The sequence below is a fragment of the Sparus aurata genome, chromosome 2, assembly GCF_900880675.1.
Source record: "Sparus aurata chromosome 2, fSpaAur1.1, whole genome shotgun sequence".
In the NCBI taxonomy this organism is placed as follows: domain Eukaryota; kingdom Metazoa; phylum Chordata; class Actinopteri; order Spariformes; family Sparidae; genus Sparus; species Sparus aurata.
In genome coordinates this window covers 17827152-17954369 of record NC_044188.1, presented here as the reverse complement: position 1 = coordinate 17954369, position 127218 = coordinate 17827152, and the positions used below count along the sequence as shown (strand labels likewise).

Genomic DNA, 127218 nt, shown 5'->3' with positions numbered 1-127218 from the left:
GAAAGCCTCTTCTGAACTTTTGGCTTTTCGGTATAAGTTAATGTTACATCTAACTCTGAATCCCTCTCTGTGATCCCATGATCAGCCAGCTCGACTGATTGGCTTCAGGGAGTGGGGAAAATACTGCAGCATCAATTCGTATCCCATTTGTTCAGTGTTTCTTGAGTATTTCTGTGCCATAGGTGTTCCCTCAGAAGACGCCTCCAACATTTGCAGTCCTGCCCTGGTGAGAGCTGAGGACCGGTAGGTATTTGGAAACCTTGTGTACCATCTTGTCACTTTTTGTCTTTCCACTACGCAAAACTCCTCTGACGTAGCTTTAGCTTAGACTTGCTGCCCTGCACTGATGAAGATCTTTTCACAACTCGCTCAGGTCTAATATGAAACCCACCTTATTTCCTTCACCGGTAATGGATTGAGTGCTATGCCTTCCCTAAAGGACAATGGCTGTAGCTGCTGGAAAATCCCAGTTGGCGAAAACTGGAACCTGCACCGCAAAACTATTACTGATGACTATTTTTCCCACCTTTAGTACTGCTGATTGCACTTACACTGTATAAACTGTATCTTCATTTAGTACTGCCAGTAATATTTATATACTGTACACACTGTTCCTAGACCTACTTATACTCCATTTATATATTGTACATACTTTAATATCTGCAATATTTATATTGTACATACTTTGCACTGTATTGCTTTTTTGCTCTTCTGGTTAGGTGCTAAGTGCATTTCGTTGTCTCTGTAGAATAACAATAAAGTATAATCTAATATAATCTAATCTATGACAAAAAATGGCCCCACAGTCAACACATGAGGAGCCCATACTTCAAAGTTCAGCACTGAAGTGACCCACTTTCTTCAGCTGGCCTGAACATGCAAGCAAGTCAAAATGTCTAGTAAATCTGGACAGTTCGGTCAATTTTGATAATTGTAATCCACAGTGAGACAGTAATTGAAAGAGAGAGCCTTTATTTTGTATCCATCATCGTGTCTTTTATTCATATGTCGTCTACATATTTTATAATTATCATGTCAAGTTATCTGCCAAATGAAGACTGAAGATGATTGCCATTGCTGCTCTTAATGTAAAAACTAATCGTTTGACTTATTCACTGTTTAAATTCAATGCACAATGCTCCTTTTTGAAGAGACAGATTATTTTGTCAATTTTGGATTACCTCAATACCAAACATAGGCAAAAAAAAAAAAAAAAAACGAGATACAGAACATATCAAGGATGACTTTTATTTAACGTTGTAACGAAGGAATGCAATATTAGGTGCTTAGGTGACTTGAAAGACTGAGTAATACCTTTCCCCAACAGAACTTGAACGCAGCATTACATGGATCGGCGTGACGTAGAACCGCGCACCTCGTTTACATCTATTTTATAACAAACACATACATTAGCGTGTACAGACTACGATAAATAGATTGGAGAGTGGACATTTATGATTTAAAAATAAAAATGAAATAAATAAACAAACAAAAACACACATTGCGCTGTGTGACGTATGGGTTCGGAGGTCACAAACACACGCCCACGCTTCCTGCCCGCGTGGTGGACTGAGGCGTCGTTGTTTTAATGTTGTTCCGGAGTATACACAGCTCTATCTGTCTATCTTTGTGTGACTGTGTGGGATATGTCAGCACATACCCGGCTTTTTTCTCGTCTCTGAAACAGTGAGATAGATGTCAGCCGACAGAACCGATCCTTAGACGGAGCTCGGCTCTTGGATACTGAGCTCGTTAGCTTGTTGTGCTAGCCGGCTAACAGCGCTGCTTGTGCAGGATGAAGACTTCTAATGGGAACACCAGCATTATGGACATGTTTGAAAAGGGAAGGGTCCTGAAAATATGTGCTCCAATGGTTCGATATTCAAAGTAAGTCGAACCTGTTTCTATAATGGTAGTTATTGCATTGGTTATGTTCTGCAGTACTGGAAAAGTCAAGAAGAAAAAACTCTTCACTCTAAATCTAATGCAAGTGTGTCACCCAGTACTCTGCTCTTTTGAAGTGAAAATGAGATGTACTGCAGGTACGACTGCCTTTTTCCTCTATGTTCCTCGGGCTCTGTTGTCAATAAAGTCTGTTTTCCACACAGGCTTGCCTTTAGGTCCTTGGTGAGGAAATATAACTGTGATATCTGCTTCACACCAATGATAGTTGCCTCTGACTTCATGCGATCTGTCAAAGCCAGAGACAGTGAATTCACTACCAATGAGCGTGAGTATGCTACATTGCATGCATGTAACCTGATGTACACTGCACCACGACCACAGTAACTTTAAACAAATATGCCAGGTCTTGCCATATGATGGATGTGTTGTTAAATTGAAGCTCGATCATGATTGATTGTGTTTCCTCTTCCCTCTCAGATGACCGGCCCCTGATAGTGCAGTTTGCTGCCCATGATGCCCAGACTCTGGCTGATGCAGCCTGTGTCGTGGCACCTTTCTCAGATGGAGTTGACCTCAACTGTGGCTGTCCCCAAAGGTGCAACTACTAAACAATAGACCCTGATACATGTTGGCCTCCAAGCACATTGTATTACTCTGTTATTTCACAACTTGATTGTAGCATCAAAAGCTTACAGTTTGACTCTTTTCCTTTCTCGTGGAAATTTTAAATGCTAATAAAGCTTTGTCATGGATTATTAGAAAGAAATCTATAAAAAAGTTGTGCTCCTTGGATATGCTCACAAATCCTTGTTGTTGTGTTTTCAGGTGGGCAATGTCAGCTGGGTATGGCGCATGCCTCATCAACAAGCCTGAACTTGTCAAAGACATGGTCAGACAAGTCCGAAACCAAGTGGACAATCCAAACTACACAGCATCCATTAAAATAAGGTTAAAAAAAAAACCTTAACCAGTCTGATAAACTTCCAAATATCAATACCAGTGTTGATGGGCTGTACATTATACTGTACCTGGTAAAAATACATTTTACATGACTCTGAATCCGTGTAATATGTCATCCTGTGCTGAAATGACGGTCAGTACCTGATAATAATAATCATGAAAGAAATTCACTTTACCTACAGAATTCACAAGGACCTGAGGCGGACAGTGGATCTGTGCCAGAAGGCTGAAGCAGCCGGTGTGTCGTGGATAACAGTCCATGGCCGTACCTCAGAAGAACGTCACCAGCCAGTTCATTTTGATGCCATAAAGACAATCAAAGACAGCGTGTCCGTGCCCGTCATTGCCAATGGGGACATAAAGTACCTCCGTGATGTTGAGTCCACTCACCAGCTTACCGGTGTGGATGGTAGGTTTGTTTCAAAGCACATTTCACATATCAACAAGTGCATTTATTGATTTATAACAGATGCATAAATGACAATTGTGCTTTGCTATTTCCTGTTTGTTTGGATTTGCTCATTAGGTGTGATGGCTGCGCGAGGGTTGCTCGCTAACCCTGCCATGTTCGACGGCTATGAGGATACGCCTTTGGAGTGTGTATGGGACTGGGTGGACATCGCTGTAGAGCAGGGCACTCCATTCACCTGCTTCCACCAGCATCTTATCTACATGCTGGAGAGGGTTAGCTCCCAGCCTGAGAGGAAAGTGTTCAACTCTCTATCCAGTACCTCAGCTGTAATCGATTACCTCCAAAACACATACGGGTCAGTGAGTGAACTGGGAACATGACAATATTGAAATGTGATATATTTGATTTTTTGTTTTTTTTCATGTTATATTTTTATGCCAAATAAAACTGTTAAGAAACTGATTATATGCCTGATGTTTGTCTTCATTTCTTACGATGGTATATATTTAAATGTAGGTAATTAAACATAATATCCTATCATTATTAATGCCTGTCTTAAATAATGAGTACATGGGAGTGCATACTGAGGCTTGGGTTTTTTTTTTTTTTGCTTCTAAGATGTAATAGGAGACATGTAGCTGCACAACCACAAAGATCACAAACAAATTTGATCAGATTTATTTAAAAAAGGGTTTATAAAGTGCAATATTCTTGAAATCATTGAGTATGAGGGATATTACAACTTACAGTACATACTTTCCTTGAGTGTTGTCAAAAAATAAAGAACAATCACAAGAATACAATGTGAAATTGGAAAAAATATTAATTTCCTGACAGCTTTTTGAAAAGCATTGCAATGTAGACTTTGTATACAACGAGTACTTCTTAATACTGGGAGCAGATTCAATATAAATACTGAGGTAAAAGGAGAGTTGTGTAATTTTGGTTTTGCTAATAAAGAGCTCTTGAATGACATACAATTCTGCCTTCAAAGTAAAGTTGTGTGTCGTGATGGTTTTGAAGGAAGGGAGTGTACACAGAAGTCAATGTCGACGATGAAAATACAAGCGTTAGCACTGAACCAAATAACCAACAGTAACTCATTTTCGGCCATATTATTATCTGACATTATAACAGCATGCCAGCGATAAAATAATAAATCAAATTTAAAATTATCAACTTTAACTCGACACTAGTTTTATTTTGGAAGTTGGAACCGGAAGTTATGTACTGTACACGCGCTAGCTGGCTGGCACCAATGACGCTGGACCCGGAAGAGGGAAGCAGGCAGACAAACTTTGCTGTAGCTGATGCAAAAAAAGTTTGCCTAAGTCATTCTCTTGTAGTCAACATTTTAGGGACCCGCTGGTAAGTTGCGCATCTTTATGACTTAATTGAAACGTGACGTGAAATTAGACACTAAACGTGACTGTACTGCCATTTTTAATCGGTTTGCTAGTTAGCTTACGAGCGTTAGCACACGTTATAGTATCGACAACGTTAGATTAATTTTTTGACCACGGAGCGTCGAATTTATGATTTTGACAATTGACAGAAGATGAAACAGGCTAATATTTTCAAAAAACTAAGCGTATGTTATGGATGTTTACCTGTAATGAGCATTTACCACTCTTTTGTCACATTTTACGTTCTTGAGTTTGACAGATTTGACTTCAGCCTCTGGTGGTTTACGTTAAGGTATGTGAACTATGGACGGAGTGAATAAGGAGCTTAAGTTATCTTTTCTGCCAACAGAAGCTGCATTGTTGGCCGAAAGGAAATAAAGCCCTACACGCTAGCAAGTCCTCCCAACTGTACTGGTATAACCTGACACACTGTAACCTGCACCAGAGATGACGCTGCAATGGACTGCTGTGGCCCTCTTTCTCTATGTGGAGATTGGCATCCTTGTCCTCCTCTGTATACCCTTCATCTCAGCCAGGAGGTAAATAATAAAATCCTGTGTGTGTGTGTGTGTGTTAGGTTTGTATAACCACAACTTGATAGTATGATCAATACATCAAGAACATGGAGCAAAGGGTGCACCCTGCTGTGACATGTCGACAGTTTATACCAGAAAATTGCAGAAGATTGTGATTGCATGTTCTATTGTGAGTGAGTAGTGAACTTTACTGTGTCACTTTACCTGCCTGTAACTGATGTGTGATCATCTGTATGTATGTGTGGTCGCAGATGGCAGAGCATTTTCCACCTGAGGATCTGGGGCAGTCTGGCTCAGTTCTGGAACAGAGTGTTTCTCACAATGATCATAATCCTTATTGTTCTCTTCCTTGGTAAGTGAAAACAGCAAGTGTGTCAAGTATTTTCTTACAGCCTTGTAGATACTGTAGGTAATAACTCCAATTTGGAGCTGTGACCTGCCTGCTGACCACTGGAGATTGTGTGAACTGTTGCGTTTCGAAATAGCAACACTGAGCTGGGGGGGAAGGTGGGGGATTTGCTGTACTATATGATACTGTTACAGAATCGGACCATATAACTGTGGACAAAAGTTTAAAACTGAAGGCTAAATGCACATGGTACATAATAGAAATGGTGTGACTTTTTAGTTTTTAAATGTTGATGTCTTTCTTGTTAGATGCTGTGCGTGAGGTGAGGAAATATTCTGGTAAAGAAGTTGGCACAGATGCGAAGCTGCAACCAAACATGTTTGATCACCTGCACATGAAGCTTTTCAGAGCCCAGAGGAACCTCTACATCTCTGGCTTCGCTGTCTTCCTCTGGCTGTGAGTCTTCAGTCTCTTATACTGACAGTGTGATGACAAAAAAAGATCAATTATTCATGAGAATCAGTTAGTTGCAGGCATAGATTGATTCCTTACACGAGGTATCTCTCCAGCTCCTTTTTTTTATTGTTGTTTTTGCAGGGTTATGAAGCGAGTGGTCACATTGATTAACCAACTGGCAACACTGTCAAGTACTACGGCTGCTCTTCAGGCACAAGCTGACAGCGCTAACCAGACTGCCAAGAAATACATGGAGGACAATGAGCTGCTGAAACAGGTTGGGTCAAGCTACTGTTGTTAGAACCACAACTGCAAAGTCTATGAGACAATACATCTGACAAGATAATAGCCTCAGACATAACAATCAGATATTGGAATGGTTAAAGGTGTACATTTTAGTGGTAGATTCTAGGTGTCTTTTACTGGTTTGTCTAGATTACATTCAGACTCCGATATGCTGTTGAACAAGGCAGCCTGTAAACTCTTTGCATTCGACCTTTAAATGCACTCACCATCTGTTATACATCTGTTTGAGACATTTGTTTACCAAACCCTCACACACACACCTCTGGATGTGAACATGCACACTAAACGTTTTACATTAGATGGGCTGCGTATTTCACGTACTTGGAGTTGATGTTATTTGATGGCCTTCAGACTCTGATGGACGGTAAGGGTGACAAGGCCACCGCGGAGGGCATGGAGCTGTTGAGGAAGGATATGGAGAAACTAAAAGAAGAACTGAAGACCTCAAAAGATGGTTTGTATCCATGTCTATGTCGGTGTAACACATGAGGTAGTCTTATATTTACACTCTGACCTCGGCAAAGTTAATATATGAACGTGACACTTCTAGTAGCTGAAGACAGTGAGAACACTGATGTGTCCTTGTGTCCCCTGCAGCCCTGAAGAGCTCCACGTCAGAGGCAGATGTGATGAAGAAGCAGATGGACGGTCTCGCCAGGGAGTACGACCGACTGTTGAAAGAACATCAGGAGCTTCAGGTGACGCTTAACACTGCAGGATAATGGCTTGTTGGGTCATTTGCTACCTAAATATACCCATTTCAGAGTGACAGTCAAACGTGGCATGTCAGGCAGGGTATATGTTTTGTTGCTGATACATTGGAAACAGGGTTTTAATACTAATGAGGAGAGCAAATCCCATATTTTTCAGGATGTCACACATAGATGTTGGATTAACAGTAGATAAACGGAATGGATTTTCTTACAACCCTAGTGTGTTTAACCTTGTAACCTTATGTAACCTTACATAATATCACATGAGCTGACACTCTCTTCTGATTTTCTTTTTTTCTCTTTTCAGAATCTTCAAGAAAGTGGAAGCAAAAAGGAAGACTAGGGATTGTAAAATCCCTAAAGGATGAAGTCTTTACACAGCAATCACGAGTGAAAGCCACTGCGACACATGCTTTACCGTCATATACACCACCGTGTGTCACAAAATCAGAATCGGCACAGACTTATGCTGATATCATTAATGGTTTTAAAGCACGGAGGATAATTTTTATGAAGGCACCAGACCAGCTTAATTAGAATGAGTAATACTGAGTTTCCTGTTTCTGCCTGGCACAGTGTGACTAAGTGGATTGCTTTTTTAAGCACACACTCTATCAGGCAGATTAATTGAGCTTGGTAATTGGAGAGCGATCAGTCAGTAATGGACCCAGGTCTGATCACAGAGCTGTTAATGGTAAAGATTTATAGAAAAAGGATGGGTGGTGTTTACACGCTTTGTGTCATTTGTTTTAAGCCAGGTGTTGGGGCCAAGATTTGTTGCAAACTAGAGCACCCTTGAACAGTTATGAATGTATTTTGATATAAATCGTTTGCTTTTTATATTGCTGTATGTAGTAGCGACATGTGCCGCATCCACCTTGAGCTTGGCAACAGTATGTTAATCCACTCTGTGGTTGCATGGCTGTCCAAATATACTGTAGTTTGCATGTACAATGCACTAAGACAAATCATCTTCATGGTTTTGTTGTGTTGCAGTGGATAATCTGTTTTTTTAACTGCATTAGTGGTGAATGGTAACAGGTGCAGATTTCCATCATCCAGGTCTTACTTTTTCCCTTTTGGTTTCCTCCATAGTTCCTTAAAATCTTACATAATATATTTGTGAGTCTAAGTAAAAGTTAATATCAGTAGGGTTAGATAATTGGATGCAGACTCGTAAGGTTAGTTAAGTTATTCAATCTGAGATAAACGAGGGGTTAAAATAAGTCATATGTATGTTTTTGAGCCACAGAAGGTCTAGATTGTTGTATAAAAACTGCGCTGCCTGTTTTAAGCGTTCATTTTAGGTTGAAGTTGTATGCATGTCATCAAAAGGGGCTGAACTGATTGTTATATTTCCATTATCCAGACTGAGCTTTTTTTTTTTACTGTGAAAGAGGAGCTGACATTGTAATCATCAGATTATCGTTCCCCGTTTTATGATCGATTGGTTATTGCCACTGATGGTTTCAGGGTTTACAATTGCAAAAGTTCCCCTTCAAGTTGTGCTCTGATGTTCCTGTTGAAGTCAGAAATCAGATGGAAGTGCCTTTTTTTATTTGTAGGTCAGTTTGTTTAATAAAGACACATTTCTTTACGCTGTGCTTCGTTTTGAATAATTAGCACCTGTGAATAAAAAACACCAACATATAATGTGATTGGATATGAAAAGTTTTATTCTTTAGTGTTACATTTAAGTTATCCTTGAATTTTACAAAAATAATCCAAGAAAATTATTTACATTCTGATTTCTTTAATGCAAGTTAAATGCCTTACATTAGTGAGATAATGACATCCTTCCACTACACTGCTCGCTGCTTTTCTCTGAGTCTGTACTTCACCTGTGTCTGAAACTGAACCTGAATTCAAAAAGACGATATAGCCACCAGATACTTCAAATTGAAAACATGGTTCATATCCATTTTGGGCAGTGAGGTCTTACAAAATAATAATACGCTATACACTTACAAAGACAAAAGTATTATATTTTTTTCCAAACTATTGTCTTGAGATACAGTAGCCAGTCAATGTGTTTTTTTTTTTTTTTTTTTTTTTTTGTTTTTGTTTTTTTTACTTCACGGCATTACTTTTACAGATTTCAAACAAATGGGTTCTGAGTTTCAGAATAAAAAACCTGAGAGTAGAACATGGTGTTTGAGTTAATGCACGTGCAAAAAGACAAAAAAAACCTCAACATAACCTTACACTTCCTGTCTAGCAATAGTTTGAGATGTGGAGGCTGAGCTTATACACATCAGTAACATGAATTAACATATCCTGCCATGATACTTCACACACACTGAGGTTTGTTGCCTAAAGTGGTGAACAATATCGTACAGGATAGATCATCACTGTAGCAGGAGTATAAATTCTTCCTCTTCAAGGGTTCACCTCAGACATTTTTTTTATTAAACGTAAAGAGTTGTTCAATGAAAGTGCCTGCTTGGGTGCATTGAGAAATTCTGAGCACACTCACTCTGATCCTAATCATCAGCGTTGTAGGTATTTATAACATTTTTCTCTCTTCAGTAACAAAGATTTAGTGTGGATGGTGCTGGTTCAAACTACAGGAATTGTGTACTGTCCCCTTTTGGACATCATCCATATTGAAATCAAAGCAGCCTCCACAAAACAAACTGGTAATTAAATCCCACTTACTTATCCCACAAAATATCATTTTTAGTGAGTATGAATACCAGCAGAACAAGTTCACGTCCAGAAAAGCACAGAACACAAACTACGATACAACCAGACCTGACTTTGGGCCTAAAGTAAAAAGACTAAACTTTTCAGAAATTAATTATTTTTCTCAATGACTAAGGACTTACATTCAGGCTGATAGCGTTCAGATATCTATTCAAAAATGTTACAAAACTGATGAGACATACATGATTTAGAGGTAACTGTTGAGTGAATGAGGCACATATGTCAACAACCACCAAGCCCTCAGATAGGCACTGAAATACATGTTCAAACACATATTTCTACTACATCCCAACTCTCTTTTCTGTTTAAAAGTCTAAAAAAGAAAAATCTTTACTTCCGGTCTCTTTGAAGGCTTAATGTTCCTCATTTCCATTGTTTTTTGTGTTTAAATACAGAGCCGCCGGTTTTTATAAGGCCACTTCTCCTCTTCTGTTCAGGAACAGTGATGTCAGGAAGAAAAACTTATCAGAAAGAAAAATTAATTGCTGGTTTTGAGAATTATAATGTTTTTCTAGTAGTCTGTACAAGTCACATTTCCCATCTAATCTCTTGTGCCACCATTAAACCAGAACTATTGTTATATTTTATTTATGAGGAAAAGAAACAGCATGTACATTCAAGAAATATCTCAGTTATATCAAATTTCTGTCAAATTCACAAAGCGTTCATGGGTCCAGTAGTACAAATATAGAATTTATGCTTTTATGAGATGATCGGATACAACATGTGATTCCCTGCAAATCTCATTTGTGTGTGTGCGTTTGTACAGTATCACGCTGTACACAGTGTGGCTGTGTGTGGGTTGGCATTTGTTCATCTGTGGTTTGTGTGCATCAGTGTGTGTGTGTTTGTGTGAGAGAGACAAGGAGTTTCGGTTCTGCTGGATCTGTCACAGCCGTGTCTCCCTGTCTGTGCTGTTGTCTGAGGTTTGTTGTGACTGGTCGGAGTTAGACGTCACAAACTCTTCCTTCCTGAGTGCCTCCAGCTCTGTGCCGCCGTTGGCCAGAGCACCATGGATGCCGTTTCTCTCCTCCGACTTCAGCTGTCGACTGAGCAGAATGAAGCCCGGAATGCAAATGATGAAGGAGATAGTCCGCAGGCTCAGAGTCAGACCCAGGTACGCTATCCTGTTAAAAGAAATAATTAGCTACCTAAAATATAATTACGCAAAGATAAGGTGCTTTCAACTAAACATTAGATGAGACATGAGACTGTAAATGTGACACAACCATGTCAGAAAACTGAATGTTGAATAGTGAAAAAGAACGACTGTCATGTGAGTACTACCTGTATGCAGTGGTGTTGTAGATCCGACAGGCTCCTATTCCTCCACACCTCTTCTGACCCCATTTTAGACATGTTGTGTCAATGATTGCTCCAAAGTAGATGGGTGCAGGGATCCCCGCTGTAGGACCAAAGTCAAATGAGGTTAAAAGACTGAATAATTGTCAAACATATGCATTTTGGAGTGTATCTGTTAGTTCAAGCGACATGAAGATGTCTATCTAACTGCACGAAAGACGATCTTTTTTTAAATATATATATATTTTAACTTGAAATGGGTCAAATTTGAGTTGAACACAATAGGAGGGATCAAGGATCTTACAAACAGGACCTTTAATTTGTGTAAACAAATTATTGAACCAGTTAACCGAGGATCCTGGGAACATCGGCTCTTGGGAACTTAGGACCCTGGGAGTTTAGAACCTTGGGAATATAGCAACCTGGGACTGTAGCACCCTGGGAAAACAGAATCTTGGGAACATAGGCCCTTGGGAACCTACACTAGGAACATGGGACCCAGGAACATAGAACCTTGGGAACATAGAGACCTGGTAAGATAAGACCCTGGGAACCTACACCACTCAGCCACAACATCAAAACCATAGGAACATAGAACCTTAGGTTCATAAGACTCTGGCAACTTAGGACCATGGGGACATGGGATCTTGGGAACATTTAACCTTGGAAACATAGATTTAGCTCTTTTTTGAGGGACACTTACCAAGTGTACGTGTTGCTAGAGCATGGAAACCCAAGGCCAAAGATTTCAGCTGTGGTTTGATGCATCTGCATTAAGAAAAAATTGCATATTTTGGGAAATATCTTCAGAAAATGGTTAAAAAATGTCAGCCATGTCTCTGGTACAAAACAGACACTAGGTCAGTGAACTTTCTCCAGATAAAAGGGAAGCTTTATAAATAGAAATAAAAGTAGTCATCCCATGATCAGACAAACCAATATACACAAATAATGCCACCAAAGCCTTTTCCATCACATAAGAAAAATTAATTTTCACATATTTCATGAGATTCGAAAACAGCAAACATGTTTGCTAAAACTTGTGGACTCATATAACCTGTTTTGGTGGGAAATGGTGAGATTAAACACATTACTTTTAGAGTCCTTCAGGCATTTCTCTTCCTAAACAGTGCATGCTCTCACTGTCCAAAGCCAATTATAACCCATGGCCCCCTTATGATACAACGTAGACAGTACAATGAGACATAGAGACACAGCGGGTTAGCCAATTTCATTCCAGCGAGGCCAGTGCATTCCAATAGGATCAGCTGATATGGCTTTAGGAGTTTCTGTATGTATGTGTATGTGTTTTTGTGTGTGCACGCTTGTCTTTAGGTTTAATAGCTCTACATTCCCTCATTAAAACCTCAAACACATACAGATATAGGGAAAGAGATTAAGGGAGAACAGCGCAGAGAGTAAAGGAGGCGAAGTGTGTAATCTCTTTTCTTTGGAGGGTCTCACCAGTGAAAGGCATTGTGTTAAGCAGAGTGTCAGCCAGCAGAGGGTGCTGTCATGCAGAGGAAGCTATATCATGTTCATAATACATGGTTTGGGGGTTATATGTATACGCCATGTATTCCACAGTAATACCTATGGTAAAAATCATATAATAGTTGTATTGTTTAACAAGATTATTTCAATTTGTTCAGTTATTTGTAAAAAACAATGTGCAAGTTCACCTGCCAATCAAACACCAGTTTGCAGGGTGGTGGACAGTGGACAGCCTCAAGCTAATGACTGAATTCTCTACTTATTCATCTGTCAGGAGCCTTTTTACTCCAGAGGACTTGAAATGCATTTGTGGCTTCAGCCAGTGAGGTTAACCTTGAGCTGATTGGGCTAATAAGCCAGAACGAGCTGCCCCAAATAATGAGTCACTTGAATTATTGGATTTCCAAATACTAATATCACTCTTCTATTTGACAGTGGTTGTTTTTTAAAGAAATTAATGTAATTCAATTCAACTTAACTTAATAGCCAGTTGAGCCTGCTCCATTACTTTTGTTGATTATCCGTATTTCAACTCTCCGACTAACATACAACAAATACACATACTGTGCACAAAAAGATCCATTCACTCAAATCTTTACTGATGCAATTACAGAAGACCAGCCAATCTCCTCGAGAAAACATGAGACAGCGCTGACCCATTTTCTTCTGTGTCAGAGGGACCAATTATTATAGCTAATTAATGAAGGGGGAGTTCGCTCTTCAATCCTGACCGTCATAATTGTCATTCATAACACAACACCACTGATTCACTTTCAAGAACATTTTTCTGTGGCAGCTCAACACACCTTCATGATTAAAACACTGACAATGACAATCATCAGATTTTGCACCAAATACCTGCTGCAACACTAAATTCTACCTTTGTCAATATGACTCATATGTGTAGCAGTGTTTGCAGTGGTTATGGAGTTCTTCGGTAGAGCCTGAGCAATACCAGATTTTTTGGGTTGCTGCAGACACCTATATTAGGGAGTAAAAGACTAACTTATGTACACAGATTTTTGGCTGTTATCTCTCAAAATTGGTGAGACATTACGGAGGATTCCAGGATATATTACAGTTTAACGATACACTTTATTGCCAAAAACGAAATCAGCGCACTGATCAGTAAACCTCACAGGGAATTTAATAATTAAAAAATGATCCCAATAATCTTTTTCTGCATTATAACCCCAAAAAAAGCGTTCATATTGGCACAACTCTTACGCTGATACCAATCAATCTATGATAGGCCAATATTGGTCGATAATATCAGCAAACAGATGTGTCGGTCAGGCTCTGTTCTTCGCCAACAGGTGCAAATTCAGTGATAGTTTAAATATAATTTGTTGCAATGATTCAGTTACTAAATAAAAAATGGAAAACATTTTCTCTATTGTACTTTTAATCCATTTTTGCAGGACTGCCTATTCCCAGGAATCATGTGATGTTTTTATATTTAGCTCCCTCATGGTTCAAAGCAGTCAGAAACAAGGATTTTGGCCATTTATAGCAAACTTATTTTTAATGCCAATGACTGTGTCTTTGTGCCCGTCAAAGTACAAACAGTGGCTCTGTCAAACAAACCATTTCCAGTCATATGATTTTGTGGAGGTTTAAGTCTTTGATATGATACTACTGGTTACTAGGACATAGCCAATTACTTAATTAGTTAAATCATTGAAGGCCAAACTCTGATCTAATACTCACAAATGAGGTCAGGGAGAGTGCTGAGTTACCAGCTGCGAAGTGGACACTTATGTCTCATTAACTCAATAATATTGTAGAAAGGTCCATTTCCCAACAGTAGCTGACAACTACAATAGCTGTGACGACAGGAGTCAACTCCCAACAAAACAAAATAGGGCACTTTGTAGTTTGAGAAGAAATTCAACCTCAGAATTTTAACATTTACAACCTTAATGAGGTAATAATACAATATATAAAAAATAATATAATTTTTCCCTGTCTGAAAAAACAAGCTGTTCTCAGAGGAAAATAAGGTCCCCAGAACACTGTTTGAAGCTGGAAAGGTGGCACGGTCAGCATAATATTAACAAAGTAAAACAGTATGAAACTGCATTGTCCTTTAAGGTTCATTTGCTTACTCAGTCATCAAAACAAAGAGACTCTGTTTATCTGTTTTTTTTCCAGGCATAACAATTACTTAACAAGGACAACATCTTTCTCTTCTGGTTAAAAACACCAGTTAGCAACATTTGTAGACTAAGAAAGAGCTTCTGAAATCAACACCAGCTCAACACCAAGGGTCCAAATCATAAATGCACACATTAAAGCCGCATCAGTAGACAAAATGTTGGATCATTTAGTGTGTCGAGGGGAAGAACAACGACACATGAATGACGGATATTATGGCATTCTAGCTAATCTTAACACTTTGCAGCAGTGTGAGCAGTAATTCAGTTACTTCAAAGACCTTTTTTCCATTACAGATACTTTTTTAAAATTTAAAGCTGACCTGATGAGAAACATGTAGCCCGGCGTCCCCCCGAGGGAGATGATAAAGGAAGTGATGACAGAGAGAGCCAGGAAGTACGGGAACATCCTGTCACAGTCGTCCGTGTGAGGGCACTGACCTGTACTGGCCGTAAAGTTACCGGCCACACCGACACAGCTACAGTTAGAGAAGACCTGGAGAGACATGTGCACACAAACACACAGTCGCACACACGTGACCATGTATAGCAGGACAAAGACATCAGCCTGCACACACACACACACATATATATATACATATATATATATATATATATACACACACGCAGAAATGCATACAGTGCACTGTAAGATACTGTACACGAACAATCATACACATGGCTGCAACACTCAAGAGATATTTACAATTTTAACAGCTCATGAAGCTGAATGGAACACATTGTAGACGGTAGCCTTACTTTCCGTGTGTAACATTTTTTTATTGGACAACTTACTGTGTTTTTTCCTGAGCCAGTGGAGCCGGTGCAGCCAGCGAGACAGGGAGAAACGTATGTGACGTCGTTCTCTCCACAGACGGGGTCCCAGTCGCTCGCTGAACAGAGACAGTCCGAGTTGCAGGCTGTTAACAGCGAGTGTTTATCGTAAGACACCGTGTCCACACTGGGAGGAAGATGAGGCACAAAAGATAGGCGATCAGAAAATTTGTTGTAGTGCTCTTTACAAAGACATACAATGAAAGGCTGAATACTTTTAAGAGAAAGTTGCTTTTTCTCCTAATATCAAAACACACATATTGCATTAAAACATTCAATTCTGCATTGAAGTTTACAAACATAGTAGACCTTTGTATTGCCGGGGTTTGTTGTATACTTGTTTCCAACAATGTTCAAAGCCAGAGAAATCCATATGTTACATTTCATTTGGTCGCCGGTCACTAAAACTTCTGAGATGAAGTCAGACAGTGAAGGACTAAGTCGGCGACTGAGACTAAGCGTGTATCAAGAAATGTAAATGTTACATTATCTGTGAACATTTGTGCATGAGTCAAGTCAGATTTCAGTTTTCATCAGCAGTTGTGGTTTAATGGTTTGTTCACCACCAGCAAAGCGAGTTTAAATGCAGGATTGTTTGAGTTTATTCCCATTCTCGCATGAGTGTTTACTTGCCCCGAACAGCCAGATTACCACGCATTACCCGTAAAATAGCGTTAAACGACATGCATCAAGGACAGGTGTGTGTCTTAGGTCAACCTCTTATTGAAATCAGCACTCATCAGAGACTCCAGATCCTTCTTCTTTTCCCTTTTCCTCTCTATACAGTCAACATTGCAATACATATTAAAACAACAATGGAGGTCACCTCCGTGGATCACTGCTGCAGTCAGGTTGATAAACAGTAGTGAAGGTAAATCCACTTTTAAACACTAAAGTCACAAGTTTTCCTCCTGTCAGCAAACAGCTGCGGACCAGAGTTGAAACCGATGTGACTTCGGATGGTTATTCCTCCAGCATGTCTGGCTCTGCTCCAGGCTCTCTCTTCTAGAACCAGCCAGTAGAGCAGAGTAACTGCAGCAGCTATGTGTCCTGCCCCCTTGAGTAAAGTTGTGGATTTCTCCGGGTTTGAACATTGCTGGAAACATTTGGGATAATGTAAGTACACTTACTCCACAGAATATATTGCAAAGGTCTAGTAATGTGTAGACATTTTAATGCACAAATGTTACATATTACATCTTAAAATATGTTTGGCACCAGGTTGGACAGAGTTAATGAGTATTAAGTAATGGAAAATGTGTATTTACCACAAGCTGGGCTTGTGTTTTGTGTGCCAGCTTTAGCACATTCACTGTAGATTAATTAGCACTTTGCACCCATCTGACTGCTTTTCATCTGTTTTGTCGGCGGTGTCAATTCACTTGAAGCTCAGTTTTCAGATTCAGCGGTGCATCGGGCACACATACACGAACACACACAGGGGGTGATGGGGGTGTTGGTCTGTTATGTTATTTCTGGCTGGGTTTGAGCTGTGTGATCACCTGCTGGTTGCCTCGGTGTTATAAACAGCGGTTTGCATGTCGCTGCTTGTTCTGTTAGCCGTTCTCATGCTGCTCTTTCATGTGTGGCCCCCATGGAAACCCTCAACCATTCTGTGCCAGCTCTGCCTAGCTACTAGTCCACATTGTCCCTTTTGTCACACACTGAGTAGCATTTTCTTGTTTTTTTTAACCAGATTGACTTAAACATACCAATTCAAGAAGTAGAAACTCATGAGGTGCATTTAATGTCTGTCCGTTAGGTCATTAATTACATATATATAGTCTGACGACACCATGTGATCATCCATGACTCACCTGTTGTATGAAAGCGTCACCCCGGCTACCTTGGCGTTCTCACAGCTCATCGTGAAGAAGAACAGTGACAGGAAGTAACCAATCAGAGACGTGCCAAAGGCGAACCTGGCCGCTCCCATGATGTTCAGCTTCAGCCTCTTCATCAGCAAACCTCCAGAAAACATCCCCAGTGCTACAGCCGGGATGTTGATCACACCTACGATATAAATTTTAAAAAAAAAACAACACAGAAGCACATAACTAGTTGAAACTAGATGTTTCTATCAGGGCTTAATACAATCTGGAACAAAGACAGAGAATAAGATTTAATAGAGTATCAAATCTCTCTGACACTTGCTAATACAGCGTGTAAGTAAACGACTGAGGCACTTCCAGAGGAAAAAAGAAGACTGCACATACTGAAATCCCCCTTGAAAATACGGCGCTGCTTGCTTTTTATTATTTCAGTTCCTTCTCTTTTACCTTCATTGAAGATCAATGTGAAAACTTGGGTCTTTTATCTATACCCATGTCATTAGCTCTGGTCACTGATAATGCATTCTCTTTCATATGCAGCCAGCTTAGTCTGTGCAGGCATCTCCCTTGATGAGACCACATGTACGTAGATACTTTCATCTTATGTTATCAACTTCATTAGATATTTCATTTCATATGCAAACCATATCTCGTATTCACAAAGCTCCCCGTCTCTGCAGCTGTGGTGGTTAGTGGGCTGAATTAGATCAGGCCTCGGTCCTCTTTTTTCTTTAACAATACCGCTTCGCCAACAGGCTTTTTTTCTGCTTCATCCAGTAAACGCACAACAACGAGCGAAGCGAAGAAATGCTTGGAATTACTAAGGTGTTAAAACGTCTCATCTCTAAAGTGTATGCTCTGAACACGAGTGTTAACTATGCGAATCCTAGCGCCCTTTAACCCATATAATGCGAAACAAGCGGGAGAGCTCCCCCTGATATTCCAGGTTTCCACACACAAATTATTTATGTGGGACAGAAAATATCCACAATGCTGAGCTCTTTTAATATGCAGCATGTACATTTCCAATGTGTATATACAGTATGCGTAGAAATAAGGAATTTTTCTAGAAACCTAATTTTGCATTTTTGCTACACAAGTTAAACCTGACAAAGAATCCCTACTTCACCCTAAAGTAGACTAATAATATGAAGTCGTAAAAACTTTTTAGCCCGGACAAAAAGACTATTTTACTGGGTAATTCTGAGGTAATGGGTTTCCACTGTACATTTAAAAGATGAAAATAAATCCAGGAAAACGATTAGTTTAGAATTGTTGAGTAAAGTAGACTATTCAGTCAGTTAGTTAGTTTGTTAAGATTTTGCAAACTAAAACACTTTAATGACTTGAAGTTATTAGTTTAGAAATAATTACCACAATTCACCCCGCTTGTTAACTTTCAATCTTTCTCCATCTCCAACGAGATCACCAATAGGTGGATTTCTGTGTGTGTCTGACCCCGACACCGTCCTATTCGTACCCAGATCTATAACTACTAAAATATGTAGAGTTATTGCATTTTGACACAGCCTGTCTGTTTTAAAACAGTTGGAGCCTTTACAGCACTAGCGGCCCATGAAACTTACATGCGTTGTGAATCACTTATGAGACATTACTCAGCCAACTGGATCCTTGTATTGCATGAAGCTTGTGATTTGAGTCAAATAGAATCAGTGTACACACACAGATGAGAGGAGAGAGGAGAGACAACAGTGGGAGAAAAAATAGACAGTGACAACACAGCTTTTAATAAAAAAATGTTTTGCATGAAGCGTACCCATTAGAAAGTTGGCCTTTGAGGCAGACTGCCTGAAGTGCTGCTCGATGTACTTGGGCTTGTAGGTGACCATGCCGATGAGTGAATTCAGCTGGATGATTGTCACACACAGGTAGATCAAGTACACTGGGTGTCCCAGCAGAGTCCGCAGGGTTGGAAAAAAGTCTGTAGAGGGAGGCAAATCTGCTTTTAAAACACTGTCCGAAAAACGTTAAACATTAAATATTTCTATAGGATCTAGGATCTCTAATTACCTATCTCTTATTACTGCAACACAATAATATAATATATGATTATAAGGAAATAATTTCTGTATTTCTGTCTACTTGAAGAAGGAGGAAGAGAATGAGTAGTGGCTTGTGAAAGTAGGACAAAATTAAAGAATTTGAAAATGTTTGCCGCCCCCAGTGTTTATTAAAACGCTAGCCTGGCTACAGTATATAGTGTCTTTAAATTTAAAAAAGTAGCCTGTGGAGTTATGGAGCAACACGCGTGTTGGTCCCTGTTCTGTTTGTATTGTGGGAAACATGTTTCACAAGCTGTTGTTGGCTACACATTATTCTGTTGATTGACAGTAGCTAGCAATGAGGCATAAACAAATATAAACAGTGCATAATTAACTCCACAAAGGAGGCTTTGTTTCAGTCCATGTCTGTTTTTTTTTTGTTTTTTTTGTCCATTGGTTGGTTTGTCAGCAGGACAGAGTTCCACAAAACTTGGATGGAGGATGGGTCTCGGCCCAGAACAGACCCTGTGCAACTTCTTCACTTTCTTTATCATTGAAGGATAGGGCGTTTTGAATATTTCTATGAATTTCTCAGGGAATAATGTATGGATCAGTCATATCGAGGTGGTTGGTATCTATGAGCGAGTACAACTTAATGTGAATCCAAATAAAAATCTGGATCTTGTAGTTTTAAATGTTTTATTTGATATTGGATTAGGTTTGATTAAATTAGAGGGGACTGTTTGTCCTCCACAGAGGTATGTGCTCTACTCAGCGCCATTTCAGTTTTAATAAAATCAAATTTTCTTAAAAAAGTGGCTTTGAAAATGTTTTCTAAGGAGGAAGGTGAACTCAGCATTTGTGTCAAACCTTAACGTGAGACCTTAAACTTCTGTTTGTCAACAAGAACTCCCCACAGTCAGAAGACGGCTGTTTCCCCAGTCTGTCTTGTCAAAAGAAAACCTCAGCTCACTTGTCCCTTTGTGTAGAATTATGATGTACCTATAGCAATTTTGTAAGTGATTGTGTTGGCATATATTTTTCTTTCAATCCATCTCGTTCCATCCTTACCTTTGGCCATCTCTATGAAAGTCGTATTGTCATCTGCAGGATACTTGTGCTTCAGAAGAGGAGAGTCTTTAATGAAACTTGTCTGCTCTGGTGTGCACTTCTCTGGGCCCCGTGGCCCAGACATGGGCAGGGAACGGGGCAGAAACCAGAACGGGATGGCAGACAGGAGGGTGATGACCCCGGCTATGAGATAGCCCAGCCACCAGGCCCCCACCCAGCGGGCATCTGCTGGGGTGATGGTGATAGTTTCTGTTTTTTTTTTTTTTGGGGGGGGGGGACATTAATCAAAGGTCATTTAGAGCTCAGGAGGTGGATTGAAATATCATGATCTGACTATTCATCACAGCAGTTTCACATAAATCCCTCAAGATGATTTCACTCCACACTGCCTCTACTTTTAACTTCTCTCTATGAGGCAGAGAACACAGTATTGTCTCTTCAGTTATTCCTTCAGCTACTTTTCTGTTGCCTTTGTCTCGGTTCTCTGTCGGCAGCACTCTATTTAATTGTAGCATTTAACAGAGCTTTGTCCTACCTTTCCCTCCACTGTGTCTTGTTCATTAGCTAATTGACTCTAATCCTATACACCTGCTCTCCATTTGCAAGACGTATTCATGCTGCTTGACATCCACCGGAGGTCACAACTGATAATATCATGCCTCAGTTTTATGAATGAAAAGGTCTTTTCCAGAACAGATATTTTGACCTGGGATGGCAGGAAAAGTACCTGTAAGTAAGTTTTACTGACGGCTGTACAGGCCGGCTCTTTAGGGCCAACAATTTAGTGACATGATGGGCATGTTATGGAACTGAAGTTTGATTCAGACCAGAATCCCCACATATATAAAGGGTTTGGCCGACCTATTCTGCCCCTAACATCAAACTCTTTCATGGTTAAATATGATACAAACTGTTGTTTTATGCATCAAGACCTGTTTAAGATGGATAAGTCTCAATATGATATATGAAGATGTAGAAGCAAACACATCTCACCCATCTTTACAAATCCAATGTCCACATAGATTTTGGCGCAAAGGGAGCCGAGTAGGTAGCCAAACACAGGGCCAACAACTGAGATGGTCTGCACACAGCCTGGGTCATGACAAAAGAGACACACAGCACACATACTGGTTAAGCACTAAACTGATATTTTCCACAAATCTTTTCATACATATTGATTTGCTCATGTCTTCAATCTGTTATAAACTCTCATTTGTTTGGGAACAACTTGCTTAGCAAGCATGTTCTTTTCTAATAATTCCCATAATCTGCTATTGTAGGACACTGAAGGGATTTGCTGGCAATTCGGGGAAAACACCGCTGTTGCACATGGCAGCTTTCAGCAAGCACGGTGTTATTTTGAGATACTATAATGTGCTACAAACGAGGCTGTGTGCTGCTGCATCCAGGGCTGAAGCCCAATGTGAACGGCTGTTTCATGCAGTAAGTTAGCAGTGTGCATATTTTCTACAACGATTATCAGCCCTCGAGCTGTTTTAACAGAGAACAGAGAGAATCAGGGACCCCAAAAATTGTTCTAGGTCTTTGATTTTATTGGATAAGGCTGAGTAGAACTCATACATTCACACATGTAGAACTCACTAACATGTGTTTACTTTAAAAGTGCATCCACCACTGGGTGATATCCTTCTTACCAACATAGAGCGCAGCATTCTCCTCAGTAGCAAAATCATCTATATAAGAGATTCCGAGCGGCTGCACAGGCGTCTCTCCGATCCCCCGCAAGACATTTCCCAGGAGCACATAGATCCACATTGACAAGTTGGACTCTCCTTCGCAACCTGTGGTCAAAGATGAAATTTATCAGACATTTTTTACTGTCACTTTACTATTTTTTACCAGTGTACATGTGTGTAAATGCTCACCCGTGGGGGGCGCTGCAGGCAGTTTACCACTTTGGCTAAGGTCTGCTGGTGAGCCCATCGCACACGGAGAGGGGTTTAGTGTTGAGTTCACGACCCACCGCACTGATGTTTCAAATTCATAGCTGTATGCAAAACACAGATGGACCAGAGATGAAAACAAAAAAACAAATAAAAACAGCATTTTATTTTTAATAAAGTTTAAGCATGAATGTGATTGGAATCAACAGCCAACTCAAGACGACCTGGTATAGGCTGACCCAACAGTGCTATGTTAAGGACATGAAATAAACAGTATGAAATATATACATAATGGGAGGATTTTTGGCTGCTAACCTCAGTAAATATCTCTGCAACACAATACCTAGACAATCGAAATATAAAAACTGATCAAATGTATTTGGGCCATCTAGTTCCATTATATTTGAGAGAAGGCAGACACCTCCTACATCTGATATCTATTTATTTCACACGAAAACAATTTAGATTGATAAATAACCCTAGAGGTAATTGATTTAGGGGTGAATTGTGGCCTTTAAAACATTTCTTGCTGGCCATTACGCTGTATGAATTGGGTGTTTATGTTGCGTCTGATTGGTTATTGACAGAATGTAATGAGTCCCTTTTTGTGGATATGATTTGGTGCATTAATCACTTGCACAGCTTGTAAAGGACTGAGATGAAAATGGAACCAACAGCTTTGCTACACTCTTTGTTGTTGCCCAAAGCTGGCTTTTAAATTTAATTTTAACAAGGCTATCATCAACATATGTACTTTGTAGATGCTGTGCAGCTGCTATCGACGTGTTGAAAACTTAACCATTACTTGTGCTGAGTATCTGATGAAGTCAAACAACAAGCAGGCCCATAGGCTCTTTCTACTTACCGTCCGATGATGAAGTGAGGCAGAGCGATGATGAAGGTGCCAATGGACATCAGCACACAGCCCACTGCGATGATCTTTGGCCGGTGGAGCTTGGCCCCAAAGTAACTGACGAAAGCAATCACCAACAGGTTACCTGGGAGGACGGACGCCCATAGACATTGGGGATTTAAAGTATTACTGTGCTTACTCAAAAATGTATATATAAATGTGACTTCTTTCCTTGTGTTCTGCAGCAAAATAAGATGAAAATAATAATAAAAAACAAATCTTCCAAAGCTGTTATTTCCCCCTAATCCAGCCAATATATTATCTTTTGTGAACTGTAGATACAGCATAACATCCACTCTGCATTCCCATGCGAGACGTATCAGATTAAAACTGACAGCTAGACAGCTGCATACATCCCTAATTTGAAAGGCAGATGAGGTTGTGGTCTCACACAAGACACATTATCTTCATGCTCTGCGAGATCTTTTTTTTTTAATTATCATCTGCAGCATGAGGCAGCAGCAAAGACAGCAGAGGGCATAAAAAATTAAACAATGTTGGGTGGGAACGTTCCCATTTTAGTGTATGCTGCCTGTGATCAGTGACATGGAAACTCCAGAGATGGAAAACTGGCCTAGAAAGATAAGCATGCCCCACGCTGCCTGACCTTTCTCTATTGTGAAGGGATGACGTCAAACCTGCCGTGTGTGTGAAAGCAACAGGGATGAGATTTCGAGTAATTAGGAGTAAATGTTTATGTGTGATCCTAATGTGATGTTACTATAAGGATTACATTTTAAAATACTGCAGGTAAGTACCTTGACTCTGAGTGCTTTCAGACGACCTCTGTTTCTTTTTAAGCTGAGTTAACCATGTTCTCTTTATGATCATTTTGTATATATTGTCTCTTTACAGTATGTGCTACACATATGCTGATAATGATTCATGTCCAAGCACATGTAGTGTATAAATCAGCTGAGCTCAACTAGCCAACCATCATCTGCACTCTCTACTCGCCTTCCTCCTCTCCCTTGTTCTTTACTTCCCGCCCCCGTCTCTCCCTTTGTCTTCCCTCCGCTCTGTTGTCCTCTCATGTTTCTTATACTTTCCTTTCCTGTTTTCTTACCTCCTCACGCTGCCCTGCTCTGCCTCCATGTTACCCTGACAACAGTCCTATAGAAAAAGCCTGTTGCCTAGGCCACATGAGAGAAGCAGCTTTCAAAGGAGACGGAAAGATGGTGAGATCCAGGGTTTTCAGCTCTGAGGGCACTGGAGCTGTCATCTTCACCATACATCCCAACTCTGTCAGAGTGGCAGCGATTTCACACTCCCCAATAATGTCTTGACGACAAATGTTGATATATTTTCTCTACAATCGCCTCATAGTGGGCCCAAACTGCCTCCCTGAAAGCACAGGTAGAGTACGGCCACTTTTATCATGAATGAATCACGTCCCTTTGGGTCTACTCTCGCCCTGCAAGCTTTGTATGATTCATAACCTCCAGGAGACACTTGAGTTGAATGGACTAACCATATATAACTGGCCTATAAACTGGTCAGTGGACAATCTGGGAACACATTTTGCTGAACGTCATCAAGAATTCCTCAGTGTTTTTTTTATTTATTTATATATATACATATATATATATACACACACACATATATATATGTATACATATGTATGTATATAGGATGAGAGAGAGGGGGAGTGACACGCAGTAAAGGGCACTCAGGGCTGCTGCAGCGAGGACAGAGCCTCTACACGTGGGACACCCGCTCTACCAACCCAAATTCTTCACTGTTACTGAGAGCAAACAGGTTATGCACAGGATGTACAGTAGTGGTGTGTATCACCAAATTGTATGTATATTTACATGTTTATGTTCCTCATGGTGTTATATCCATCCAATATACTATATGTATATGTTGCTTACAGTCTACCTAGGGCACGCCACAGATTAAGCATTGCCCTCCTCAGTGTTTGACAGTGTTTGATTTGCAACAGACAGTTTAAAGGTCCCAAATTATAGAAAGTGAGATTACTGGTATTTTTGATTATAAAGCCACCAGTATTCAGAAAGAGTGCCTTCAGCTTTTGGGAAAGGGGGGTCTTAAAGAGACAGGCCCTAAAATAGAACTTGAAGAACGAGGGTGAATAGAGGTGCTGTACTAATGGACAGAATGAGAAAAATAACGTGTTTTATCCTTTCTCGCTAGTTAAACGGTCCATCAGAGTTGCTGAAAAATACTAATTTCAGAAGGTAAAAGTTTCATTCTGTCTTTTTCTGGAGAGTTATCACTGTCTTGTCAAGTTTACACCTACAGCGCCCTAATTAGTACAGCAGAGGGTACGCCGATGGGTACCTGCCTGTGTAGGCGGATCTTAATATCTTTATAATGTGCCCGTTAAATAGAAGGAAAAAACAGACCAGGTTTTCAGCCGCCTAGGATACAGTGACTTTCTGATGCGTCAAGATAGCAATGCCCCGTCCAATGACGACTGCATCAGTCAGAAACTAGCGATTAGTGTTATGTTGTGTACCACTTTCCAGCGAGTCCAAGATAGAGGACATTGTCTCTTTTATTCCACACATTCCTCTTCCTCGTCAAAACTTGGCGCCTGCATTTCAAACTATGCAACTAGACAGCCAAATATTGGGTGGAGATTAGGGTTTGTTGTGCTAGTAGCATCTAATGTAGCCTTGAGCAGCTAGCTTCAAGGAGATAAATTCACTTCTTTTAACTCCTCATCCTCAGATCTTCTTCATTTTCGAACTTGTAATTTCAAGCCCAAGCTGACACCTGCTCGACACTATGACTCACCACGCACACGCACACGCACACACACACACACACACACACACACACACACCCCTCTGTCCTCTTCTTGGAAGCCTGATGAATCCTTTATCTGCAGTTGAATACCTCTGTGACCCATTCATATTTCTGTCCCAAAGACATAAAGAGAGGAGGGAGGGGAGCCCATGACACAGAGGCTGCAAACAGAACAACAAAATAACAGCAGTGACTGGCAGGCCCACTCACCTATCTCGAAGCTCCCATCAATGACACCTATTAGGTAACTGGGGATGTCAAAGCGCCTCTCCAGCTGAGTTATTGTGCTCTTCATGTAGCTCCCTGAAAGAGCCTTTGCAAAATAGGCAAAGGACAAAGCCACCAGAAACATCTGGGAGAGGAGAGTGAGAGGAGAAAAAAGAGCAGCAAAGGTAGGGGTTGTACATTAAAATGCACGAGCGTGAAAAAACACTTAAGTAAACCACTTATTATCATTGAGTGTAAATGCGTGACGTTCACACTTGTCTTTGGTCCACTAAGAAATGCACTTATGTGATATCACTGGTTGCTACGATGAATGAACTCCCCTCATTAGCCTACTTTCACTGGTCCACTGTCACGAATTAACAAGTGCCAACGTCACGAAAATAATGGGGTTGGTGCCGAGTGAAGGGAGCATGGGAGGGATGGAGATGAACACAAAGCGCAGGTTAGACAGCATGAACACTCAACAGCAATCAGAGAATAACATTCGAGTGTGACCAGCCTGATAGACACATGGGTCACATCACAAAAAGTTATGACTTAACTGAATTTAATCCATGGACTCATTGACGGCAGACATCCAAGATGCCAGACTAACTCAGTTATCTCATTTACATCAAAGTAGTCCAGAAACCCGCTACAGAACATTTTTGTGTCTTGTCACAGGAAATGTCAGTTCCTCATTGAAAATTAAATGAGACTAATAACATAATACAACAAAATGGGTTGATTATGGCTTTTTTTTTACATCATAAGATATATACAACAGACTCAGTTACTTACACATCATTTACAATCCAAGAAAAACAGATCATAAATAATCAACGTAATTGTTAAGGCCTGAAAAATGTGAGGACCCGAATGCAGCCACACTGAGACAGGCATGTTGGAAGCAAAAGGCAAGACAAGCGACACCAGGCGAAAAGAAAAAAAAAAACAGGACCAGGGAAGAGTCGGGAAATGCAGGACTGATGTGAGGACAAAAACTGACAAATACAGAGGAAAATACTCAAGGGAGGGCAAACTAATGAGAGACAGGTGAAACATATCAAGCGATCAAGGGAAAGACAGGAAGTGGAAAGCAAAACATGACATGTGTGTAAATTTACCCAAGTAAACAGGAAACAACAAAAACATAAACCCAAACCATGATGAACATGAAACATCTTCTGAAAGTTTTTATTTAATTCCACTACCTCTTTAGATTCTTTCAAATGCAAAGTAATCAATCTCTTAAGAGTTGTTGCTTTGATGTAACCAAAATTGGGCTCTTGCGCTGTACTTTATCTACAAAATGCAGTCGTTTTAATGCGTCTTTAATTGACACTGACTTATCCAATACTAAGGCAGGAGAGACTTCAGACTAAGTTTAAAGCTTTTAATTAATTCATGTTTTTTTGTAATACCCCAGCAAGAGCTATTTGAGTTTATCAAGCTTTAAACATCAGCACTCTATTACTTAAAAAAGAATAAACAAACAATAAAAATAAACTTATTTTCAACATTTAGAAGCGCGACACCCCTGGATATGTATATGCCACTCCCGGGCTAGCTGTGTTTGCGGCAACAGAACCTGCCCTCTTTAAGAGAGTTGGGACGTTTCTGGCCTAGTTTGTGGAGCTCCAAACAGGTAACTAAGGCATGATGTTTCCTGAACATCATTGAGGTTTTTTGTTTTTTTTTTTGCCTAAACTTAACCAGAGTCTAAGCACAGAGTAGGGGCGAGAGAAATAGAAATTTAAACTAAACAACAGCTGCAACATCAAGAAAATGCAGAACTTGAATTATCTATGGCTTTCCAGACACTAACATTATTGGTGTTGGAGTTGGAATTCTGCAAGTAACACATTGAAATTCTTGAACTGGAGAGTTCTGTACGTTAACACCAAGTTTAATTAATTGCCATCAGTGTTGGGTGTAACACTATGCGCTGTAACGCATTACTGTAATCACATTACTTTTACTGTTCTGAATGTAGTAATCACATTACAGTTCGCCAAGCTCATTACTTACGTCTCATTGCTAGGTTAATCAATTTTAACAGCATAGTTGCACGCATCACACACAACGGGCTGGGGGGGAGGGCGTCAATAATGGAACAGTGATTGGTTGGGCTTTGGCACAAGGTATCTTTCACCATCACCGACTGGTTAGTCGCCACCCGCAAGGGAAGATGGGATAACAATGGCAGCATCAACAACACGAGCAGAACATGCTGTTGCATGCGACTTGCCTGAAGACCCCCTGCTGTGTAAAGCCACTTTTGACGGTTAAATGGTCTGCATTTTTATAGCGCTTTTCCAGTCTAACGACAGCTCAAAGCGCTGTACAACAGATGCCACATTCACCCATTCACACACACATTCATACACTGATGACGGAGGCTGCCATGCAAGGCGCCAACTGCTCATCAGGAGCAATTTGGGGTTCAGTATCTTGTTCAAGGACACTTCAACATGCAACTAGGGGGAGCCAGGATTCGAACTGGTGACCTTCCGATCACTAGACGACCCGCTCTACCCACTGAGCCACAGCCGCCCAGGTTGGAGATACAAACACTACTTTGAATTTGTTGAACGTAAGGAAAATAACTTGACCGTAAGGTGCACACTTTGCCCGTGTTGACAACTTCTCTCCACTGCTGCTAACACTACCTCAAACTTAACGAAGCACCTACAGAGACAGCACACACACACAAAATTTGTTGCTAAGGAACCGTGGAGCAACATGAATGAGATGCCAAGCAAGCAGCCAAAACTTTCTTTTCAACAGAACCATAAGGTACTGACAACATCGAAATCTGAGATGAATAGGCTTGTTGCCTCGTACATAGTAGAGGAAATGTTACCTCTTTTATAGAGCAAGTAGAAAAAATGTAACGAGTAATGTAACTAGTAATGTAACTAATTACTTTCTTAAGGGAGTAATCATGTAATGTAAGGCATTACGATTTTTGAGAGTAATGTGTAATATAACACTGATTGCCACAATATGTCTCCTACTTCACTATAAAAAATCCATTCTTAGTGTATGTGCTCTGGAGGCTTTATGTTTCAACATCACAATTGTGTTTGCTGAATATTGGACCAAGATCAGCTTCCAAACCATTTTTTATGTCACAAATCATGCTCATTGGCCCGCCTTCTTAAAATCAGATTTCCTGCCTGGCCACACAACTCTTCATCCTTTCCTAATCCTTCCATGCTTCTCTTTCTCCTCCTCGTTACCAATTGGCTGTGTGAAAAAAGACGTCAGCGGTTTCTCTACAATGATTTCTCTGAACAGAGTGTGAACAGAGGAAGAATAAATCCTTTGTGTTGCCTTTCCACTTCATGTCTATAATCTCTTTCTCCCCTCAGCGCTTGTAAATAAGTAACGGTTTCGCAGTCATGGACATGACTCTTGACATGCGAAAAGCAACACACATGAGAGTCACATTACAGAAATGTTTATAGACACAACAATGGTTATCGCATACACCTACAGTAAAGATTTCAATTAAATTGCCAACAGAGTGCAAATAATCAGCATTGAGGACTCAGTTTGACCTTTTGACCATTGACTGTTGAATTGGAAGCAGCTGACTATACTACCAGTGCTGGAAAAACCACATTAACAGAGTTAAAGAGGAAAATAGTAGCTCCAAGTCTTTCTGTATGAGAAACAACTTGTCTTGAGTCTACATTTACATGACATGATGGCAGAGGGCCCATTGATGCAAACAGTTGAGATCATGCTAACCATGAGTGCTGGCTGTGGGGCATCAATGAAAGCAGCTCATCACATGTGCATGTCATGGGGGAGTTAGGGTCAAAAGTGAAAAGTTGTGGCTGAAAAGGGCGGAAGGTCGCTAATTCGATTCGCCTGGTCGGCATGTCGAAGTGTCTTTGGTTAAGATACTGAACACACAAACTGCTCCTGATGTGCTGGTCGGCAACTTGCATGGCAGCCACCGTCATCAGCATATGAATGTATGAATTACTGTAAGTGACTTTGGACAAAAGCCCTAAAATGTAAAAGTTAACAGAAGTTTTTGAGAAACTGAAGCGTGATCTAGTGTGGCAGTTCACCCTTGACATTAACATGCGTCTCACAGCATCTTGAGTGGTCACTTGTGATCGGATCTCAGAGCTAGATGTAATTTAACCCTCGCTTCCAGTCTTTTTTTTTACTAAGCTAAGCAAACTGGCTACTGGTTCTCACCTAACTGCTCATTTAGAATTTGCAACAATGGCATGCATTGTGACATTTTTCATTCTGTACTTTAAATTTTTTCTTAGCAGGTGCCAAATAAACAGTGGCCTCAGTGGGATTAAAGAGCTGTGAAAAGAGATTCACGCTCAGACTGCTTGACAAAGCCTCCTTCTGACCTGTGACCCGCTTTTTGTTCTAAGCTTACTGATGTCACACTCCTAATACGCTTAGACTAACACTGGACTCCGCCACACACACAGACGAACACACACATTTTTTTTTTTATTATTTGAGTTATGTCAAAAAATGGTGTCTTAATGGTGGAATTAACAAAAAGCATAGCACAGGATTAGAGTGGAAACAGGCTGTGCCATGCCCCACCCAGCCGATCAAGAAACAATTCTGAGAAGAAATAAAATTCTGTCCTACCACTGTATTATTATAAGCCACTTGAACACCATTGTCTCACATCACTTTCATGTGAGTAAAAAGAAACAAGAGTGTCTGATCTCATTCAAGGTTTTGCTAACTTTCATGTCATTGGCCAAAGACATGCTTTAAAGCCAATTGGACTTTTAATTTTTTTTATGTCGTTTGAGGTGGAGGGAAAGAAAAGAGAAAAAAATAAAAGCCTCAGGAGGTCTATTTATAATAATATGAGATTCATGTCATGTTCTGCCTTAGTTTTTTTATCTTTCCTCAGAAGGAAATGTTGATAACCATTATGACATTTTCACAGCGGTGAGGAGACGGACACAAGAGTTACACCATTGTGGAAAAAGCATGCACCTTCTTAACTTAAACGGTCTTCATCTTTATTCTGGAAAGGTTAAGATACATGTGAACCCTCTACTGTATGCACATGACCAGTATCAACTGGCATTGTAGTTCAGTCACACAGTCCACACAGTAGAAAACATAGCTGTTTTCTTAAGAAGCAGCTAAAGGGGCTACGAGGGGACAATTAATGATAATGCTTAAACATAGAATAGTCGCAAAATTGAAGGAGGCTAAATGGGTATCTCAGTGGCACAGGGGTTAAGGCAGTGACCATAAGCCACAACATCCTCGGTTCACATCCAACTCTGAACCTTTGTTGTCACCTCCAATTAACCCACCACTGCAAGGTATATTAAAGACATAAACTTACCTAAAATAGAGGTCATAAAGTCATCTGGGATGCACAATAATCAGCATGTCATTAGTATATAGGGTTAATTATGGGCAAACTATTGACTGAGTAGTCTTCTTATTTTGCATAGTGAATGAGTATATTTTGAAAAGCACTGTTTATCTTCATCATATGTACATAATGTTATTTACCATTGCTTGTCATCAGTCATTTAGTGTCACAGCTGCAGCCATATTGTTTTCTGCTCTGCTGTGTTCATTTGCTGCAGGGAGCTACGATAAATGCACAAAGGTTAATGTTGATATTTACTCTACACTTCCTACATAGTTGCATACGTTTCATGTTGCATGTGTTTTGATGTGAATGCATCTTGGGAAGTGTGGACAATACCAATGAGGAAAGGAAAAAAAAACTATTAATGATGATGTGAACATATAATTAGAGATTTTTCAGAAGTCTTTGTCAGGAAGCAAACAGACTTAATTTGTAGATGAAGACCATGAAGTGTGATCTATAACAGGAAATAAGTGGAAATTCACTTGCCAATTGAGTTGTGCTTCCAAGGCCAATAATTAACTTTGGAACTGCTGGCGTTTGAGCCAGCACGAGTGACAAGTCCATCAAATGCAAAGAACATGACAGAACTGCAGGACCAATACAGGGGAATCAATCTGTTGAGTTCTCTTTTGTGAGCAAATGAATGAAGGAAGCATCAGCACTGTGCACCCTTGTCTTCTTACAAATGTATCCTGGGAGAAGACGAGGCTTAAGTTATATGATAGACTGAATGCCTCATATACTGTATTGATCAGATGTATATGCCAGACATGTAACATTAGTGCAAAACCATATTAGATGATTGTAGTGTAAATGCTACAGGCACATTTTTAAAGGAACTATGCCAATACATGATTTCACAAGTATTATTATCAGGCAAACTGGGTCAGGAAAATACTCAGAACTTTTTGTTTTCCTCTTTGAAAAATTATGTGATACATTTTCTATTCAACGGCATCAGTGTGTGCCTTCATCAGCTGTGACTAAGTCACACAATTAAGCTCTAACAAACACACTGACTGCCATAGGATACAATAATTGTACTGCGGAGCTTAAAATGCTAGCAATAATAAACAGTCATGAACACAAATCTCTCTGATCTTTCTTCTGTGCATAACCAACGACCACATCATTAAAATCCACAGACCCAAAGCATCTTCTGTGCTGGGAAAATCAACAAGCAGTTATCATTCTCCAGAACTGCCCTTTGCACCTTTAAGGCACAGAAAAAACTTCACCTGTTGATCAAATTAAAAGCTGTCAATCTTTCTGGGTTGTTTCCATCCAACCCACATGCATACGCATCTCACTGTTGGGTTACTACGTAATCATTTAAGTAACACTTGTGGTTACATAGTTCTATATTCTTAAACTGTAGTACTTTCGGATGGGCAATGAGCAATATTTGTTCTCACCATGTCATAATTCATAATACAAGCCTGTTTTGTGCTAATTCCATATACAAATGTAAACATATGGTTTTGGAGTGCATTTAAAACTCATGTCAGCTCCTGCAGACTCCTATTACTTGTATCAAGAACTTTGTCTCTGTGAATACACATTATTAAATCAAGTATATCAAGTTAGCAACAAAACAGCAACAAACCTCTACTGTGTATGCTTTTACATACTTCGATGGATGCCAACCTCTGACCTATAGATTGACACCTGACTGAAACAGATAGGTAACTGGTCAAATGCCTGCCCTGAAACCTGCAACAGCCACCGAACAATCAGGTAGAAAGGAGACCCACTCCCCTCTCTACTGCGCCACTTACAAGCCAGCTACTGGGAACATGACTCATCATTTAGCCAATAAAATGTCCGCCCATACATGATTTTATTCAGTTTTTTAGGTCATAAGTATGGAATTTATAGTTCCTTTTTGCATTTTCTCCTTCTATAAGCTGTTTTTACACCTGAATTTGACTGTTTTATATCTATGAAGTTAGTCTCAATAAGGAAATAAACCAACTTTAATATGTGTATGCTACTCGAACGTTGGAGTACTTTGGGGGGACAAAATGGCCCTCTATTGCCAGGTGCCTGGATATTTTGTAAAACTTCTGTTAAAGGCCAGTTACAGATCTTCTGACAGTTTGGGGAAAAAAAATCAGTTTTGTAATCTTTCAAAAGAGCCTACAATCATGCCTGCACTCCAAAATGGTTCAACAACAGCAATTAACTTTACTGTTACTGATGGTAGCAGGTCATAGGACCATAAAAAGTGAATAGAAGAGAAGCAGTACGAATAATTTCCTTCCTCTCCTTTTGTGCCTTTATATAACAACAGATATGTAGTATCCCTCCTGGACACGCACATCATCCTGGTGGATGTGACTTGTTGGACTGTTGCTTTAATTTGGTTATTTAGCTAGTGCCGGTCTCTACGCACACACACACACACACACACACACACACACACACACCAGCATACATACTAAGAAAGCATGTGACCTTTCCCCAACACACCACACACACACACATCCACACACAAAGTATTCATAAGAGAAATAGGTGTCAGCTGTTGCTCCTTCATCCTCGTCATGTTAGTCTATGTACCTTCAGGCTGGTGCAGGGAGAGGAGCGCGGCTCGTTGGCCGCAGCGTCACTGCGTCCGTTCCGCTGTGTGCGTCCCTGCTCGGCTGCCATCCTCCAGAAATGCCTCTGTGTCTCCTTAGCAGAAGTCTCCCACGTAATGCAATTCCTTGGCACTAATGCATGCAACCCTGCAAATGGATAATTCAAGCATGTGACCCACTTCTCATCATCGGCACAAAAACAGGAACATGTCTGCAGCAGCCTTCAGAGGGGAGAGTGACACACAAACACACACACACACACACACACACACACAAAAAAAATCAGATATCTTATGACGAAAATCAAAACCAGAGATTCGACTTTGTAACAATGCAGGTGATGTTTGTACTCTATTAGTTACCAAAGTATCAAAACATCTGGGCTAAACATTCCTACATATCATGTTCTAAGTGCTATATCGACTAGACTAACTAACTGGAGGGGAGCAGGAGGCTTTTAAACCCTGTGTGAATCTTCAACTCCCCGACAGTTAGAGCTGAGGAAGCCTCTTGGATGAGAGATGAAACGTCTAGTTCAGTTGCATATGATATGGCACTTAGAATTACCATGACCTGGAGAACCTCCATCAACAAACACATATCATAATGTATTGTGTAGCCAGTAACTGATATCATGTAATCATATAAATGAAGCATAAAGCCATACTGTGAAGTGTGTGAAACTATAATCTTGGGCATAAAAGAGCCTCAGTGCACGAAAATTATATCTATACCACTTAAGATTGACATGGTGAGGAAAGACTGTACACAGGGTGAAAATGAATCCATATTTATGATAAACACTGCGTGTGAAAATACCACCAACAATGACAGCATGGCTGCTGTGATATGCTGTATGCTCTCACAGGGAAGAGGGTGTTTGTCTCCATTAAACAATTGAGATTTAGTCGCTATTCTCATTTTTGTCATCATGTGCCAACAGGGTCTGAGAAATGCAAGACTGCTCACGGTCTTGCACAGAACATTTGGCAACCTCTCTGCATCTATTTTTGGCCAGTGGGAGAGACAATGTGGAATAAAACTTTTTGGATTTGTGTATGCTGCATATAAATATTAAGGTATAATGTAAAGAAATGTGTACGTAAGGAGAAAAGGCGCCATTGTTGAACACATGGCAGCAGTTTGGAAAAATGAAACAGTGGCTGGATGACGTACATCAGTGGTTCCCAACTGTTTTTGTTGGGTGTACCTCCACAGCCTGGTCAGATGAACTCAAGAACCCCATCATCAACTCCACCATTTGTGCGTCAACTGTATAATTGATAAAAGTGGATATAAAAGTGGATATTTTAATGTTTCCATACAGTTGGACCACTTGTCCATTCCTCTTTGGTAATTATTTCATCTCCTCGCTTAACTAGTTATCATGGGATCTTTATTTCAGTGACACTGCAAATAATAGTTTTAGCTGTCTCAATACTCCAGCAATGAGTTATTGAACCCAAAAATCAGTTCCCATTTTTTGCACTTCCAGTTGCCTTGTCTTGAATTCAGTGGGTTCTTCAAAGGGTTTTTTCACTGAATGCCTGAAGTAAGGTCTGTGGTTATGACAAGCTTAATTGATTTAAAAGATGTTTACGTACATCAGTGAATACCCCATGTTTGAATTATGGATTGTTTGATTACAGAAGTTGTCAGAGACCATAAATGTCATTATGCCGAACGCAGAGACCCATCTACTCACTATACAGGCCGACTTTGGGCACAATCTATTCTAACTCTTACTTAACAGTTGATAGATTGATTGATTCATTCATAGTAGAGCCTAACCTTAGCTGTCCAAAATCTAGGCAAGTGTTCATCTTTGAAGACAAAACATGTAAGAATCATTAGCTTGTGTTTGCCACTGAGCTTATTTTGGGCAATAGTCGAAGATCAATTAAAAAAATTCTATAAGGTTTTTGTTGATGGAACCACGGCCATGCTAACTTCTGCGTTATTCTACAATAATACATCACCGCTGCATTACTCTATATGTGGACATCTCATACAACTCTACAAACTCTCCAACTACCCCTTGGGGTAAAAACACCCCTGCTTGGGAATCACTGATATACTGTATATCATAATGTACATTTTGCCCCTTTATCCTTTTTCATCCACATGCTTACTTGTAATGCTTCTTAAATCATATTATATTAGCTTTTGGTGTTTTATGTTGTACATGTCTGTTTGATCATGCATTTGCAGCAGGACATTCCTGAGCTCACCTATGCAGTATCCATGCAGTTAGTGTGAACAGGGCCAAAGCACCCTGCGCTGAGCTGTATTGACATCATGTTCAACAGAGTGGCTCAAACAAAGGCAATGTGTAGACCACTCACATATGCTAACCAGTCAGTATTATATAGCTCATGTGTAAAGTTGGTTGCAGCTGTTTGAATTGTGTCAAATTCACATGTTCCTATGCTTACAGTCAATCTGAAGTGTGGGTAAAATCTTCAGTGTTTCCTGATCTGATCCCTTTTATTGCCACAACATTTGCTCAATGACAATTAAGATCAATACTTCCTTGTAACAACTATTTATTGAAAAAAAAAAATCTGACTTTCCAGTCGCTAACGACGCAACCTGCTGCTATATATTTTTAAATCTTGTTATATCACAGATGGAGAATAATGTAAAAGAAGAACAAAGACCAACACTGAAAGTTATTCTCAATGGAAAAGATGCTTTCCTCTCTGAACTGTCTTTGGTCAGAATTGAATTTACCTACTGGCTCCACTCGCAGCACTCGCCTACTACATCATATCAACCAATTGATCAATGTACAAGTATGAAGATAAAGTTAGAATAGTTTGCAACTAGTCTGCCTGTAAAGACGGACTAGTGAGTAGATGAGTTCAGACACTTTTTGGCAACTGTTGTTTTAAAGACACATAAGTGCTTTGAAATTAAAAATATGTGACATTTAGTGTTGTTTTTTATGTCAAAACCATATATCTTATTTCAGGCATTTAACCAAAAAGATTTAAAAAAAAAAAACAAAAACAAAAAAAAACAATGACACAAGGCAACTGACAGCGCACAAATGCTAAATGATTTTCAAGTTTAGGACTTATTACTACAGAACTCTATTTTCCAAACCATTTCTAAAGATGACTTCCAGGATGGTTCTGTCTTACACACCATCAGTGTCAGTAAATATTTTCTTACTACATAGATTTTTGCAAGATGTCTTTGTTTCATTCATTAGAATGTTGGTGTAAATGGCTGATGTTTTTCATTGTGAAACAGCTGGATAAAACATTACGTAAGCCACTGAGAGTGGTGATCGATTAAATTCTTTGTGACGACCCACTCTGAACACTGTGGCAGTCTTATGACATGTAGTATAGAAAAGTGGATCAAAAATGTATGGGCGCTTCAAATGAATACTGATACCAATAAATCCAAACAAAAAGGACTCCTACATTATGCAAGCTGAGTTAAATGAATTAACTCTAATCTATAACACGTATGAAGACAAATGTAAAGCCTTTTAATATCCTTTCACCTCTTCTTTCGTTTCTTCCTTACTGACCTCTTTATCTCGCTTTCTATGTAGTCTTTCTTTCTGACTCCTCACATTGGTCTTGCTTATTTCACACCCGTTCTCTCCTCCCTCCTCAGTCCATTTCCAGTAGTCATGTGAAACAGTGAATGCAATTGCTCCAGGGGATCAGTTGCTGATTGCTGTTAAGCAGAGAACACTGACAAAATACCATCACCAATTTACGTCAGTGACACCCCCACAAGCGCCACATGTAACATGTTTGAATTCCTCCCTGAATTATTTTTCTGTCTAGAAGAAGGAAGCAAAACGAAGGTGGTGGCTAATCACAACAGGTTTGACCTACTTTCAAGGAATTAGACCAACAGCAGCTTTAAGTAGGCCAATATGAAGCAGTAGTTCACAAAAGCATTAGGTTTTACAAAAAACGGGGGAAAAAGCAGTCGTTCAGGCACTTTTCCTTGTGTACCGCTGATGTTTTACTCTCAAGAGACCTACTATTCTCATTCCCACAGACACTTCGCCGTAGTCTATACCAGTGGTTCCCAACCTTTTTTCCTTGAAGCCCCCCTTGCCTGTGTCGAAGACAAGCCAGGCCCCCCCCGACCCCAACCCGCATACACTGAAAGAATAAAGTGATTAATTACAAACTTTTATTTGCAAAAATAAACAACAGTTGTAGGTTTTTGCTCTTATTCTTCTTGTTTTACAATGTATATAGATACATTTCTTCCTTTTTTGTGTCATCAGGTGTATCACACACAAACACACACACACAGTTTACCTACCTACCTGCCTACCTCATAGGGGTGTTGGTGATAAAAAGCTTAATGAATTTAAATGTGGACCAAAGATACATTCAATTTGGATTATAAAGACTTTTGATTATCCAGTTGGGTGTGGTATTGGGATTTTATACATTTAATGTGCACAAATATAATTTTGGTAACCTCACAACCTCAGAGCAGACAAAGTTGTGCGCCCCCCCTGCGATCTCTGGCGCCCCCCTAGGGGGGGCCCGGACCCCAGGTTGGGAACCACTGGTCTATACGGTACTATGTCAAACAAAATGTATTCTCCTACTGTTATGTAATGTCTGGAAACAACACAGTCTCTGGCTCATTTCATATCAGGGCTTGACGCTAAGCTTTTTTCCAAGTAGCACTGTGCTACCATGCTGAAAAATTTAGTAGCACACAACATTTTTTAGTAGCACAATGAAAATTCAGCAATTTTGGTAAAAACGTCATTTTCAAACAAATAAAGTACTTATTTAGCCTAATCCTAACCCTGTAGACTAATTTTAATGTTATAACTGGCTCTTTTAAACTGGAAGAATGTCCCTGCTCCAGCAGTCAACATAGTCTGGTCTCCTGACCCGCTTGGAACTAAGCCACCTCTCTACGGCTGGACTTGGGTCATAGCTCTCCAGTGGATGCCCCTCGAGGCTGATGCGCATCAGGTCCTCTGTTGTGGACACGGCCAGGCTGCTTCGTGTGGAGGTCTTAAAGCTTCACAGCTACAGTGCCCCGGCTGCCTCCCAGTGTCCAACATAACATTTTTTTCTTACTGGCCCGCTTGGCCAGTAGATTCGAGTTTTACTGGCCCCATGTGTAATTATAGTGGCCCAGCCACGAAAAAAATTAAAATAACTGTTTTTCTGGAAAAAAAAAGACTTGTTTATAAACTGAAATTGTTCCCATTTAATTGTTTGGAGAGTCTGTCCCTGCAAAATCAGTATGATCTGGCAGTGGTGGCAAAAAGTAATAGGGGTTTGCGTTATAACAAGTATTACAATTTCAAAATTGAAATTACAACATATTTAATATTTTGAGATGTATCATTTCTCTCACTCCTATAATTATGTTATCATTTTTCAGGTGATTGATTTTCTGAAAGCACTGTACAAACAGTACCATTAATTATCCCAAAGTGGAGGGATCAGTATACCTGGATAATTTTTTAAAGGCACCTATAATAACCACACCCTGACATGTAAATGTGACATCTGTCTTGATTCATTTAATTTAACTTAAAATATGGAAAACTGACTGCATAATATATGAATCAGAAACAGAAATGCTTTACAGCAGCTCCCATTCAAAGTCAAGAATATGCATAATAATAATAATAATAATAATAATAATAATGATAATAATAAAAAACTATATATATGCTTGTCTTGCGAGTCTAATTTATTTTGAAAAAACATCAAGGAAGACGTGACCACTGACACTGCACGTTTTTCTTTTTCGCCTTTTTCACGTGTTGTGCCCAGAAGGATGCCAGAGAATTCACAGAGAAGCTGGAGAAGTTTGTGACATTTTCATCCCGGATTTTTGTGAGGAGGGAATTAAACGCCTGTCCCAAATAAACGCCTGGTCTGTTAAGTGATTGAAACAAATAAACGCCAGGCTATCATTGGGTATTTTTCGGTAGTTCCCGCATCATCAGTACGAGCTGAAGAATAAAATCTAACCCAGCAAGAGAGGCGGGACGTAAGGCAGAACAGCCAATCATCAGCCGGTCAGACCCAAAGCCGGTGTCATGTTTGAAGCAGCAACAGGAGAGGGAGGGGGAGAGGAGGCAGCTGCAGCGAGCGCAGACACAGAGCGGCCAGGGGAACTGAGCGGCTGTAGTGAGGCGTTTGTGCAAAACTGCGGATAAACGGCAGAAAAAATGTGGGTGTTTACTGCTCAGTGCTCACGTAAACAGCAAAACTGGTGCATGTACTACAGTTTTGTCGGAGTCGCAGTGATGCGACTGAATGTAATTCTCTATTCGCACTGGAAATAATCAACTCGCAAATGCGAGCAAAACAGTCGCACTGTCGAGCCCTGCATATATGTGTATATATGTATATGTATATATACATACATCTATATATATATATATATATATATATATATATATATATATATATATATACATACATACATACATACATACATATATATATATACATACATACATACATATATATATATATATATACATATATATATATATATATATATATATATATATATATATATATATATATATATATATATATATATATATATGTATAATCAAACATAATTGAAGTCGTGTTTTCATTACATTAGAACGAGCCATTTATATCGTCATAGGGAGTGGGTCCCTGTCCATGGAGGTCGCCATGATGCACCGCCATGTTTTCTACAGTAGCCCAGAACGGACAAACCAGGCACTAGCGAGGGCCTTTCGCGTTTTAAATATAGTGGGTGGCCGCTGAAAAAATGCTGTTTCCTGCCAAACAATATGTATTGTCTGACATCTGAAAACACAAGCTGATAAAGGATGGATGATCACACTTATTTTGTACAAGAAACAACATCACAGGAGCCTGAATTGTTATAGAGGATATGAAAACTCCAAGATGCTAAATGAGATCAGGACAAGCGGCGGCATAAAACAAGAAGGTGGAAATCTCTGATGATCAAGAAATGTTTGACACCGAGTTGCTGCTGGACAGTAAGAGTAACAATAAAGATGACCACCAACCATAATACATTTCCCCTTTCTGCTAATGGTACAACACCTAGATGATGTGAAATGTTTATTAGCAGTACATTAGTTTCAGTGAAAAGAAATGTTTACTATAAGCACACTGTAGCCTCAGTTTGTGCCTCCCAGAGAGCTGATGGTAAAGTAGCAAGATTTATTTAGATTTCATTCATTGTCTGTTGAAGCGAGACAACACATGGAGTAATAACTATGATATTAAGGGCTGGGAATTTGCCAAAGTCAAAGTAATGACTTAGTGTGACAGAAAAACTTAAGAGAAGTCGGCTCAACACCGAGTTAATACATTCTTTGAATATTTATCATAGTGCTCCAGAATTTCTTTGATACTACTGTTTTTGTTCGTCTTTTAGTTATAACCTACAGTTTTATAGACTGAATTAATAAATGCAAGTTTCTTGTAAGTGAAGGCCATCGTAGCTTCTGGAACTTCTCTTACGTCTACGGAAAGGAAGGGGTGAGCGAGGGAGCCGTGCCAACTAATACTCCATAAATTACACATTGTTCCTTTAACTTGATATCCTAGATGTTCCTGAGTGTTTTCTCAGGATGATGGGGTGCAAACCAGGACTTTAGAAGTTAAATACTGTAGCTGCCGCTATCAACACCAACTCCACAGCTATCCACGGATTTGGCACATAATATTTCATCATCCTAAAACTAAGCTGTATATTTTAAAAAAGCGCTAATTTGCAGCAATAATTTTTATTTTGTTGAGTGAAAATTAGGGAAGCTTTGTGTATCCAAGAAAAGTTTTACAAGCTTGTCTGCCCGAAGGCCAAGATTTGCACTCAACACACTGGCCCGGAAACAATGCCTTCATTATGGAGTTTTGGGTTTTTGCAGAAACAGAAACAGACAATTGAAAACTAGTTAAAGCCCCTCTTTTCAACAAACGACTAAATTAAAAACATCAAACACACTCACATGCAGACACCCACCACTAAACAGAAACAAGATAACAGATGGTTATGTTTCGATTACAGGAACAGTTAACCCGAAAATTAAAAATTCAGTTATTATCCACTCACCCCTATGCTGATTAGGGGTCATCGGATGAGGTTTTGTGGTTACACAGAACATTCGCAGCAAAACAGCGAGAAAACATGTATAATAAACACATGTCAATTTTTGAATGTTACTTTTGACCAGACGTGCATTAAAATTTGTGAACTTTGTGATCTTTACTCCTCTTGTAAAACTATAATTTCAATGTTTAATCTGGATGAAAAATATAAATCTAACTGCTAAATATTAAATCTAAATGTTAAATATAAATATAAATGTTAAATATAAATTTAAATATTAAGTTTAAATATAAATGTAAAATATAAATATAAATATAAATGTTAAATGTTAAATCTAATGTTAAATTCAAAATATAAATATAAATGTTAAATCTAAATATCATGGGTGAAACTAAATATTTAGCTAATATGCAAATCTACACTGCCTGTCACCGGAAGTACCAAAATAAAAGCTAATTGATGAACAAGCGCTATCCCCGGTTGTCTTCGGTTAATCAGACGGAGTGATTGCGCTGCACTGTTAGTCATGTCTCCTCATTGTGCTGTCATGCTGCCTGCCACCATGTCCAGCAACTTAGCTGGAAACATTGGTAGGGCGGCAATACAGAATTTCAGCAATGCATCGGCACAACAGCAGCAGTAGCCCTTTTCACAGAGTCGCCGCATTATCGCCGCAGCAGTGGTTCGCCAATTCAAAGCATTGGTTCAAAACACAGAGCCAAGCAGCGCCAGCATAAAGGTGAATGGATGTGTAATTCACAGGCCCTGTGGGGAGGGAGGTGTGACGGTACAAGTCATGATGATGAAGTCTGTGTTTTTTTTCAGGGTGTTTTCCAAGGTGTCTACCTGTCAATCTAAACACGTGCCCGCTGACTGTTAATAATCATATAGATGCTGTTATAATGTGTTGTGATTGCCGCCAGCTTATCCATTCACACAGGTTTGGTTTGCCAATACTGTGCTGATACGCCTCTGGAGGTAGTATCAGAGGCGCAGAATTGGCGATCCGAACCAGTGTGAATGGATAAGCCAACTAGAGCTGTCCCAAACGATTATTTTTCAAACGATTAATCTAGCGATTATTTTTTCGATTAGTCAACTAATCTAACGATTAATTTAACATTACATGACCAAACAAAAGTAACGTAGTAACTGTAACTGTCATTGGTAACTTTCCTCCCGCCTGTCCTAACAACTCATCTTCACATTTCTGCCCGAAAAACAGTGTCTGTCACCGGCAAAAACCTTTAACTCACTCAAGTGGTTGTGTTGATAGATATCACCGCGATGGTCAGCCCTCCAGACCGAGACTTCAGTGAACTTTCCCCCAGAAAACAGCCTCCGTCCCCACAAGTGACAGAGTCACGCAGCGCCCTGTTCACTGATGGCGATTATGTAATAATGTAATTTAGCGCAAAAATGGAACTCTTTCACCTTTCCAGGATGTTTAGGGGGCCGAGTTTTCAATCACTACACATTATAAACGGTCCGCGGGTTTAGACTGACAGGGGGGACACCTGGGAAACACCCTAACGTCATCATCATGACGTGTACCGTCACGTCTCTTTAGGAGCGGCAGCGCAGCTTTCTGCGGCGTTAATGCAGCGTCTCTGTGTGAGAGGGGCTATTCTCAGCCTCCGCAGGTACTACCACTTCCTGTTTGGGACGACGCGTCATCTCAGCCCTAAAGCCGACGCCACAGCATGTTTGTCTGACAGTCTGATAACTACACATGTCCTTCACTCAACGAAATAAAGAGAAATGTCCCACAAAGCAACATTACAGGACCAAACAAAAGTAACGTAGTAACTGTAACTGTCTTTGGCAACTTATATGAGGAAAAAAATACCGCAGCTGTGCATGGAGAAGCATCTGTCCTCCTGTCTGCCGTAACTAACAGTGCAGTGCAATCACTCGTCTGACTACCCGGATAGCACTTGTTCGCCTCAATGAGCTTTTATTTTGGTACTTCCGGTGACAGACAGTTTAGATCTAAATATTTAGTTTCACCCTTGACATTTAGATTTAGCATTTAGATTTAAAATTTAGATTTAGACTTAAATTTGACATTTAGTTTCAACATTTAGATGTGTATTTATCAAGATTTATATTATATTTAACATTTAGATTTTGATTTAACATGTATATATGAATTTTACATTTATATATATTTAACATTTAGATTTAACATTTAGATTTAACATTTAGATTTAAATTTAACATTCAGATTTAATATTTAACATTAAGATTTAATATTTAACCTTGAGATTTAGATCTTTTATTAAGATTTAACATTGAAATTATATTTTTACAATGGAAGTACACAAATATTGCTGTAAATCTAGTCAAAAGTAACATAAAAAAAATTGGCAAAAAGTTGCTGTTTATTTTATGCTATGCGCCTGATAGTGTCCACATCAGCTCCAACTTCTCTGCTGTGGTTTAAAAATCATTTCAGCCATCTCTTAATAAGTGCTAATATAAGGTGTTATTTACGTGTTTAAGGTGTTTCATGACTCCTACACAGTCGCTCGGATTAATTAAGATGACCGGCACTGATGAGTGTGATGCTATCCGTGATCCAACAAATCCAAGAGCTAAATCATCCCACTACCTGTAAAAATATGCAGTTCTTCAAATAAATAAGAACACTTTTTGATTATTTAAATGATCAGGCAATGTTTATACTTTGTTGGGTCAGTCACCACTGAGAGTTGAGGTGTCAGACCAGATCACTACATGCGCGTGGAAAGAAAGAGTTGTATACAATTTAGGAGATAGAAGAAACCATCATTATCAGTGCCTCTTTGAGCAGTGTGGCAGCATTTTAAAGGACCAAAATCTACCTAGCGATGCTTGCGTCAAAGCCTGTCATGCATCTTAAGGGAAGGAACATTTTTCAACACCCGCTGGCAGATTTAAACTCTTGAAGGTTGAGAGCAGCTTGTTTATTCAGTTATGGAAAACAGAAATACTACTGAGGTTGTATTATTAACTCATTAATATTGTAAATATTGAAATACTGACATTGAAATACATATTCCCCCCTTTAATGAAAGATCTTCAACGAGATGTGTAGACACAGATCTTCAACAAGTGGTATTTGAATAGAAAGTCAGTTTGTGACGATGTGATACGGATGCCGTTTGCATAAAAACAACAGATATTCCTCTGATATTCTGGTAAATCCAGCACCGAGCGTCAGACAGACGAGCAGCACATCACTCACCTCAGCGTCCTGTGAAACAAACGGTCGTCCGGTCGCTGGAGCCACACGCGCGCGCGCGCGCACACACAGGCACGCACACAGACACACACAACACACACACACACACACACACACTGAGATGTGTAACGCAGGTTGGAGCCTCCCTTCAGCCAGCTCCGGTCAAACTTCTCGCGCGGTGGATGTTACAGGAGGACCGAGTCTGACCACGAACGTTCTTCTGAGACCGACGTGCGCCTCCAGAGTTCATTTCCAGCTCGACTTCACGGTAACTCCAGATCGAGCAGGCTCTTTATCTCCTCGATCATGTCTTCGGCGCTCGGTGCGCACCATCGGCGAGGCGCTGCGGGGGGATAAGGCGCGTCTGATGCGTGACCCCGCTGCCTCTCCTCCCTCACAGTAACCCTGCAGAGAGAGAACACTAACGTACACTGAGAGACAGTTCGCCTTTCCACCCCTCTCTCTCTCTCCTCTCTATCTCTCTCTCTCTCTCTCTCGCTCCCTTCCCTCCCCTCTCTAATTTTCAGCGTCGTGCTTGTGTCAGTAGGCTGCAGTAAGATTATAATTCAAAGCCTTTTTTTGTTTTTTGTTTCCAAATTTTGTTTAATCATCTTTAAAGGAATGTGATCACTGAGTCATGGTCACTCAGTCTACATTTTCTGCATTTTCCCTTTGGTTCATTTTGAATTAATAAGGTTCTTCTCGTTTCATTAAAGAGGCAGTTTATTTAGCTTCTGTCATTCAGCACAGACCTCCTCTCTCTTCTCATGTCAGCACAGTCTCATAAAACGTCCCTTCTTTTATGTCCTTTTAACTTTCTGTTGTAAACACCAATTTAGAACAGCCACATGATGGGTATAAAGTGTTATGAGTTCTGTATGGGAATGAGCTGTTTTCATTGTTAGTCACACACAAGTTGAGTGTTTATGGATCGCTCTGCAGAAAACACTGGGGCTTAAGTATCTGAGTTGCCTAAAGGGGGGCGCGCATTTAGTAAAGGTGGCTGCCACTGTAAAAAAGAGAAGAATTTCCCAGATACAGATTTTCCCTTTTTTTGGAAACACATAATATCCATAGAATTACAAAAGTAGAGAGTGTGTTTACATGCAAAAAAACTGTATATGAATAACCTTGTTCCATTTGTTTTAACAGAAATACATTTTTTCCAAATAAAAATACCTTTCCCATGTTTTACTTTGTGATGAAAATGTTACATTCAAGGTTAATTGTGTAATAAATTAGTTACTGGCAATTAACAGTGAAATAAATATTAGTTCAATAGTATCATTAACTTATCTAATACTGATGCTCAAAAATCAACACTCTTACAAACTGAACTTCTTTAACCAAGAAGATGCTGTATAGAATTGTACAGTAAAACACCACTAACAGCATTCTGCAAGTCTGTTATGTGTGCTATAGCCGTGTTTGACCACTTTTAAAGATAATTTCATTGTTTGTGTATGCTTAAACGTCCTGTCATCGGTAACGTTGCTTTGTGGGACATTTCTCTGTATCTAGTTGAGTGAAGGACCTGTGCAGTTATCAGACTGTCAGACCGACACGCCCTCGCTCCGTGCCTCTGGATTATCCTTTCACACTGGGATGGCTCACCAATAATGCAGCCCTGATACTACCGCCACATACTGCCGGTGGGACCCGCCGTCAGCTGGACAGAGAGGGTCAGCGGCGGCCACATAAGGCCGGTGGCACTTGCTGTCGGCGGGAGGAGAGGATGCAAGCCAGGGACAGAGAGGGTCGGTTCGTGAGGGTCCCAGTGACCAGCGTCAACGGACTCTGCAGAAATCCAGACAAATTACCTGGTGATAGTTGCTGAAACTGTCAGGGGTAAAGTGGACACTGCAGAGAGGTGTTGGTGGTGATGTTTAACTTCCCACAGTAACGTTAGCTCCTCTTGACAAAATCGTTTCCTTAAGTTGTCATCCGAAGGAAACTTAAATAAGCTAACAGCGCCGTCACCCTGCACACTGTGGCATCCAGGAAAAATGCAGAGCGATGTGGAGGAGACATGACTGGTTAGCTGACTGGTTGGCTGGTTAGCTAGCTGCAAACTATTGTAAGCAATGCTATCCAAGACTGGAGAGCGAGTGGGAGAACCGCTGAAGCTGACGCGCTGAACGTATTTATACCACTTCCGCAGCAGGGCCGGGTTTATGCAAATCATAGGGCCGCGTTACGTAACGCGGCCCTATGATCTGCATGATTTCTGACCCGCCCATTAAATCCTGAACACAGAAATGTTGAAAAACTGTTTGTGAGCCTAGCTCCAAAATTTAATTCTACATGGCCGAATGGCTTTTACATGTTTTAAGTAAACACATTTATGACCTGTTTAATGTGTTTAGAAGGAAATGGCTGATTTTGCTTTACACGGACTTTAAAGCTGCAGTCTGGAGTTCTAAGAAACAAGTGGACGTAGTTAGAAGATTTGAATGACACATCTCCCAGGTCCCTCCTTCTTCCTCTCTACTGCACTGCAGTCCTGCCTTCTAAGCCCCTCCCCACAGAGGAGCCTGCTTTGCACGAGCAGCTTGTAACCATGGTAACAGGGGACGCCAAATAAACAAGACGCGCATTCAAAATAACAACAACGACATAAACCCTGATTGTTCTCTTTCTGACCAATACAACTAAATTACAATGATGAGTGTCGCGTGCCGATACCTGTAGATATCTAGAGTAACAAACACTATTCCTCACATCACGGTAGACAGAGTTACCACGTAATGATTACCAGGTGCAACGCCATGCTGCCTTTCTGAAGCATGAGTAACGTTATTTCTCTAAACCAACTGAACCACTTCAGAGCATACTGAACACAAACTAATGTTATAACTGCCTGGTCACTTGAAAGAGAGTAGCCGTTTTTAGACAGGGCAGCAAGCCGCCAATTTGCCCGTCCTTTTGGCAGCTAGGTCCGTGTCTTTAGACAGAGGGCGGCAAATTGGGGGGTCTGTTTTGGTCCACCGATTTGCCGCCTCGGAGGGTACACTTATTTCCGCCTTGCCTGCTATCTAAAAACGAGGCATCAATGTGCCGGCCCCAGCGTAAGATGGGGGGAGGCAAGCTAGGAACGGTCGCTATTTTCAAATTAAAAGCCCCCCCGCTAAGAACCCAGTTCTAAACTCCAATGGGGTGCAATGTATAGCTCTTATTTTGAAGACAAATTCACTGTCACTTTTCACGGCCCAACTTCGAACATGTTTACGCCTACCCCGATGGCGGCTTTTGGAAAAGGAGGAATATAACGCCTCCGTTTTAGAAAGACAGGCCAGCACATTGCCACCCTTACCTTGGAGCAAATGTGCCGCCTTTTCTATCTAAAAAGGGCTACTTTTGCTTACCAGTTGCTCATAAAGACACAACTAAACACCAGAGTTAGTATACAAACGAACAAGCTAGATTTAGCAACAAGCTACATGGCTCGACTGCAACATCTTACGGTGATATGCGCTATTGCGAGTATTACTGTAACCGCTGCCACCATAGCCTTGTGGTTTAAACATAGAATTAAAAATATATCATGCCAGGGTCCTTACTTGTCTAGCAGAAAAAACGCTTACTCTGTGTCGCTCTTGAGTCCTTACAAATCCAGCAGCTCCCTCCAATATTCATCCTTGTTTTCTCTCTGGCTCGGTCCAATTCTTTGTTTTTACTCAGTTTTTCTTCGTCAGTCTTCTTATTTCTTCTCTTTGACGTGGGCAATAGGGGGCCTTTTTCGTCTCTCATCTTGTTGTCTGTTCTACGCCATTGTTTACAGGTTGTGCTTGAACATATCTGACCAGGTAAGAGCAGGCACTGTGCCTGCGCGGGGGAGGGGCACTGCCCAGTATCCATGAGTTTCAAATGTAGTCCTACACCTGCCATGTTGGGGACCCACAGGTGTTTCAAACTAATTAATTAGTTCTATGCCAATCAGAAACACAACTCAAATTGAAACACCTGTGTTGGTCCCCAACATGGCAGGTGTAGGACTACATTTGAAACTCATGAATGCACTGCCTGAGGGAGGGGGGCTATCAGCAGTATGCTTGAGAGTGATTGACACTTCTCAGCCGCTCCCCTTGGCTCTGATTGGTTGTCTTGAGCCAGGAGAGGTGGATTCTTGCAAATCAAATTGCAGCCACTGGGTGGAGCCGCAGACAGTGGATTTTTACACAGCTGACCTGTATCTTATTCTACTGTCAGATCATAATGACAAATTTAGCGAATATAACAAAGAAATAGTTACAGACTACAGCTTTAAATGCTAAAAAGGTCCCAAAACAGGATTTCTTTTTTTTCTTTTTTAAGTGTCTATCTCTCAATCATCCACCTGCCTGATCTCCAGCCTGTATCACCTTTCTATTCCTTTATATCATTCTGCTGTGTGACTTTTGCCCGCCCTGATTCCTTATCCTACAAAGGCACTGGATTTAGCATCTTAGGACTGGCCAGCTGTGGTTCCTAGATATTCTGATGTTGTTGGGATCCTATGGAGGTCTAGAATCAAAGATGTTCTAACTCAAGCAAATGACAAGACTTCTTAATTAACTAATTTTGCTGACGTGTCTACGTTGAATTTCCTCATTGGTTCGCTCAGAGCGGCAATTCTTTTACCCTGTTGTATGTCTGTGTATCCACTGCCATATTCCTCTTCTTCCTCCAGATCCAATTACTGTCGGAGGACAGATCAATGTTAGGTAAGCTTGTGGAAACAGACTGTGACTAGTAGTGTGTTTCAACCACATTCTTGTACCACCTGTCCTGCCACGCTGCATCTGATTGCATTGGTACTTGCAACCGTCAGATGGTGCATGGTGCAAAAAGTGTACAAACTGACGCGTGTCTGCTTTTGTTTCTTTCTGTCCTTCCTCTGATTACCTGCTTATATCTAATTCAATTAGTCTTAAAGTGGTTGTATACTATAATACAATTAATCTGTCTGTTTGAGAATTTCCATACAGGAAAAGCCTAAAGATCACAGGATCATAGTTTGTGTTGAATAAGGATAAACCATGAGAGAATATTTTTGATATTAATGCTTAATCTGGGTGATAAAAAGCCAAACAATGGAATGGTTTTCAAACAGAATTCCACAGAGCTGCCCTCTCAGAATCATGTAACGATATAAGAAAACATGGGGTTTGCACCTCTTCGTTAGCAGCTGGTCCTGTGAGGTCTGGTAATTGACAAATCTTGCATGTTTCTCTGTTGCCATGGCGACATGTTGTCCATGAAATATGAGGGATACAGTGGTAACATGTGATTCCTTATGGTTGTACAGTGTATAACCTACACATGTAGCATCCTCAATTGTAAACACTGTTGCCTGCCGGTCCTTTCAGCACACTGAATGAAAGCTTTACCTGAAGCTGGATTGAAAATGATAGATAGATCATTACACATTATATGGAACAGATAACATATGCCATGTCATGTGCATTACTGTTAAGGAGGCCTCAGGAATTATCAAGGTGATTTTTCCTGAACTGCTGTTGCAATTCCATCAAAAAGAAATCCTGTGGTGTGACTATGGCTTTGGCCTGTCATGCGATTAAGATATGGATTACAGCTAATCGTAGAACAAACACACACAGTGCTGCCTTACATTCATGTAAATAATCATTGTCCTATGCTGCAGGAATAATGAGAGCATTGTAAAGGGCGGTTTCAACATGTGTTCACTCGCCAGAAAACACTGAATAGTTCGACTGTATTTCTGCAGTCTGAGGAATTAAAAGTGATGAAGTCATGAAGGGCACAGCTCTCACATGGCTAATAAGTGAGATGACCCATATCCAACAATCATGTTAGTGATAGCGCCATGAAGGATACCATGACTGTGCAACATCAAACAAAGCCTCGCTGCTGGGTTTGTGTGTCATTTAGTGTGTGTGTCTCTGTTTGGGCATATTTGATATATTTGGTTTAAATGGACCGCCTAATTTGGAAGAGTGACTGTGGTTGGTCGGAGACTGAGGCTGATCTGATCAGCTGGCTGTCAGCTGACTACAGCTGGGGCTTATGACTTCCGTGTCCTGCATGAATTTGCGCTGAGCTTCATTATACATAAATATATATATATATACCTGATTTAAGTCAAACCAACCCACAAGGGAAAGATATGAGATATTAGAAACCACTATAGCAAGCCAGGCTGTAACCTACCATGTCGGCTACAGTATATTTCTTATTATGCATGTCTACAATACTTATGAGCATATCAGTCCATCCAATATATTATGCCGATCACAGTGTAGTACATATAAGGTTGTGGGTTAAGATTTTATAATAAATTCACACCAGACTCACAGCAGCCATTTACAACTGAGGCTGTTGATGGACAGCAATTAACTGTTATTTTATGGTTATTGGTTATTATTACTATTTATCATACAACATTATTTTTTATTTTCTATTTTTTTACATTGGGAACAGATGGGAACGAAATTGGCCATTTCAACTGTTACACTGGGGACATGTCCCCAGTGTCCCCAATGTAAATGTAACCTATGCCAGCAGGTACAAGCTCACATTTATCTAGTGAAATATTTCATCATGTACAGGATGGACTGTGTTTCGATAGATATTCATGGATCTCAGGTGATAGATCCGCCGATTTTGTCAATCAGGTTAGCACGTGGTAATGAATCAAATGTTTGATTGGCTGCTGGCTCAAATCTTGGTTCAAGTATTTGTGTGCCCTCAGGATGAATCATAATTATGGTGGTGCTGACCTCTCATGCAGTGTCATCACAACCATCTCATTCCCCTGTCATCCAATACTGATGTTGTTTTGTCACGCCCCCCTCTGCTGAAGCCTCTCTAACACGTGGGTAATGTTGTCAAACGGTCACAGTGTGATAAGGGTTTTTGCACCAAACCTAACTGGTCAGGTTTAAGAAAAGATCAGAATTTGTGTTAAAATGAGGATGTGTACATGACGTAAATTGCATTTGTACGAGATGTTTGTTAGAATTTGAGCACCTGGGTATGGGAACAGTCTTAAAATTGCAATCGCTCGAATGCTTTTTGATAATTAGCATATGTTAGCATTCTAACATACTAAACTAAGATGATAGAAATACTAAACATCTGCATGTTAGCATTTTAGCATGCTGACATTGGCATATAGCTCAAGCGCTTACTTAAGCATGTATGCATTTTAGCTTTGACCAATTCAATGGGAATTATCACCTCTACATCTTCCTCATCGGTCAGACAGCTGGATCAGCTCTATCATGAGTGTGAGATCTCAGGAATGCTCTGTGAGGTCAGAGGGCTCTGGTAAATCTTATTTCAGAGCTTACGTCCACATCTCCTTCCATTGGTGAGAGCTTAAAAGGGATTACAGGGCTGTTTTAATTAATGTCTGCACAAAAGTGTCTAAATGTGAAAATGCCACTTATTTGTAAAACGTGCTTGGCTTCCACAATATGTTCAAGCAGTTCAGGAAGTTCTCTGCAAATACTGAAATCCAAGGAGCTAAATCTCATTCCCTGAATATTGTTACTCCATATTTACATGACAAATGTCCCATCAGACAATGCAAAGTAACACAGGTGTTTGTTTTTGTAAAATGTATCCACTGTTTTCTGGTTTTGACAAAAACTTGCTCACAATAAATACGATGGAAGGACAACATGGAGAGAAAATTATGTAGATGTAGATTGCAGAGATCATTGAAATGGTCCCCTTTTTGTCCCTCAAGGCTCGATTCCCATGCATAATCACTCACCTCAACTTTAGATCTAAGAAGGGCGCGGATTATCCGGAGAGAGGAATCTCTGAGATAGTCTTTGGTGCAGACAGACCGTGGGAGGGAGAGATCATGAGAGAGCTCGGTTTGAACAGAAGGTGAAAAAGTTGTGAGTTTTTCCACTTCTTCCTCATTTGTGGCAGATATCACAAACCTTGTTACTGAAAGTTAACACTTCATGAAGATCAGCACCAACTTATCTCATGTATTTAGTCCACTCAGTGGATGCCAGGAGAGGATGTCTCCTCATATATTACACACCCAGGAGCAAATTCCAGCGGCTGAGGCTCAAATTGATCTGACGAGGAGTGCTTCAAAGAGACAGCAGCTTCAATGAAAACAAGAACACCAGAGGGATTGCTTTTCAATCTAGACAGAGCACACAGACAATTTATCAAATCCTCCTCACCGGAGCTGCTCAAAAATAACCCTTCAAAAGTCTCAAAGAACTGATGTTGTGATATTGTCATTGTAAGTTTAGATATCAACAACAACAACAACAAAAAACACTATGCGCACATCTAAACTCTAAACTATAATTGTCTCAGCATGAAAAGACATTTTAGGGACATTACAACATTCCTGCAATCCATAGATCCACTAGACCCAGTGAAGTGTCAGGAATGTATATTTCATTCAACTTAAATCTAAATGAAACTTAACATCATATAATTATATTACTATTACATGAAAAAATATATTCTAAAGGGGGCACATCTCAATATCATCAAATTGCATGAAAATCCACTTCTTGACTGTCATTGTTTTAATAAATATACATCAAATGGGACATAATCACTGGATTCTTGGCTGCTACCACCTTCACACATGTAGAAAACTAAACAGCTTTGAGTTTAATTGATTCTGATCAATATGTCATCAATATGCTAAAGAAATTGCACAGTGTTTTTTGACAGTCACTTCTTGTACACTGAAATCCTCTTTGTAAGTGTCTCCTACCGTTTGCCTTTAGTATAACATAGCTTATTAGAAGGAGTTTGAAGAATTCAAGGACCATGAATAATACGATTTTTAAGCATCAGCGTCTGTTAACAGATCTTGGGAAGTTGTACCACCAGTGCTTGAAGTGGGTTAAAAAAGTATCGGAGTTCCCCTTCACATGTTGGCAAACAGGCTTCGGTTGAGTGAGCTCTTGAACAACATGCGGCACTTCCACCTCTCCAGAATTATTTAGAGAGAGCAGAAAGGAGTACTGGCACCCTGTGAAAAGTGCCGGTACTCAAAAAAAAGTCACAGTGCATAAACCCCCTCACAAAGTCTGGTATGTTGTAATGAAACAAATCTGGTGGTGTTGAATAAGAAACAAGTGGACTTACCAGACTTCAGTAGCCTGCTCCTCAACTCATCTGGAGGCTAATGGCACGATGCTTCATTAGCCACTACTAGCATACACCCAAGAATCTCTAAATTGTTGTCTGTCATGCTGTATTGTGGGTAATGTGGGTGACAAATGACAACACAGAATAATGCTTGCAATGAAAAACACAATAATTCTTTGCAATGCTGTTCTGGTGGCATACTTTTTTTTAAAGTTGATTAGGATTGTATCACTATTAACTAGCTATACTGATATGCTAATAAGGTATATGTTTACGGATCCATGGGGGTAGAGTTCGACAAAATGGCAAGAACAAGCAGCACAATCGGATCCTGAACCACCAATGAATGTGTGCTAATAATGTCAAAGCCATGCTGTGAACTCACTTACCCATCACATGTACAGTATAGTCTATTGATGTGTGGTGCATGATCCTGTGTGGCCCCCTGTCCACCTTTCTTCTCCAAACTCCAAACAAATTCTTCATTCTTTCAGCCACAAAGGCTCAGTGGTTGCAGCTGTAGGGTTCCCAGAGCTGCAGGTTCCTGTGGGAAGTTTACATGTCCTTTCAGTATTGTGGCTTTTCCATGTCAGATAGACGGGAGACAGCCCATGTCTACAAACTGTTTTAGCCCTTTGACTGGACGTATCTTGCCCAATGTCTGTCATGTCCTCTGCCACATGCACAGTGGATTGACTTCAAATGTAGGGATTCAAATGGTTTGTTTTGTTGACAATAACAGCTCTCTGCAGAACAGCGTTACTGTTTTGCGCTTGGCTGCACTTCTGTTACACATGTTGTGAGAGGGTTGACTGGAAACAAGATTCAGCCAGGCAGAAAATATGAAAATGAACATCTAACTGCATTATGTATGACAAAGTCATCTGCACATGTGGTCAGAGCCACATTTGAAAAGGTTAAAAGTGCTGAGCCGTGCTTTGGGTTAGTTAAGCTTGGCTGTACTGTATGTCTTGTTGACCAGTGTTGGATTGCGGAATGAGCCGACTGGGCCATTCGAAGTGAAATGTCATTACAAAAGTCAATCATATGACAACAGAGACACAAAAGTATTTCAAATAGGCACACACGGAACAAAAAGACACAAAACAAACACAGGAAAGGGACACTATGTCTCTTTCAGTCTGGGTGTACTCCAAAAAAAGTTTCAATTTCTGTCCCTTGGGGCCTGATGTCTCAAAATTCAACCATGAAGGCGACTATAGAACAACAGGACTGGAAACTATACTGTAACCTGTTCTTATCCCTGGAAATGTATGTAAAATCAACTTAAAACACCTATTGTCTACCCCATTGTCTTGGGCTTGATGATGCAAGTCCCAGTCATTTTTGAACAACAAACGACCGTTTTTGTTGGAGTTTGATGCACTTCTGAAACACCCACACACTTTATTGGTACTTTATTTGTACATGTTTGTTTGTTGATTGTACCTTGTGATATAATTTGGTTTGAAATGGTATAAGTAACTACCCAGATGCTTTGTTAATGATCAAGTATACAGAGCACATGTGTTACGAATTGCCAGCAAAATAAATGATAGTATTTTACAGTGATATTGTATTACAATTTGCATTTAGTAATTTTAGATTGTGTAAAAAATAAAGTCTGATGAGAAGTTGTAGTGAAAATCCCTCCAGGAATGAAGAACAAGACGGACACAGGTGCAGCATTTATAAATCTTATTATTCAACAATATTCACATTACAACATCAACACTGCTCTGCTAGTGACATGGTCTAATAATCCCAATATATTGTATAGTTACTTTGTAATACATTATCGAGAGGCACTTCCAGTAAGTCTGGCAATAGAGGAGCTACAGTATTGTGTCTATATTACAAAACAGTAAAAATAAATATTTTTCTAAAAGTTTTTTTGTCATAATATACTTTTGAATCTGTACAGTATATATTTTTTTTATACAAAGTCAAACAATATCTAGAAATAAAATGTCATATTCCACTTAAACAAATACTGGTGAATCACACGATTTTCCCCATCCTGTAGGTATTGCTACATGTGTTAAGTGCAAGATACTGGAGAAGAAAAGAATTGAGTCTGTGAAGTGCCTGCTATAGTAGATAAAAACATACCAGTCTTGTTTGTCTTGCTTTTAAGGTGGTGAAAAAAAAAGTTTGTTTTGGTTTTCTTTGTGACAAACAAGGAAAGCTGATGAATGTAAGCATTCAAACAATGTGTACATACATACGTACATGTGAAAATGGTATGGCACAGGAGCGTAGCCGCCTTTTCAAAATTGGCTGAAGCAACAAACAATACAAAAAAGGAATGTTTTTGGTTCGAACCATCAAAAGAAAGTACACGGGCTTCAGTCTGAGAGCAGAACAGTTGGTCAGTTCCATTGTAGAGCCACCGCTGCCTATTGACACGGCAGTGAAATAATAACAGTGTGGACAACGCTGTGAGCTCCAGTCTTCCACATGAACGCTGACATGGTCCTTACATTGCTTTTATCTGTCCTGTCTTCACGCGAGAGCCGTTGCAAAGTATATGCAGATCCAGACATCCTCCGCAGGTTCTTGATGAAGAAGATGCAAGAAAATGTGCTCCTTACAGGGCTTCTTTTGTGCAAATCACAGAAAAAAAAGAAGAAGAAGAAGAAACACAGAGTTCAAAATGTTTCTTTGGTTTGCACAAGTTAATCCAGTGTGCAGCAATCCCCTTCTTCTCGTCAATTCAAAGAAACCGTTGATACTGGTTTTGACAAACTTAAAAAATGTAGTCGTAGACCCTGTAATTGATGTTTACTATCCCCATTCTGAAGTGTAAAATATCGTAAAATGGTATTAATTTATCCCTGGTACAAATCACTGTCTCATGTAGTAATGATGCCTTGAAACCAAACAGATGTCATGAGCTTTGCTGGCTAAGGCTCCTTAGCTAATACATTAACAATAAATAAGAAACATTTCTATTGTTGAAAGCCAGCAGTAGTGGATACTAGCCAGGACCAAAAAGAAGAGACTTGACTGATCTTTATGAGCAATTTAACACTCCCTAAAAACCTTATTTCTGCTGATCTCCAGTGCTTTAAATTCTGGCCTTGCTGCAATGATGTGCAAGTGTACTTCACAGTGTGTCAGTACACTGTGACATCACTATTGGCTGTGGTCAGAGGTGAAAGAGATGTGAAACTTCCGAACAGTCCGAGTCCAATGAAACACATTTAGTGAACAATGCTGCTGCGTTTCAGAGATTTGGATGTATTTCATCAGCCACTCCAGGCATTCATTGGTTTCCATTCATTTTCCCACAAGATGACAATGTGTAACACCTGAAACTTGTTTGAGGCATGTAATCCACCCCAACAGACATCAAGTTTGCTTTGATTTCTGCAAGCTGCAGGGTTGTTACAAAGTAATGCAGGGCAGAGTTTTCAGATTAGGCCCTGTCCACCAAAAAGAGTTATTTCTCAAAACAAAGCCTTCTCTATGGGTTTTGGCCTTTGGGACACTGAAAACTGACATGCTTTTTATTTTAAAAGATAATTTTTCAGTGAAAATGCATGATTAAAACTGACTAACTCTCCTTTCACATACAAGTGACAAACATCATGCGTGTAATTCATGACAAAATATATAAAGGAAGAAAAATTGGTTTGTCTTTATCAACTACTGCACACATTTTTATTTCCATAAAAACCTCCTATGAGATCCATCGGAAGGAGTGTGACTTCGGCTCTCTAAATCTTTAGACGTTATTTTTTAGTCGTTGTTTTTTTAAAACTGTTTCCAAAAATAACTGTATACATGTGGACTAGGCCTGAAGCTACACCTAAAGGTCTGGTGTTTAGGATTTAGTGGCATCTTGTGGTGAGGCTGCAGTTTGCAACCAACTGAATACCCCTTGCCTCAGCTGTCCTCTCGAGAGCCAGTGTTTGGCTTGTCTGTTCTGGTCTACGGTAGAAACATGGTAGTATAACATGGCGGACCTTGGAAAGAGGAACCGCTCCTTCTGTAGACATAAAGGGCTCATTCTAAGGTAACGTAAACACAACTCTTCTTAGTTTGGGTGATTATATACTTGAAATGCAGACAAACATTCTCTGCAGTGGACTGTGCCAATAGATTTTCAAAATAAAACGTTGGTGTTTAATGTTACTGCAAACCACTCATACATCCACATTTGTATGTGTCGTCGGCTTGGTATCATTTGTAAGTGCGAAACCACTGGGTATGTCTGACATGGGACATGGAGTTTCAGCATTTGTACATTGCTCGCTGGATATTTTTGGTTGGTAAGTCGGGACATCTCCAGCAGCGTTTCTGTGGCGACCAAAGTTCAGATATTCTAAGCGAAAACGTGAACTTTTCCTGACACTAATCAAATGATGTTCAAACCTAAACAGGGCAGAAGTGCAGCACTGTCAAAAAAAAAAAGAAAAAACAAACATAAACACAAAACATAAACACAAACATAAATTGAAACCTAAAGAAATGTTTCAATATATCCATGGTTTGCAGAAACATACAGTACCGACATTTAATCTGGTGACTGGGTTGGATTTTCCTACTCCTGAGAAATGAATGAAAAACAATGGCATGGCTTTTTAAAGGACATCTAAAATTATGCTGCTTACATCTGAAAATGGTCAGCAAATATGCGTGCATGCTTTGTAGTTAGGAAGCGAAGAGCTGCTAAAACACTGCATTGCAAAGGGAACCGAAATCTCCAAAAGTTGTACGAAAACTTGACCGGTTGACCGCTCCTCTACTGTATGTCTCAATCAAACCCCCCTAAATGGCCACACACACACACACACACACACGCACACGCACACACACACACACACATACACACACACACACACACACACACACAAGCTCTAATGTTTTTGTATTGTTTACGACAAAAATAGCGACCCGAGATTCTGTCACAGCTTTGATTAAGTCTCTTTGATTGCTGCTCTGTAGTGTACACAGTTATTGAGGCAGAGCTGGGAGGGGGAGATCAGAGGGGGGAAGCGTCTATTTTGTCTAAACCGTGTCCCCGGTGAGCTCTGAATTCTCTGATCGCATTCAATCCAAGCACATAAGATCATTGCAATAAGTGTGCGCATTGGAGGCATCGATATACTGTGTTGGGTATTTACAGTGCATGGAGCTCACTTGTGTCTGCTCAAGTGTCTGAGCTTTTTTTTAACACTCTTTCTAGAATTACTCAAGTTTGAAAAGCTACGATGCTGTACAGAGTTTCAGAAGACGGTCAACTGAGAGACTCCGGCCTAAATGAGCCACAGGTGTGTGGATCAGTCACGTATCAGCTGCTAGCTCATGGATCACTGCTACAGGTAGTCGTGAAAAGCCAATGGGAGGAGAGGCTACTGGAAGACATTTGGTTCAGTGGGGGGGGACTTCATCTGCTACGACAGTGAGTGCTACAGTATATGTGTCGGCAGGTGAGACACAGTTTCAGGGGTCAGATGTCACTTTGCCTTCTTTCTGCTGCCAAGAAACATTTGCTCGTTTTATGACTGTCTTCCTGTCTGATTCACATCAATGCTGGAGGTGAACGCAAAAAAAAATAATTCAATTTGAGTATCACAGATTGTTAAACAGAACCCAATTCAGCCTTCTTTGAATATCTGCAGTAACTACCATAACAATTAGACTTTGAACACCTATTAAGGGCTTTCAACTTGAACTGTAACCCGAACAATGAGCTCAGGCTTTGCTTGGCACAGGCTCTGTTTTTTCATGGCAGTGAAAACAAGCTAAACCACTGCAAGTAATAAGCAGTCAAGGGTATTATGTTGCACAGTTTAGCCCTCCTTTGCACAGTGGGCATTTTGATAACAGTGCAATGGATACAGCTGAGGATTTAGACAACATTAACGTTAGCAGAACTCTAATTGAGTTAAGAAATTGGGTCACAGTAGGGCAAGTTCAGCCAGTAAAAACCTATGACAGTGTCTGCAAACAAGCCTGTTCAAGAGATCGCCTAGTCTGTTTTCATCCAGCGTGTGGAGAATATGTCGTGGACTGCTTGCATAAAGAGTTTTGTGTTCTATCTCATGCTCTTTTTGGTTGCTGGTTCCATACCAGTCTTTTCTGGTCTATGTTAAAAAATGGAAAAGTTTCACAGGTCGTGATCACAGTGATCGGCTCTCACTGTTATATGATGTTGTAACAGTTGCTGTCCACATAGAGGGACCCAGATAACTTATGAAAGTTTTTTTTTATTTTTTTTTTTTTTACGAGCCTTATCCCTGATAACAAGCCAGCTCAAACAAAACTGAAGTTCTTTTTAGGGAACGTCAGCCGAGTTGTTACCATATCATGACTTGGGAAGAATGAATTCCCAACTTCGAAGTGGGGACCATCTCAAGGAGCACGTGAATGCACTGTTTGTCTCAGACAGTGTCTTTAAAAAAGTGCAGACATAAATCCAAGAAAGTCTTTCAATTGTATCAAAATGTGCCCTTGTTCACTTTGCAGAGCACCTGCTACATATCGGCAAGTGAAGACACATAGCATCCTTAAATCCATGGATCTGACAGAGTGCTTCCCCTGTGTCAGATCATACATATTGTACTGCGTATCCCTGTAAATGCAGTGGGTCGTCACATGATTCTGAATCTGACCGAACTGGCTCATCTTCAAAGAGTTACATCTCAAGGAATCTGCTGCGATGTGAATAAAACTATCTGAGACCCCTTTGACCCTTCATAAGTCGAGCTAAAAGGCTTCTCCCTCTCCCTCCTCTTTCATTACCGAGCCTCATTACCAAGACTGCTCCCCTCGTTCACACTTTCCTCTGTCACCACTAATCTCAATCTCCGAGGACATCAAAGGGAGAGTGTCGAAGCAACCCGTCAGGCCCTGTGCTATGTCATCAGCGGGGAGTACAGATGCAGAAAAATCCAGAGGGATGGTGAGTCCGCTGGCCTGTGATCAGATTTATGTTGCACTTCTGGCCAAAAAATATGCTACTTTGACACGAAGCTGAACAGAACGCAAGTGTTTTTCTCCTCATCCTTTTCTGTGTTATCTCTCATTCTGCCTTTTTTTTTTAAATTGGCTCTCATTGAAGACTGACTGAAACAACAACCCTGACAGCAGACAGCAGCATTTTTAAACTATAAGGCTTGCACTCAATTAATCCTACATTTGACTTAACTTAATAAATTATTAATCAATATCATTTATCATTATTTATGCAGCTTTTGTTACGAAAGCTGGTTTCCATTAGGTCAGAAATGGTTAATTTACTTTTTCCTCATTACTTTTTTTTCCTTTCCTTTCTGTGCAATAAGATAATGGAAAAGCATGTGACTTCGATCTGATCGAGACGTCTCTCACTGAGTTTACTGCGGGTACACTGCATCCCCGGAATGGCTCCACAGGGTGGTTCTTTAAAAAAATTTAAATTTCTTAAATGACGTAAATCCTCATGGGTGATTTGGAGCTATGAGTCAGCTCTGAACTTGGGCCACTCTGGCTTACTGGATTACTTTACTTTCTCAAACATTTGGCCTACATACCAGGTTATAAACTATATTGCAAAGAGGAAAGAATCCCTGTCATTAGTGCGTGAGTTCCCGTAAAGATTTAGTGAACGAGTTGGGAAGAGACGTATCTGATATTTACGTGACAAAACACATTACCTTATTAACTAGTCTGGTGTCTTGTGAGTTTGTTTAAAGGCAAAAAGTTGCTGCTTCGTTATAGCAGGGATCAATCAGGAAGCTTAGAGTGCAGACGAAAATGAAAATAGAATTGTAATATACAGCATAACCTGATCGATAGTCTCTGTTGTGTAATCGAATCTCAAGCATCTCAAACAACCGACGACAGAAAATATTAAACAAGTGGCAAGTTAAGTAGTCATTTCTTTTTCTTTTTTTCTACGGGTTTCTGCCTTCCTGAGTTGTGCGGCCTTGACACGTGTAGCTGTGCTGGACTGACTCTGAGTAACAAGAGACGAGGAGAAAACATGCGACTGGGGACAAACATTGTTTGACATGAACAAAACCTTGGTTTGTATGTTTTTCTTTGAGCAAGAATAAAGCTTCAGGGTTCTTTGTTTGACTTCCTATCGGTTCTGTGTTTGGAATGCATTTCTACTGTACTGTAGTGTACTGTGTGTCTGTGTGCGTGTGTGTGTGTGTCTGTATAAACAACATGCTACAACTGGCCCTTTCTTTTTTTCCCCGTCTCCCTCTGAAATCCACTTGCTGAGCCTCAGTGGACACAGCTTTTTCCCTGGCTTTCATCCCATTGTCTTCAAGGAGAAGGGGCTTGTTGCACATCCTCGACCAGCCGGGCGGCTCCACAGTGTACCGAGAGCATGGGAGAAACAAGAAGGGTGGGGTTGGGGGGTTAGGGTGGGCTTGTGACAGTGTGTTATTCATTGATGGAGTGAATGCGTGAATCAGCGTGGTTGGCCCATAAGTGCAGGATGGGCAGCCTGGGCGAGGGCAGGGTGCCAGATCCAGACTCAAACAAACACTACAATGAAAACAAATACGGTCCCAATCATTCCTTTTTTTTTTTCCTTCTTCTTCTTCCTCTCAGTCACTTCATCTTTTGCTCGTCAGATGAACTGGGCATGCGTCAGCCCCCCCCCCCCCCCCCCCCCCGCGTCCTCGAACCCAGTTTTTGTTAGGCACATATTACCCAAAACATCTTCTACAGTGTTGTGTCGAAAGTGATGTGCTGGCTACCATATCAGTTAGGAAAGAAACAAACATTTTTAGACAACGTTCAAATTACTGGTTTAAGATGTGATCAAAGTTCAGAATATCACTCTGGTTCCTCTTCTTTTTCCCCTGAAGTCTCTGACTGTGGAAGGATTTCCTCTTCCTCTAGAGCCGGCATCTCCTCCCTCTCATCGAGGCCGTCGGTCGACTCCTCCTCCTCCTCCTCCTCCTCCTCCTCCTCCTCCTCCTCCTTGCTTGCTTGCTCCTCCTCTTCCTCGTGAATGGCTGTTATTGGGTCGGTGGTGCTGATGCAGTTTGGCTCCTCTTTCTGGGCCTCCTCCTGGGCTTCTGCAGCAATGACTCTTTTCCACATTTCATGATTTTCCAGAAGATGCTGCGTGATCTGGCAAAACACTTTCCTCCTGCTCACCTTTTTGGTTTCTTGCCGCTCTGTCAGACACAAACGAAACAGTAAGTCAAGCTCTTGAGAGGAGACATGTGACAGAATCGATCACTAACATTTTCATTAAATATGAAGCTCACCAGCAGACAGATAGCTAAGCTTAGTAAAGTTTAATAAATAGAAAAACAAACTTAATCTTACCTGGACAGTAACATTTGCAGTTCAAATAAATTACATACATGTGATACATGTGTGCTGCAGCAAAAGGATTCGGTTGTCTCCATGGTAACCAGGAGCTATCCGCTATAGGATTTGTGGACATGAGGGCTCATGCCACTTGCAAGCTTGACCTACACAGGCTTCACACTATGACTACCACGCTGGCTGCACCTGGTTACAGTACGTAATTTAATCCCAAACAGTATATGTATACTTCTGGCTGCTTGCTTGTGATGCCGTTTGCAACACATGACCAGTAAGCGCTGAGTAACACTATTTTCTGTACCAGAAATCAGGCTTCATAGGCACTGGTGTGCAGATTTTTCTTTTCTTTTCTTTTCTTTTTGTTACCTTTGACAGAGGCAGACTAGCTGTTTCCCCTTACTTCCCTGTCTTGTTGCTAAGCTGAGCTAACCGACAGAAACGAGAGAGAGCTATAGTTCATAAGTAACTTCAAGCAAATAAATGCATTTTGCTAAATCTCAAACATTTTATCTAAATTGGCCATTCAGTAAGTATGTTAGCTAGCCAATGCTATTTTCATATTCAACATCTCTGATGGTATTCTTTTGAAGCAGCTCCAGTCATACAAATGCCTTCCAATAAATGAAATTAAACAGTTCATTTTAAAAAATGAAGATGAAGTCTGAAATCTACGCCCAGCTTTAAACTAATTTGAACGGACAAAGTACCATAAGATAGCGACAGTCTGTTCACCCTGCTGCCATGTGAAAAAAGATACCAAAGAATCCGCCTCCGCTCCATCCTCTATGGGGTGACTTTTTTCTTCAGGCTATGAGACTTTTTTCTTACAGAATTTAGCAATAAGGGACTTTAACTCACATATTATTCAATAACACTGGTGTTGTAAGATGACTATCAAATGAAATTATAAACCTTTAAACCTTAAGATGGCAAAACCAGTTATAACTATGAATGTTGGTTCACATGGGGAATAAGGCAGGGGTGAAACACTAACCACGAAAAACATAAAGACTCCAAATCAACCAGCCTTCAAGTCGACAATTGAAAATTGAAATTCTCAGATTGATTTCTCTTTTATGAATCACAAACTACAAAATCAGCACTGATTTACAATCTTCACCCCCCCCAAAAAAAATAAATCAGATAACTCTTCATGTCCTGTCAAATCACTCTGGGTGTCACCAGGCAACAGGACATTATATTTTCTGCAACATTAATTATTAAGAGGTTGACATACGGGAGTTGTCAGAGTTTATTGATGCATCCTCTTCTGCCATATCCTCATCTTCCTCCTCTGTGTCTTGTCCTTCCTTTGTCTCTTCTGGCTCTGTCTCTCCCTCAGGTGGGTCAACCCAGCGTCCTGGCATGAGAGCAGCGGAGTCGTACGACGAGCACAGAGGTCCCACTATGTGAGTGATGAAAGACTCCTGTAGTTTAGCGAGCTGCGGGGCGGACCGGTCCATGAACGGGCTGATGGGAAGGCCCAGGCTCGCTTCTTCGTCTCCCTAGAAGTGTGAAAACACAGCAAATATGACGGAGGCACAGAAACAATAACAATTATGATGGTTTATGATCAATACACTGGAAAATGGAACATTGACATTATGTGATTTGCGATTTCAAGAGAGTCATTTTCCCTAATGGCCCATTTTTTATTTTTTTTAAAAGGTTGCTGTCTTGAAATGAATCTAGCAGTCTCTTTAGCATCAGTTCTTAAGAATTCACGCAATATTTGAATTTAAACTTCAGAGACGCTATTAAAATTATAATCATATATAAATTAAAGATGTTCTGGCTCAATATCACCGACAAATATTTGGTTTGATTAGACATGAATTCAAACATTTCTTTTTTTTCTTCACTCAGTTGGGGGTGGGGGTGTCTGCTGTCTGCAACATGTGCCTTGCTAGATAACATACATTTTATCACATGTATTTTTTTTTTTTGTGGGAAACTGTGACCGATGCTACACATAAACACACATCATTAGTGTGCGAGGCTGGTAATGATGCCAGGAGCTGTCTGTGACACTGTCCATGGTCCTGCGCATTTGACTAGTCCTCATTACTCCTTGTCACAGAGAGCAGGATTTCTTAATCAATAGTACTGTAAAAAGCCCACTCAGATTGTTACACAACTGTACTGTGAGGACAAAACAAGCTTTTCCCCTACAGCTAAATTATTGTCAATTAATTGCAGGCCAGTATACATGCTTTGATCTTTTGGTGTATTGATGAGCAAAATCCCATACCACCCTCTTCAAGTCCAGACTGCGTGCGTGTTTATTTTTAATACTCAGTATGACCAGCCCCGACAGTCTCTCCATGGTGCTTCTCAAATATGTCTTAATTAGTTTAAGTTTTGAGAAGGGACTTTTGGTGCTTGCGACAGTTACAGGTAGATTAAGAAATAGTTTAATAGCCGTGGCTACTTCAGGCACACTTGATAATATGGAGTGGTGCTTTATGAATAGAGTGTGTGCCAAATCTTGAACTGAGCCAAGATTGATTTCTTTGATGGTAGACACGAATGCACTTCTAAATGAAAGAACTTGTTCTGGAAAATCTGCAGACAGGTCATCTTTGTATTGGTCTATAAAGCACTTGCTGGTGTTTACCATTGGATTTTAACAAAAGTTCTTGTGGGCGTACAAACCCAAACCTCCGTGCCACCTCTTGCATGCCCTGAAACCTGTGTGTTACCTGCGCAATTGCAGTGTCTAGAGCTTTACAGCCCAGATCTATATGTAAGAAAAACATTTTTAAAAGAGAGTTTAGCTTGCTGTACCAGCGATCCAACCCCAGATAGAGAGAAAAAATTATGGATGGATCGAGAGTTTTGAGAATATTTTATGTGTGTCTTCTGGCTTGCACCATGGCCAATTTGTATTTTACATTTTGGTTGTTTCGTGTGTCCATTTCTCATTTCATTTTTACATTATAGATATGTACAGGTGAAACTCGAAAAATTTTAATATCGTGCAAAAGTTCATTTATTTCAGTAATTCAACTTAAAAGGTAAAACTAATATGTTATAGGCTCATTACATTCAAAGTAAGATATTTCAAGCCTTTATTTGTTATAATTTTGATGATTATGGCTTACAGCTTATGAAAACCCCAAATTCAAAATCTCAGAAAATTAGAATATTGTGAAAAGGTTCAATATTATAGGCTCAAAGTGTCACACTCTAATCAACTAATTAATCCAAAACACCTGCAAAGGGTTCCTGAGCCTTTAAATGGTCTCTCAGTCTGGTTCAGTAGAATTCACAATCATGGGGAAGACTGCTGACCTGACAGTTGTGCAGAAAACCATCATTGACACCCTCCACAAGCAGGGAAAGCCTCAAAAGGTAATTGCAAAAGAAGTTGGATGTTCTCAAAGTGCTGTATCAAAGCACATTAATAGAAAGTTAAGTGGAAGGGAAAAGTGTGGAAGAAAAAGGTGCACAAGCAGCAGGGATGACCACAGCCTGGAGAGGATTGTCAGGAAAAGGCCATTTAAAAGTGTGGGGGAGCTTCACAAGGAGTGGACTGAGGCTGGAGTTACTGCATCAAGAGCCACCACACAGACGGATCCTGGACATGGGCTTCAAATGTCGTATTCCTCTTGTCAAGCCGCTCCTGAACAACAAACAACGTCAGAAGCGTCTTACCTGGGTTAAAGAAAAAAAGAACTGGTCTGTTGCTCAGTGGTCCAAAGTCCTCTTTTCTGATGAGAGCAAATTTTGCATCTCATTTGGAAACCAAGGTCCCAGAGTCTGGAGGAAGGGTGGAGAGGCACACAATCCACGATACTTGAAGTCCAGTGTGAAGTTTCCACAGTCCGTATTGATTTGGGGAGCCATGTCATCCGCTGGTGTTGGTCCACTGTGCTTTATTAACTCCAGAGTCAACACAGCCGTCTACCAGGACATTTCAGAGCACTTCATGCTTCCTTCAGCAGACAAGCTTTATGGAGATGCTGACTTCATTTTCCAGCAGGACTTGGCACCTGCCCACACTGCCAAAAGTACCAAAACCTGGTTCAATGACTGTGGGATTGCTGTGCTTGATTAGCCAGCAAACTCGCCTGACCTGAACCCCATAGAGAATCTATGGGGCATTGCCAAAAGAAAGATGAGAGACATGAGACCGAGCAATGCAGAAGAGCTACAGGCCACTATTGAAGCATCCTGGTCTTCCATAACACCTCATCAGTGCCACAGGCTGATAGCATCCATGCCACGCCGCATTGAGGCAGTAATTCATGCGAAAGGGGCCCAAACCAAGTACTGAGTACATGTGCATGACTATACTTTTCTGAGGGCTGACATTTCTATATATTTTTTATTGATTTCATGAAATATTCAAATTTTCTGAGATTTTGAATTTGGGGTTTTCATAAGCTGTAAGCCGTAATCATCAAAATTATAACAAATAAGGGCTTGAAATATCTCACTTTGAATGTAATGAGTCTATATAATATATTAGTTTCACCTTTTAAGTTGAATTACTGAAATAAATTAACTTTTGCACGAGATTTTCTCGACATTTTCTCCTCTGTACATCTTCACCGGGAAGCACACAAAGCCCCAGATGCACTCCCTCTGGATTCAGTCTCCTCTAAGTAGGTCAAGAGGACTACAAATAGAAAAACATCAATTAAACTGTGGCTCATCTGCAGGCATCAGTCAGATAAATGACACTATAAACTGTCTCATAATGGCAACTATTATCTCTATATTTGCTACCCACAAGGTCACCAATAATAATAGTTACATAAATATTTCTAATCATGTTTTTTATAAACGGGCACGACGAAGTCTGAGGCCTGACAGCAAAACAGATGCTTGAGATTTACTGAAGGAGTCTTTTGTATAAAAATCATCTTTTGTGAATAAAAGCCAAAGAGGAGCCACGCTGCTCTTTTCCTTTTCCTCAGATAATTGCCATTCATGCATTTTCAGTCTTTCTATTTTGCATCCACAGACCTATGGTGAAACAAGCAAACATATTTTTGGGATTTAATCTGCTGATTGGTCTCCTGGTGGCATCCATATACACACAAACTGAGCCCATGTCTACACTAACCTGCAAAATACACCTGTTCACTTCCTGTTCCAGCACAATTTGTTGTCCCTGATAGATTTTCTCAACAGAATGTAAACACAAAAACCTTTAGAACTTGTCCAAGCAGGCTTGTCTCCCTCTTTTTTTAACATTATTTTTTACCCTTTGTTGACGATAATGACGGCTCCATGTGTCTGTTGTTTGTATCTTGCATTCCACGCTCATATATGTCAAATGACATTCATCTATTTTGCCTTTGTGTGACGCTTTCTGATGTCAGGGCGTTTAAAGCAATTCAGGCGGACAGAGGGGTTACCATTGCTATGGCAACCTGAAACTAAGATGGTGTGGTTCATGTGAGAGGTGTGTGTGTGTGTGTGTGTGTGTGTCTATATATATATATATATATATATATATATATATATATATATATATATATATATATATATATATATATATATATATACATATATATATACATACATATACATATATACATATATATACATACATATACATATATACATATATACACACACACACATATATATGTATACATTTATATAAATATATATAGTATAGTCGGAGCATGGGTAGGGGGAGAGAGGGGAGAGGGATAATTATTTATAATTTTATCAAGCAGAAACTGTGTGTGTGGGTGTGTGTGTGTGTGCACGCACCACATAAACGTGTGTCGGTTCCTTCCCTGTAATCTTTCTCTGTGTGGCTGTGAGTGGTGAGTAAGCACTGTCAATAAGACCCTACATGAAGCCCCCTGAGGCAAATAGTGATTTGTGATATTGGGCTATATAAATAAAACTCTACTCATTCAGGTCATACGTCGACTCTCTTGAGAGAAAACATGAGCACAACCTCTGTCACTCACGCATCCTCTCCTGATGCTCCCACTCAAAGGACATACATAATTCTCAAAGCTATTATGAGATTGAGATCAGAAGGTTTGAGGGGAATAGCACCATGCCAAGCTCCAGGAGCAGATCAGAGTGACGTTTCCTGCAGTAATCAGCACAGAAATGATCTGAAGTTTTTCACTGCTGCACAGTGTTTTGATGTGGTTGGTGCACGCAATCACCTCAGAAAAGGCTAAATGCTGATTGTGGAAATAGCCTTGTGATAATAAAGGTTTGTTACAGCCAGCTCATCTGATTTTTCCTTCGGAGAAGAATAAATGTCAAGGATAACGCTGACTGCAAGGCACAGAATATCTTCAATTATGCTTCAAACAAAGTCTCAAATTAGTGCTTTTCAAATTACAACATGCCGTTGCTAGGCAAGTAATCATGTCTCCCTGGCTAATCAGATTTGATCTTCATCTACTCACTCTGCACAAACTGAACTGACCAATGAGATCCATTGTTAGTTAAGAACAGGATTTGTTGCTAGGCATATGTCCACAGAAGTCCTGAACAAATTCATGAGTTAGTGGGTAAGTGTTCTGGCCTTTCAGTTTCCTGTTCAGAAAAAACATCCATTTGTGCACACACACAACCTCACTGTAGGGTCCTTGAGCAAGAAATTAAGTTTGCAGATGCGCTATTGTGAGGTTGACCTTGCGGTTGAGGAAGAATAGCGAAGAGAAAAAACGCTGGATGACAATTTGTTGGTTGTTTGTTCCTTGTCAATCAAATCTGATCAAACAACATCCACACAGTCCTGACTGCTGAATCTTTCTAAATGACATCTTAAGATGCGTTATTTTCATTTGAGTAAAGCTGCAGTAATTTATGTATTATTATTAGAATAAGTATTATTAAGTATTAGTATAGCTCTATATTCAAACAGTTATCACTGTTTGAATATAGAGTGTTTGGTCAGTAACCCATGCCTCTCCTCCAAGAAAAAGAAACTGCCGGGTATCCCTCCAATCAGGTCAATGATCTCAAGTCCTGTCTGCCCATGAACATGCAGTGGTGGCTAATGTTACCTAATATTAGCAAACTTAAGAAAGATATTGTTGTTTAACGGACATTACTCACAGTCAGTTAATGGACTTCATGACTTTTCTCTCTATTTGTGCCACAGTTACACTATCTATTCTCCAGAGACCGTGTGTCTGTCTCAGATTTCAGAGAGTTGTTAGCTCACTTGTTCGTAGAACTCGTTGACGATCCCCTCTGTCCACTGCAGATGGAGCCCCTTGCACTTCAGCGGCCCATTGACATCAGCCAGCTTGATGCACATCTGGCACACTAGCAATCGGTCGTTTTCGTTGGCCCAATCAATACCGGACACTCCCTCATCACCCACCTGGGGAGATGTGCACAGGAAGGTTTGTGTAAAGAGAAACCCAGTTATGGATTGAGAAGAATTCCCTACTGCTTGGCTGTCAGCTTTAGTTTAGGACAATCTAAGAGAAAAAAAAAACAGGGCTGAGCAGAGATGACGTTGATTCGGATTGTTACCTTTGCATTAAACTCTGCCAAGAAGTCAAAGTGCTTTTTGAGGTCTGTGGCCAGGATGGCTTCAATGACAAGGAAGCGGAAGCGCTTGAACTCCACATGTTCAAGGTTAATCAGGAAGTTATACTCAGGTCGAGACATGAAGAGGTTCCACGCTGAAGCTGCATGATGATTTTCCAAGACAGAACGATCATTGTATAGAAGAGCCTACAGCAGAAGACGAGGAGGAGATAGAAGCATTCAATTATTGATTATCATAATAGCTGGCGATGAATTTAAAAGTTGACAGCTTCAAGCTCACATCAATATACTGAAGGTGATCTGCTGCCTGTCAGCATTTTATAAACTGAACGAGTCTTCTGCGAGCCATGTTGTGAGTTTAATGTGCTACAGTAAGTTGATGAGGCTGGCTGTCTCGGTCTGTTAATGAATATTATGTAGATGTATGAGTTTAGATAGATCAATAATTCACAAGATGATTCATCCTCTGCAGTTCCCTGGACGTGATTGGTTTGGAAATTTCCACACAGCAGCTGGTGCACAACAACACATGGCAGATTATAGCCAGAGTTGGACGCTGGATGTCTGTACTGTATTCACATACATACATAAATTTCTTACGAGTTAGCTGACTGAAAGAGCAGGAGCAGTAAAAGGTTTCTTCCACTTACTGACAAAAGAATTGACACACACACACACACAAAAAAAACGTTTTGGCAGGAGGAAAAAGAAAAGGTTTTCCAGGATAATGTTTTGAACTTAGTATCTCTTATTTGTGGAAACAGGGGGACAAAAATAAAGTCTTGGCAGGAGCAATGTTTTTTCAGGATATTTTATTTGTAAGCGGGTAAAGTTTACTATCCATGCAAATCCTTTTTTAACTTGTTATTAAGCCATAAACCAACAGTCAGTCACCTTCATTGTCCATCAGTGGCACCTCTCTGAAGCACACCTACACTTATTTACCTGTGGTGCACTCGTAGCAACTAGAAAGGCGTTGGTTCTTCCGGGATGGTCATAGTCGTGCATGGCAGCAGCTACATACAGGGCCATAAGCTCCAGGCTGGGGATGAGGCCAGCCAGGGAGCCGTAGCCTTCCTCCTGCACAGAGTTCATCCTGGACATCAGGAAGCCTGTTGCACCAGGCGTAATGCCGTTCTCTGAGTCTACGAGTAAAAGAAAAGAGATCAAAGCTCACGATGCATTCACTGACTTTTAGGCAATGATGAGTAATTGTCGACCAAAACATCCATGCTGGTATATTCATGTGTATATTAAAAGTCTTCACCAGTGTGTATCCCATTCTCGGTCAGCAGGGTGGGCAGGCCGGGCACCGGCTGAGTGGTGAGGTACCACACAGCATGCAGCACATCAGTGGCATGGATCCGGTTGTGATCTGAGGAGAGGAAGATAAAATGCTCATTCACACCAGTGGAGGGCAGTAACTCCACGGTGAAAACCAAGAATCTGTAGCAATGCTGAGATAACGTTTTCTGCCTTTTAAAAAAGGGTCCAAGTTGTGGTTATGACCACAAAGACAGGCTGTTTGCTGTTGTCTCATCTGTCTGAGGATGAGTACTTAGATCTTGTACTTAAATGTGCACTGTGTAGTTTTGATCAGAAGAGAGAGATCTTCATTGACAGATCATTTTTTTGCATGCCTAAACAATCGAAATAAACAAATCATATCCCTGACTGAATACACTGAATAAACAAACTGACCTTAAAGGACAACACAATTCCATACCGTTTTACTTGCCACCCTTTTAGCTACACACTGTTATTTGCCTCTGAGAACAGCTAGGTTACATAAACATAATATCCTAGTTGGAATTTTTACCACATTAATATTGTTAATATCAAAATTCTGAGTTTGATCTTCAAAACTACATAGTGCCCCTTTAAATAAAGACAGCAATACCACAGTGTACAAATACACTGTTACAAACAGAAGTCGTGCATAATAAGAACAAAGAATTTGAATAAATACTGTTATTATCAAAAAGTATAAGTGTTTATTATTCATTATGGCCAATTTACTTTTAGAATATTTTTAATATATAATACATTGAAGACTGGGCTGATTTTAACTAGCTCATCCTTTATCTGTTGGGTAGCTTGCTGAGTATCAATAACGTTTTTTAGCTTTAATATTACATCAACATTTATTTGTTGATTATATTTCAACAAATATATCATTTATCTAAATCTACAAAGTAATTAGTGACCAAAGTGGTAAAAAAAAAATACAATATTTACCACTGAAGTACCGTGAAATAGAAAGTTCCACTACTTCATACACCTCAAACAAGTAACATCAGCTACAGTACTGACATGTAGAGATCGTGTAATCAGAAGTATTCGGACACATACTGTCATTGAAATTAATTTACTTAACACGAGAGCTCAGTGCTACCTGTGAGCTACATCTTCAGTCTCAGCATGAACCGACACAAACACTGTTGCTTATCAGATAATAGTTTAACCTTGATATCCCTGCCAGCTGTGAGCAACTTGAACACACCATAAAGTACCTAGCAGGAGGTCAAAGGCCTGTTAGCTTTGGGAGGTTATTTCACTGACAGAGCGATGCCTCCACCTTGTGGCAGACAAAGGTAATGCTGAATATGAACACTAATAAATGTGGAGACCCTCTACTCACAAGGGATGACCCTGTATCCGTTCTCCAGAGCGTGGAAATAGTTCATGAACTCTTGTGTGGGGATTTTAAAGGTCTCAAATAGACCTGTGTCCTCGAAGAGCCGATAGGAAACCTGTGACAACACATGAGCAAAACATGCTGTGAATCATATTTTACTTCTGGGTCTTTTATTCACTGCCTGAATCAGCAGCTTATGTCACAACCACACAAAGCTGCTAACTACATACATGTGAATATTTCCCATCAATACGAGATGCCTTTAATGAAATCAGTATTGATTTGTTGTCATTAGATAAATATCATACGGGATTCAACATCTCACCAATAATCAGCGCCTACCTGACTGAGGATGCAGCCCGTCTTGCCATGCGTCTTCTCCACTAGACTGAAGATGGGGAAGTTCCAGTTGTTGAGCTGACTCATCAGAGGCTCTAGACTCTGCATCACAAGAGGATCCGGGGCCAGGATGGCCTTGTCCTGTGGGTACAGAGGAGAGGGCACACAGACACAAACAAGATGTCCTGGTGTTTATTGAGCAGTTATATAATGACAGTACATAAGGATCTTAATGAGAAAAATAATGACCCATCTTCTTTGTTTCTTGTTGTTTTTGGAGGTAAAGAAAGCACATAACAAGTAACTGAGACATCTTCTCATTGCCTGCCTGATTACCCACCTCTGGTGACGGCAGGAGCGGGTGAAGAACGATGCCCTCCGCCAGATACTCCCTGCAACCTTCCCGGGCTTCATGCGGCTTCTTGCCTCCCTCTCCCTCCTCTTCATTCTGTGCAAAGTCGCTGCTGTCACTGTGGTTGGTCTCGTAGGTGCTGTCGTAGGTGCTGTCGTAGTCTGAAGAAGCTACAACCCGCTCATCTGGGGAGACGTTACACATGTCAGACACACGCAATTTGATGTCACTATGGTGGTGATTGTCCAGATTAGCAATGAGGGCAGTTTACATGGCTGTATACGATGCAACTATGATGGGTTTTTTTTGTTTACCTGGATGTGGTATTCTGTCTCCTTTGTCGACAGATTCCACCCCGTGGTTTAGTCGATTGTTGAATGGTCTGCCACAGCTGATACAAGAGAGCAGAGAATCACAGACACATTCAGAGGACACACTCAAGTCCCTTCTGATTATCCCCTCACATCAGCTCACTGGAGTAGCTCCTGTCCTCACAGCACAGACTGAAATAGAGACTCACTTTCACACAATCAGACACAGATGCATTTGAAGCCCAATATGTGTGAATTTGAACCTCCGTTTTTAAGAAATGTTTCATCAAAAAAGGCTATGTGTGACTATGTGTGATTCTGTTACCTGCCGCAGAGCGATGGAGGCCGCCAGTGAGGGGTAGTCGAGCTCGGGGCGCTCTGGCTGTGAGTTAAGGCTCTGTGGTGGCTCTTGGGGGCCACAGGGCCAGGGATCCGTTCTGTCAGGGGCCCGGCCGCCTCGGGAAGCTGCACTGAACATGTCTTGGTGGTGGGGCTGGAGGCAGGAGTGCCCTGGATGGGAGGAGAGGGGCACGGAGAGCCCAGAGGTGACACGTTGGAGGGGGGGAAACCTGAAAAAGAGAGCAAGACACTACTAGTCAGTCTTTACACACTTTGCTCTAATTAGTATCTTACTTGTTTAAGTATTTATGTATCTTTTATGGAAGTCATCCAATTTTCTTTTACACACCTGGTCTTCCCAGTGGTTTGCTGTAGAGGTGGTTGGAGGCAGCATAGGAGGCAGACATGGAGCGGCTCTTTGAGATGGTCATCATCAACGAGCTGTTCCATGATTCACTGATGTGATGTAAGAAAACCATCAGATGTATAATAAAAAAATAGTCTTCTTGATCTGTTACTTTTCAGAGTTATTGTGTTCCTCTAGACTGAGTGGTGACTGAGTGAGGATTACCTGTCTGTGGTGTGTTTGATGCTGGCTGAGCGGTCTCGGCGTACAGGGCCAGGCTCGATGGTAGGCAGCCCTGTAGCTGAAGTGGTCGTGGTCCAAGTCGATGAGATTCTCCTCAGCAATCCTGGGGGCAGACTCCGTCTTAGACGCTGTCATGCAGACAAACAAAGACGTGTTTACACACTCATGAAAGCGATAGGTGGCAAGTAGGACACCATTAGTGAACTTAGGTACAAGACAGAATAGATAGACATCGACAGATTTCTTATAATCATTAAAACTCTTAATAACACTTTAGATACTTTCAATTCCTTTTCTGAATCCTCAAACTTTACATGACAATACTAGATTTTTATAAACTGGTGATCCAATTCTAAAGACTAAAGCATCAATAAACTCACGTTTTGTCATACGTGGTTGTTATGTCTAACTTTGTGGAAAACGAAAACGATTCAGCAACGGCACCATTAATAATACCACCTGGAAACGCTGGAAGGCAAAAAAGATGTCTGTTGCCACTTTAAGTAGCAGTCCTTTCTCATCTTCAAGACATAGCTTGTCACAATAACCCTCACTCTGTTTGGACGATTATAATTCAGCATGAAAGTAAACATTGACAGCTTGGGTCACAAAAGTCACACAAAGTTAACACAGCTAAAGACAAGGTGCTGCCATCAAACTATAACATTAGGGAAAACAAAGTCAGGCAGAGAAACTGTTAGGTTAAGATGAGCCAGTCTTAGGCCAAGCTTTAATGGAGACATTATGCTCAGTTTCAGGTTCATAATTTTGTTTTGGTTCAATAATAGAATAGTTTTAAATGCTTTAGTGCTCAGGTGCTGCAGCTCTGTATTCCCCCTCCGTCTGCCCTGTTTTAGCTCCTGTCTCTTTAAGGGCCCCTCCTCCTCACTACTCAGTCTTCTCTGGTTGGTCACTTCACACATGCCTGAGCCAGCACCGCTCACCAGGTCACTAGTTGTTTAATGGGTTTCACTTCTACTGTAAATATAGGCATAAATTGTGCAAATACATGACATGGCGATTAGGGTTAGGGGTTGGGAATTAAAGGCGGGACTGCTGACGAGGCGGGACTGCTGACGAGGCGTTTCAGAAGCAATGTTTTCTGTGTGAGGTAGGAGCTTCCTTTCGTGTTGACATTCTAACCTTCAGAAACTTTCATTTGCCAAGAACCTATTTAGCACACTGAAGGAAAACCCAGAGGAACATTTTACTGCTCAAAGCTTGCTCCTTTATGGCTATGGAGCCGTAAAGGAGCTCAATGAGAGTTCTCATTTCAGTCTCGTTGTAGTGTTTTTTGGTCTCAAACATGTCTCATTTGTTTCTCCTAAAATTCCTTAGGAGCAATAGGTGAGACTTGAGACTTTACCGCTTAAACCTTGCTCCTTTCCAGCACTGGGGAGACATTCTGAAACTTCATTGAGAGCTTTATGAGATCTCCTTTGAAACTTACAGGGAGCCCAAGTTGAGATTTTCTGCACCTGTTTCTCAGGAGAAACAGTTGAGAAACAGGAGAAATCAGCCACAGCCGCACTTTGGTCTCACATAGATCTCACAGTTGTCTAGGAGAAATTGATGAGACACTACTGAGATCTCTTTTCCAATTTTCGTTTCCTCTGGGAAGACAAAAAAAAAAACCAAGAAAGCATAATATGTTTCCCTTGAGTAATAAGCAGAGCTACATTTTCCTACAGAGCAACTGTTGTTCCTCAATCCAGTAAAGACATCAAACTAGAGGGATGCCAAATGTGTTCTTCCAGCTGTCTTCCAAGCATGTGGAAGACAGAGTGGTAAGTAGAAGGGAGTCAAGCTTGTTACCCCCGCGGTGTCAATCCATCCAGTGTGTGCAAATTTAGTTTAAAGCCAAGAGCGAAACTTTTGTCACTTTGTGTTTTGTTCTTAATGGTTCCTCTCTCCCTCCCCCTCTCCCACTCACCAGTGGAACATGGAGGGCAGCAGAGGACCGACTTTCACACAGAAGTGAGCAAAATAAGTTTGTTGTTTACTTCTTTGGCAGATAACCACACACACAAACACAGCAGCGTCATTGCCATCCAAACACACACACACACACACACACAAACACAAGCGCGCGCGCACACACACATGGTCTCACAGTGGTATCCTTCTCTCCTACAGTGAGGGAACACTAATCAGAGGCATCTGAGGGAAGGAGGGAGGGAGGATGACACAACAACACTTGGTGGTAATCAATCACTGTGAACATCATGGCTGGTGTCAGTTTTTATTATGTGGTGCTGTGTGCAATTTTTAATTTAGATCTGAAACATCTGCACTGCATTATTATGTAACTCCAATGTAGCTGACAATGATGCAAGTAGACACTAAGTCTGCTGTGATGGATTGCTGCATTTTTATCTCATAAGTTTTATGTCTCTGTTACTTTCTCTTAAATCTCACAGTACTGTGGTGCGCTTTGGGAAATGTGTGGCCTGAATGTGAAGTATTATCAAGACAAATCTGTGCAGCAGAAGTTGGTTTCAGTGTTTGGAGGTTGCTACAAGCTCAACAAACAAATGCACCTAAGCCCTCCAACACTTCTTATCACCTTTATGTAGCCGCTATTTCCGTCCAACAACAGGGCTGCACAATCGAGCAGAATCACCACCTTTAACCCCTCACCGCATACAGACTCGCCAATCCCCAGTGGTGCTAAAATGAGGCAGCATCTCATTGAGTTTCACTACATGGCAGAGACATTTGAGCGCACTCAGGCAGCGTTAAAGCTGCTTGTCACTTTCCTGGTAGGCTATCCTGCATTGCATCACACGCTTTATTTAGTTTCCTTGCCGCCTTAAGTGCCTGCATACATTTTGAAGCGCTGGCCTTGTAAAACATTAAAAAGCCCTCTGGAAGCCTGTGCGTCATTGTTGGCTACATTAGAGCCCAACGCTACAGCAGCAGGAAGGGAAGAGACAGGAGGGGGTTGTACCTGTATGCACGGTGAGGTGCACCTGGGCATGCGTGTGTGTGGGTGTGTGTGTGTGTGTGTGTGTGCGTGTGCGTGTGTGTGTGTGTGTATTGACATGTACTGCAACATACAACCATGGAAAAGGATACTCATACTGATACTGATATATGAAAGTAGTAATACAAGTATTAGTTGTTTGATTATTTTGTTTAAGTCTTTGTTTTGTTGTTTTTTTCCCTTTTTAATTTTATTTTTTTCCTTCACTATCAAGCTAAAATATATATATATATATATATTTACATATATATAGTAATATCATAAAATATGTATATCTATATATATGAACAACATTCATTGTAATTCAGAATGAATGTATGTAAGATCTTACATCTTCACAATAAAGTACTAAAAAAAGTGTTTTCTAATTGTGACCCACACTGACATGTCATGTCATCAATCAAAAGGCAACTTTTACTTCACTTCAATGTGAAAAATCTAGTCCTGGGGAGGTGACAGTTTTTTTTTTTTATTTCACAAAAAGGAAAAAGCCAACCAACATGTCAGAATGAATGTTGACAATGTACATTTCTGCAAACGACAAATATGTTGTAAATGTTTTTTTTTTGTTTTATTTGATCAATGTTGAAACACAGTCTTGAACTGCAGTCACTGGCTTGGCAGCATTTTTGCCTGTAACACCAGAACCATCCCCTCCACCTCCCAATATGAAAGTCTGGTCATACATGTAATGTAGATGTCATATGACACATTTTGTCAAAATGTACATTTGGACACAAACAAATATGAACGTATTAGTGAAAATGCTATGCCAGGGCTGAAAAAGTTGACTCAAACTATTTTCTTAACAGAATTTCTTTCTTGCTTCTGTCTAATCTTTTTATTCACTGTTTGAACAGAGACTTATTTAAGGGATCCTTTGGGGAATCCTGACCTTCAGGTTTGGAGCCACTGCTACACACAGGTGTTGATTTTCCTGTCTGTATCTATCAGCTGTGTAACAGAGTGTAGCTGTAACTGAGGACAATTAGGTAAGGTAATTCTTACAATAAGTCTTCTAATAGATTCTGAGCGGGTAATCACAACTCCCTTCTAGCTGCTGAGTGAACTTGCAGTTTTTCAGTCTGTGGTATTTGTAATTTTGGTTCAGTCACTGGAGATTATCCTAAACACCAACTCATAGACACAAAAATGAAAAGAAAAGAAAAGAAAACACATTTTTAGGGAAGACAAACATTTACCTTTGGGATGGCCAGTCTTTCAGTCTTTTCAGGCCCATCCTCGGAGTCAGAGCAGGTGTGTGTGTCCGCTGGGAAGCGAGGCCGGTGGAGCGGCTGGAGGCTGATCTGGGTGCTGAGGAGGTTGCTGACGGCCTTCAGAGAGCTGCAGGTGTTGGGGGGAAGTGAGGGGTCTGCCAGCAGGTCTGAGATCATACCGTGGGCCTCACCCATCACCGCTATGTCCACCACCACGCTGGTGCCGGAAGACTGGAGAAAGTAAAGAAGATAAGAGATTGAAGGAGAGGTTTGTATGGAATCATAAGGTTGGTCCATAAATGCCAGCCATAAAAACATAGTTAATAAACATCCCAGAATAGGGTGTATTGATTTTTATTCTTAAAAACAACACACCCTACACCCACACCACCCCCTCTTTCCTAAACTCAGCTGTCATTGATGCGACATATCGACTGATAAGCCCAAAGGATCATCTATGTCATAGGTCAACCATGTGTGCTCTCGATTATAGATTCTATCGTTAATGTCAACATGTGCTAATCAGCTCCTTGTTAGTTTATAATCAATTTCCTCACAAACCTGTCCACATACACGCACAAATATGCGTGCACAGTATATATAAGCGTGCATGCAAATGTAGCACTGGTAATTAGCACAGTCTCACGTAAATGTGGAGAAAGCTGACGACACAATTTGTTTGAAATCAGAAAATCAGAGCTTAATATTACTACAAAGACTAGATGTCCTGTACATTTTAAAGCAAAAAAGCGGCGCAACTGGAACAAATAACCAAGGTTGTATCAGTATACTACACACCAAACAACTGAACTGTGAGACAGAGACAGCGGCGACGAGGAGTGTGCATTGCAGAGACCGAGTCGGAGGTGAGTTTACTTTGTGTCAGCGGAGCTGTGGCTCTCCACTGAACTCTGCACGAACTGTGTTATAAAATACTACCGTCCAACTCTCCCACTCATGCCTGTGATGTTGATAGTTCTAGTTTCAATCACAAAGTACAAATATTTTTAACTGGACTGACTGGACCGGAGAGACATCTACATCTGAAGCTGCATTTTGTTGTGTGTGTGACAGGTGACAATGTCTTGTTCTAATATCGCAATAGTTTCTCACCAAAATCTCCTAAATAGCCCTTCATAGATGCTCGCGCTAGGCAATAAGATCAAATATCACAACATTCTTCTTAAGACGCTTGATATCAATATTGTAGGCATGGCTGTTGTTGCTTCCCAAAATATCCAATCAATGAGATTTGTGCTAAATAATCATTGGTAAAGTGATGTACTGACTAAGTGAGTAAATGCATGTATTAAAGAAACTAGAGCCGTCTGATAAACTCAGAAAATTACATAAATCTTTAAAACCAGGAAACGACAAGTTATGTCACATTACACAAAGGGGGACCCAAATGCAGACTTAACGAACAGCGAGCTTTCATAACAAAAAAAGGAAAATCCAAATCCAAAATCCAAAAATGTAGCAGAAAATGGAAGATAAGAAAGCAAGAGAAATCCAAGAAACAAAAGCAAAATGAGGTACAAACCAGAAATAACGAGAGGAAACGAGAACCAAAAGCGGGAAACACTCAACGGGAAAATGGGACAGGGAGACACAGGAACAAAACGACAACAGACGAACCGACAAAGAGAAAGAGGAAGACAAGACTTAAATACACAATGGTTGATTTACTAATAGAACACAGGTGAGGAGTGAGAAGGGTGGGAACACGGACGGGGGGGAATAAGAGCAAAACATGACACATGAGGACAGAACGTCAAAATAAAACAGGAAATAACAAAACCAAAAACTCAAACTTTGAAGTTGAACTTTGAAACTGACTTTGAAGTTATATCATGTCAGGGTATAATGAAATAATGATATATTTCCGAGCCCTCACTCAGCCAAACAATAGTACTGGACTGTATTGTTTGACTTAAATTGGTGCAATACCCATCCCAACTTAAAATACCAGTGTTGGTAGACTCTTATTTGGAAAGAACATCTTTTATGATCTGATGAGTGTAAATATTGCTAAAAACATTGCTTATCACTTAAATATAAGAAGACCATAAAGTTTAGGAAGAGTATGTTACAGAACATGCCTAAGACATCAGTTGTCGCTGAACTTTATATGAACCTCATCGTCTTAAAATTCTGGCCATCATTAGCCAGATGTTGAGCTGATACTACAGATCCACTACTTGAAACTTGACCTGACTGGAGGAAACGACTCAAAATAAAATGCTGTGAATGCTAAATAAAAAAAGTTCTAAAGTGTAAATGAGGTCATGGAGCAGGTTTATTATCGCAATCAAACTGGCTCTGATGTTTTGTTGTTTCCTACTCCTCCTCTCCCTCACTGGGCTCACACATGAAGCCAATCACGTGATCACTCAATCCATTCACTTTCCCTTCTCCCTTGACGACTGCTTGTATCTTTGCCTAACTTTTTTATTCAGAGGTTTTTTTATAATATCCTGATCCAGTTCCCCTACTCCGTCTGCAGTTTGCTCAATCACACTTTGTATGGCTCACATACAGATATTTGTCCACATTACTTAGACTTAGACTTCTCTTTATTACAGCTTAATCTTCAGTAAAAATAGACAAAAGATGTGTGGGTGGAATGGTGGGGGGGAACATAAAAACCACCTGCCCGAATTTAAACACAGCAACAGACGATTCTCATGATTTGCTTCCTTAAACAGATTGTATTAGCTCTTCAAACAGGGCTGTGATGTGATGAGTAAATGCATTGCAGGAAGATAGTTTCCTGGAAGAGCGCGTGTCTGTATGCGTGCATGGGCCGGTGTGCATGTGTCACCTCAACCTGAACAAAACCCATTAGACCACTCCAGAGCTTTATGACATCCTGCTATTGTGACATTCACCCATTACCTGGCAGTAATGGACTCTGTTCAGCTAATGTCAGGGAGAGAGTGAGATAAAGGGGTCTCGGATATGCGTGTGACTCTGGTTATGTGTGTGTGTGTGTGTGTGTGTGTGTGTGTGTGTGTGTGTGTGTGTGTGTGAAGGTGTGGGTGTGTGTGTGTGTGTGTGTGTGTGTTGCAGCTGCACTTAGATTTCTGATATTTTAGCATTTAAAAACAACAACAAAAAAAACCTACAGTATTTGAGTGCATTCAGTGCAACATGCATAAGCATTTGAGCTGATGAAGTGCCACAGAGGGCTGTCCTGGTGGAGACACAGTGGTGAAGGAAGGCGAGGGAGAAGGTTATTGATTCCTCCCAGCATAAAGGCCCACAGGAGACAGCAGGGGGCGGGGGGGAGTGATGGGCAATGAGTAAATCAACAGCGGACACAAACACACGTGTGCGCGCGCACACACACATACATACACAGAGGTATTAATGTCCCAGAATTGCCCCTTGGGATCAGCCTGTCAGGCTTTCAGGGTTACACAGTACATGGTGCGCACAGAAAGATGGGTCATAATCCCTCAACAACTGCAGTGCATTGTAACTGAAGACAATATTAAACACTGGTCTGTGACGATGTGCACAGAGATGCAAAATATGATCTGTGTACATCAAGCTGCCAAGTATAGAACTACTGATGTGGCTCACTAGTTATCCACATAACATCATCAGTGTTTAAATGTAAACCAACATTCGTTCAGAGCACCTGGATGGATAATTTTATGTACATTACAGAATAGATATTGGGTCTCAGGTTGTCAAACGTAACAATGCTTCAATACTTTTATAATACTGTGTTTAAAACAATGCAATCTCTGTTAATGATACATTTGACAGTATCAAGAGGAATGATGCTATAAAAAAACAGATCTACTGTCAGATACTGACATTATTACAGATGTGTTGGCATTTGTTCATTGACATTTCCTGTAACTCCTGGATATGATGTCACATCAACTCTTTCAGAAGCGAAACATCTGTTCCTCAACAGCCACATTATCAATATAGTTAAGAGTCGATATTCCCACATTCTGCATGTGCTACAAGCATAAATACACCTTTGCAGCTTATCTAATACAAGGGAAACATGCTTTGATGTTGTACTTGAATATTAACTTTAAACATCAGTATAGCTGATCTGAGAGCACAGCTCAGCATGTTATGTTTACCGCAATTCGGAACTTGTTTAGTTTTCCGACAACAGAAAACAGATATAATATAATATATTCTTATATGACAGACATGCCAATGAGTGCAGGACTTATATCATCATATGACCTGTGTGTTCAGTGAATTATGTCAGGTAATGTGTAGTATTCTTACTTCCAAATTACGGACATGGCAGATTTGCATGGGATTAAGATCACAGACGTCCTCCACAGTTATTATAAATTAAATAAGGTCCCCAGGTAATACTTCTCCCCTGTGAATAGGGTTTAAGACAATGTTATATGATATCGTTCACCACTGGAAATCCCCTTATTAACTAATTTCCAGCATTAAATTAATTTGATATTTTGTGCTATAAATAGGCAGTCCAGTGCAAGACGCTAAAAAAACACAGTTAACCTGACTTTATTTGAAGATCAGAGTCAGAATCATCTTAACTGAACAAGTGTGTGTATACACACAAGAAATTTGACTACAGTTGTACATTGCTACTTATAAAGCCAACACAAACTGAACAACAAATGCAAAGAATAGTGAAGAATGATGAATGGTGAATTGTCAAGATTACGTGCTACATTTTGATTATAATGCTTGAACCACACACACTATGGGACTGTCCTGGACGTATGTCTGTATTAATATCATTGGGGTGGACACTGTCACCAAATCGAAGTTTAAAGCTAGCTCAACATAAGTAGAGATGACGCAGATATGAAAACAACTGACACTGAGTAAAATAAAGACCCCCCCCTTTGGATCATGCTCCCCGCAGATTTCTAAATTCTCCACTTCTTCTTCTTCTCATGACTGTTATTTCCCACTATTTCAGTATTTCCCACTCTTCCCCCATCCCCCAGCCCATCTCCTGAGAGACAGTTAGAGGATATGTGGGCAGATCAGGCATAAAGGCAGATACTGAGAGCAGAGCAGAGTGAGAGAGAGATAAAGAGAAACAGAGACAGAGAGGGGTGGTGGGGGGGGAGTCCACAGGCAGGCCGTGGCCAGTCAAGTGAAAAAGAGAACGGCTAACTCGAGCAGGCCAGCTGAGCTCCATCCTCATTTACAACGACTGTACATACAGCACTACAGTGAGAGGTTGCTCATTGTTTCTGTACTACGACACCAGAAAAAAAGTTGAAAATCCTTTTACACTTTTGTCAGCTTTAAGAAGGAATGCTGAGGCAGTAGCAGCCAACAAAGCACAGCCAGAGGCCAAGTTCATGTTCTGGACACAGGTGAATGGCTGCGGCATTGCAAAGAGTTGCAGGATTGCAGAGCAGAAACAAGGCTATTAACCTTAAAAACTGTGATCTAATGATTTTGCAACAATGACTCGCACAGCAAGTGAAGACGCACGAACACCCGTGAGTACCATTTGTTTACACTGTGCAATAAATCAACCCTTTTCTGACGTATCCACGTGTGCAGAGCTGATGCAAACAGGGGAGATTCAATAGATATGGCTGCGATTGTTCTTCAAGTTTGAGTTGAAGATAATGAAACTATGCAAGCACATTCTGTAGATAACACACCCACCTACGTAGGACACGCTGCTTGACAAACAGTACTCATCTAAGAACAATAGTGACAGTGGATCTCTCCACAGTGACTCACGAACACCAATCACTCACATGCATAATTGACCTAAAAACTAGGCTGTATCAAGAATCTTAATTTAGACATTGCTTCAAGTTGTCCTATTTAAACCATCTCATCATTACTGATTAAATGGCTTTCCTTTTTTTCTGCTCACACACATCCGGAGCTGAAGGGCAGAGACTCCAGTTAAAACCAATACGGAACCTGGTTGGGAGGACGCGTTGTGTCCTGATGGCGTCCCATGATACTCGCCGAGTGCCTTCTCTGCATCGTTCAGCTTGAAACGCGACCACCAAATCTTATGATCTAGATTCCTTTCACAACAACAGCTTTATGCTCTCTCCTTCCTTTTAATCCTCAAATGTCACAGTCTCAATCCAAAGCAAGTGACATTTCAATAATGTAGCCCACAAACACGTCCTCGCCCTCTCCTCCGCTCTCCTCTCTTCTCTACCGCCTCGTGAACCTCCCTCCGTCCTCTCACCCGCCCGCCCCCTGCCCCCGCGTCTGCCAATTGCAGATGTTCACCGGCGGATGACAAAACCTGCGGTACACAGAAATCAGTTGTATTGAAAATACCTGGTTGCCAGGAGACGTTGGGACAAAGATCAGAGCGTGTCGTCTGTGAACCATAAAATAGTTGTTCTGGGCTCAGTTGGCCGCAGCCGAACTACGCCCACTACTTCTCAAGTGTTTCCTGTGATAGCAGGCGATGCATGACAACCGGGCAGCGACTGATGTTTACTATCAGAAGAGGGCTTTCTGCATCAGGAAACTGAGGTGCATATTGATTCATTAAAAGTCTATTAAGATAGCTGCAGGTCCAGTGTGGAGGAAAGTGGTGGGAAAAGTCAAACCAATGATATATACGGTGAAAGATATGAATCGATGACCCTTTCCCCAGTTTATATAAATCAATTGATTTTATGGTTTCCTTTTTCAACTGATAATCTGTAGTAACTGCGTATGATGACCACAATAATTTGAGGTGAGCAGCATCCTGTGTTTCAGCGCGGCAATAACAATATATGTCTCTGAATTTAAGAAATTGGAAAAACACAACTTACAATTGTGCTGAAAATAAGACACTATGCAAACCATCCGGCAATAAAAAGAGGTCATAAAAGTGGAACAAGAGGTGACAGCCCACCCACTGGAAGGTTATAAAAAAACTGAACCAATCTTTCCCAAAGTTCAGCTGCTTTCTTAGGATGCAGAAAAGTTAATTAGTGAATTTGGTGGCAAAATGAGCCAAGCTGAGTGTTCATCACGAAGATGAAACACCAATGTCTTTTCACCTTGTCGTGAGTTTCTTAAAGGTTAACTCCACCTATTTTACACATATAAGTGCGTGTACAGGTCAGCAGGGAGAGTGCAGTACCACTGCATATGTAAAAAAATATTATAAATCATACAGCCTTTTGTGGCTCCAGAGGAAGTTGCATGTCATCTGATAAATTGCATCCAAAGATGTCACTTAATGGTTAAGTCCCATTTTTGGTAATGTAAGTGTTTTGAAAAGGAAGAATACATTTGGAATAAAAAAAAAAAAATTATATCTTTGGTTCAACTGTACCAATTTGATGATTAGTTTTCTAGCTGTCCATAATGACTCCAACAGTGTCAAAGGAGTGCAATGCTAGACCAGCCAACTGCTTTTCATGACGGGCTTCAAAAGATTTAGGAGAGCATGAACAAACCTCATGGGTTTAATCTACTTTACTACTATTCACGAATTCAGCCATGTAATCATCAAACTGTGAACTCACAAACTAATTCAAATTAGCTGTTTAAAAACATCCAGCAATAATGAGTCAAGCGCTATTCTACGACATAGACTGAGAAGAAACACACACACACACACAAACATCTTTCTTCCACTTCGACCCTGGGCTGCACTGACCTGGGATCTGCTCAGCGCTCTCTTGTAGTCCCATTCTGGCTGGCACATAATCTGGAGATAAAAAGCAAAGAGAGAGAAGCTAGTGTCAGAAGACCGGTCCACTCCGTGGCACCACACAGCAATATCTGAGAGCAGAACTTCTTTCCTCTTCCTCCGTCGTTCCGTCCTTTACCCCCCCTCCTCCCTCCATCCCTCTCTCCGCCAAGCCATCTAAAAATAAAAGAGGAGCAGGCGCTGCTGATGAAGATGAAGAAAAGAACACATCACCCTTTATGCCGGAGGGCTGATCTACATATGGCTCTCCTAATCAAACAGCATCACCACCACCTCTGCCCTATATCTGTCCCCTCACTGCAATTATTTGCCATTTTTGTTCAGTGAAAGAAAACTGTAATTTAATTTCACAGTCAGATGATGAGTTTCAAAGTGGATTTCCTTAAATACAACAGCTTTGATTTTTTTGGGAGACACCTCTAAGAGAGCTAGCCCGGACTGTGCACACAAAGAGGAAATCGATTATAAGTGGAGCCAACCAGTGGCACCAAATAGCAGAAAAAGGAAACTGTCTGAATTTGAACACTTCCACACAATGCAGAAACCATGGAGCGAGCTCCCCTGACCTACATTTCATGTGACTAACAGCTGGTCTAGTCGGGATGAAGAAGAGCCAAAAATGTAGAAGCCCAGCTCAGACTGACTGAAGAACTAACATCTGCTGTGTCGGAGCAAGTTGAGCGTTTTGCATTTTATTCTTTATTAATGATTTCATGCACACGATGTTAGTGCTTCAAACTCGTAATCACACCTGACAGCAGAGGTTAACTGGAAATTACGGCAGCTCAGTTGAACATTCTTCTCTGCGTGAATCGGACAAATAAAACTATTTTGTTTGTGCATAATGAAATAATGTCATTTTTTAAAAAACACTGCATTGAATTATCTTTGTTCCTTGCCTCACAGGGCCTGTCAACACAACTAACAGCAATGGTTGACACAATAATCACTAGCACGTGTCCTTGTTTAGGTGGATTTAATACCGCAACTTAATAAAAAGCCAATGCAGGTATTTAAGCTCCAATAATTTGCAATTATCAATCAAAGAATCCAGAGTTATCAATATCATTCTATAGTGTTTCACTTCACAGCATAAACATGTGTTCCAGTTCATTTAATTTTGTTTACAACACCCTAAAGCGTGATGCCTTCATGCATAACAATGATACCTTCTCGCTAATTAATCTAGCGAGACTGTACATTTGTAGTGTCTGCCAGGGAAAAAACGCCAGCTTGTTGTAATTTCTTTCTGGTCTTTGGTGTCAAGATGCAGTGACAGTGCCCCCTGAAAAATTGTGTCCTAGGGAACTTTGTTTTGCATGTGTTGAAGCGAGCTCCGGCATAAAAGCAGCTAAATCCCTACAAGAGAAAAGGGAACACCTGCTAGCTTGTTAACATTTGAACCGTTAGTGACAAGGTTAGCGTTAGGGTAACTAAAGGGTAACCATTTTCAGCGTCAAGGTTGCTAGCTCAGAGTTTGTTGTTGTGTCCTGCAGACATGGCAGACCAACACTTGGAGTCTACATCCGAGTAGTTGCAGGAAAAGAAATTAAGAAATTAAAATTCTGCAGGGAGCCAGAGAGAAAGCAAGGATAAATATCAGAGTGTCATTTCAGAGGTGGAGGGAGCTGCAGGATTTGTAAGGACTCAAGAGCGAAGCAGAGTTAGCGGTTTTTCTGCTGGACAAGTAAGGACCCCTGCTTGATATGTTTAATTCTCTGTGTTAACCACAAGGCTATGTTGGCGGCGGAATGCGATGGCACATATGGCCATAAGATGTTGCAGTCTAACTACGTAGCTTGCTGCTAAACCTAGGTTGTTAGCTTGTATGCTAATTCTGGTGTTTAGCTTTGTGTTTTTGTCTAATGGTTAGCAAAAGAGTCTTTCAAGTGACTGGTCAGTTATAACGTTAGTTTGTGTTCAGTACACTCTGAAGTGGTTGAATTGGTTTAGAGAAATAACGTTGCTCATGCTTCAGAAAGGCAGCATGGTGATAATGATTACCTGAATGATTAGCTGGTAACTCTGTCTACAGCGATGTGAGGAATAGTGTTTGTTACAGTGTTACAGTGATCGAGTGCACGAGGCACTCGTCATTGTAATTTAGTTGTATTGATCAGAAATAGAACAATCAGGGTTTATGTTGTTGTTATTTTTAATGCACCATCTTGGTTATCTGGCGTGCTCTGTTACTATGGTTACAAGCCTTCTCATTAGGGCTGCACAATATTGGAAAAAACTGACATTGCGATTTTTTTAACCCTGCGATATATATTGCGATATGAAAAAATACAGGAATTTTCGACAGATGACCTGAATAGCACTTTATGTGATGCTGCATTTCAAAATGATCAGCATTTATAATTCATATGAGCTCATGCATGCGTGCGCCCTCCCAGAGATCCCATTCTCCAGCTGGCTTACTTTCATTTATAAAAATTACGCCTGTCTAATTTTCCTTCGGGTGCAGGTCGGGTGTTGGTAACAATTTATAGCGGGTGGAAAACGGGTCGGATGCAGTTTTAAGTATGGTGTGTACGGGCGGGTTTTCAAAATAAGACCTGTGCAGGACTCTGCTGTGTGGTACCGATGTAAATAGTCAAAAAAATTAATGGTGTTACCTCGTTGTGGCAACAGATGCAACACACTGTCGACACAGAACACGTGTTTGGTCAATATCATCCTTCTTGTAGCCGAAATAATTCCAGGTAACTGATGTTGCTTTTCTTTTTGGCACCAAGTCTTCGTTCTCGCGATTTTCTCTTGTTCGTTGCTCATTTTTCAATGTTGTTACCAGCGACTCACTCCATGTGCAGAGGCTGGTCTGCTTCGGCACACTGATTAAGAACTAATGTGAGTCTGCAGAGTCTGCATGCACAGTGTGTGTCAGGTGCCCTTGAAATTAGATGAGTTAATTTGCGTCCTACATCGCAGGCTCTACGATGTGACTATTGCACACATGTAAATCGCGATGGCGATGCTCAAACGATATATCGTGCAGCCCTACTGCTCATGCACATCAGGCTCCTCTGTGGGAGAAATTTGGAAGGCAGGACTGCAGCAGCAGAGAGGAAGAAGGAGGGACCAGGGAGCTGTATCATTCAAATATTCTGGCTAAGTCCACTTTTTTTCTCAAAAATCCAGACTGCAGCTTTAATGTCTTTACTTTTAAAGGTGTTATTATTAAAATATGGATAGTCGCTTGTTAAAAAACAATTGGTTATTTTAATAATAGATATTGGTAAATTATTGAGAGGGGTGGGGACACACTTGAGTAAAGATGTCGTTTTTGTAATGAAAAAAAATAGTTTCAATGTTCCTGTCTTTAAAACCATAGCTCTCCGCTTTACTCAGCTTTACTCAAACCATGTGACGCCATTGAAAAAAAAGTCAGTTTTCAGACACAATCCCTGACCAGTGCCGTGTTCCAATATCCATACCTCCCGTACTTACTATACTTAGTTTGAGTACTTAGGGTGTTCCGATATCGATCGCGGCGAAAAGAAGTGTACTTAAAGGACCCGGATGTTGCCCTCATAACGGCAAAAACGTTGAGTGTGCAACGATGTACACTTTACGCACTCAACGGCCGCCATCTTGACTACGTAGCAGAAGAAGCGGAGCCAGGCAGAGGCGCTCAGCTCAGATTTTTTTTTTAAATAGTTACCCAGACAACAGCGCCTGCAGCGGAGCCATATTGCAGGATTGTAGGATTGTAATTGTTAAAAAGTAAAGCCGTAGATGTCTTATGTTCACTGTTCAAAGCGGGATGTTTTTGGCGGGTGAGGAGCCGCGGCGGCTGTTGCGATCGTAATTTCTGGTAAGTGCACCATGGAGTATTAGATTTGGAACAACACTCACCTGCTGAAATCTGCGTACTTAGTAAGTGCGGATAGTGTACTACGTTTAAGTGTACTCATGGAAGAATGGATATCGGAACACAGCACGGATCTGGCCACAGTATTTGTGGCAAATATTAAAAAACACAAAAGTAACATGATGAAAGGCATGCTGTGCCTCCAGAATGTTAGCTCGCTGACGTTTGCTATTCTATCTTTTCATGTGTAAGGATAATCTTATGGAGCCAGAACGGTGACTTTAAAATTTGGCATCCAAAAAAAAAATTGGCATTGAAAACAAAACCAGTAATGAAAAAGGATTGAAACATTTGTATTGAAAACAGTTGTATTGACATTGAAACAAGTATTGGCACTGAAAAAAGAAACTAATTAAAATAATTCAAATCCGAAAATCTTATCATTTTATTTTATTGGGATTTTTTTGTATTTTTCAATGACAATCTTCAGATTTTTTCTTCATGTCACTTTTTTTTCAGTGACAGATTTTTTTGCAATGTCAGTTTTTTTCAGTGTCACTGATTTTCAGTTTCAACTTTCTGTCACTGTTTTGGCGTCGAGAGGGAGGGGCCTGACGGGAGGGGAAGTAGAGCGTGGTTTGCATATCATTTGAGAAGGTAATGGCAGCAGCCTGAGGGAAGGCGGGTCTGGACAGTCCAGCCACAATACACCATTTTAGGGCCCATGTGCCGGCCGTCTCTGGGCAACACAGAGTCCAACTACCTCTCTGACTTTTCTTCAAGCTCTCTCCTGATGTGTCCAAGTCTCTGTGTATCTGGTTCTGTCCTGGAGCTCCTGAGCTCCGGTCTCTATATGCGTATGGATTGTGGTAGTAGTACCGGGGCGCCGAGCATGGAGCATTAGTCACAGTTAGCACAACAGTACAGCAGCAGGCTGTTGTCGCTTGTTGTGTTGCTCCGAGCGGGGGCTGCAGCGCCGACTGCAGCGCTCTGGTCTGCTCCCCGAGCTCTGTGCCACCATACCGTTACCGGAGACAGGAGACCGGAGCTCCCCTATAAACTCAGTTCATGTGAATAATATCACTATTCCTACAATGACTCCTTTGAGTCGAAGCGAATAAACTCAACAAGTCAGTGTGCGGGGAAAGTCAGCTGTGATTGTGCTACTGTGGTTCATAGTAAAGTACATCAGACGGCTGTAATCAAGTAACAGACACATATTATAACTGACTGACTTTTCTCCAAGCACTCTCTTTCATTGTACGGTCTCTGCATGCGTGTACAGCGGTGCAGTGGCACAGAGATGGGGGAGCAGACGGAGCGCTGCTGTCGGCGAGGCAGCCCCGGCACGGAGCCACACAGCTGGGGCTAATGCTCGTTAGCTCCGTACTACTACCACACTCCATACGCATATAGAGACGTCTCCAGTAGCGGTCTGGTGGGTGAGCTCGGGGAGCAGACCAGAGCGCTGCTGTCGGCGCTGCAGCCCCGGCTCAGAACAACAGGCTGTTCTACTGTTGTGCTAACTGTGGCTAATGCTCCGTGCTCGGCGCCCCGGTACCACTACCACACTCCATACGCGTTAGACCGGGGCTTGGGAGCTCCGGGATAGAACCAGATACACAGAGACTTGGGCACATCAGGAGAGAGCTTGAAGAAAAGTCTGCGAGGTAGTTGGACTCTGTGTTGCCCAGAGACAGCCGGCACACGGGCCCTAAAATGGTGTATTGTGGCTGGACCGTCCAGCCCCGCCTTCCCGCAGGCTGCTGCCATTACCTTCTCAAATGATATGCAAACCACGCTCTACTTGCCCCTCCCCTCAGGCCCCTCCACGACGCCAAAACAGTGACAGAAAGTTGAAACTGAAAATCAGTGACACTGAAAAAAAACTGACAATGTAAAAAAATCTGTCACTGAAAGAAAAGTTACATGAAGAAAAAATCTGAAGATTGTCATTGAAAAATACAAAAAATCCCAATAAAATAAAATGATAAGATTTTCGGATTTGAATTATTTTAATTAGTTTCTTTTTTCAGTGCCAATACTTGTTTCAATGCCAATACAACTGTTTTCAATACAAATGTTTCAATGACAATGTTTCCTTTTTCAGTACTGGTTTTGTTTTCAATGCCAATTTTTTTTTTGGATGCCAAATTTTAAAGTCACCTTTCTGGCTCAATATAATCTTTTCTGTTATGATAATGACATTAATGTATCTTATAGCTAGTGGTCTGTCAGGCTTTAAAATTGTGCTTAGAAAGCAGTTAAGCTAACATTATATTGACTTCTGTGTGAATGTTACTTTCATAACTGCAAGGAAAAACATTAGCATGGAAATTAACTGCTAGTTTATAGTAGTCAGTTAGTGTAATTTTTTAACCACGTAAATTATTTTACTTTAACGAAAGTAAAAGAGTATTTCAGATTTTCAGTACTATGCATACCTCTGGTTCTTGATGATAATAAAAAGCCTTATCATTACATAATGATAACTGGTCTGATTCCTAGTGTGCATATCTGTGTGTGTCTGTGAGTTTGTGTTGCTGTCAGAGTCCGTAGGCTGATGCATAAAACAGCATAGAATGAGTCGACCTGACAGTGGAACTGTCATCTGCTGGAGATGACTTTGCATCTTGAATGGCAGATGAGATAATCTGCCTAATACTGTGGATTCATGTTTTATGAGAGGCCCACAGGATGGGAGGGAGGTTGTTTGGAAGAATAAAAACACTGAATCACAGTGAAAGTCCTTGATCCTGTAAAACATGTACACTTCATCCCGAGTGTGTGCTGTTCTTTCTTGTAGATAATTTAAAAGAGTCAGGCTGGTAAACATGGTGCTATATTAAAGTAAGGATGCAGCTGCAGTGCTGCACCATGATGGAAATCAGACATGAGAAAACCATGAGTCTCTGTTCTCTAGCGATATACACACACACTTCAGTTTCTGTCATTTACCCAGGCCCTTAAATCCTCCTTTATGCTCTGCTGTCCCTTGACAGCCTCCATTACGACTCAAATACACTTCTCATGTCAAGTCTATAAGACGCTGGGAAATCACAGAGCCCTTAATGCACATCTGAGCCACATAATGTTTGACAGCTCCGTCATTCATTCTTAAGTAGACTGCTACTAATTTCACTCGTGCAAATATAAGCATGCCAGCATAGGTATCTGCTACAAAACAAACATTTAATGGGCACTACTGTGCAATATTGGCACTTACACATGTATAAACACACTGCACGCTGCAGGGGGAGCTCTGTTTGTTGACATGAACACTGTTAAGTCTCTGGGGTGTTTTTGTGGTGTGCAGAAATCTGTTCACACGGAGAAACATACATTTAACGACAACGTAAACAAAGAGCCTAGAAAATTCATTCAACCATGATTATATAAAAGCGTTTCAGGTGGGTTTTAAAATAAACACCCTGGACGGATGCAAATTCACAAAGGTTAACTAAATGAATGACAGCAGAACACAGGATCTGACTTATTTTATATATTCACGTCACGTCTTGTTAATAAAATTGACTTCTCCTTCATCAAGCCCATTATTTCTACAAGATAGACATAATTGAAACTCATATGCATGCAGCTTTTCAGATGTTGTGACCCACTTCTGAATTAAAAACCAACTGTCCGGAAGCTAAAAATAAAATGAGAAATTTCTTCGGCTGCCCTCTAGGCTTAAAGAAACATCCGTGTTTTGCTTTGTAAACGTTACAACTTCCATCAACCACAAGCGCAACACAAGAAATATGCTGTGTGTACTTTGACATCACCGCTCTTTCTTGAGCCGCTCATTTCATGAATTCCACTCTGGGATCATTGAAACACGCTGTGTGACTGTCCTTAACCCGGCCCTCTTGTTCAAACTAGGATTGTCTGATGGACAAAGCCATGTAAGGGCTCGAGTCTATCTTTACACACACACTCCTACGCACTTGCACACATACTCAGAGGCATGAGGGCACACGAGTGCACACACGTGCACCGACACACACATAGACACGCGCGCTCTCTGTTTGTCACGACTCAGACACTCCAGTCATGAAGAACCCAGCAAGCCAGACCAAAACCCCTACTGGCCAGCAACTGTTCTTACTAGATCCCAGCTGAGGGCGAAAAAATAGAGAGAGGAGGGAGAGACATAACACACATATGAGAGAGAGAGAGAGAGAGAGAGAGAGAGAGAGCAATCATAACAAATCAAAATTCAGAGAACAAGAATATACAGTATATAATTACTGTTTATGCTACCTTAAATAATGTAAATAATTGAAGTGAAAACCACGAGGAACAAAAGGAGTCTATACTGTAATGGATCTGAACTGATTATTTTTTATTTAATCCTGTCCAATCTCATCTGTTTTCATTGTATTTGCTTGCATAGTCGTAATTGTAGAAGTGAAAAAAATAAGGCTGCTGCTCTATTTTTACCTTAACGGAGGCCAATAATTAATATATTATATAACAGTATTTGATTACCACTTGTACATGCCCAGAATGACTGGTCAATAGGGAAATTTTTTTTATACAATATTGACAGAAAATGTCTCCAGAGACCAACATTACAGCAAATGTGTGCAAAATGTGAGGGCTAAATGATATGCAAGAGAAACAAATCAATTATCTTGACATCTATTGCAATTGTGACATGAGTCAGTTTATTTTCAATGACATTATTTACATATATACAAAAAAGATGATGATGTGATTTTATTCTGGGGTCTGTATCGAACAAGCATGGGCCCTTCCGTCTGGAGAAAAGGATTTATAGGCTTGGGCATCTCTGTATCTATGACGGAATAATGTGATGCATTATACTTTTATCAAAAAACTGAAGCTGCTGTGATTTGCACTTGGCTATATTGACGTTTTGATAATATTCCAATAAATTGTTCAGCCTTACAAATTATCAAGACTAACACTTCACAGATCTGGAAACGTCATGATCGGTAGGTGGTTTTTACCAAGTAACATATTTGAAATGTCCACAATAATTACCTCAGAATGTATTGAAATGTACCCAAACATGATTTGATAATAATAATCTGCTAGTTTCCAATAAGTAGTTAAAAAATAGCTGGTGGATTCTTTAATACACTGTAACCCTAACCCCGCCAAACAGCTGATCATGCCATTTAATTTCCAACTAGTAGCATGAAGAGAAGTATGAACAAATACCAGATGGACTTTACCAGGAAATGCATTCAGGAATTTACCAGCTATGTACTTGTTGGAAAATATATATTGTTAAATAGAATCGAGGTATTTAAAAACATATTGCTTTATAATTACCACCTACTTACCATTTCCAGATCTGTCAAATTAACAGTTACTATATATACAACAAATATATAATATACATATTAATTAGTAACAATCCAACTGAGCAAAAGTCATTAATAGAATAATAGTCATGCTGATCTCTACTGTGATGACATGAGGTTAGATAGTGTGATGGAACATCTTTCATCATTTTATGTTAAACTCCATCACGCTCAATCAATGCTTCCCCATGTAACAAGTCTCTTTTTTCAGGCTCCATTATTGAAGTCAATATACTTGTACTGTACTGTTGTTGTTCAGTACCCTGATTTTGTTGTAATCCTCATAGTGCAGTAAAAGCAAACAGCTTCACTGATGGTAAAGCATCTTTTTCTACACACACTGGTTCAGAATGACTCCAAGAATCACACTCAACTAGCGTTGCCAAATGGATTTGGCAAAGCTGCCTGTGTATGGTTTGCCTGTTTGTGTCCATGAGTGTGTGTGTGACAGAGGGCGAGAGAGACTCCTGGGACTCCTGGGCTGGATGGTGATGACTCAACCACCCACACACACGATCACACACATGAACTAAGACATGCACTCATCACCGTCATCGCTCAGAACCATGTTAGCGCTGCTCACCGATGCTAATTGTTCCCAATCGGCGGATCAGGGGTCCTGTCAATTGCACTGTGAAACCAGACCACACCAGCGATGGCTTATTGATCTCATTACACTCTAACGTCACTCCGTTAAAAAGCAAGTGTTTGTGTGTCTGTTTGCATATGAGGGACCAATTGGCACATTCATCGGAGCTCTACCATGGAGCCCAAAAGGACCAATATATAAAATTAAAGACGATCTGAGCATGTCATAAATACAGGACATGTTAGCTCTTTTAAGTTATTGATCCATAGTCTGAAGCTATACTAGCAGCTATGAGAGGCAGCACATATAGGCACAGCTATACTTTGAGTTAAACAGTCTTGGGCGAGTTACTTCCAACTGCATACATATTAAATACATATAGATACATGACTATTAAAGCTTTGACATGTTCTCTGATGAGGAACTGATGTAGTTACTTTTAGTTTAAAATTAAAGCAATATAAAGATACATGTCTGTTCCAAATTTCCCAGTAATCCATCCGGTAACTGTCAAAACATTATCTCATTGTGGCATTAAATGGTGAAACAATTCTCCCAACCCTTTGGGTGGTTCAGACCTCGATCTTTTGAGCCGCAGTGCAATTCACCTTTTGTTTCATTTTCGTTTCTTTGGGGTTTTTTTCCCTTTCTGGGTTCTATCATATCAACTAATATCAAGAATATAAAAATAACTTAAATACACTGTGAGGGTACAATTCTTTAACTAGTTAAATAAACATCACAACTACGTAAACAAAAGAAGTAAAAGAGAACATCTCTTTAGACCAGTCGAGAAATTAACTACGTGCACCAAACAAGTCTTAGAAAAGTGGAATGTGGATGAAATGCAACATTTGTAATGTCCAAGCGGCGCTTCCACCACGTACAGTTTACATTAAGTTGTCTTTTATTGCTCCACACATTACATGTTCTCACAATGATCCCAACCATGACTTTACATAAATGATCTCTTTGTCTGTGGATGCAACACAATAGTCAAATGGGTAACAACTGCATACTTATGACGTATACACTTCGAGGAAATAGACAGTAAGGCAAATGGTATGAATAATCCAAAATGGTCGTGAAAAATAGTTTGTCGTATAACATTAATGCAGTGCAATTCCTTGAAATTCACTGCAATCCCAGAAGTCACAGTAAGACGGCTTGTTTACGGCAGCTATGAACTACACTACAGAGTGGGGAGGAGAACATTGTTAAAAGACTTTCTCCCACTGTGTTGCACATGTTTATGTCCTAAAATAAAAAATTAGATAACACAGACAGAGGATAGACATATAGATAAAATGTTGAGGCTTGAATTGTAGAAAAAAATATTTTATCATTTATCATTTAATTTGTATCCCTACCCTTTCTCGTCCCCTGTGAATGGATTGTGCTGATGGGAGCCAACAACACGGCCCTGGGCAAGTGTGTGTGTGTGTGTGTGTGTGTGTGTGTGTCACAGTGGAGTTGCATGACTAAGCCTTTGCATGTACTGTCAAGTAAATGTATGTATGCATCTTGTCAGTAAATTTAGATGTGTATATCTCATCTTAGTAATTTCCTTCTCATGTGTGACAGATGAACAGTTCAAAAGCTTGCTTGGGTTTTGCAGTTGCATGTGATCTTGTGTCCTGTAGAAAGATGCACGCTATCTGTCGATGATGTGTTAAATGATTAATATAACTGCATTCCCACTAAATAGACAACATGCTAAAAGGTTCAGTGCCATAACTCTAGGGCACCACAGGAGCATTAAACAGACAGACAGTCTCTTTAAATGTAAGAATGTATGTATGTAAATGTATGCAAAACCAGGCATTAACAAGCAATCAATAGCAGCAAAAATTATGTGTCGACAAAAAAAGGTCTTTTTGAAGATTCAGACTTTTCAACCTGCACTTAATAAAGTATGAAGTGCTTTTTCTTCATCAACATTAAATCAAATGACGCCTGACTGAGAATCAACCCCCGACTCTGCAGCTCTACACAACATTAAGACAGTTTAAGCTGTCATATTTTGGTTATCTGGACCAACAAAAATCAACACAATGCTGTGTCCACCAGCACAGGCGCTAATCAAGCTAACTGGACGATACCCGTGTGACGTTCAGAAGTTCAGAAAACCAAAGGAAAACTTTATTTTTTACTGAGGAGTTGACAAAAGAAATAGGGCAAAAACAAAACCCTAACCCTAACAAGTAAACACTGAACCTTGTCAAACAGGTTACTCACCTTCATTTATCTTCAGGAACTGATCCTAATATACAAGGCTATATATATATTTTAGCTTGTAATTCAATATTTGTGTATTCACAGGCAATTGGTTAGTCATGGATTTAGCAAGTATGGCTAGGTTGTGTGTCTCTAAAAAAATGAAGAACATATACAAAGACTGAAGCCCTTCAGTTGCAAGGAAGCCCTAAGCATCTGCCTGTAATATCTGTGCCCAGATCCAGCGAATATATAATATGTAAATATGTAAATTACAGGGTTCAACGCGGTATGCAGGACTGATTCATGGCAATATAACAATATACATTAGATTAAAAACCTTGTTTTTCAAGATTTTTCTAACTCACTCGATTCGACAAGCACAGACATTTTCAGTTATTGTATCTGTAAATTGTTTCTTTTGTTTACAGATGTAAAATCTGATAAACCCTGGGAAGAGATCACCAAACCATACTTTTTCAGGAAAAACCTAATCCTTTAATTTTCATTGGAAATCTGTGCATTTAAAGACAATCTTTTGACCTATGTAATATACTTAAATAATAGAATGCTAACTAGAATTTGTTTAGTGATAATAACTGTATTTCATCCCAGTCTTCCTCCAAGGCTCCACGGCTAAGTGGAGTGTTTTCCCTCGCGTTGTTTTTACCCATGTAAGGCCACTGACGCCAGCTTGTCATTCTCTGCTCCTGTTACTGAGAGAGGAGACTGCGTCACAGCTCCAGCAACCCACTTCTCTCTGTCAGCTTCCTGCTCCTGCTGATTGACACTGACGTTGCTGGGCGCTAGCATTTCAGGCCGAGTCCCGTGGGAACAGCGTGAGCGTCCGGACACCGGTCTTCCATTTTCGAGCTGCATGCATAATGACTTACATCCCATTTAGTGTCTGTGCTTTGAGTTTGGCTTTTTCATGTTTCATGTTTTTAAGTATAACTGATCATTTACATTCACGTTAAAGCAACACTTAATGTTATATTTCAGATTAGATTCATGGTGCAAACAAAAACATACATATTCCTTCAAAATCAAAAGACAATAAAGTATAGGTCAGTCTACATTGTGTATGAAGATGGCTCCCAATTACCGTTTTTCCTTTCTCTCTGATTTATGATGCAATATAAAATATGAGAATGGCACACAGGAGAACATACCTCCGCCAAGGCCCAACTGTCCCCTTTAAATCAATCAAGTCTCATCCAACAACAAATAAAACTTGCTTAAATCTGCTCCTCAAATTGTATTCACTCATAGATACCAGCCACCTAAATATGGGGCATTATTCCCTAAGAAATTAACAACAATGTCCAACATCCTAGTGAGGAAACAATTGCTGTAATCGTCCCTTGATTCTGATCCACACTAAAAGTTAGTGTGGTCGATTCTGAGCTTAGACCTATCCTCCATCCAAGTTTCCTGGAAATCCGAGCTCCATGCATGATGGAAAAGGTTTGACCTCAGCTGTCTGATCAACAGCATGAAGTCTTTTTCGATGTATAGATTTTAATTTCAATTAACTTCACAAGTGTATGTAGCAGGCTGATTTTTTCTTTAATGTGCAATTTCCTGAGAAAGCATTTTACACAAAAAGTACGTCTTGCAGACACCTGCAAACATGAATCTTTAATACGAAACCTTTAAAAATACACTTCAGTAAGAGTCATAGTGTGGTGAATGGCTGTGATTGCTTAAAAGCCCTGCACACCCACACAGGTGTTGTCAATAACTCTGGATAATTCTCGTCAGGTTGAAGTTGGGTGGAGCTACACTGTGACTTAAATCATATCACTAAACTCCTCGAACTAACGGTGCGTTCCATTGCGAGTCGGAGGCTGGAATTTCTGAGTCGGTACTCCCGACTAAAAGCTCTCCAGTGCATTTGCTCAGAAAAACATGGATGCTCGCTGCAAATGGGCGTTTGATTGGAAAGTCAGCAAACTTCACCAGCAGGTGCAGCAGCTAAGGTTATCTCTCTATAAAAGCAAGGAATCTCTGACTGTCTGTCTGTCTGTGTTTGCCTCAAATATCTCTGCAGATCAGGATCAGAATGAAAGCGAAACTCTCGCCAAAAAGCAACCGAGGCTTTATTTGGGATTGAATATGAGTCAAACCTTCGTGTGAAAGCATAATTACGACGAAAGAGGCACTTTTAAGATTTACCGTAGCTTCGGTTTTGGGCACGTTAATTTTGAACGGGAGTGCATGGGGCAAGACATGCTAGCATCAAAATCGCTATTTTTAGAACACTAAAAAGGCTGGACACAACATGAAACTTTGCTCGTAGCATCACTAGGGTCTCTACTCATGAACAAGAGCATTGAGAACATTGTTTGTGTACACAGAGTTTATGAAAAAGAAGGTTTTTGAACTACTCACGTTAGCTGCTGCGCTCCTGCGCGTCGCCGTCATGGCAGGCAAAAAGTGTCGATCCCCGAGTGCGACCTGACAGGCACGCTTGAGGAGCGGTTCACCATTACTCTCCTGCCTGTCAGGTCGCACTCGGGGATCAACACTTTTTGTCTGGCATGACGGCGACGCGCAGGAGCGCAGCAGCTAACGTGAGTAGTAACGGATTTTATGTTTTTTTTTTGTTGTGATTTTAGGTCCATTGTGTTAATACAGTATGTCAAAATAAAAAAATAACTGTACAGTCACACATGTGAGGTTGTGCTGAAAATAATGACACCAAGTAAATAGTTTTTAAGGTGAAATATAATGGCAAAATCAAAAATAGTCAAAAACGGCCAATTATACCCTGGAATATCGGAATATCACAACAAACCTAAATATCCCTGACGTCCCACCTTCAAACACAGCCTCATTTGGCCATTCATGAAAAAGCTACTTAACCTCTCACTTTTCTACAGGAATACATATTTCCTACAGGCACTGCACTAGTTTAACAAAAGACAGGAGGAGTCGGCCCCTAAAGCACACTCTCAAAGGCTTCTATTGAGCAGATCAACTGAATGAAGGTGAAAATGAAAACCACGAATATTTACTACATATAAAAACAAAAACAAAACAAACAGTCTATAAACTAAAAGTGATGAAGAGGTAGAGGTAAGTAGGAATTCTGACTTTGATTTTGGTTCGTTGCACTTTTTCTGGTAGAAGGTTGTAAATGTTCAAGTTCTGAGTCGTCTGGAATGCAGCGCAATAACAGATAAACTGTATAAACTAACAGGTGTAATAAAGCTAAAAGGAGAGCAAGGGAACTGTCACTCAAGCACAAGTCCTAGTCAGGCAACATAAGTGAAAAGGCCTGCGTGGGTGAACTTTTTAGTGTGTAGGGGCTTTAATATTATCAAACGGCGGAAAAGAAAGTATTATTTTTAGATTTTAGGCCTGTTGCCATTTGCAAAACCCACAGGAAAGAGCTATTTTATGGCTGTTTATTTGAGGAATTTCCCCAGGGAAATATTAACCCAGATCCTGTCGTGGAGGCCTGTAAATACAAAGTAACCACAAAATAACACAAAGATTTTTATCATTTCTCTAATAACGCTTCATTATGCTGTCCTTGTATCGTTCAGTGATGCAGACACTGGGTGTTATCTACTCCATATAAAAAGCTTTGACGTTTTCTGGTGTGCATGCACCAAAGGATAACACTAAGAAAACATTGGTTGGAAAAGACCAAAGACAAGAGGAAAGACGCCGAGCGGCAAACTTAAAGGAGAACAAATCCATAGAAAGAACGCGGCTCTTCTGGGTATCCCTGTCTTCAGGCTAAACTAAAGATACTCAGCATGTTTCACACCAGAGCAGCTTCATCCAATAAGGACTTACTCATTGAATTCCTTGCTGAATGAGATTGGACAGAGAGGGGAAGAGAGGGAAAAAAAGTAGGAGGATAAAGCGAGAGAAAGATGCTGAAGAAAATAAGCTGAATGAAAAAAGAGGGACACACACTGACATTAGCACAAGCTGCATCAGGCCTGAAGGAACCAAACCAGCCACACATTTAGATGTGCGTTTGTGTGTGTGTGACGGTGTGTGGCGGTGTGTGTGTGTGTACCATCCTGTATACACATCACAGCCCAAGGCCAACTCCTTCGTCTGCTTTCCAGAGGAGAACCAAGCGCTCTCTTGGTGACGCTTCACCACAGCTCAGAGAAAACGGGGTGCCATTTATAGAATGAATCCAATTATTTCTAAATACTGAAAACTTGACCTGAAATAAACTCTCTGCTCCATACCGGGTTAAACAAACCCTGAAAGAGAAGTCATGACAGAGCCCAATGAGCTGGAGATGTAACAGATATGGTATGTGATCTGCTGGTTTTTGAGTGTTTTTAACTAGAATATTCCCAGTTAATAACAAAGTCTTTCCAAATTCCACAATGCATTATAAACAATAACTTAATTTAGTTTGGGTTAATAGTTAAATTCCATTCCCAATCTGCCTGCATGGTTCTTGACAATAGAAATTTTGAAAAGTGTTCCGGGTCTGAGACGTGAAGCTAATGTGGACACACCTTAAACCTGCAGTCTTTTTATTGGCCAGGAGGGGGTCCACCGGTTTCAAAAAGAAGTGATTGTATATAAGCTTATGAGAAAATGACCCTGCGTCTCACTTGATGTATTGCCTCAGTAAACAGTTTCCTGGTGAGTTTATGTTCTTCTTCAATACAGCATGATGTTCATTTTGTAAATTAAGGTCCCATTCAGAGTAAGATAAGACAACACATTTTTGTATGTTTTAAGGTGTGGGACAAAGTCAAGACCAAGACCATGACCAAGGCAGGAAAAGACAAGTCAAGATCAAGACCAGTGCGAGTCCCACACAGCATGACACAGGGACAATAAAATGTGGAACATGCAAACGATAAAAACTCATTAAATTGATCTGAAAGAACCACATTCTCATGAAAACACTCACAGAAAACATATAAAAATTCCACTTCATTCACCTCTTTTGTTGCCTTATGTACTGTATGTGTGTAGTTTATCATGAGAAATGTCTGTTTCCTGGGAGACTCTTGTTTTCCCACAGAAACCAGCATTAAGTACAGTACGTTGCAAACACTCAATACAGAGATTGTGTGTGAATAACCGATCCCAAAAATGCAGTCAAATTTGAAAACACAGACATTATACACAGATTTTAGATTATGTTTGACTTACACTTATTAATTATTAAAAAGTTATTATTATTAATACATGTAATATTATCTACTATCATCTCCTAAGTTCATCACAAGCAAATGTCCATAAATCTACCTGAAATCATAGGAAAAAGATGCTCCTAACAACTCCAGAACTTGCCTGAGAATATGTATAATTTTAGGATTTCTGTAGTATCAAATTACTCCAGTGATAGTTGTTTGTACTTCCATGATTACAGTGTAAAGAGATACTGCTAATAGCTAATTCGGCATACTTTAAAGGTGCCAATTTAGCATCATGTGAACGAACTGAGCTAAAAACAGTTGCAGCCCACAGCATAACTTACAGAGCAAAATATTACAGGAATTGTATTTCCAAAAGTTAAAACATCATTATCAGTCATATTGAAGTAAGATAGAAAATAATAGTATCAGAACCGACAAAATCCATTCATTTCAATTATTTTGCACACACAGATGGATCTGCACGCCCGCACACACAAACATCGGCAGTGTCTTACATAACGCAGTGAGTGATGGCAGCTGAGGACAAAAAAATGCTGCCTTTGGCTTTTGTCCTGTGAAAGTTGGACAGATAGAGAAATCTGGTGAGTGGGAGAGAAAACAGAGAGGGACAGACAGCCAAAAAAACAACACAACAGAGAGTGAGACAGAGAGAGAAGGGGGCTGATAGGGTGAAAGAGATACAAAGAGAGAGAGAGAGAGAGACAGATTTTCTTGACTACAGATGCCCATGGCCTGAGGCAAAATGCCCCAGGAGGAAATATTAATGCTGCAGTCCAGTCATTTTCATGTCTCTCAGTTTTTCTATTTCATTAAGAGTCACTTAAGCCTTTCCTCAGATTACATGCTGCAACTTGAGACTATGAAATAATGCACCAAAGTTCTATATTTCATGCACCCTTTCAATACCCTTCGAAGCTCGAGGCAAGTTCATACTCATATGAGTAATCCTGTCACTATGCCAAGGCATACCGTGTTAGATAATTTGATGAAACCTTGTTTGGTTGAGTTCTCTCTGATTCTTCTCTTCATCAGATTCTGGTGTGCATCTGCTTATCTGATAGCTACTGAGAGTTGCTCTGATTTTCAGAATAGAAAACCTGCACTGATCGCGTCTCCCTGATCATCATGCTTTTTTTTTTTTAATCACTGCGATGTTACCACAGTAAGTTGCTGTTTCACACTAATCACCATTTTGTTTACATCTGCTTCCCTTTGAGATTACATGACATCACATCACTGAGCTAATTTCATTACATCACAAAATTGCATCATATTGGTAATTAATGATGCATGTGATAAGATAAACTCAACCACAGTGAAGGTCTTCCAGTAAAAGGGACAAAATGCTAAAAAAAAAAATAAAAAATAAAAATAATAATGATAAAATATATATATATATATACACACACATATATTACTGCAATGTAACTACATTACTTGTCAGAAAATAGGGCACATATCATACTGAAGTCACCTCGTACTCTCTTATCTATCATTTATCGATCCACTTCCTTGTCATCTTTATAATAACTTCAGACCAAGTTTCAGAGGAGCAGGTACGTCTCTCTCTCTCAAAGGTGCAGCATTTAAAGATGCAGCTTGTGCATTTTCATGTCCAGATGAGACCCTGAGTGGACTCACTGTCTCTCAGCACAGACAACCTCTGGCAATTAGCTGCTGTATGTACGTCATCAGTGTGTGTCTGCAGCGTGAGTGTGTGCATGTGTGTGTTTGTGTGACTGCGATGTGTATGTGTGCATTATGAGGGATAATGGAAGGGAAAAACACTCCCAGATGCATGTGATGCAATTATACCCTTGATTATCTGATTGGGTAATCTACAAGCAGGCTGGAGGCGTCCAAGACAAACACGCTGTTGGCAGACTGTTGACCGAGCATAAACCACAAGGAAGTGCGCACACACACACACACACACACACACACACACACACCTGTATTTAAGCAAGCATACATAGATATAGTGATCGCAGTGATTTGTATGTGTGTCTATGTATGTTTTATTGCAGTGTAGTTTATTGCAGTGTTGTAGTGTTTTTGTGGAGAGACAGACGTCACTCGACAGGGTCAGTGATCTAACCCACAGTGACACTTCAGTTCAGTCTGAATAGATGTCTTGCTTTACGAGGACACGACACATCTGGGAGCTTCACCAAGGCCAGGCTTGTGTGTGTGTGTGTGTGTGTGTGTGTGTGTGTGTGCGCGCGCGTGCATGTGTGTGTGTGTGTGTGTACAGTTTGTGTCCGCACGTGTCTTCATGCAATGTTTGTTGTACACACTTCATTGGCTGCTCAGAATACGCATCGAGTAGGGGCTTCTGAAGAAAAGAGTATCCGCTTAGCTTGCCGATACAAGTGTTTAAGTGCAGAATAAACTATTCATGACTAATACAAGATAGAGAAGTGCGTGTTGACAAGAAATCAAATCAAGTTCCTGTAAGTCGTGATGAAATCTCTTGTATATACATATGAGAAATATCTGCTCTTTATGAAAAAAACCTGTGACGCTTTTTCGTTTCTGTCCCTGTAGGTTCTTGTGCATGTAAAAGGTTAGAAAAGTCAAGAAAAAGTAGATCTCTACACTAACAGAAGCTCCCCTCTCCCACAGAAAATACTGCTCCTGAAATGCGTCGTCAGTGGTGCTTGCTCAGGCGTGTGGGAGCTGACTAATCAGAGGAGACTGGGTATCCAGGAGGGGGTTCTTAAGAGTCTTAAAAAGACAGGAGCTAAAACAGAGCGATTCAGACCGAGGGGGAATACAGCGCTGTTAGGCTGATGTCTTTTTTGAGCACAAATACATGGAAAACCTATTCTAGTAATAACCTGATAATGAACATTGTATGTCTCCTTTGATATAAAACATATTGATGAGTGCAGCTTTAAATAATGACAGCTAGCATTATATGGGCTCTTAATATTTCAGGGACTTTTTTACAGCCACCAAGACTCTAAAGAACTAACTAACTCTAACCTCTTGATATTTCTGAGTCCAGTCTCAGGTTTGTACTGCTCTTTATGTCATTCTGGTTTCAGTCTTACAGGTTGTCTGACAGGTTTCAAGTTCAGTGAAGCGCTGACTTAAATGTGCAATATTAACAATTCTACATAATATCTTCTTAAAATGAATAGATCATTATTACAACAGAAATCTGTCATTTTTTTTCAAGATAACAGTGCAATGTGGTTGTCTGTTGATATAACTTCCCTGGAAACATCAACGTAATTGAACATCTGAGAGAGGAAGGAAGTCAGCCAATGCAACTTAACATAACACCAAAGACATTTCCCTGTTTGTGGGGCAGATTAAGGAATTCTGATTCTGATTCCGACTCCGAATACAATTTTAATACTTTGCGTCGTAGTCGGCAAAACAAGGTCATAGCTGTGAAACAACTCACACAGATGAGTAAATGCCATTTGAACCGATACCGGTCCAAGAACCTCAAATTTTTACTCCGTGCACTTATTCAATCCGACTACCTGGAAGAAAATGTAGAAACTGATGAAATGTAAGCACACTACTGGAATACAGAAAAAATTTATATTCATATATATATTATGTGTGACCTGGTGTTTGTTTAGACTTGTTGCCCCGACTGACAGTTACTTTTTCCCTCTTTCTCTCCATAACATTACTCTAAAAAGGTGCTCTCTCAGCAAACAAAACTTGGCACTGAAAGTTTTAACATGAATTGGAAGTGATGAACGGTATGCAACCCTACCATTGTATTTAAATTTTAAACTTTTAAATACGGTATAAAATTCTTGCCTCTTAGCCCCTTACTGATTCTCTGGTCCCCAAACTGCACACAGAGTAAAGGAATAGGTTGAAAACTGGGAATCCCAAATAACATTGTTAATTTCAAGCTGACAAATGTAGTTACAACCAGTGTTGGGAGTAACGGCGTTTAAGTGTAACGGCGTTACTAACGGCGTTATTTTTTCAGTAATGGAGTAATCTAATGAATTACTTTTCCCATCATTACAACGCCGTTACCGTTACCGACTATAAAATGTGGCGCGTTGCAAATTGAAGTTTCTCATTGAAGCTGTTGTCATCCGACTCGGCTCTCAGCCACCGGAGCAGCAGGGCTGCTTTATTTTTCTTCGGTGAGGCAGGAGGGAGGGGCGAGACAACTGCAGAGGTGATGATTGGCTCTCTAAGGTAGAGTGAGAGTTCGTAAGCCAATCAGAGGCTGTGTTCGGTTTACACACAAACCACACAGCCTCTCACACACAAACTAGCAGAGGTGAGCTGCAGAAATGGCGAGTCCAGAGGGAAAGTTTACATTTTTAAAGTGGAAGTACAGACACTACTTAAACCTCCTTTGTCCACGTCCGTTTTAAGCAACTCTAATCTAATGAAGCATCTCTCAACGGCACGCGCTTCTACAACACTAGTAGCCAAAAACTCCGTTGTTGAGACTGTTGATGATGACAGCAGGCCAGGTGTGGCTAACGTGAGCTCCGCTAACACAGAAGGACACGGAGCCGTCCGAGTAGCTAAAGCGGGATGTTTCTGCTCCAGCTTCACTAAAACTTGTGACACAGACTGAACTGAATGCAGTGATAGGCAGGTATGTTGTTGAGAACATGCTCCCGTTATCAACAGCTGACCCAGACTCATTGGCTAAATACCAGGGAGAGCAGGTGCCGGTCCGCCATGCAGAAAGACATTTTCTAAATACATAGATGTAGAGTACATTAAAATCAATGCTGAGCTCAAAAGGGGAAGAAAAGAAAGTAACGCAAGAGTTACTTTTCCTGGTAACTAATTACTTTTATATTGGAGTAATTCCGTTACTAACTCAGTTACTTTTTGGGAGAAGTAACTAGTAACTATAACTAATTACTATTTAAAAGTAACGTGACCAACACTGGTTACAACTAAAGCGCTCGTATAAAACAGTTGGAACAGAACTGTCTGCAGCTCTTCCCTGCGGACTGTGACTGTGTACATGAGTGAGAGTGTTTACTGAAAGCATACAGACATGCAGACTGACATATGGACAGATCTAGGTTCTGCTCAACCACCCCCGCCCCCCGCTCACCTCTCACCAAGCATATTTTGGAGCTAAAACACACCATTGAATCGAGTAACAAGGCAATCCTTGTCCAAGGCCACCAAACCTCATTTGGACAGCCAGCAGGGAAGCCACTATGTGTGTGTGTGTGTGTGTGTGTGTGTGTGAATGTATGAGCACGTGTGTACAGTAGTGGCCAGTCCAGGTTAAAATTATTTGCTGCTGCCTCTCAGAAGCAAGCTGTGGAGGCCACTCTCTCTCTCTCGCTCTCTCTCTCTCACACACACACATATTTTTCGCCCATGCTTTCTTTCCCCGCCTCTCTCCTCTTCTCTGTGGGAGCATATGGCGTTGAGCCATATACACATTACGTGGAGACACACACACGCACACACACTCAATATCTGTCGCACAGACCCAATGCGATCGACACAAAGTCGTCTCCACAGCGAGTCCCCGTGAGAGCTCGGAGTGTTGGTGTGTTTAAAGCGGCAGTGAGGTTGAACACGGGGACCAGATAGTTGTCCTTTTTACCATCAACACTTCTGCTGTGCTTGGCAGCAGGCCTCCTCTCCCTCCCCTCTTTTCCTCACCCTCCCCAGCAAATCTTTCAACACTCTCACGTTCCACTCCCCTCCCTCCCTCCCTCGCTGCTCCTCTCTCACGCAGTGGCTCCTGCATTAGGTCCCCTCAAGCTAGTTTGTCCCCTCCTCCTCACTCTCTCTCTCTCTCTCTCTCTCACACACACACACACACATACACACACTCTCACACAGATCTGACGGCAGCTCGGGGCTGGATGCAGCCTGTGCTTATGCCAGTGTGTACTTTTTCTTTCAATCACGTCTTTTCTTAACCCATCTTTTCCTCCACTGTTCAGTTATCCGAGGCGTCTGTTTAGCTTTTTTTCTTTTGAATTAAATGATCCATTCAAGAAACCGTCAGCAGCCTCCCTATCACAGGCCTGGCTGTTAAATTCACACATTTTTATCATCTCTCTTTTTTTTTTGCTTTGCCCTTATTTCTGTAGATCTCAGGCTTGTTTTCTCATGTTCTATAGCAATGAACAATGAAAAGAGCTCGAGCTTCTCCCACAATAGACTTTGCATTCATCTGTCTCTTTTAATTGATAAATTAACATCTGTAATTGATGTACCTGTATTTTGAGTGACAGGATCATCCTCTTATCTGTTTCATACTTATTGAGAGACTGCCACTAAGAGGGGTTCATACATCAAACATCCATTCATCTATCAATCATTTAGATCGTTGGTTCTCAACCTTTTGGAACTTAAAGATGACTTCTGGTTGCTAAACATCAATCACTGGACCATCTTCCCTAATAAATTAGATAAAACTAAATGAGAAATAATAAACCACAGTCGACACACTGTGCTTTCTGTTGCTACATCCAAGGGAATGCTAGCTACAGTAGCTTAAAGTGGCAAAACACATTTGTCATGTGTCCTGATCCGCATGGTGATATTCAACCCAGTAGCCAGAATAAAATGCTGGCATTTAACTTTTCTATAAGCCAGTGATGCGTTTTTCATTTGTATGTGTCATTGACTAAGTGCCATATTGACATTTCTACAATATGTGTCACATCATGCTCACATGACATGTTTTATCAGTCAGCGAAGGAGTTGGTGGTGGAGTAGACGAGACGACTGCCAGGCCAGCAACTGCTGTTCAAGACTGCGTTTTTTACTTTTGTTAGTGTGAAACCACCTGACATTTGTGAGGAGGGACCAATGCATATAAACATTGGCCCAGTGGTGTGTACGGAAGTGTTACACCACTGGATATCTTAAAAGTGAGGACATGTGGAACCTAAGGTTGCAACGTAAAGAAATTAAAACTTTTAGTGGGTATACGTGCACATAAAATATGTTACTACAATGCAACGATCGATAAATTAAAACATCTTCTTCCCCGCTTCTCTCTGTGTTTGTCACAAACAAACACACAAAAGCAGAAGCACATGTGGTATCTGAGATGCGTAACAATATTCAGATGAAGTATGATAGGTGCAACTCTGCTGCTACTGTTTTTCTGCTCACCCACGGCTGGTAACAAACTCTCTACAGTTAATATTGTTTAGAAATACAGTGGGGTAAAGACACAACACAACCTTACAAATAAAATCCCTTTATCATCCATTTATATGGTCTAACAATGGGAGATGATGGCTGCAACAGCGCACTCATGCGAGATACTGCTACTGGTGTATCAGCATGAACAGAAAATGGCAATGATATTAAACCCCACGTCACTGGAAATTTTTTCAAGACACGATAATACCTCTAAGGGTCGGTTCATAGATGCACTTACAATACCTCCATGAGTGGTGAGGCTCAGACGAAGCCTTGTTAGTATCTGGGACATCCTTGCTGTTTTGAAGCATCTGTTTAGAGGGGACATGTGAACCCAATATGAATGTAATAACATGAAATTAGATTACATGATTAAAAACCATATGTACTGCAACACAAAATATCCGAGAGACCGATGTCCATTGTCCGTAAACAAACCAACAACTAGCATTTGTGTCCATAAACTGTCTTAGTTGCCTAATCTTAAAGCACACCTTAACCATGTTCTATCTGCCCTAATCACAGTGTTAATCTAACCATAACCCTATCATAGTTTCAATGCACAGAAAAAAAAACAGAGGAGTCATACTGCAGAATCGTCAAATATCAGTGAGTGAAAAGGGTTGTCAAATCCTCACTGGGTTATGAATTCATGAGAGGTGAAAAAAAAAAAATATATATATATATATATAAAATAAACAATCTTCTTCGCCATGATTCCAATGAAGGTTTAATATGCCTCCATGCCACACAAAGTCAGATTAGCTCCGGCAACCGGAACAGCTTTTGTGTCTCCCTGGAAAAGTATTTGCGTCAATGGGAGAATGTGGGTCTTCCCTCAAATAGATCTCTGAGCACATGTCTCTGCTTCAAAATCTCCCTCCCTCCCTCCCTCTCATTTCCTCTCCTCTCCCATGCAGATACTGTATATGAGGATGAGATGATGAGGATGTTATGCAACACAGTATAGCCTTCGTGGTCTGACCTCCATTTTGAAATGACTTTCAAAATTATAAGAACACTAATTTGTCTCGCCCTGCCGAGCTTTTGTACTCTGACATGTTTACAGTGTCACGCAACTCATCCTGACTTGTGAGAGGAAAAGAAAGCTGCACGACTAAACATTAAAAAACAAAACACTTGGAAATGCGCTGCTTTTTTTAGAACTTCTATTTATGGCTGTCGTTATCTTGTATAGACCGAGTGGTTTGCAATTGCATGTGACCCAAAAAACCACGAGGCAGAGGCCGTTACCCCCCGAAATCCCCATCCCATCGAGACCCTGGCTAAAACACAAACAACTTCTGTCAAAACACAGGGCCTCTGGGTGGAGTTAGCGCAGAAAGATCATCAATCCTCCAATATTATGACTCAACACTGCATCATGTTGATAGTGTAGAAAACCTCTCATTAGCTTCACAGAAGCTCATCTGTTCTTCAACACCAAAACAAAAAACCCCTTCACCGTAAAGAGAAAAGAAGAAAAAAAACAGGGCTAAAGCCACGGAGCTGATGCTATTTTCCAGCTTTCAGTTGAGCAGAGTGCCTGTCTTGCCTCTGGCTTGGCAGGCTGCACCAGCCTGCTTCATAAATACTGCACAAGTAACGCTTGATGAAAACCCCCGCTTCTCTCAGGTACAACTGCACTCTGGAGAGCTTTATTATCTACAGTATGGATAAACTGTACCTGCAAACTGTGTGTGTGTTTGTGCCAGAGAGAGACTGTAGACCAACTGATTCCCCTTTTTTTTAAATGTCTTTAAATGTCTGCTCTGTAAAACCTGAAGTGAAATGAGCCACAGCAGGTTTACAAAATGGGCTGATGAGACCTCACAAAAAAAAAGTTCGACAACATGCAATAGTAGCAAGATGCATCAGGAGATGTGCAAAGTGTTCCTAAAATATTAAACGATGACAGCAGCGGCTCTTACTGTCTATGTGAGAAACCTTTTTGTGTGCTTTGAAGCTGCAGGATATGGTAAAATTGTTTCACGAATAGTGTTAATGATCATCACGATTTCCACTTTCACTGAAACAGAACTGTCAAAATAACGATAATGTGACATATGTTGGTGTCGGTACCAAACAAACGTTTTTTTACATTTAGAGAAAAAGATGTTTGATTTATCATGAAGTTGAAGCTTCTGTGATTTGAATATTGAAACTTGAACATGTTGTGATTTTGATTATATGTCTTTGATTGAATTTGCAGCCCTGATCAGTAGGTTACTTTAAAGCGAGCAGTATGTGTTTGACACTGATGAATCATCATTTAACAGCATTCTCACTGACAGCTATAAAGGGTGACCAGCAGGGTTGGAATTCCGTCATTTTAAGGGCAAGGCCATTTGATTTTCACTTTTCTTTTTTTTTAGGGGCACCAAGGCCACATGACAGGGCACAAAGGCCACTGAGTAAAATTCGATGATTTACCTTTCAGATTGATACCATAACATCCTAATTTATAATAAGACATGAACTATGTATTAAAAATGTTTTAAATACCAATATCAAGTTAATGTTACATTAGAAATTCCCAAAAATTATGGCAAAGCACATTTTTCCAAACAAACAGTTGTAGAATAACCAGCAGGAGACCACCGATGCATGGAGTGATTTTGGTGACACTACACTGAAAAATAGTTAAGTTATTGAATATTTTTTGTAGTGGTGTTGCACTTTGTAGATGGTCCCTGCGCCCTCTTCTCACAGACGGCTGACCATAGAGACATATGTTAATGTCCAGCCCGCTTGTTTTGATGAAAATACAGCTGTAGCTTGTTGTCTACCTTACTATGGTAGGAAAGAGTTGTCGTTTGTGTTTTAACAATGTTTCGCTTATGAGTTATTGATCCGGGAAGATCAAATCTGTTTGCAACTTTACCAAACTAAATCCTACCACATAAGTCAGTTATGTATCATATCAAAACCGTCTGAGCTCGCTTGCTGTGCTGTAAGTGTTTTTGTTCCATTTTGAGTTGCTGCTGCAGTTTGAGAGGCTTTCACGTGAGATCATCGATGTGATGATGAGACTCCACCTGCACGAAACCGCAAACTCACTGAAGTTACTGTAAGTGACTACTGTGCACTCGGGTGGCTGTAATTCAAAGCAAGCCCACTACGCTGCACTGGCGCTTTTTACATAGAACTTGGACAGGGCCAGGGGCACAGAGGCCACTTTTTTCACGGGGCATCAAGGCCAAAGTGCAGGGTAAAGGCGGCCATCCTGAAAAATTACTCCTAAAGGACAAGTGGTTGTCCCGAATACAGATCCTGTCCTAACTGTCCTGAAAATTTGACTAAACCAGAGTTTTGCTCCTCACAACAGACATCATCAAAACTGTCTGTTTCACCCTTCATTGTCAACTTCATTGCTGACAGTGTGCCCCCCTCCTCTTCTCGTCTGGTCACCCTCGTGTTGCATAACTTCAATTAATACACCAAGTAAAGACCAATACTTGAATTATAGCATATTAAGCAAATTGCAATGTAAATATAGATGTATCACTCCATTATGTAAGCTTTTGAGGACAGTATAAATGTATACACACTTTAAATAATTGTAAAGTTGGTGTTTATTAAAATTCATTTAATTTTCAAAATGTAATAGAATTTCCAAACATCATTTTATTGTTTTGTCACCGCCTGTTCTCAAACTGACATCCGTTCTGGTCCAGACACTGCTGACAACGCGAAATTCAAATAAAATAGATCATGTTCACTAAATAGCAAATATAAAATATTTCAGACAGCCTGGGCCACATAATATTTCTAGAATTGTCTGTTATAAATACTATAACTAATTTATGACCATTTTAAAATATCAACAGCAGACGGACCAACTGTTGAAGAAAGTCAAATCTGTAGGAAAATAAAAACCACAACAGAGCCAAGACAATAGGAAACAAGCATTGTTTTTGGATATCTGCACACTTTGTTGTGGATTATACTGATAACAGACTTCAGTTAACTCCTTATATTCATAAAAGTATATTTAAAATATTTTATCATATAATCATTTTGGCTAAGAAGCAGTCTGTTTGTTTGTGTGTGCCACGTCAACACCCCCACGTTCCTCTGACTGGGCCAACACTTTACAAAGCGAGGACAGGTCACAGGAGGACAAGCTGTCCTCAACACCTGGTCAATTGTGAGAGTTTTTTTTTTTTTTTTTTTTTTACTTTAAGTGTTACATTTTTAAAGTTTAATTTGTCACCAAGACATGACTGGGTAGCACAGGTAATGGAGCTGTTCTAACAGACCAACTCAGCGTTCCCTGGATACCAGTTAGCAACAAGAAACCAAGAGTCAGAGGGCTGATGTGGGATCAGCTCTAGCTTCCAAATGAGGGAGTGAAATTTTGGGGGGATGGGACAATGCAGGGGATTTCAGATCAAGGAACTCTGATGTGCTGTGGGGCGATGGGCTTCTTTTATAAAAGGTTCATTCAATGGCTGTTGTTATTATGATTTGTCCATTTTGCTTCAGTAAGGACAGTTGTTTTCTTTTTCTTGTGTATTTTATTATTCAAAAACACAAGAAGACCAGCTGGAATAAGAGCTGTAACAACACAGCTGATTAATGTGTGTTGGGGCAGGGAGACATCTAAAACATACTGAATTTGTCGATCAAAACAAAATTAGTTGCCAACTAATTTGATTATCAACTAATTGTTCTATTAATCTTTAAACAAAAACGTTCACATTTGCTGGTTCCAGCTTCTTTAATGTAAAGGTTTGCTGCTTTTCTTTGTAATTTATGATGATAAATAAAGGGTTTTTGACTGTTGGTTGGACAAAACCAGCAATCTGAACAAAAGTCTGATTTGTTCATGTTAAATATCAAACAACAAGGCTTTAACTCTGCTTTAAAGTAGCGATAAAGTCTAGTCAGAAGGCACCCACCTCTAAAAATGAGCAAACAGAGCCAGACATCATCCCACTCCGAGGTGTATGCACCCCAGAGCATTTACCCTGTCAACCACAATCACACCACAAATCAAAAGCAGACAACCAATGAGCCGTTTAATGACTGCTACCAAGCTTTCATTCTCCGTTACATTTTCACTCCCTCGCTAGTCTAAAGTCTACAAATGAGATCAGGACTAAGTTGCCAACACAGAAAAAAAGAGAGCAGCGTAATCAGCGAGGATTAAGCTAAGCCATACATGGGTGAGTGTGACACGAGCTCACCCACTCGGGATGATCACTGTGATTCCCCGCCATCTCTGTCTCCCGCGCTTGCTGTGTAGTCCCCCCAAATCTCTTGGTGTTTATTTCAGTTTGTCAGAGTGCAGGAAAAAAAACCCTCAGTGCAGGTATGAAAGGATGATCACTAGTTTCAGTGAGAGGTCAACACCCCAGCCAAAAACAGCGACAAATACGACCTGACATTATATTTTCATGGCCTGCAAAAGAGAGTGAGTGAGCAGGAGTGACTGCACACATATCATCAGAAATCATGGACCTCTCGCTCCGCCTGACAAATGATAAATGCTTTCCTTCCTGTTCTGATTTTATCTGTGCATTTAGTCTTAAGTTTCCTTACGTGTGTTTGCACTCTCAAATAGACTGGTGATATGTCTGACTGTTCACTGCACAGTTCTAATACAAAGCACAAAATGAAGATTTGATGTGTCGATGATGTTGCTGCAGGGCATGCCACGTCTCAAAAGCGCCCTAAATTGGGTCTCACTTTTTTTTTTTGTGAACACGCAACTTTCTGTCAAGTCATGGTGTGAGACTAAAATTCAAACTGACACCCAGAATGAGAAGTAGATGGAGACTCAGTATCGCTGCACCAAAAACAGAGGACCTTGGTAAATATAGATCTACAGTAGGAGATGTAGAATACTGAAAATTGTATACGCAAGGCTCCAGACCAATGTTTCACACTGGTTGGTTTAATTTCTCAACATATTATGTAAATGATTGTACAAAGGAATAAAATATTTGTTTTTCTTCGGTTAAGGCGCATGCAAGATGAAATTGCAATACCCTCGATTGTTCCAAAAAAAAATTCCGGACGCACGAGGGCGACCAACGAAAATCTTTAAGTCACCTTGACAGATTTTTCGGCACATGTGCGACCAAAGCCCTTATGCATCACAGTAACACTGGCTTTTGAGAAACAAAAGTCATATTATTTAACATAGGGCTTTGAATTTCTTCATTAAAGCACAGTTCCCTCCATTTAACCATTAAAAATCCCCAAATCATTGTATGTCAGCCTACAGCTAGAGTCAATCGCAGTCAGATGCGACGTACAGTACACATCTCGGCTCACTTCATAATAACCCTCATTAATGAATGGTACATTTATGGTTAATAAAACATTAGTCAATAGTTATTTGATGGTTGACCAACAATGAAATGCTTTAAAAAACATTAAATCACGGAACAGTTCACCCAGATAGGAAAATTCAGTCATTATCTACTCAGCCCCAGGCTGATGGAAAGTCAGGTGAAGTTTTGTATTCACAAACATTTCTGGAGCTTCACAACAAAACAGTGTTGTGGCATTCTCTTAAACAACTGAAGTAGATGGGAACAAAAAAATAAATAAAATGCCCCTACACAGCTCTCTCCAGAAGCCCCAAGCTGCAAAATTGATTTGATAGAGACGTAATTTATATTCATTGTAAAGCAGAAATCTTCATGGCAGCAGCTACACGTTAGCAGACACCCTGTCTGAGATGAGTACATGAGCTAGACAGCACATCAATGGTGTAAATAACATCTGTTCAAATCCATTTGGGATCTTGGGGCTTCAGGGGACTTGGGTTACGCTGAACTAGCTGTATGGAGACATTTTACTGGGTTTTTTTCAGCATTTTTTTTAACATTGTAAAACAAGTCCCATCTGATTCAGCTGTTTAGGAGAATACTGAAGTGCTGTTTTTGCTGTGAAGCTCCAGAAATATTTTGTGGACTATGAAACCTGACTTTCAATCAGCATGGAGGTGAGCAGATAATGACTGAATTTTTCATTTTTGGGTGAACTTATCTTTCAACCAATTGTAAACATGAGTTGCATCTTTTACCGGCCATCCAAGTCATGTTCATATATGACCTATGCGGTATTTATTCAACCATTTACAAACTTTTAGAATTGATATTGCAACTTTACAAAAACAAATATTTATTAAGAATTTAATTGTTTGATAACAGGCATACAAATACCATTGCCTAAAGTTGAATTAACCATAAACCTAACATTTATTAATGATGGTTAAATTATAATCAGTCGCTTACAACAATCCCAAACAGTGTCAGATTTACATTCCAAAAATAGAACATTTTCTATGAAAGAAATAAAACAGCCCAATTTACCAAAGGAGGGTTTCTGAAGCTGAAAGCTATTTTGGGATGGGAGCAGCTCAGGTTGGATGTGCTTCAAGCTGTTAGCTCAATGAACCAGCGTTCAGGCTCATTCATGGCTTTTTGGTCCCATCCAGCTGATGATCAAGGGTCACACTGTAAACACCTATCACTTAACTTAAAATAGTTGAGAGATAAGCTGAACAACGTGGATATTCAGGGTTTAATTCTAATCAACACATCAGAATAACAGTCCTCTCCTCTGCTGATGTCTCCGCTGCGATAACGCGACACAAGAGGAGGTTCTCCTGAGGATCACATTCACCTCCATCATGTTTAAAGTCTGCGAACACGTGCGCCACACACCACTGGCCGGCACCCACGATAAACAGAGGCTCTCAAAATATTTAGATGTGACCTCACACCTATGCGTGCACACACACACACACTGATACACGTTATGACTTGGAGTGCTAAAAGTGCACCATCCATTTGCTTATCAGCAGAACAGACAAAGCGCACACAGCACGGTGGTGATGATGATGAAGATGATGATGATGAGCAAATGAACAGCAGTGTCACGGTAAAGGTAAACAGCAGTGTTTTGCGCGGCGTAGAGGAGAGGTTGCGATTCAAAATGTCATGAAACACACACACACACACACGCACACAGCTGAAGAGCTGACGGATGACTGTGGAGCAAACACATGATTTGATCATAATAACAAAGCGTCTCATCACGAGCTGTGTTGTCCCGCTGCCATGAACGGGACGCGCGTAAAGCTGTCACACGGAACACACCAAAAAGCACTCCAGGTGTATGAGCTGAAGGTCATCAGCAAATAAATGAATGCATGAGTTATTAAATGTTGTGGTTCATGTGTCCAAAGTTGGACGTGTCCTACCTGGTCCCGCGGAATGCAGGGCAGCGAAGTCCTGCGATGAGACTTGCTGTTGCTCTGACTGTGAGCCATCATTTCCGAGGCCGCTATGGAGCTGGACCTCCGTCTCCTTTTGAAGACAGGGATGTCCTCCTCCTTCGCCCCGGTCACAGAGCCACAGCACCCCGTCCCGCTGGTCCCTGAGGCCGGCAGGAGCCGGTCAGCATACCTCGCAAGCAAAACCCCCAGCAGCCCCAGCAGGTAGGCCAGGTAGGGTCTGCAGCTGGCCCGGACTCCGCACAGAGAGACGAGAGAGACGGCCCTGATGACGCTAATAAAGACGAGGACGGACACTCCCTGACGCAGCCGGACGACTAGCAGAGCCCCGCTGCCCAGGCAGCCGAGGACTACCAGGGTTGCGGGGACGGAGAGCAGCTGCTCCTCGGCGCCGCGCAGGAGGGACTGCGCCGCGGCTTCGCCCAAGTGGCACAGCGCTAAGAGAAAGAGCGCGGTGCGGATGAGCAGCCCGCAGCGAATCAGATACAGCCCGACCCAGAAGAAGGCACATACGAGTGTGAAAACGGGAGAGACGCAATAACACGCGGAGAGAAGCAGCTCCACCGCGCAGTCCGCCGCGAAATGAAGACGAGAGTCGGAGCCGCTGCTATTTCCGCTGCTGCTGCTGCTGCAGCCTGCATCCCAGTCGACCAATCTGAGCAGCAGAGCGAGAATAACGGAGACGGAGGCAACGCAGACCGCAGACGACACTCCTCGGCGAGTCCATGTCACGGCGAGTCTGAGCCACGACTGGCTCCCCGCGTCCTGGTGCAGCGGGGTGACACACGTCTTCACGTAGCCGTTGCGCTCCAGCGCAGCCCGGGGATATTTTTCATGAGCGCTCCTTGATGAACTTCTGTCGCCGTCTGCCTCCAAGGCCATCTCCGTCAGTCCACGCGGGGATATAAAGGATTTCAGCCTCTGTGTGAGTGTCTGTCTGTGACTCCCATCATCATCATCATCATACTGGTGCATGTGTCCCGCGCGCGTGTGACACCTGAACACCTCTCCAAAAACAAAAGTTCAATAAGTGTGCGTGTCATTAAACAAAAGAAAAGAACAGAACAGAAAAGTGCCGGATGCGGGCTCACAGCGTGTCTTTGAGTGTGGTTCTTAACTTCCCCATCACATTGGGTCTTATATTGAGTTGCCCCCTGATAGTCAACCAGTGAACCAAAAACGCAACCCCTGGCGTTTCACACATCTAGGCCACTGCCTCCACTCGTCCACATAGTCTCTCTCTCTCTCTCTCTCTCTCTCTCCTCCTCTCCCCTCCTACTACACACTATCCCCTTCTCTGTGCCGCTCCGGTGATTCCTCCGTCACGTTTCGACTCTTTCCCCCCCTTGTTCCTGCTCCTTCTGCAGGCTCCCCACTCTCAACCTGGACGGGACTCAGCTCGCGGTGGATGGATGCCATGTTTACAGGAAGATTTCCTGGCTTGTTCTGGAAGATGGAGCGGCCGTTATGTAAAATTAACTCTGGTGTTCCTGTCATACATACTGGAGGTGCTCCACTGTGAGAATGTGACAGTGGAGTGAAAACACACAACTTTCAACTAACTGCATGCTGCAGTCATCTGCACCCAGTGGTCATTTCCACGGACGTGCTCTGAAAAAACAAGTAACAGACGCGACTTAACATGAAAAGCACAATCCTACAAGCAGCACTGAGCAGAATTTAGCTCGAGCAATGATAATCTTGCTACCCATGATTTATTTTTCTGGATTAAAAATCCTAAATCACATCATCCTCTGCCTCCTGTTGGCCAGACTGGCCGAGGACAAGTTACAAGCCTTCACCTGTTCGCCCTACATTTCATGAGAGGATTTAAAAGGATGCGCTGCAATCACACAAAGCTAGTCCAAGTCTGTCATCTCATCCTGTTGTATTACCAAAATCAAACATGGCTGTGCGAGAGGAAAAGCGGTGCTCTGTTGTCAGGCCTGCTGCGCGTGGCGTCTGAACTGAGCTGTTGGACTTTCAGTTTAAAAACAAAGGATCAAACTCGATAGAAAATGCCCCGAGATATCACCTTTTTTTAATACCACGCACTCTTCTTCCTCTTCAAAACTTGATTCCGACGTTACCTACAATGCTGCCAAGCCACTGAGCGACATCACTGGAGGCAATTCATCAGACTGCATGCAGCTTCACACATTAATGTGTTAGGGTTAGTGGAGTTGAGGGAACTCGGGATGCTGGTGCCATTTGTCACCTTGACAATATGATACAACAGAGCAGATGTTTGCTTCTGTCCTGTGCCTCCTGTATTAAGTTGCAGTTTTGGTCCACCAAGAGAAAAGGTTTTGGGCACTCCTGTTATAAACCTTCTGAAAACCACTGCATCTCTCTAACCCTCAAACAAGCACACCTCTCTTTCTGTTTCTAGACTGTCATTTTCTTCACCCATGCCTCTCTCTGATGGAACGTCAGTTGTCCTGGGACTTCCCTCTCTCTACCCCGGCTGTCGGTGCCTCATTCCAGGCTTCTTGTGTGTTGTGTCAGACTTCTTTCAAGGTGTCTTGCGCGGAGCTGCAACAAACTAGTCAACTGACTGTTTTCATGACTGATTAACTGAAAAACAAAAAGAAAAATCCAAGAATCTAGATGGAATTTACAGCCCCACCCTGCATATTTTAGAGGCTTTCCTGCCCAAACGCACCTGTTTCAAATGAACAGGTTTTTTTCAGGACGAGCTGATCATTTGAATCAGGTGTGTTGGGGCAGCAAAACCTCGAAAACATGCAGGGCAGGGGTCCCCTGGTATTGAGAATCACTGGACGAGTCAATCAAAAGACAACTAGCTGATAATCTAGTTCTGATAATCAGTTAATTGTTATAGTCAGTTTTCAAGGAAAAATGTCACACATTTAAATGTCGGGATTCGATGCTTTTCTTTTCCATTTGTCACGGCAATCATGAAAATAACTAATTAATGGATAGTGAGAATAATCATAAGTTGCATCCCCAGTCTTGAGGCTCAGGCACGTTTGGCGACACTTAAAGAAGCTTGAGATCCTCCTGGATCCATGTTCTTCATGTATGTTTACAATGTATCTATGATTTGTCATCCTTAGTGTCCATACTGTAATGTGACACTGCTGGTCTGTTTGTTCTCACAGCATCTATTGTACGTCTGTTGGTCTTCAGAGAGTTTCTTACACTTTTTAACCCGATTAACGCCTTATTTGTGGGGAGAGTTCTTTCTCAAAATGAGGGTTTTAAGGATAGAAGTTGCCGTAAATTTGTAATATTTGGCTCAGGTCAAAAACACCAGTCTAACACATCAGGTACAGTTCGTTTTGTACATCGGTAATTTATGAGGTCTTTTTGTTCCCCCCCCATTAGAAGCTTGAGTTATGCTAGGAACAGGTTTTATTACTGTGGTGTTGCACAACATGGGTCAGTGCAGTTAATCGAGTGCAATCAGGGCATAAATCTCATGTTTAAGTCATCCCATCACGGTGGACAGTGGACACTTGCCAGTACGAACTGTTCATTCTAATTCACGCTCCATTTAAACCTGTTTTGGACGTGAGGGGGGTTCAGTGAGCAAAACCTAATGGCAAAGTTTTTCACTTTCTTTTATCCTTTAAACTGGTGGACAACTTTCCAAAGTGACAAGCGACTCTGACACGGTCCCATACATGGTGCAACAAAGAAGCGGACTAATTTTGGGCCAGCTGCAGCGTGGCCCAGGCCTGCCTTTGCTGTACATCAGCACTAACACACTGTAAATCACATCTTGGCAAAGTTAGCCATGACAATAACATTCTTCAACCTTTGCCCTCAGAGATGTTGTCCAGACTCGCTCCTCTAGTTGTACTGAGGAAGTGTTGTAACACCATCATCTATCATTGTAGAGTGCTTAAAGAGAACTGGATGCATGTGTGCGTGTGTTTAATTTTTCAACTTTCAGCGGCTTATCTGTTTGCATCTGCTTACACAACCACACTTACACATCCTGATAGTATATATCTATACTGTCCACAGTGTGTAAACGTTCCACTTTATGCTCTGTCAGAGTGGATAACAGGACTTCTTCACAAAATGTCCCTAGAAGCAGATGTAATGTCTGTGGTGTCTAACAGGACACATTGTACTCTGTAGCTGGTATGTGTTAAAGGTAATTCTTGATTAAAGACTCATTAAAAAAAAATAAATAGAATGTCTGTTAGAGGTCCAATTTTGACCAAAGTGGTGCTGATTTGTCAAATAGTCATTCAAATATTCTTCCGAATAAATGTCACTCCATCAAGTTCCATGTTAAAGGGAGCTTTTATGACACTCTGGAGTGAAAAACATACTTTTCAAGTTATAGTCTTGTCTCGTAAGTGCATTTCACTGCCGCAAGGAAAGAAGTTAAACCACAAGCCCGTCGTCATTCGAAAAAATGATCGTAGGTCGACTGAACGCAGCTTATTACGACCCATACTGACGATTGTTGTCAGTTGGTGTCCTCTAGTGGCTGAAGAGAAAAGGAGCAAAGGAGACAGTCAGGTATACAAAGGAATGCAAAAATGTTGTACCTTTTGTATTCTGTGTCTTATCTTTTGATTTCCTTGTGTCTTCACCGTGTTCCCCTCCCTGCTCTTTCCACTATGTTTTCTCTTCTGTATTTCCCCATTAATCCTTTCTTGTCTGTCTCCCCCTGTAAGTCAGTAGTGTGTCCTTCATGCCCTCTCCTGTGTCTTCTCCTAATCATCTCACCTGTTCTCCTCCCTCCTCTCACCTCACCTGTTCCTCATATCGTCATTAGTGTCTGTGTATTTAGTTTCTGCCTGCCCTCTTCTGTGTGTCCGGTCATTACTTCTGTCCGGTGTCCCCGTGGTGTTTGATGTCTCCTCAGAGTTTCTTGTTTTTCCTGTTCCCTATGGTATGTGTTTCTTGGATTTTGATTTCTGGTTTTTCCTATGTTGGACTTGAACTTTGAATTTCTGTTTGCACTGATTTATTTTGCTACTCTGTTTTTGGTTCCTGGATTCATTTCCTTTTTAGGGCTCCTTGGTGTTGGTTGGATTTCAGCTTTTGATTTATTAAAGCTCGCTTGTTGTTCCCTCTGATCCTGCCTCCTGTCTAATCTGCATTTGGGATCACCTTTTAGTTTTCCCCTTTACCCCTCTTGTGACGAAAGTCAGCATGGGGAGGTTCAGATGTATGACTGGAATACTCAAGCACAGGACTTGCATCCAAAAGCCTGCTGTTCGTTTCCAGTGTGAAACCAGAAGTCAACAGTAAGTTATGTTTACTTGCTAGCATAGTTAACAGTTAACTTTCCTGTTTCATATATCCTAATGGCGTATTTTACTCTCCCCCGTTTCACGTGTGTTTTCCCCTATCCATGTCCTTTGTGTTGTTGTGTTTGTTACCTGTAGCTGTGTAGTTTCTTTAGTTTTCTCTGTTGCCTGCTTTTTAGCTGGCAGCATTTTGCCAGCATAAAGGCACTTGGGATTTGTTTGGATTTCTGCTTTGTCTTTTGTTCTTTAACCTGCCTGCCTCTGTCTTGCATTTGGGCCCCTTTTAACTTAAGTCAAGTTACCTTTTGTAATGTTTTCCTAAACCTAACCAAATTGTTTTTTCTTGTCTTAATTCAACCAACTGCGCCCATACAATGTCATGTTTTCTGAACAATGACAAATGTGGTTTTGGGAGCTGCCTCCAGTCGACCTGTTCAGTGCTTTAGATACCTGGATGAGTTGTAAACCACTCACTTCTGACGCTTGTAACTGAAAATACATGGATTGTTTTCAGGCTATAGAATCTTCCCAGTTCCTGTTAAAAAAAAATACAGAGAATTATAAAGTCACAGTGAAACAAAGTTGGATCCTCTTTAGCTTCAGCCATGCGATGAATTTACTCAAAATTCTTCACGTGATGAAAACATTGCGATGTAGAGCGCACCAGTAAAGTTGGATCACGAAATGAAGGTGGAATTAATAAATCATACCTCAATGGCATTCTTTGGAAGTTTAAAAAAAAAACATTTGTTTGAAAATAATAAGCACACATTCTATGATATTGCTTTGCTAGCTCTATTAGCGAAGTGTGGGGTGATATGATGAGCACACTAACAGCAACAAGAAGAAGGGGTTGTGTGTTCTTCTCATTAACTCCGCATAATATGGTGTGTGACATGATGGTGTCGGTGGGTTTGAGTTGTGACAAAGTACCACAGTCAGTTCATTATGATCCAAAAAGAAGCCACTCTCACCTCATTAACCCAGACCTAATATGCCATGTTCAATAATCAGACCCCCCAAAAATAGAACTTCACATATTTTCCGGACACATGGCTCCCATTTATTATAACACAGTGAACACTCATGAGAACGAACGGTGCTATAAAACAGACAGAATTTTTCTAAACACTGCAAGTTTCCAAATTGGGCAGTGACTCACAACGATAACAGTTTTTTAATTTTGTTATGGTTGACTAATTAGCTTTGTCATGGCTAACTTGGAGCTCTGGGCTCTGAAGATTTGGCCGCGCATGGACTGCAGAATGCAGTGTTACACGTTTTAGGCAGCTAAAAATACCCTCCGCACCACACAGAAGGACAGGAGGAGGAATGTTACAGGGTCGAGGGCCAACTCTAATCAAGAATTGGTTTGATTTCTCTCCTCTTTCGCTCCTGACATTTAAATCACTCTTTGCTTTTAAATAGCAGTCATCCAACTGCTGATAACAAGCCAAACATTTCCAAATGTCTCTCACACCCACACACCTATTAAAACATAAGCAAAGTTGATGCATATTTATTTTGTGGCCGTGAAAGTCTAAAGCGAAACTGAAGGTGTCACTGCTTTTTGGTTTGTCTCCAAGATACACACACACACGGGTGAAAGTT

The 127218-nt window shown here is 40.8% G+C and overlaps 3 protein-coding genes across 7 annotated transcripts; 1 reads left to right on the top strand and 2 right to left on the bottom strand.

Annotated features, from left to right (window-relative positions):
- The first annotated feature begins 1526 nt into the window (after positions 1 to 1526).
- On the top strand, positions 1527 to 7502 carry dus4l (dihydrouridine synthase 4-like (S. cerevisiae)). The gene is made up of 13 exons (XM_030441686.1): positions 1527 to 1887; positions 2109 to 2230; positions 2383 to 2500; positions 2731 to 2853; positions 3048 to 3274; positions 3392 to 3652; positions 5117 to 5222; positions 5471 to 5571; positions 5877 to 6024; positions 6166 to 6301; positions 6682 to 6784; positions 6928 to 7028; positions 7351 to 7502. Exons 1-13 carry the CDS (start codon positions 1796 to 1798, stop codon positions 7384 to 7386), a joined length of 1674 nt encoding a protein of 557 aa, XP_030297546.1. The 5' UTR covers positions 1527 to 1795; the 3' UTR covers positions 7387 to 7502.
- A 1194-nt stretch (positions 7503 to 8696) lies between these two features.
- LOC115565932 (solute carrier organic anion transporter family member 1C1-like) lies at positions 8697 to 54761 on the bottom strand. 4 transcript variants are annotated; one of them, XM_030391625.1, is made up of 15 exons: positions 54637 to 54761; positions 34204 to 34370; positions 26244 to 26385; positions 23211 to 23343; positions 22328 to 22449; positions 22097 to 22243; positions 21435 to 21533; positions 20442 to 20690; positions 19145 to 19309; positions 17353 to 17548; positions 15497 to 15662; positions 15025 to 15269; positions 11755 to 11819; positions 11037 to 11154; positions 8697 to 10876 (listed from the first exon to the last, which is right to left on the bottom strand). In XM_030391625.1, the coding sequence occupies exons 2-15, from the start codon at positions 34291 to 34293 to the stop codon at positions 10639 to 10641; spliced, it is 2175 nt and encodes a 724-aa protein (XP_030247485.1). In that variant the 5' UTR covers positions 34294 to 34370; positions 54637 to 54761; the 3' UTR covers positions 8697 to 10638. The 4 variants fall into 4 exon arrangements, with proteins under 4 accessions (XP_030247485.1, XP_030247466.1, XP_030247475.1 ...); XM_030391606.1 differs by lacking the exon at positions 54637 to 54761 and adding an exon at positions 45541 to 46030 and having other exon boundaries at positions 34204 to 34444; XM_030391615.1 differs by lacking the exon at positions 54637 to 54761 and adding an exon at positions 45541 to 46030.
- Positions 54762 to 56322: 1561 nt separating this feature from the next.
- Positions 56323 to 121581, bottom strand: LOC115565979 (cGMP-inhibited 3',5'-cyclic phosphodiesterase A-like). Of its 2 annotated transcripts, XM_030391701.1 has the most exons (16): positions 120335 to 121578; positions 87805 to 87855; positions 80178 to 80423; positions 75972 to 76117; positions 75750 to 75856; positions 75387 to 75630; positions 75065 to 75141; positions 74739 to 74935; positions 74402 to 74539; positions 74063 to 74174; positions 72689 to 72796; positions 72367 to 72566; positions 71404 to 71607; positions 71087 to 71248; positions 65165 to 65432; positions 56323 to 63770 (listed from the first exon to the last, which is right to left on the bottom strand). In XM_030391701.1, the coding sequence occupies exons 1-16, from the start codon at positions 121340 to 121342 to the stop codon at positions 63424 to 63426; spliced, it is 3615 nt and encodes a 1204-aa protein (XP_030247561.1). In that variant the 5' UTR covers positions 121343 to 121578; the 3' UTR covers positions 56323 to 63423. The 2 variants fall into 2 exon arrangements, with proteins under 2 accessions (XP_030247561.1, XP_030247570.1); XM_030391710.1 differs by lacking the exon at positions 87805 to 87855 and having other exon boundaries at positions 63424 to 63770; positions 120335 to 121581.
- Positions 121582 to 127218: the final 5637 nt, after the last annotated feature.

What these genes read in the sequence shown, in the direction of transcription:
- dus4l (XM_030441686.1), top strand. Translation starts at nt 1,796, where the DNA reads ATGAAGACTTCTAATGGGAACACCAGCATTATGGACATGTTTGAAAAG. An exon ending in CCAATGGTTCGATATTCAAA is followed by an intron (nt 1,888 to 2,108) that starts GTAAGTCGAACC and finishes TTTTCCACACAG; the next exon opens with GCTTGCCTTTAGGTCCTTGG. An exon ending in CCAGCTTACCGGTGTGGATG is followed by an intron (nt 3,275 to 3,391) that starts GTAGGTTTGTTT and finishes TTTGCTCATTAG; the next exon opens with GTGTGATGGCTGCGCGAGGG.
- LOC115565932 (XM_030391625.1), bottom strand. Translation starts at nt 34,293, where the DNA reads ATGGCAGCCGAGCAGGGACGCACACAGCGGAACGGACGCAGTGACGCT. An exon ending in CATTGGATTTGTAAAGATGG is followed by an intron (nt 20,691 to 21,434) that starts GTGAGATGTGTT and finishes AAAAAAAAACAG; the next exon opens with AAACTATCACCATCACCCCA. An exon ending in GGCTACATGTTTCTCATCAG is followed by an intron (nt 11,820 to 15,024) that starts GTCAGCTTTAAA and finishes TTCTTAATGCAG; the next exon opens with ATGCATCAAACCACAGCTGA.
- LOC115565979 (XM_030391701.1), bottom strand. Translation starts at nt 121,342, where the DNA reads ATGCACCAGTATGATGATGATGATGATGGGAGTCACAGACAGACACTC. An exon ending in CGCTCCTGCCGTCACCAGAG is followed by an intron (nt 74,540 to 74,738) that starts GTGGGTAATCAG and finishes CTGTACCCACAG; the next exon opens with GACAAGGCCATCCTGGCCCC. An exon ending in CGAGAATGGGATACACACTG is followed by an intron (nt 72,567 to 72,688) that starts GTGAAGACTTTT and finishes TTTTACTCGTAG; the next exon opens with ACTCAGAGAACGGCATTACG.